Genomic DNA, 131,384 nt, shown 5'->3' on the forward strand with positions numbered 1-131,384 from the left:
AATTAAATCTAATTTTCAAAAATCAAAATTTTAAAGTTCAAAAGTACTATTTTCTAAACCATGGTTTAAAATACTTGAAAAGTTGAGTTTTCAAAGACTAAGTAACAAGGATAAAAAGTTTGTGATTTAAAATAAAGAATTTTCACAATTTTAAGCAAGTTGATATTGAAAATTGATTTTCAAAAGTAAGGAAAGTGATTTTGAGAAGCTTAGTTTGTAAACTTAAGTTTTGAAAAATCTAATTTCCACAATTTTCAAAACTAAGTTAAATCTAATTTTCAGAATCAATTTTCAATAAAAAGTAAAACCCAATTCTTAAAAACAACTTAGTTTTATAAGAGTTAGTTTTCAAAAGTAGGTTTAAGAAATTTTTGGGAGAACATTTTTCAAACAAGATTTAAAATATTTTATATAAAGGAAAAAATTTTTTAATTAATTCCTCCCCCTGAACCTGACATCACTTTAACCAGCTGTCTAACCAATTAGGTACTAACTAACTATCAGAAGATAGTAGCTTTCACTTGGTTAGTCAGATTAAGTTAATTACAACCAGTCAGTGTTTGACTTGACTGATGAACTTTAATCTGATTAATATCTGAATTGTATTTAACGTCCAGACTTATGTTGATGCACTGAAATTAGCATCTTAAGTCCGGACAGTTGGCCTATGCATCTCACCCCTTTCTATGTTTGTCAAACACAAGCAAGGTAACCCTAGGGTGTTGGTGAGATGCTCAAAAACTAGTCCTATGGGTACATGCTTTCTAAGGATGTAAACCTAGTCTAAGTCAAAAAACTGTTTTTGAAAGTCTAAAAATGGAAATTTTGAAAACAAACAAGTTTAGCCTATAAGTTGATAAAATTATTTTTGAATTTTTTTTGAAATTTCCTAGTCTATTGAGATAGAACATATTCAATGTAAGTTTGAAATGTCACTAGATAAATCCAAAATATTTTACAAATAGTGTAGCTACAGAAGTAGGTCATCACTAAAGCTACTGCGATGATGAAGGGGGTGGTCCAGATCCCAAGGATCGAAGAAGTGCCATCATCTCGGTGTGGCGGGTGTCCCCGGTGTGACTTTCCTTTTTTTTTTTTTTTTTTTTTTGGAGTTTGAAATAGGTTTAAGTTTTAAAAATTTTAAGTTAAAGTTTTTAAAATAATTTTTAAGTTTAAAATTGAAATTTTTAAAATTTTGCAAATAATTTAAAACAAATTTTTAAAAATAATTTTTAAGTTTAACACCAAATTTTTAAGAATAATTTTTAAGTTAAAATTTTGAAAGTAATTTTTAAGTTTAAAAGCAAATTTTTAAGTTAAAATTTTGAAAATAATTTTTAAGTTTAAAAAGAAATTTTGAAAATAATTTTTAAGTTTAAAAACAAATTTTTAAGTTAAAATTTTGAAAGTAATTTTTAAGTTTAAAAACAAATTTTTAAGTTAAAATTTTGAAAATAATTTTTAAGTTTAAAAACAAAATTTTTAAGTTAAAATTTTGAAAATAATTTTTAAGTTTAAAAAGTTAAAATTTTGAAAATAATTTTTAAGGAAAAAACAAATTTTTAAGTTAAAATTTTGAAAGTAATTTTAAGTTCAAAAGCAAATTTTTAAGTTAAAATTTTGAAAATAATTTTTAAGTTTAAAAACAAATTTTTAAGTGAAAATTTTGAAAATAATTTTTAAGTTTTATTCATCTCACCCGATTTATATTATCAATCAAGGAATCCTATGATTTTGTGAGATGAAATTAGTTAGATTACAGAGTTTTGTTTTAACTTGTGTTAGATTCAGACTTAGCTTTGGTTTCCACAAATAGGCATTCTTCGGATAAACTTCTAAGCTTGGTGAGTCACAAGGACATCATTAGAAGTAACCAACCTTTCGAGGTTTTCCGAATAGTCCTATCCACGAAACTTAGTACTAAATCTTGGTCTAACTGGTTAGGATTCGTTTAAGGGTAGCTTCGGTCAGTTCCACTTGGCCAAATGCACCAGATCGAAACCATATCTTTCTAGACATGCGATGCCCAAGCTTCCCTAACGTACTATCATCCAAAAACTTCACCAGTACCATGAGTCAAGTTAAACTTGGTCTCTCTTTAACCAATCCTAATTACCCTGCCGGGTTAGTTTGTTTTGGGTTACCCTGTCGGGTAGGTTAGTTTTGGAGGTGCCAGCTATTCTGGAGCCTCCCCCTGAATTATTGGCCATTAATTTAGATTTTGGGTTTGTGTCGATTCTTTTTATAGTTATAATCAACTTGGTGATAATCTAAATTTTGTTGAGTTTTGAATTTTGATTTTAATTTATATTTTAGTTTTTGATCTGATTTATTCAAGTTTATATAATGTATTTTATCTTTAGGTATATAGAATTGATTAAGTGCTACTTGTGTGGTTAAGCACGCTTTCGGGACCCAAGCTTGTTTGGTTGCTTTGTGTTGGGTTAATAATGATTTAAAGGTTTTGTTTGAGTTTGACTTATATCCAAGTCCGGTTTTATTATAGCATGCCTTTTGGTTATTTAGAATTAAATCTAAATTTTTAGATCTTGTTGTGAATTTTTCCAACAATTCTTTTAACTTATTAATTTCATTTTTTAATGATAAATTCTCCTCCTCAAGTGTTCGGTCTTGAGTTGGATTCGAATTTTTTAATTGTTCCTTGAGGTTTTGATTTTCCTCAAGAAGAGATTTACTTTCATTTTCCAATTTAACTAATTTTTTATTTAAACACGAGATAATTCTAAAGAATTTATGATTTAAGTTTAGGTATACCTCTTCGGAACCTTCGGAAACGAGTGCGGACTCGTGGCTCGATTCGGGTTCGGACCCGTCTTCCGATTCCTCTGATTCGTCTTCCGTTTCAGCTTCGCGAGCCATCAGCGCGAGGTGACTTTGGTGCTTTTCTCCTTCCGATTCGTCTGAGGAGGAATCGTCCCATGTTGCTTTGAGGGCTTTCTTCTTTGTTGACTTTGGTTTGTCAAGTTTCAATCTTGGGCATTCGTTCTTGTAGTGCCCCTTTTTGTTACATCCGAAACATGTGACATTTCTTGAGTCGGCTGGCGAACTGATCTTCTGAAGATCCTGTTTGCTGAAGCTTCTCTTTTTCCTGGTGAACATTTTCCTTACCAGGTTCACCAGGTGTTCTTCGTCTTCAGAGTCTTGATCGGAATCTTCTTCAGATTCGGGTTTGTTCTTCTTTTCTTTAGAGGAACCTGCAAATAAAGTTATACCTTTCTCGACCCCGGCGTTAGTTTGCTCATGAAGTTCTAATTCACAGAAGAGTTCATCCAATTTTAATTTAGATAAATTTTTTGAAATTTTGTAGGCATCTACAATTGATGCCCACAAATTATTTCGCGGAAAAGCATTTAACGCGTACCTTATTAAGTCTCGGTTCTCCATTTGGTGGCCTATCGCGTGGAGACCGTTGAGGATATCTTTGATCCTCGCGTGGAGCTGACTTGCCGTTTCTCCTTCCTGCATTTTTATATTAAAAATTTTATTTAACAACAAATCTTTTTGTTACCTTCGCGTCGCTTGTTCCTTCGTGCAGCTCGATCAGTTTATCCCAAAGCTCCTTAGCGTTTTGATGCGGTCCGACTCGGTTCAGTTCTTCTCGTGTTAGTCCGCAGTGTAGAGTATTGATGGCTTTGTTTTCAATTGATGCCTTTTTCTTTATATCATTTGTCCAGTCTTCAGGGTCTAGTATGTTCCCGGAGTTGTCTACTGGAATTTTGTAAATCCTTGTGACGCTCATCCATTGGTCGTAGTCTGTCTTCATGTAGACCTCCATTCTCCTCTTCCAGTACGAAAAATCATCCCCGTTGAATAGGGGAGGACGTACTGTGCTGAAGCCTTCTTGTTAGACATCTTATCCTGCACACACTAAATTAACTGGAAAAAAAAATCCCAAGACTTCGTCTTGGATTAGCAGTGCGGGAGAAATAGAAACTCTAAGTTGGTGTTGTACCAATTTAGATTTTAAATGCAACGAGAGAAAAAATCTTCCAAAAAGATAATAATATCAGTTTTGAATTGTAAAAAAAATGATTTCACCCCCTGTCTGATTGGTGGTTGCACCAAATCAGAGCGGTACCGGCTTTGATACCACTTGTAAGACCGTTAGATTCGATAGAGGGGGGGGGTGAATATCGATTCGAAAATCTCGAGTTAAGACGCAGCGGAAAAGTAAAGAAGTAAAGAGATGAACACTGTTGATTTTTACTTCGTTCGGAGCCTGTGACGACTCCTACTCGAAGGCCCGTACTCCTTGAGTACTTTCATTGGGCAATTCACTAGCAATTCGGATAATTACAATTTACGTACAAATATTGCTAATGAAAAGAAGGAAAACAAAGCTAACCGACAAACAATAAATTAAGAAGGAGAGCCGGAGTGAGTCGTCGGAGCTTTGTGAGCGTCGTTGGAGCGCAGAGCAGCAGAGTGATTGGATTCAGAGTTCTCAGAAGACTGATGTTTTGAAGCTCCTGCCTGGGGCTTCTTTTATATCTTTCGGGCGCCTGGAATGTGACGTAACACTCCCAACCAGCATTCTCCAAGTGTCAACGTCGTCCTGGGGATAAAACTTGCCTCCGGGCGCCCGGACCTCCGGGCGCCCGAATCCCCTCCGGGCGCCCGGACCCCTCTTCTCCAGAAAGTCCTTCTCCTGCAAGAAAAGGTTAGTCCGAGGCAAATGTACCCTGCAGCAAAGAATGTTAGCACAGTTTTATCGATAAGCAAAGTATGACTTAGATTCCGTCTTTCCGAGACCGGAATCTAGTCACGATCTCGACTTAGATATCCGAAATGGATCTAAGCCGGATCGACGCCTAATGTCCCCTTCCCGGGAACGCGTCCTCACAGTCACTCCCCTCCAGTGACTTACCTCACTTACCTGCCAGACGTCCGGTCAGCCCGTCGACCCGTCTGGACTTCTCGCCAAGCGTCCGGTCAGCCCGTCGACCCGCTTGGACTTCTCGCCAGCTATCCGGTCAGCCCGTCGACCTAGCTGGACTTTTCCTGCACACTTGATCAAAGTGTCAGACAACAACACAACTAACTTAACCTATTTGTCATTCATCAAAACCTGGGTTAGACCGTTAGTGCTACCCGCACCAACAGGAGCAGCCTCAAGCATCTGTAGCTGAGAGTTCACAGCCGCGAGATTCGAAGAAGGGAAAGGCCCTTGTTATACCTGAAGCATTCCCCGAGGATCCAGACGAGAAAGTACCTTTCTCAGCCATGATTCTAAATGAAAGACTGCCTAAGGGTTATAGAGCTCCATCGATCGAAGAATATGATGGGAGCAAGGATCCGGAAGATCATCTGTGAAAATTCAAAAACGCAACCCTGCTGCACCAATATAGCGATGCTGTTAAATGCAGAGCTTTCCTAAATACTTTATCTGGTTCATCCTTAAAATGGTTTGACGGGTTGCCTCAAGGGTCCATCACCTGTTTCCTGGACTTCAAAACGGCTTTTCTGCGCCGATTTGCCAGCAGTAAGAAATATCAAAAGACAGATCATTGTCTTTTCGCTCTAAAGCAGAGGCCGACTGAGCCCCTAAGAAGTTATATAAACCGCTTTAATCAAGTGACTCAAGATGTTCCCACTGCCACTTCGGAGATTCTGATGAGTGCCTTTTCCCATGGATTGGGAGAAGGTGAATTCTTCAGAGATCTCATTAAGAATCCTGCTCGGAATTTTGATGAGATGGTGGAAAAAGCTGCTTCTTACATCAAGGTAGAAGAAGCACAAGCAGCTCGCAGGAAGGCCGAAAAACCACTTCCTCCCACCAACAGGCAGGAAAGAAGAGCGCCTCAACCACCCCCTCAACCTCTGCCACGAGCCCGGGAGGTCCGACCTGCCTTTCATTCCGGACCCGAAATTCGACCTGCCCCTCGAGTGGCCGCTGTACATATCCCCCGACCTAGGCCAGGGAGTAATCGATATTGCACTTATCATAGATCCCATACACATGATACTAACCATTGCTTTCAGTTTGCTCGGGACTCTAAGCGAGTTGCTGAGATGGGTTTGCCCCCACCTGAGCTAGCTCCTCAGTTAATCAAGATGATGGAAGAACAAAGGGTGGCGGGACAAGCCGGGCCATCTCGCCCTGACCTCGCAGGCACTCATCAGCCTGGCCGAGGAAAAGAGCCAGAAGGATCACGAGAAGTTGAGAACAGAGGCAATGCGGCCGTCAGAGAGATAGGCATGATCTCAGGGGGGCCAACCGACGGGGACTCAGGGAGAGCACGAAAATCTCATGTTCGGCGATTGGAGGTTCATGCTGTTGGGTGCAGTCAGGATCAAGCTGCTGGCCCTGTTATTAGTTTTGGGCCAGCAGACCTGGAGGGCTTGGAGTTGCCTCATGACGACGCACTCATCATCAAAGCCATCATTGCCAACAACCGAGTGGCTCGGGTTTTTGTCGATACCGGGAGTTCAGTCGACATTCTATTCAGGACTGCATTTGAAGAAATGCAGATTGATGCTGCTGAGCTTCAACCAGTAGCCACCTCTTTATATGGATTCACGGGCAATGAAGTGAAGCATATGAGTCAGATTAAGCTGGCTATATCTCTGGGGACCGAGCCACTGGTGCGCACAAGGAGGAGCACGTTTATAGTGGTGGATTCCCCTTCTTCTTATAATGTTATCCTAGGGAGGCCCGCCCTGCATGAATTTAGGGCCGTTGTCTCCACCTTTCACCAAAAAATCAAGTTTCCTGTGGGCGAGTAGGCCGGGGAAGTTAGAGGGGAACAGAAGGTCTCTCGGCGATGTTATATCGATATGGTCCGAGTTGAGGCTCGGAAACATCAAAGGATGCAGGATGGAGGTGTTCATGTCGTTCAAGAGGAGCATCTTCCTATATCTGAGGAGCCTATCCCCTGGGAAGAAGTGCAACTACATGCTGAGCGACCTGAGAGTCTGACTAGGGTTGCGAGCGATCTGTCCTCTTCCCTCAAAGAAGAATTAATTCAGTGTTTAATCCGCAATAGGGATGTATTTGCCTGGTCTACGGAGGAACTTCCTGGGGTTAAGCCAGAGGTGGCTGAGCACAAGTTGCATTTGTTACCTGAGTCCCGGCCCGTGAAGCAAAAGAAAAGAAATTTCTCAGCTGACCAGAATAAAATAATAAGAACCGAGGTGGACCAGCTCAAGAAGGCCGAACATGTTCGAGAAGTGCAATTTCCCTCATGGCTTTCCAACGTGGCCTTGGTAAAGAAGCCTAACAACAAGTGGAGAGTATATATAGATTTCCGAGACCTTAACCGGGCCAGCCCCAAAGACTGTTATCCTCTGCCTCAGATTGATCAAATGATGGATTTCACAGCCGGATGCGAAAGAATATGTATGCTGGACGCTTACCAGGGGTATCATCAAATACCTCTAGCCCGGGAAGATCAAGAGAAGGTTAGTTTTATTACGGCTGACGGTACTTTCTATTATACTGTCATGCCCTTTGGCCTCAGGAACGCCGGAGCCACATACCAGCGAATGATGGATAAAATCTTCCGGGAGCAGATCGGGCGAAATGTGGAAGTTTACGTAGATGACATACTTATCAAGTTCCCGCTGGCTGAAAACTTGATCAAAGATGTGGAGGAAACGTGCAGAACTCTTCGACAGTATGGGTTGAAGCTCAATCCCTTGAAATGTCTATTCGGGGCTAAAGGAGGAAAATTCTTAGGTTATCTGGTGACCGAGCGAGGAATAGAGGCCAATCCTGAAAAAGTTCAGGTACTCAAGGATATGCAGCCGCCTCAGAATTTAAAGGAAACTCAGAAGCTGTTCGACAGAATAACAACCCTGTCAAGATTCATTTCCATATCTGCGGATCGGGCCGCCCCTTTTTTCAAGGTGTTAAGGAAAGCCTCCAAGTTCCAGTGGGATGAAGAATGCACTAAAGCTTTTGAAGAGTTGAAGAAGTATCTGGAGACCCTGCCTTCTCTTTTTAAGCCAATTATAGGGGAACCCTTATGGGTTTATTTGTCAGCCACCCCTGAGGCTGTAGGGGCAGTGCTCGTTAAAGAGCATGACAATGTATAACGACCAGTGTATTTCTTCAGCCATTTATTGAAGGGCGCCGAGTCCCGATATACGACACTCGAGAAGTTGGTTTACGGATTGGTTCTTATGGCTCAGCGGTTACGACCTTACTTTTTATCGCATCCAATCACAGTTTTAACCAATAGCACCATGGGAAGAGCACTGACTAATGTCGAAGTTGCGGGTCGGCTTATTAAATGGGCCACAGAGTTGGGAGAATACGACATACAATATCAGCCTCGCACCACTATTAAGGCACAAGCCCTAGCAGATTTCTTAATAGAGGTACATCAAGCCAGCCCTGAGGAAACGTGGAAGATTTATGTGGATGGGTCTGTTAATCATCAAGGGAGTGGAGTCAGTGTCTTAGTAATATCTCCTCAAGGAGATATACTGCAGGTGGCAGTGCGATTGAATTTCCGAGCCACTAATAATGAGGCAGAGTATGAAGTTTTGTTGGCTGGGTTGCAAGCAGCCCGACATGTTGGAGCAGCCCGGGTAATCATCTATTCAGATTCCCAGTTGGTGACTCAACAGGTTACTGGCAACTTTATTATAAATTGTGATAAATTGCAAATGTATCGGGAAGCCTATGAAAAGATGAAGGCAGAATTTACAGAGGTCACTATAACAAAGATACCCCGGTCAGAGAATGAGCGAGCAGACAAATTAGCAAAGATGGCCAGTTCCTTAACTACTTGGGTGCTGGATCGGTCAACGGCGCAAACCTTTATGATAGCCCAGATAGATTTGCAAAACAATGCAGGAGCAACTATTGATTGGCGGGCACCCGTGATTAGTTATCTCAGGCAAGGGATCTTACCTACAGATCCCGAGGAATCCCGATTAATAAGAAGGCAAGCCCATGCTTATGTCATGATTGGGGACCAGCTATACAAAAGATCCTTCTCTCGACCCTTGCTTAAATGTTTGAGTATAGAGGAAGCCGACCAGGCCTTGCGAGAAATACATTTAGGATGTTGTGGCAGTCATGTGGGAGGTCGGACGTTATCTCGCAAGGTACTCCTGGCCGAGTATTTCTGGCCTACTTTACAAAGGGACACTCAGAGATTGGTGAACACCTGCTTGTCCTGCTAGAAACATCAGAACTTGACACATCGACCTACAGCTTTGTTGAGAACGTCGATCGTGTCCTGTCCTTTTGATCAATGGGGCATGGATATCGTAGGACCATTTCCGATGGCACCCAGTCAAAGGCGTTTCTTATTGGTAGTCATGGATTATTTTTCCAAGTGGGTAGAAGCAGAAGCCTTGACCCGGATTACGGAGGATGCGGTTATTCAATTCTTGTGGAAGAGCATCCTTTGCTGATTTGGTATTCCTCATAAGCTGGTGTCTGACAATGGAAGGCAGTTTCAAGGACAAAGAATACAAGCCTGGTGTAAGGGATTTGATATAACGCAAGTTTTCACTTCAGTAGCTTATCCTCAAAGCAATGGTCAGACTGAAGTAATTAACAGAGAAATAGTCCGAGGTCTGAAGGTTAAGCTAGAGCATGTAGGAGGCAATTGGGTGGAAGAGCTACCAAGCATTCTATGGGCTTATCGTACAACATCTCGGGAAAGCACAGGTCTGACGTCATTTCACCTGGTTTATGGCAATGAGGCAGTGGTACCCATAGAGATTGGTGTACCGTCAGTTAGAAGGATACTCTATGATGAAGGAAATACGGAGCGACGGCTAGCTGAGCTGGATCTTATTAGCGAAACCCGAGATCGAACGATGGCTCGGCTAGAGGCTTATCGGCAAAGAATGAGACAAAATTACAACCGAAGAGTAGTTCCCCGATTCTTTGGGGAAGGAGATCTGGTCTGGAAGCAAATCAAGCCAATAGGAGATGTGACTAAGTTAGCACCGCAATGGGATGGACCTTATAAGGTCATTAAAAAGTTAGTTTCCGGAGCTTATTATTTGCAAGATGAACAAGGTAAGAGGCTGGATGGGCCCTGGAGCGCTAATTACCTACGACCTTATCGAGTTTGAAAAGACAGGCCGGGAAGTGCAGACCAAATGATGAGCCTAGCTGTGACTCATCTCATAGGTCGGGTTAGTATACCTGAAAAGGCGGATCGGGAAAAGCGGGAAATGTAAGAACAGATTGTATGAAAAACTTTATGACAAAGCTAAGCATCTTAAAGCAAGCATCAAAAAGTAAGCGAAGAAACAATAAAGTAGTTTACAAGCAATTTTCAGGTCATTGTATATCGAAAGGATCGAATATCTCGTTTGATATCTCTTTAAGGATTCGATCATGGTCCAGGAATTCAGGAGGGGAAATGGATTTTAAATAGTCTTGCTCGTGAAGTTGTCGTAATGCTCCGCCCGGCCAGTAAATAACAGACGTGGAAAAATGATGTCCCACTTGGGCGCAAAATTCTGGAGAACGCAGATACACAGCGCGGCTCTGTAAGCATCGATCGTTCTCCCCTTCTTTATAAATCGTTAAAGTCGTTGACATGCCCTCTGTTGTGGCTCTAGCCTGAGCTAGTTCATTTCTGGCAGTGGCCAAGTCTGTCGCTTGGGAACTCAGACGGGTCTCCTGAGATTGTAAAAGGGCCTCCTGTGATTTTAACTTTTGATCCTGATTCTGCACCAGAGTCTCGGCCGCACGCAGTTTTTGAACCAACTGGTCCATAGCTCTTTGCTGCTCTAGAGCCTGCTGATCCATATTCTGTTGGTGCACAGTATCGGCTTGACTTTGCTTTTTCTGGAGATCTTTAAGTTCGTGGTTGGATAGAGCTAGGGACACTTCTAGACTATTTTTCCTTCTGGCCAGCTCTTTTATTTCCGCTCGCAAAGCATGACTGGCTTGGGTAGGATTGTTTAGTTGTATTTCTAGTTCAGCAACGCGGTCTCGCAATATCTTATTCTGATGATGAGCAGCGTGGAGAGAATGATTCATTATCAGAGATTCTGCATAGGCCTGCGACACATAAGAAGTATCTGATAAGAGTGAGAAAAGCAACAGTTGGGGAATCTTTAAGGGGTACCTTGGTATATAACTCTGCAAATGGGTCCATCTGGGCCGGGGGGGGGGGAGGGGCAAGGAATCCATATGCCGCAGGCTTTCTTCCCATATAGTGGCCAGACGACCTTTCATTTTTAGGGAGCTGGTGGGAATATCCGTTCGAGGCCATAATTGTGCCTCAGAAGGAAGAGTGGTGCAATAATCCTGATAAATAAGCGGAGGAGGGCCTGAGGGACCCGCAGCGGAATTTGGAGGAGCTGAAGGCTCGTCGGTTGCATCGAAAGGAGCTGAAAAAGGTCCTTGAGGAGGTACTGCAGGTGGGATAATAAAGGGGCGCTCCGAGGGGCCGGCTTCATCTTCTTGAGCATGTGGCGAGGGGGCAGAGGGAGCAGATGGGGGCTCGGCCCGATTATTAGATGGAGGAGGATCAGCTGCCTGACTCGGGGATGAAGGGGGAGTCACCTGAGGGTGTGTAGGAAAAGCAGCTGCATTTGGAGGAGAAGGGATAGATGATGGGCCAGAGTCAAATATTGGGCAAGGAGCTCGGTGCCGACGTCTCTGAGACAGCGGCTGATCGTCAGAGTCAGAGTCGACGGAAGACGATCGAGCCGTGCGTCTAGAAGGAATAGAGACATTTTGACTCAGGCGTACATTTGTGGCACGAGCCCGACAAGCCGCATGAGAGGCCTCTCTGAAAGCAGGATCAGCAAAGGGGACGTTGCTCGTTCTTCCGCCAAGGCCCATAAGCCTTGCACTAAGACCCAGACCAGGGATGTAAGAGGCCCGGGGAGCACTACAAGAAAAAAGCCAACGGTTTTTCACCGTTGTCGTAGCCCTTTTCGGACTGTTGTTAAAGGCTGTGTTGTTAAAGGGGGTACTCAAAGACAACAGTTTTTAACCGTTGTCTTTGAAGGCAAAGACAACAGTTTTACAACAGTGAAAAACCGTTGTCTTTTCATTCAAAGACAACAGTTTTTCACCGTTGTCTTTGAGCGTCTACCTTTAATAACAGGGTCTTCAACAACAGTTTTAAACTATCTACGACAACGGTGAAAAACCGTTGTCTTTTTTAGATAAAAAATAAAAAAAATTAATGCACAATTTTCCAATATTATAAATCATTCAAAATACTAAATTTCAAAATAAAATTTAATATACAATTTTCTAACATTCAAAAATAATATCTATAACATTCTGAAGAAATTTCATAAGCAACCAACAAAATTTCATAAGCAACCAACAAAATACAACAAAGCTATGACCAAGTGCTTTTGAAGCAAATTCTCCCCTAGGAAGGCTATCACATTGTTTGCTCACTTCAGCTAAAATTGCATCAACATTGACACCATCTCCAGCAATGACAAGAACTACCTGACTGTCAGGACCATGTTCTGCCTGTAAAATTAGCGATTTTATAAAAGAAGAGCACCAAACCCATGGAACAACTATCCTTATAGCAATTTGAAAGGTTTCATTGTGGATTTTTATCAAGTCTTCAGGTAATAAATTCCAGCTACTGAAAATTACAACAAAAAACATTAATAACACAGGCACAATAGAACAAAAGACTCTGCACCTGAGAGAGTAGATCTGCAGCTATGTGAACTGGATTGGCATGTCTATCGGCGATGACCAGCACCTCTAAAGGGCCAGCAGGCATATCAATGGAAACCATGGCTTCACTATTCTGCAAATCAGCCAAAGTATTCGCCAAGGATCATTCTCTTCGTGATCAACAAAATGAACAGCTATGAGGATTGAACAAAAATTTAACTATTGTAGAGACATATCTCTAATACAATATCTATGAGATATATCCATACCAATTGAACACATTACTGGGAATCAAAAATGAAGCCACGACACTGGCAAAGGTTATCGGAATTAGGGAGAAACAAATAAATAACACCCAAGTTGATAGGTCAAAGCAGATTTATCTTTTTAAGTGTCAGAAAATTGATTGTAGATGATTTGTGTATTACCTGGGCAATGATGTAGTTGTTTCCACTCCAATCCTGAGTCTAGTTTTAATCGCTCAAAAATGATATTTGCATTCACTATTTAGAGGCTATCAATGTCACAATTTTTTAAGCTAAGAACATAAACATTATTATAGTTCCCACTGGCTATGAAACTTTCTTGATAAAATTTGGTTCCTGTGTTTCTGTTAATCACTTTTCCAGGAAATAACAGTACCTGAGGTACAAGATTCAATTTTATTCTTAAGGCAGGGATTTAGCTGAATGATTGTTCCTAACAAATCTTATCTGACCTATAGCTCCAAGTTTCTGATTAACTACAAAGGGAAAAGAGCTAATAGTTTACAGAAGAGCCAACTGATCTGTCATTTCATTCCTGAAAGATCTAGAAAGGAATGGCCATATTATCTGTTACATTTTGATCTTCTTACTTAACATATTATCTTCTTCCAAAAATCACCACAAAACAAGATAATTAATACTACAGATTTGATTTGATTTGATCACTACATTTCCAGTACCTCATGACAAGGAAAAAGTCATTTGTGCATAGGACTAAAACAAGGTAAGTAGATGTAATCAAATGATAAGAGCAATATTCATAGAAATGTGAGGCTACAGAATTATTATCATACCTAGAGAATCATTTTTGCAGCAGTAACATATTGATTTCCTGGCCCAAAAAATTTTTCAACCTGAAAAAAGCAATTAAAACATAGACGTAAAAGTAAGTGCAATCAATATTACATAATGCTTAAACCAAATGAAGAGGAGTATCAATTAAAAGCTTGACAGAAAACAAAGATTGAGTTAGTAGGGAGATCCTGCACCACAAGAGAATCTCATATAGGTGTATATTTGTTCATGTATGATATGTAGGATTGACACAACAGCTATAGGAGGGGGTAGTGAATAGCTGATGTCTGAAATACACAAATCAAAATCTTGAGTGCAAAGCTTAATTAAATGTTCGTTACTCAATGAAATAAAATAAGCAACACTAACTCCGTTGGTTCAGAACGCCTACATTCCAAATGTTTTTGTACTAACTAAATGAGAGATTCAAATATAGAATGCAGCAGAGAAATTTGCATACAATGCTCAGGCAACAAAATCCACCGTAATATAGTATCATATTCATGAAACAAGGCTTAATATATGTATATATATAATTGAAGCATGAGAATAATAGTTTGTGGTCAAGATTGCAAAAATGATGATTTTGTATGCAAGACAGCTCTCCTGTAAAAAAGTTTGTAAAAGTAGAAGATGAGTTAGTGCTAGTGTTCCTAGTTCCTACTCTTTCTAGCCAAGATGCTCACCTATCACTATTAAGTTTCCCAAAATGATAAAGAGATATCACCTCAAAATCAAGCTACATATACAAAGCACAAAATTACAATCCAGATAAAGCAAAGACAGAAGAAACTTGAAAATACTGCCAAACAAGAGATGCAACTTTCAATGGTGAGGGTTTGCAATCAACGTATTAGATGTTTGTAAGGATTACCTTTGGGCAAGATGATGTTCCCCAAGCCATCGCTGAGATCGCCTAAGATAGAATGCATTGATACCATTGTGAGAAAAGACTTGTTGAAGAAAAAAAGAATGAAAAGGGTTAGAAATTGACGAACCTGAGCTCCCCCAGCTTTTAGAATGTGGGTGACGCTAGCTTTCTTTGCACAATATAACACTTCCTGTTGTCACATAATCATGTTAACCTATGTCTTAACATGGAAAACCAGTGTAGGGATAGTGATGATAGATTATTTTTTAAGGCTACCTTGCAAATACTGCCATCACGACTAGGCGGAGTTGCTAGAACAATGGTTTTGCACCCGACAATCTGTGTAGGCTGGTGCATACATAAATAAATTAAAAGTTAAACCAGATCCTTTTGCCTAAATGTGTCAAAATTCACTATGACTACAACATTGGATATTGTAAACAAGGATACTATACCACCGAGAGAATCAAAGCAGTTGAGGGTAAGACTGCAGTACCCCCTGGAACATAAAGGCCAACAGATGCAATGCACCGTGCTATTCTTTTGCACCTCACCCCCTTATGCATGTTCATTCTATGAATTCAGTCACAAGTACAAGGAAAATAAACAAGAAAAAGAAGGCTAGTGCCTTATTCTTACTTTCATATTCTCAATCTCCTTCTCAGGAATCCTTTGAGCAGCATGAAATGCATTAATATTGTCATAGGCCACATCAAACGCTTCTCTTACTATAGGATCAAGCTTAACAATGACAGAAAAATAAACCCACGGACAGCAGCTGGATCGAAAGAGAGGAGCTCGACGTCGGCAAGATCGGGAGAGGAACTCAGCGTTGGCTTGGAGAGGAATGCGGCGACACTGCCAGGCTGGGCTCTACACCGTGAACAGATGGCGATGCCCTAGCGCGAGGAGGCGGCGGTAGTCGAGTGGTGCCAGTGTGATCTGCGATGGCGGCTGCGTCAGAGCGACTGCAATAGGAAACTAGGGCACGGGAGAGGGGAAAGGGCGGCGGTGATTAGCAGTAACCGGCAGCACCCTCGACGGCTGGCGATGGCTGTGGCTTCGGGAATGTGAGGGTAGCGGCGGCTGCGTCTTTCGCGGAGAAGTCGCGAAGGAGGAGTCGGAGATAGGTTTTTGTTCGTTTGAAGAGTCATAGAGAAGTGAGTTTTAGGTTTTTTTTCATGAAGTTAAAAAAACTGTTGTGTTTTTAGGATTCAACAACATTCAATAGACAACAGTTTAATAAAACTGTTGTATATTATCACATAAGCAACACTAAAAGATAATAGTTTTTTAAAACCGTTGTCTTTGACACACATTAGACAACAGTGTTTTGAAAAACTGTTGTTATTTAAAAAACATTATGGTGAACAACAACAGTTTTCAATAAAACTGTTGTTAAATGGAAAAAAGACAACAATTTCTTAAAAAACTGTTGTCTATTAGGTGTGGTTAAATCCAAAAATTCTTGTAGTGAAGGGTTCTCCAATGGGGATGTTGCAGCAATAGGCTGAGCCGTACGTGGGGCTCGGGGGCTAGAGGGAGCTCGAGGGCGAGTGCGAGTAGCCGATCGAGGGACGCGAGCAGTCCGAGGGCGAGTGGGACGAGCCAAAAAAGAAGGTCGAACAGCAGGAGGTCTTCGGTGAACAGGTCTGGGCGGTGGATTAGCCGAGGAAGCCCCACCGATTGAGGTTGAAGATGAAAAGGGGAGGCTCTTCTTTCCAGGATAACTCGCCCTCGCCTCATTATCTCCATGTCACTCAGAGGAAGGGGATGAACCTCCGAGGCATGAGTTAGGACTTCCGCTGCACCAGGTAAAGTGTGAAGCAACTTGCCACCGAAGAAGAGTAAAGTACTCAAGAAATGAGGACAGAACACAAAGAAATACTTACCCAGTGAGCGAGGCGTCTCCTGGGTCAGATTGCTCAGGCGGAAGTAGGACAACATTTCCTCCGATAGTAGACGCACTAAGTTAATGCGCCAGCCTGCCAAGCGAGATGAGGCTTCCAAATAGGAAGTGTCGAGATGAAATTCGCCCAGTTCAGGAGAAGAGGGAAGTGATTGTTGCCATCGTAGAGGCCACTCTACGTCGCGAGGAAAGGCAATAAAGAAAAATTGGTTTCTCCAGCTATGGTCGGAAGGCGGTAAGGAGGAGAAAAAAATTAGTGCGAAGACGGGGCTGAAAGCGAAATACGCTTTCTTCTTGGTGCCGTAAAGTGAAGAAGCAATGAAATAAGTAGGCGGACCAGGATATTTCACACACTTCACACAAAATTACAAAGCTGCAGAGGAGCCTTATGGAATTGGGTGTCAGCTGCCCCAGAGGAATACGGAAATAGCGGCCGATATCGATAAAGAAGGGATGGATGGGAAGACGGAAACCAGCCACAAATTGTTCTTGGAAAAAGGTACTGGAGCTAATAGGGGGCTCAAAAAATCGATGTACTCCAGTTGGGATGATCACTTGCATGTCATCCTCGACCCCATAAGTGTAGCGTAAGTCATCTCGAACACATTCATCAAAAGAAGAAGAGCCAGGGTAAAAAATGACACCAAAGAAGAAAGGAAAGAAGAGGATGTCATGATAAGAGGCGAAAAAGGATCAAATAGAAAGGAGCGGAAGCGGGAAGGCCGCAAGTACAGGGTAGAAGCAAAGAAGGCCAAACGTTGCAAAGCGAAAGAAAGGAGAATATTTATAGGCGCCTGGCAAAGGGGTATTTTCGTCAGATTATCATCCGTAAGCGCAAAATAATTGGCGGGAACAACAAGAGCGGTAGGATCAGCTTTGGGAATAACGCCTAGGGGCATGCGGGGAAAAGTGTTGGCACGAAGTACGAAGAGGCGGACATTGGGAAAAGACATCTTGGTCTCAAAAAAGTAGTTGTGCTTTCCCGAGCTGGCTTATCTCCTAAATAATAACTGGCATATGAGCAGACCTGAAGAAAGAGTGGTTCAGATCTATAGTTGATTTCCTAGTCATCCTCAACACAGACCGGAACCCGGACGAATACTGGCCTGTAAATTTTTAAGGACTTGGACTTCAAACTTAGACCGACCTGTAAAGGAGAACGAGGAAAGATCGAAAAGTAAGAATAAGGCAAAATTAGTAGGAGAAGGTAAGGAAGCAGGTCAGGAAATTAGAGAGATCCCTGACCATGGGTAAGTGAGATCTAAAACAAAAGTCCAAAATATGAACAGGAGAAGGATCGAGTGTCAACAACAATAGATCAACACAATGTCAGCTGATTACTATGATAAACGTCAAAGGTCCACTACTAAGGCATATCAAAAGAAGCACAAGCATGTCAAAGAAAGACGTTGGAAGTAGAGGTTGTTCAAGTACAGTTTCACATCAAGGCATATAATACACAGTGCCTGTCTAGAGAGGGTTGTCTGCGGGAGTCGAGTTATCAACAACAGGGTCTGCGGGGGGTTCAGGCGAGTCTGGAGCAGGGGCAGCCGGAGGTTCAGGTAGAAGGAAGAAGTCGTCGTCATCCTTGAAGGAGGGGAAGGACCCATCAGGAATTTCATCCAAGATGCGGTCTACGTCTACAAAATCCTCCGAGGGGACAGATAAAATCATGTTCTGTTCCAGCATTTGACGAGCTCCTCCATCCACGCCGCAACATACCATGAAATGCATTGCATCACCTATTTTCTTTATGAAGAAGGGGGAGGTGACATATGCTCGTCTGTAGGCCCTCAGTCGACCCACTTCGCCTGCTTGATACTCGGCCAACTGTGTCTGGGCTTTCTCCGTGGCGCGCGAGCTTGAGTCAGGGCCTCTCGACTTTGGGTGACCTCCTCTTAAGCTTGCAGAAGGTTGGCTTGCACAGCCTTAAGAGTTGCTTGGCTGGCCTCCCATTGGGTTTGGAGAGTCTTCTCCCGGTCGGCGCTAGAAGCAAGCTGACTTTGGACTTCCGCCAGGGTCTTTTGAAGACTCTCTCTGGTTCCTTGTAAGCCGGCCAGTTGAGCATCCTTCTTTTCTAGCTCAGCCGCCAGCTCTTGGCGCTTTTCTACCTCGGAGGCCAAAGCCGACTTACTGGTCTGCACATCTGCTTCCAAGACCCTTATTTTGTCAAAAGCTGCATGGGAAATATCGCGGGCTGTGTTAGCAGATTCTCCAAGAAAGTGAAGATATTGTGCTAAATCTCCAGGAGTGGGGTTAAGTGGGTCGCGAGGAGTCAAGGGCAGCTCTACTTCCTCTAGTCGAGCTTTCAGCCTTTCATTTTCTCTGAGCAAGTCACAGGCGTACTTAACGATACTTAGATTGGCGGAGCAGGCCTGTGTTAGATATCAAAAGAAAAGTTATAAAAATTGACAGTCAAGGGACATAAAAGCAATAGGACTTACAGCAGCCATCAGACAAGTCGCTTGATCTAGCCCTCCCAGGGGAGTATTTTTACAAAACTTGTGACTTCCAGATCGCCAAGAGGCCGCTAGGTCTCCCTCCAATTCGATTGAAGCGGTAAGGGGAGGAGCCCCGTCAGTAGCTTTTACGGCTACTCCTGAGCCTGTGGGGGAAGGCACGCGCCAAAAATCAGTAAAGGAATATTTCTTGCGAGTCTTCCGGCGGGATTTAGAAGTAGAAGCCGGAACATCTAAGGGAAAGGAGGCAGATGGAATTGCGGAGCTCCCGGGCTGTTCCGCTGAGAATAAAGGTGGCTGACCGGGAGAAGAGACTGGTGCTGGAACAGGAGCTGGTTCGGGAATTATATCTCGATCAGGAGCCAAGGTCGGTATGTGAGGTGAGGCAACAAGAACTTCAAGCTCCACAGTACTAGCGCGGGCAGGAGGGGTAGCTGAAATTTCCAAGGGGCGACGAACGGCGGAAGAGCGACGGCTAGACCGGATAGGTGGAGGTGACGATTGAATAGCTAGAGTCACCCTCTTCCTCTTGCGCTGAAGTTTTAGGCGCTCAGCCGGTCGGGGGAATGCCACTTGCTTGTCCTCAGTCTGCTCTACAGTGGTCTCCTCGACCTGCTCTATAGTAGCTTCCCCGGCCTGCTCTACAGTAGCCTCCCCGGCCTGCTCTATAGAGGCCTCCTCAACCTGCTATGTTATGGAGGGATCAGCCTGTTCTACAGTGACCTGGCCTTCAGTTGGAGCAGCATCCACAGGAGGAAAGGAGGAAGTTCCTTCCTAGGCCGCCGCAGGTATGATAGTAGAGGGAGCCGAATGAGGGAATTGCGAAGCAGAGGGACCAGACCGGGAAGGAGCCGCTACTCCCCTCCTAAGTTCTTCATCTAGATTTTTCAAATAAGCGGCAGATCGGCGCTTAGCATCAGAGGTGTGGGCTCAGTACATGGCAGCCTCTCTGATAAGAAAGAAAGATACCTCAATTAGCGAATAGGAGAGGAAAGGAAAACGGGGTCTTACCAAACGGAGCCCCGAGGTCCTGCTGAACAGGGCTAAGCCCGAATAAACATAGAAAGCCTTCCAGTAACAACACAGAAAGGTTAACAAGTACTCCTTGAAGTGCTTCGGAAGCGGGGGCACAAGAGGGCTGGTGATGATGTACAGGGAGGTCAGTCAGAAGGTCAGGTCGCCATTGTGTAGGCCTGACCAGTGGCTCGAGAAGTCTGATAAAGAAAAAACGGGATTTCCACCCCTTGTTTGAAGAAGGCAGATCTGAGAAAAACTTGTAGCCAGGCCTAGCCTGTACCATAAACACTCTGGGCTCTGACCGTTTGAAGGAATAAAAGTGGTGAAAAAGGTGAACAGTCAAGGGAAGCTCATACATACGACAGAGAATAAGGGTGTCACAGACTGCCCGAAAGAAGTTAGGAGCAAACTGAGAGATACAAACGCCAAAATATTCGCTCAAAGAAGAGATGAATGGATGGATGGGAAAACGAAGACCTCCTAAAATCTAGTCTTTAAAAATGGTCACAAAGCCTTCCGGAGGGTTAGCTGGGTGCTCTTGCGGTGTGGGAACTCGGAGTTCATAGGCATCACTTAGGTTCAGGTCCGAGCAAATCACGGAAAGGTCGTGGTCGTCTATATCCGAAATGAAGCAGGAATACCAAAGAGTGGTCTTACCATCAGCCATTATCAGGATCAAAGGGGTTGAGGATGAGATTAGTCGAAGAAGAGAAGAACGCTAAATGGAGGAGCTTAAAAGAGGAAGAGTGCGGACGTCGGAGAAGTCGGAGCAACATGAAGCAAGCAGGCAATGCGCGCAAGGCAATAGCTGCGGACGGCCTTTAGGGTTTATAAAGGGAGTTCCCCTAGGGAATATCGAATGAGTATCTTTTTGGGGAAAGCGCTTAAGGCCGTCTGATTGTCAAAGAACATACCCGCATCGGGAAGTGTGTACAAAAAGGAGTGGCGTGTGAGGCGTCATTTTGCATAAGCAATAAAGGCAGAGGACAGGTGTCAACCTCCTAGGAGCCGTATTAATGATGGACGTGATATGGAAATCATGATATGCAGCAAGCGTACGGAAACGCTTACCACACATTTTTTGGGGAACCGAGGGAGAAAATTAGCGGGAAATAAATTCAAATACAGCGGGGCCAAGGCTAAGTAATGTATTACTATGCCTATCTCCACAGCACCACTAACATTATTTCTTGATGACAGATGAAGGCGAAGCCCTGTGAACGATTCGGGATCGAGAGTTCGACCCCGGGTCGACAACCTATGTACGGATCGGAAGCCGGGCTGCTCGGTCGGCTATTCCAGACTCTTGCCTCAGTGCAAGTTATAAGTGAGCTCTGCTCTCACGCCCAATGACCGAGCTGCTCGGTCGGCTGTTCCAGACTCTTGCCTCAGTGCAAGTTATAAGTGAGCTCTGCTCTCACGCCCAACGACCGAGCTGTTCTGTCGGCTGTTCCAGATTCTTGCCTCAGTGCAAGTTATAAGTGAGCTTTGCTCTCACGCCCAACGACCGAGCTGCTCGGTCGGCTGTCCCAGACTCTTGCCTCAGTGCAAGTTATAAGTGAGCTCTGCTCTCACGCCAAACGACCGAGCTGCTCGGTCGGCTGTTCCAGACTCTTGTCTCAGTGCAAGTTATAAGTGAGTTCTGCTCACGCCCAACCACCGAGCCTCTGGGTCATTGTTCGAACTCTTGCCTCGGTGCAAGTTATAAGTGAGCTCGCTCTCACGCCCAATGACCGAGCTGCTCGGTCGACTCTTGCCTCACTGCCAGTTATAAGTGAGCTCGCTCTCACGCCCAACGACCGAGCCGGCTGTCCCAGAACTCTTGCCTCGGTGCAAGTTATAAGTGAGCTTTGCTCTCAACGACCGAGCTGCTCGGTCGGCTGTTCCAGACTCTTGCCTCAGTGCAAGTTATAAGTGAGCTCTGCTCTCACGCTCAACGACCGAGCTGCTCGGTCGGCTGTTCCAGACTCTTACATCAGTGCAATTTATAAGTGAGCTCTGCTCTCACGCCCAACGACTGAGTCTGAGTTATAAGTGAGCTCTGCTCTCACGCCCAACGACCGGGCTGCTCGGTCGGTTATTCCAGACTCTTGTCTCAGTGCAAGTTATAAGTGAGCTATGTTCTCACGCCCAACGACCGAGCTGCTCGGTCGGCTGTTCCAGACTCTTGCCTCAGTGCAAGTTATAAGTGAGCTCTGCTCTCACGCCCAACGACCGAGCTGCTCGGTCGGCTGCCCCAGACTCTTCGACCGAGCTGCTCGGTCGGCTGTTCCGGACTCTTGCCTCAGTGCAAGTTATAAGTGAGCTCTGCTCTCACGCCCAACGACAGAGCTGCTCGGTCGGCTGTTCCAGATTCTTGCCTCAGTGCAAGTTATAAGTGAGCTCTGCTCTCACACCCAACGACCGAGCTGCTCGGTCGGCTGTTCCAGACTCTTGACTCAATGCAAGTTATAAGTGAGCTCTGCTCTCATGCCCAACGACCGAGCTGCACGGTTGGCTATTCCAGATTCTTGCCTCAGTGCAAGTTATAAGTGAGCTCTGCTCTCACGCCCAACGACCGAGCTGCTCGGTCGGCTGTCCCAGACTCTTGCCTCAGTGCAAGTTATAAGTGAGCTATGCTCTCACGCCCAACGACCGAGCTGCTCGGTCGGCTGGCCCAGACTCTGGCCTCAGGGCAAGTTATAAGTGAGCTCTGCTCTGACGCCCAATAATCATCCCGGTTGGTACGAGCGCTTTTTCTGTCAACATCCTCGGTTGGAAATGCAACACGGTTTACCTATATGGCTGCTTATTACTATGATGGTAAGGGGTAAGAAGAGAGCAAGGTACGCAAAGTGCTTTCGTTATGTTTTCTAGAAATGTTAAAAGAATGCAGGTGTTCCACAGCAATACAGACATAGACACTAGAAAGATGGATACAGATATAGCGCAGAAAACAAGTTTTATTTTATAAAGAGTGATTCATAACCTAAAAGGGAACATTCAATCGCGTTCTTAATTGCTGTCAGATTGGGACCCTTCAGGTCTTTCCTCTAAGCGAGTCTTCGCTTGAGCCAACTCCATCTGGACACGATCAAGGGTGGCCTGTAGTTAGTCAATGGTGGCGTTTTGTAGTCGATTTTCCTCTTTCAAAGAGGTCACCTCGTCCTCATGCTTCAGCTTCAGATAGAGAATATGATGGAGTTGAGCGTGAAAGTCTGCTTACGCTTTCATCTTCAGGGTCGTTTCTGCCCTGGTCCTGCATTTGGCGGCTCGCCATAGTTCTTCTAACTCCCTACAAAGAGAGGTCTGTAGATCTCGGCTCAAGGTCATATCATGTAAAGCTTTCTCAGTACAAGCTAGTCGGCGACGCAAAGCAGATAGCTCAGGGGATTCCATGAACAAGATTGAAAGGCAAGTATAGAGAGAAAAGACGGATAAGGAAGGTGAGGTGCTTCCAATCTTTTATACCGAAGAAGAAGATGAAAAGACTCTCTCGAAACCGGAAAAGATGTTTGGGAACCAGTGTAGCAAGTGTAGCAGTAAAGAGAGGCTAGGCTCAGAAGTCGAAAAGTCAGGTTGCCGCACAGGTCCGGTGAGCGCCAAACAGATGTTAGGGGAAATGGGCTGCCCAGGGGGATGAGCCTCTCTCTCTAACCAGTACGTAAGGGCCACGGGCAAGTATAGCAACATAGCTCAGGGAGTGCATAAAACATTCATTGCAAAGACAACACCCATTATACGAGCTCAGTAACTGAATCACTGTTTATAAACTACATAAGACAAGTAAAGGGTACAGGTGCTGCTACAAGAAGGAACGTCCTACAGGACAGGAGCCACTGAGACAACTAAAGCTCGGCCAAGAGCCACTGAGACAACTAAAGCTCGGACAGGAGCCACTGAGACAACTAAAACTCGGACAAGAGCCACTGAGACAACTAAAGTCCGGAAAGGAGTCACTAAGACAACTAAAGCTAGGGCAGGAGTCACTGAGATAATCAAAGCCCAGACAAGGGCCACAAGAGTTAGTTAAGGTCTGTGGACACTGCCCTGGGAAGGAACATCCTGAGGGTCAAGAGCCGCTGGGATGTTGTAAGCTCGGGCTAACTCTGCTTGAAGGGATCCAATGACGGTTTGTTGTCTAGCGATGGTATCTTGTTTATCATCAAGGCATGCACGTAGGAGGGATAGCTCAGCCTCATACTCTCGCTGCAGACGCTCCTGGAGGCTAAGCTGACGTTGTAGGTCAGACTGGTATTTTTCTTTCATCGCCTTTTCAGCGTGAACACGAGATTTAGCAAGGCGATACAAAACGCCTGTGTCATGCCAGATAGCAAGTTGACGGTCTCGCTCCGCGGTCATGTTTTTCAACTCGCACTCCTTCTCTGCAAGCTGTTGGATGAGTTGATGTATCCGCATTTGGGGGGTTGGTTGATCAACTTCATCAGAAGAGGGCGAATGCATTGTGCCTAGGGAAAGCCGGGAGAAGGCAGAATAACAAAAAGCAAGGGAAAAGAAGGATAAGCAGGATACGAGAAGCGATCATCTTGAGGTCTGTTTAAAGAGGGGATGGAGTACTCAAGACAAAACAATTACTCAGGCACGGTACTCTAAGCAACCACTAAAGTAATTGCACAGACGCCGTACCACAGGCAACCACTGGAGCAATTACTCAGGCACGATACTCCAAGCAACCACTAAAGCAATTGCACAGACGTCGTACCACAGGCAACCACTGGAGCAATTACTCAGGCACGGTACTCCAAGCAACCACTAAAGCAATTGCACAGACGCCGTACCACAGACGACCACTGGAGCAATTACTCAGGCACAGTATCCCAAGCAACCACTAAAGCAATTGAGCAGACACCGTACTACAGGCGACCACCAAAGCAATTACTCAGGCACTGTATCCCAGGCAACCACTACCGCTAGTAACCACTAAAGCAATTATGCATACAGAATACCCCAGGTGGTAAGACCTAAAAGTTGGCACGGTAAGTAGGGCAGGAGGTAGAGAGCACCGAGATGTGCATGGGTCTAGTCAGTCAGACTTGGGTCTTCCTTCGACTAGACTTAAGGGGGAGGCTTGTGATACGGTGCATATTTTGTGGGGTCGATAAGATGATATGGCTCGAAGTCAAGCCAACGTGGCTGGTCAATAGTCCAGCTGACAAGGAAGTCAAGAAGGTCAGAAGTCAAGCCAACGTGGCTGGTCAATAGTCCAGCTGACAAGGAAGTCAAGAAGGTCAGAAGTCAAGCCAACATAGCGGGTCACCAGTCCAGCTGACGTGGAGGTCAAAAGAATCAGAAGGGGCTTAGCCCTGCATAGAAAAGGGGGTTCCGAGGCCACATACAGCAAATCGATGCGGGTCGGGAATCAAACCCAACGTGCAGGTCGGGACGTTCATGCCTTGGATGAAAGCAAATAGATGCGGGTCGGGAATCAGGCCCAGCGTGCAGGTCAAGATGTTCATGCCTTGGATAAAAGCGAATAAATGTGGGTCAGGAATCAGACCCAGCGTGCAGGTCGGAACGTTCATGCCTTGGATGAAAGCAAATAGATGCGGGTCAGGAATCAGGCCCAGCGTGCAGGTCGGGACGTTCATGCCTTGGATGAAAGCAAATAGAAGCGGGTCAGGAATCAGACCCAGCGTGCAGGTCGGAACATTCATGCCTTGGATGAAAGCAAATAGATGCGGGTCGGGAATCAGACCCAGCGTGCAGGTCGGGACGTTCATACCGTAGATAACAGCCAATAGATGTGGGTCGGGAAGCAGACCCAGCGTGCAGGTCGGGACGTTCATGCCTTGGATAACAGCCAGTAGATGTAGGTCGGGACGTTCATACCATGGATAACAGCCAGCAGATGCGGGTCAGGAATCAGGCCCAGCGTGCAGGTCGGGATGTTCATGCCTTGGATAAAAGCGAATAAATGTGGGTCAGGAATTAGACCCAGCGTGCAGGTCGGAACGTTCATGCCTTGGATGAAAGCAAATAGATGCGGGTCGGGAATCAGGCCCAGCGTGCAGGTCGGGATGTTCATGCCTTGGATAAAAGTGAATAAATGTGGGTCAGGAATCAGACCCAGCGTGCAGGTCGGAACGTTCATTCCTTGGATGAAAGCAAATAGATGCGGGTCGGGAATCAGACCCAGCGTGCAGGTCGGTACGGTCATACCATGGATAACAGCCAGCATATGCAGGTCAGGAATCAGGCCCAGCATGCAGGTCGGGACGTTCATGCCTTGGATGAAAGCAAATAGAAGCGGGTCGGGAATTAGACCCAACGTGCAGGCTTTGAGTAACACAAACAAAGGTGGGTCAGAGGGCCAGACACTATATGACAAATAGACCTACAAGGAATCGTAACCACTTGTCAGAGAAGAATAATCACATGCCAGGGAATATTCTAACAGGGGGAAGCTCATACTCTTCTTGGTTCCTCCGCCAGCCTATAAGAGAAAGACACGTGTCGATCACTGCCAGACAAAGCCTGTCATCCGACATTCCCTGACATTCACCAGGTTCCAGAAGCCTCGATTGCAGTATAAAAAGGGAAGCTTTGTCCCTTACGCAGGGACGCTCACTCGTCATTTTCTTACCAGTCTTTTACTTTTCTTTCCGTCCTTTCTCTGTGATTTTTTTGGGGAAAAGTACATGACTTGAGCGTCAGAGGGCCTGACCCGGGGACTTTTTCCCTGGTTTTTGGGTCTCTAACGACTGGTGGACTTGTCGGATGTGTGCAGAGTCATATCGTCATCATCCTGATCATTTCTCTTCGTGGAAATGCCCGTGCGAATCGTTCCAGGGGGTACCTCGCTGACTCAGCATCTCGACGACTCTCCGTCAACTTTTAGTATAACAAGATCCGCCTTCATCCGACTCAGCTTCCGGACGGGATCACCATAAAATGTCTCCTTTATGTACTAGTCATTATTCCAAAGGCTAGTAGTCATCCGTGATTTACTTTCTTTGGCCCTAGAATAAATTGACAGGGGTACTGGAGTAAGTATTCGTCTTTTTACCATCATCGACTTCTTTTTTGCCATACATTTTTTTTTATCCAAGCACCCAATGTCTGCGTTTTTATAGGTCTTTGATATAATTAATAATTAGCATTATTTACATGGCTCATTCTTTATTATTTTTTTTTTTTTTGTCTCTGGTATCGCATGCAATTTACAAGGTTAACTTATGAAGGCAAGGCGGTAAAGTACTATGGACCGTTCAATTAATTATCACGAGGATCTGGTTCCTCAAGGACAGACTATGCATAAGACGAGCAGTAAAAGTATCTGTTGGAGTTTGTTGATATTCTAGTGATATGTTCTTATGACGATATATGGCCTCTTTAGAATCAATCATCTACTATATACGAGAATAAGAATTTGCTTATTGTGTCATTGGTGTGGATTTCTGTGTGAACTTGCTAAATAAGTATTACGGTATATTAATTTGCCGTTTTGACATTTGAACATTCTGTAACTATTATTATCGTATGTGGCTTTTAGATTTGAATTTGGAACTTATTTAATAATCATGTTGAACTTTCTGCTTGCTCTTAATTAATTCTCAACAGTTTGTTTGATAGCTATTCACTTACCATGTAGCATTGTTGAGTATAATAGCTTCGTTGTGATATTCATCGTTTCAATATATTGATTGTTTTTCACTAAGAAAATTTAATCTCTACCAGATTTTTTTTTTTTTTATGTGTATAAGATAACTATTTTTTTTCTTTTATCAGTGCAAGTTAGTTTGGAATTCAATTTTCGTTGTATTTTAACTTTATCTAACACTTATATATATATAATCTATTGACCCCTAATATTGGTGATAAAAATATATAATTATTATTATATTCTTTCATCAACACTTCAGGGGATTCTAGAATTTTATTAATAAAGAGATTATTTTTTTCTATATATATATATATATATGAGTAGCTATGCCATGTATTTTATTTTTTAAAAAATATATATATAATTTTAATATCAAAATCTTAATTAATTTTGTATTTTTAAAGTTAATTACGTTTCATAATTTTATTTTGGTGATGCAACTACCTCACTGGAGAATATATTTCGTCAAAGGCAGTGTTTTTTTTTACAACGTAAGATTTATTTGAATTCTTTATTAAATCTAATTGAGTGACACTTTTGATCTTTAGCAACAAAATGGTACTAGTTGACAAAAACGACATGATAATTTATAGTTCAACTCTTAAACACTATTTCGCTTGCACAATCTTGAATTAACTATTTTATGTTTTTTCCCTACATATTGGCTAAATTTTTTATTTTTCCTCCACATATATTCTTATAGTGGTGAATTTATTATCTCATTGAATACAAACAACCGCGGGATCTTTGTTGTCAGTCTCTAAACTCGTAAATTTTTAATGAAAAGTGCACCATTAATAAAATCCTCTGATTGAGAAATATACATACAAAGTTCATATTATAAAATTAACTAAGTCCCCTTAGGGCAGTGCGATGATTAAAACATGGAGTGTTGTCATATGAGATTTTGAGGTCGAAACTCGGCGTGACCGAGCATGACCTCCCCCATGTGACCATGTCTTGGCCATTTGCACTACTAGTGATCCTGTCCGAAAGCTGAATCAACGGACGATGGGCACGTGACGCTCTCCAAGCGGCTGGCGTAGATCTCCTGACTGTCCGCACGGGCCTCCGGCGAACCTGCACAGAAGTCGGGCCGGGAAGAGGTTCCCGGCGACGACCCTCCGACGCTCAAGTCAGGTAAGTGGACAAGAAAGTGGCGTCGAATATATGAGATCGTGTACCTCTGGTGAAGTGCAAAGCTCCTTATATAGAGCTGGGAAGGAGCTCAGGCACACATACCTAGGCAAACACGTGTCCTCAGCCCATACCCCAGTAAGGGCCTGTCAAAAAGCTTACCTGACACCATACTGTTACAGTCCAAGCACGTCCTCGATGGGACAACGGAACCCCTTGTCGTAAGATTTGGAGTATGGCCTAGTTATAAAGCATGCCCGCTGTCAGAAGATGTTCCTTGTCCTTTTCTCCTTACTCCCTGCCGGGAGTCCGGCCGGCCAGCATTCGCCTTATGTCCGGCCGGTCATATATAGTGGTCTACTTGGGAGATTCTCGGTAATGTGCTCTGTGGAGACTGTTCGCAATATGCTACCTTATGTCTTCGGCTGAGCGTGCCATCCGCTCGGCCCTACGATCCTGTTCAACGAGCGTCGGAACCCTGACTTCCGCCGGGGTGCCTTTTGCCATTAGTTAGACCCCGGTCGGCCGGCGAGGTGGTCGGCCCACCCTTCTCCGGTCGGCCTATCGATCCAACTTTTTCTCGGGCGTCCGGTCTGTCCATCCTTCTCCGATCGACCACCTGGCCCTTTGACTTCCACGTGGCGTTGACCCCCCAGAACGGGGGTCCCCTGTTCTTACCACCGGATCAACTAGCTAGTAGACACCTATGATTTACCTCCCCCGTGTTGGCCTAGGGATGAGTTGACAGGGACGCTAGGGGCGAACGAATCGTCTTATTATAAAATTAACTAAATTTTTAATGAATCCTCAATCTTTCCTTTTAGTTTATGTATACTTTAAGTAGGGACTAATTTGTAGTGGAAGAAAATACAAAATACATTTTTTCCCTTGTTTTCCCATTTTTAAATATTAATTTATATTGAAAAATATCTAGGAAATTAATATCGAGTGCCTACTATTTATTTAGAAAACTAATATTAAGATTAGTTCATTGAAATACGGACTGAATTGAAATAAAAAATATGAAGGTTCTTTATGCAAATTTGCCTACTGAGTTAGGCTTTCTAGTTTGTCTCCGGTCGGAAGTCGAACCGTTGATCATTTTCTACTCCTGTACTCCATATCGCTCGCTACGGAGGCAGCGGCGAACAAAACGAGCCGAATCCGAGAAAGCAAGAAAGATTGATAGAGATTTCAGGGTGGGAATAGATGCGTGAAGGAAGATGATCCACAAGGTGTGGTGTGAGGAGATCTAGGGTTGCTTGGCAAGAGGGGGCAGCAGTAGCGGCGGTGATGAAGGTGGTGGTGGGAAGCCCTGGAACATGGAGTGGACTGCTACTGTGGACCGGACAGTGCGTCTTTGCAGGGGCCTCCATTGGGGTTGTGGTATCTGCATTGGAGTTCTCCAACTACACCGCTTTCTGGTACGGACTCGATTTCTTCGCTTCCTTTTCCAGATCTGTTGTTATTGCATAATTGCTGAACTCCATTTTTACTGCATTGTGTATTATGCTTGACCTTGAGAAAATGGCTAGTTTTGTTTGAAGATTATATTCTCATATGGTTGTAGGTTTGAAATTTGTCTACCATACATTTGGTGTCATCATTGATTGATTTGCTCATAGATGCTCCATTTTATGTTTTTTTTTTGAAAAACTTGTTAAATATTTTAAGAAAGCTGGACAAATGTGACGGCTATAGGCGGAAGGATGTGAGTATTAGTCTCCGTCCTAGGAGTTTTGAATGCTTTAACCACTTATGCACTCAAAGAACCCATGTTCCTTCCCTCTTGTCTTAACATTCTGAAGAATATCTGAGAGAAAATCAAGTCTCTTTTATGGTCATAAAGCAATCAGCCTTTAATGAGCACTGTGACCTCTGTTAATTGCTAAGGCGCATGCTCTGTGACCTCTGTTAATGTACCTCGGCAATAGCTTCGTGCTCTGCCGAGCAACCTTATGAAGGATCACCGATCGATATTCTTGTATTGGCCAGGTGGAAGAGCCCTCAGGGCAATAACACAGTGGTCCACGGAGCAGTATGGTTAGGCAAGTACCTCATCATTAGGCATTCAACTCTTAACACATGGCGATAATTGAAGAGAGGAATGTTAGAGACGGTTTCCTCAATTCCTTCTTCAGGCAAGTGCTAGTGGGGGATGAGCATTGGTTGTCAGAGTTGATTTCCTCAAAATCCCTTTTGTCTTATGTGTTAGTCACAGCTTGGGCGCATGATAACTAACCATCGGAATTGCATCTCCACTAACTTAGGTGGGAAGAAGCGAGAGGGCACAAGGAGTAGTGATGTGGAGATTCCTTTTCTAATGACTATATAAACATCCTGGACGGTATTTTCAAGGTACGATAGTCTTTTTCTTCTAATTAGCGGAGGCAACTCCTTCCTAAAGTCCTTCTCTGATTGTCCTTTTCTTACTCTCCTAACCAACTAACAGACTTGAGCGTCGGAGGGGCCACGCCGAAGGAGCCGGCCCAACGCTAACCCATGTTACCATCTCAAATCCCGTCGCCGCACGGTTGGGGAAAGCTTGCGGAGAAGGAGGAGCCCGAGCAGGAAGAAAAAGGAGCCATCAATAAGGTTTAAGTGAAAAGACACGACCCATATCTTTTCACCTTTTCAGTTTTTGGAAGGAACTTTTTACCTCTTGGGAATAACCCTTCATCCCTATAAAAGAAACCTCTTTCCTTCCATACAAAACACTAAATTCTCAAGTTGTGAATTTTGCTCTTGAGTTCTCTTCTGTCTCTCTTCTCTTTTAAGAGTTTCAAGGCTTCGAAAGTTCGATATGGCTGGAAATTTGGAGTGCTTCTATTTTGAGACACAAGTCATGTCTTGGGAGACGATTGTCAATAAAATGTAAGCACCTGGGCGGGGCAATATCATCTTAAGCAAAGAAGGTCTAGCCTTCACCTCGACCTTAATATTCTTATCTATAGGGATAAGCTTGCTCGAAAGGGGTATGTCGATATCCAAAGGGATAACTCGACGACGACGACTGAATGAGATTAAGTCGATAACGATGATATCAAGAAGGGTACGTTTATTACCTGAAAGGGTGTTTCAATAACTGAAAGTGTGTGTCAAGAGTATAAATGAGACAAAGTCCAACTCTACTGGTTTGAATCATCGATTCATTGTCGAGATGACTAACCGGGCCTAACTGTTGGATCAACACCAAGCAGATCCATCAATCCACATATAAAATTTCCAACACTTAAGTTATATAATTTTCCAGCATTGAGGGAGTGAATCAACCAATGTGTTGCCAATTGAATCTTATTTTTGCTACTTGCTCAAGAGGGTAATGGAAGAATCCGTAACTGCTCGGGTGTTACAGTCGACTATTGATGGCCGGCGACAGCGTTTTGATCCAGGCATTAAAGGCAATAAATGACCTTTATTTAGTCATTTAACGCAACCAATGGGGATGCACTCCTATATAAGAAGGCTAAATCTCGAGAGGAAAAAGAAGCGAAAGCTATAGTAAAACTCCATCCACTTGTGTTCCCTTCTCTCTCATCCACTCTGTCGTGCATTTCTTGCTACATCGTGATACCATTCGAGTACCTCTCAGTTCGTTGCGACCACATGGGGATTTGTGGTTTGTCGTTGTATCCAGAAACAAATGACTCACGATAACCTCAAAGCACCGCTGGAAGTGGGGTGAATTAGTTTTACGGAATATGTGCTGAACTCAGACCTTTGCTTCTTAGTTTTCGAGCACGGAAACCCACTTAGGAGTATTTTCCCGAGCACTTGAACTCAACGCCTGAGCACTTGACACTTAAGCAATATTGGGCAGTCGGGCGACTTCTCTCCCGACATGGCTCTCAGATGAAGCAACCACTTGACCTTCTCCCAAGCACCTGGACTTTGACCCGAGCACTTGGCACTCTGGCGATAGTCAGGAGTCAGGAATGCAACTTTCCCGATTCAGTAACGCTCTCCATTCAACAGGAGCACTCGGGCATCTCGACGCCTCAAGAAACTTCCTAAGTACTCAACGTTTAGAGATCAACTCAGGAGTTGGTGGACTCTCTTGACTCGAACTCGACATGTAGTGTCTGAAACTACTTAATTAATTTATGAGATTTATTGGGTTAAATTATAATTTAATTAGAATTTAAATTTATTTAATTAAGGAGATTTATTGGATTAATTGTAATTTAATTAGATTTTGAAGTTATTTAATTAAGGATATTTATTTGAGTAATTGAAATTTAATTAGAATTCATATTTTATTAAGAATTATAAATTTAAATAGATGAGTTAGTTAGGATTAAACTTTAATTATGGAATTTGGATTAATCAAATCAAGAAAATAATAGGATATATTAAATATAATATAGAATATATAATTAAACAAGAATTAAAAAAAAAAAGAAATACAAGACTAAAATTTTATGTAGTGTGTATTGTATATAGAAAGAGAGTATAAATAATATATATAATATAAACCCTATAATTTAAACAAGAATATATATATATATAAGATTATATAAGATTAATATATTATGTTGGTAATGTGTAACAAATATAGTGTAAATAATGATTAAGAAATTTTAATCATATAATATATGAATTATATATCTATATTATATATATATATGGATATTCATATAAAATTATATTAAATTGACGACTTAATTTTTATATAAAAATCTATATAACCATGGATATATATAGGAAATATAAAGTATATAGTATAAATAATGGAAATAGGGAAATTATAAGATATATATAGGAGATTTTAATTGAAGATACGGATATATCTTCAATGTGAAATTATATATATATAATATAAATTTATTGAAATATGTATATTTAGAAAACTATAATATTTAATTATTATGTATACATTATATATGTGGAAATATATAATTTGATTCAATATCAAATTGATGATTATTAAGAAACTATATATGAATTAAATATATTACCATGTATATGTGATATATACATGGACATTTATATATATGAAATTAGTATATGGAAATATATAATTTGATTAAAAATCAAATTAATGACTTAGTATTAAGAAACTATAATATGATATATATATATATATATATATATATATGTAAATATGAAATTATTATATGGATATAAATATGTATAAAATTAATGCAATTAATGACTAAGCATATATGAAGGAAGACAACGTCCTAAGCTTTCACTTCTATTTAAACCTTACCCTCAAAAGCCTCACCTAGGATGTTGCCACTGGCCCTAAGAAGGTTTCCTACCCCCTTTTTATTTCTCCACCGGTGCTAGAGCTTCAACGGAAGACAAGGATTTAGGAGCTAAATACTTAAGGCATGTTCTCTAACTTGTAATGCTTTAGTTAGTTTCTATGGTTGGTGAACTTCGGGTACCATAGGTTGAGGTATGATGCGTTAGTTTAAGTTCTCTTCTTAAGTTTTAAAGATTTGCGTACATGAAGTATTTCAGATCTCTTGAGGAGGGTAGTTCCTTCACTAAGTTGTAATGGTTGCCTATCATACTCTCGCTTTAGGAAGGTTGTGCATGTTCCTAACTTTGTTAATGCTCTAGTTAGTTCTATAACTTGTCGAATTCAAATCCTATGGCTTCTAAGGTTCTTTACTGTATTTAGGAAAAACAACCCCATGGTTTTGGTTTTTTCTCTTGTGCTCCAAATTGTTTCCGTTGATGTGGATTTTGGATTTAGTTCCGGTGGTAATTATGTCTGCAATCATCTTAGTTTCGATCATGTCTCTAGAATGCGCTTGTTGTAGTTTTGTCCGGTTTTAGAGGTTACTAGATTAGGACAATTCATGGCTTGATACGTATTTCTCCCTAAGCTGTATGTGTTTCTCCCTTCTAAAGTTAAGAGAATTTTATTGGTCAAAATTATTTATGCAAGGGATGTCATGATATTTGCTATTAATTGATTTTATGTTCATGCAAAGGAGCAATGCAGTAAATTATCTTTTGATTTCAAAGAAGTAATATTGTTGCATGCCTAAGGTGACCATTGAATATGTTATTGTTAAATTAATTGATTTCATGTTCATGCAAAAGAGTAGTGCAGTAAATTACCTTTTTATTTTCAAGTAGCAATATTGTTGCACGCCTAAGGTGACCCTTTATATAATTGTTGAATTAATTGATTCCATGTTCATGGAAAGGAGCAATGCTGCAAATTACTTTTGATTTCCATGAGGTAATATTGTTGCATGATAAGTGACACTTGTATGTATAATTGTTGAACCTTATCTCCATGTCTTTTGTGTTTTGTGACATATACGAATTGTATGACTAGAGAGGATCCACAAACCGTATCTCAATTTAATTTAATTAAAGCAATTAAAAATCAGAGTGTAACTGGGTAGACTTACCTTTAATTGAACGAATCCACTAGGTTTTTAGGAGATCTCATACATAAGATAATGCTTCTACACATGTTGCTAGGTAGAAGTAGTCCTTGATGCTCTAGTTGATTGCCATATTTAAGTTGCTATATATGCCCATGCTATGCTGATACACAAGTCAATTTTTAAGCTTATGTTATAAATTTGCATGCTTATGTTAAGATTTACGATCATACTCATGTTTAAGTAGTGATCAAGTTTATGTTAATTGCATGATTAAGCTTATGTCGATGTTTATATAATTATGCGGTAGAGTGTGACCGGTGTCCTTAGCCCGGGAGCTCGCCAATCTTATGTGGTAGAGTGTGACCGGTGTCCCTAGCCCGGGAGCTCGCCAATCTTATGTGGTAGAGTGTGACCGGTGTCCTTAGCCCGGGAGCTCGCCAATCTTATGTGGTAGAGTGTGACCGGTGTCCCTAGCCCGGGAGCTCGCCAAACTTATGTGGTAGAGTGTGACCGGTGTCCTTAGCCCGGGAGCTCGCCAAACTTATGTGGTTGAGTGTGACCGGTGCCCTTAGCCCAGGAGCTCACTAACTCTATGTGATTATGATCTTTTTCATACTTAGCTTATTTACATGTTTATGCTTCTGTTCATCTTTAGTATATACGTTTATGCCAGCCAGCATGCTTATGTCTATGTTTATATACATGCTCATGATTATATCTATTTCATGCTTAGTTTAATTACATGCTTATGCTTATGCTTCTGTTCATCTTTAGTATGTACGTTTGTGCCAGCCAGTATGCTTATGTCTATGTTTATATACATGTTCATAATTATACCTATTTCATGCTTAGTTTAATTACATGCTTATGCTTATGCTTTTGTTCATCCATAGTATGTACATTTATGCTAGCTAGTATGCTTAAGCCTATGTTTATATACATGCTCCTAGTTGTGTCTATTGTATACTTAGCTTATGTACATGCTTAGGTTTATGTTTATGCTTGTATGTCTAAGTAGACGTCTACGCTCATGTCCATGATGTGCTAGTAAGTAAGACCTAAGTTACCTTTGATGTGGTTTCCCTTGGTACATTAGATTATAGACGCTAACTAATGCATAACATTGTTTTAAACATGCTGAGTCTCTCGACTCACACTTTATATCTTTTTTTTTTTCAGACAGTGAGATGAATGGGATAGGAGGCATTGACTAGTGAGCCAGCTCAGAACAAGGGCAGTACAACCCGAAGGCCTTCTAAATTAATTCCGCATATAGTTATGTTTTCTTTCGAATCGTCTATGTAATTTTATTTGAAGTAAGGAACCATTATGGAAGTGTGAGTAAGTGACGTCCGCAGATTATGTATTATATATGTGAAAAAAAAAACTAGGGTCGTTACACGACAACTCTCTAACTCAGCAATATTCTCGGTCATCCAGCCTCGACAATCGAGGGAAATCCCGACTTGGACTCGGCATCCCACTCAACACTCGGGGAGCTTCGGGGTCGCAAAATCTTAGCACTCAAGAGAACTCGGTTGTGACCAGAGAACTTATACTCGCACAACCCAGTAGCTAAGCCTAACCTTTAAGGCCGATAGTTTGAGATTATCAACTCAGGCCACTCTGATTTGATTTGTAATTTCAATTTGGACTATATTCCTCTCTATCTTCGGCAACAAGATTGTATAACAATCTTAAAGCAGATTCAATTCTATTGAGGTGACCACGGGAAAATGTTGAGGTGCAACAGACTCATCACATGAAGGCCTTTGCCCTAATTAGAAATAATCATGGGTAAAAGCCAGAGAAATTCAGTAGGTTGAACTTCAAGCGGTGGCAGCATAAGATGTTCTTCTACTTGACCATTCTGAACCTAACTCAATTCTTGACTGAGGAACCTCCCAAGCCAGATCAGGATGCAACTGATGTCCAGACCATCAACGCAGTGGAGCCATGAACTCATTCCAAGTTATTATGTCAAAATTACATCCTCAACTTTCTTGCCGATTTGTTGTACGCTGTGTATAACACGAAGAGACTGGTAAAGGAGTTGTAGAAGTCCGTGGACAAGAAGTACAAGATGGAGGATGTGGGGCCAAGAAGTTCGTCGTGGGCCAATTCTTGAAATACAAGATGGTTGACTCCGAGACAATTATCAACCAAGTCCAGGAGCTTCAAGTGATCCTACACGAGATTCACTCAAAAGGTATGGTTATGAGTGAAACATTCTAGGTGACTGTTATCATTGAGAAGCCGTCTCCCGGCTCGAAGGACTTCAAGCACTACCTGAAAAATAAACAAAAGAAGATGCACGTCGAGGAACTCATTGTTAGACTTTAAATTGTGAAAGACGACAAGAGTTCAGAGATAAAGATGTTTTCTCAAGCTATTGTGAAAGCCAACATGGTGGAGCACGGTTAAAGCTTGAAATGAAAAAATCTCAAATCTTTTAAGATGGAACTTAAAGGAGGCATAAGCAAGAAGAAATTCTCTGGGAAGTGCTTCAACTGTGACTGAGGCGGTCATAATTCTTCAGAGTGCAGAAAGTCGAAAAAGAAAAATAGGAGGCCAACCTAAACAAGGGATCAGACATGGGCAACCTCTACGCCGTGGTCTTTGAACTGAACTTGGTGGGTTCAAACCCATGGTAATGGTGGATTAATACCGATGCCACCGGATATGTGTTCTGCAACAAGGAGCTGTTCCACAATTTCGAAGAGACAAGCTATTCATGGAGAACTCAGCAACCTTAGATATCATAAGCCAAGGAAAAGTCGTGCTGAAGATGATACTCGAGCAAGGATCTTACTCTGAACAATGCATTGTATATTTCAGAGGTTCGGAAGAATCTAGTATCCGGATCACCGTTAAGCAAGCATGACCTCTACATTGTTGTTGATTCGGACAAGGTTATATTGTCCAAGAATGAGATGTTTGTAGGAAAGAGCTATGTTAACTGATAGGTTATTTAAGCTCAGTGTAATGACCATTAGCCCACAATTAATAAGAATTAAAATTCTTCCACTTATATGCTTGAGTCTTCTTGTTTGCGACATGGTAGACTAAGATATGTTAATTACAATGTGTTGCGTACATTAATTAACATGCAAAGCATACCTACTTTCCATTTGATCTGAAACACAAGTGTGAAACTTGTGTTAAAGGGAAAATGACAAGGTCATCCCGCCAACACATTGAAAGAAGCAATGAGTCACTCGGCCTAATCCACACTAACGTATGCGACCTAAAGGGTACACCGATACGTGGTGGAAATAAGTACTTCATCATTTTTGCTGATGATAACATATCTTCTCTAAAGTAAGATTTGTTCTCTATGAGAATGAGGTTGAAAACTAACCTAATAGAAAGATTAAAGTGGTTCGAAGCGACTGAGACGATGAATATGTATCACTATTCGCTAAATTATGTGTTGAACATGAGATCAGACACGAAACATAAACTAGTGAAACAATCGTACTCTGAAAGAGATGATAATTGCTCTTCTATTAAGCTATGGACTACTAGAGCACATGTGGGAGGAAGCTGTGTTGAAAGAGGATTATATTTTGAATAAGATGTTTCGAAAGAAAATAAATAAGAGCCCTTATGAGTTGTGGAAAGGAAGACAACCATTCTACAAATATTTATGAGTGTGGGGGCATCTGACCAAAATTTTGGTGCCTGATCTGAAATGATCAAGATAAGATCAAAAATTATTGATTGCATATCTTATTGGATATGCACATAATAGCAATGCCTATAAGTTCCTTGTGTATAAATCTCAAATATCAGAGATACGTGAGAACTTGATTATTGAATCGAGAAATATCTTATTCTTTGAACGTGTTTTTATCTAAGATCTGAGAGGATGCTAACTCCTTAAAACAAGCATATAAAACACAAGAAAAAGAAAATGAACCAATTGAGGTTAAGCTTAGAAGAAGTAAAAGAGCTCGGATGGAAAAATCTTTCGAGATGAATTTTATCACTTTCATGATCCCTAAAGTCTGTTGGAAGGAGTAAGATCTTCTAAGGTACCTCAATGGAATGAGACAATTGCATCTGAGAATAACTCTATCTTGCAAAACCACACTTGGGAATTTGTGGATCTTCCTTAGGGAAGTAGACCACTAGGGTGCAAGTGGATTTTCAAGAAAAAAATGAAATCAGATGATACAATTGATAAATATAAGACAAGATTGATAATTAAATGTTACCGACAACGAGAATACCATGATTACTTTGATACATATTCTCCGGTATTCAAAATAATTTCCATTAGAGTGTTGTTGACGATTGCAAAAAGCAGGGTAAGGCTGCGTACAATGGATCCTTCCTCGGGACCCCGCATAGCGGGAGCTTCGTGCACCGGGCTGCCCTTAGAGTGTTGTTGGCAATTGTTGCTCTATAGAATATGGAAATATATTAAATGGATGTAAAGACAGTATTTCTAAATGGAGATTTAGAAGAGGAAATCTACATGAATCAATTTGAAGGATTTTCTATGCTAGGATAGAAAAACAAGGTTCATAGATTGGTGAAGTCATTATACGGCTTGAAACAAGCACTAAAGCAATAACATAAGAAATTTGATAATGTCCTTAAGGAAAGTGGATTTAAGATCAATGAATGTGATAAATGTGTCTATATAAAAGCCACATAAAATGACTACGTCATCTTGTGTCTATATGTAGATGACATATTTATCATTGGGAGTAATAATAAGATAATCTAATCCACTAAAGAGATGTTAAACTCAAGATTTGACATAAACATATTAGTTTAGCTAATGTGATTCTAGGAATTAAGATTCTTAGAATATCAGAAAGACTTGCTCTAAGTCAGTCCCATTATGTGAACAAGATTCTTGAGAGATTCACCAAGGGTGATACTGCGTTGGCACGAAAGTCAGTTTCATTATGTGGATAAGATCCACTAAGGGTGATACTTCATTAGCACGGATGCCAATAGATACAAGTCAATATCTATTGAAAAATCGAGAAAAGGGTATCTCACAGATAGAGTACTCAATGATGATTAGAAGTTTGATGTATCTAATGAATTGTACACGACTAGACTTATCCTACGCAGTGAGTAAACTAAGCAGATACACGAGTAATCCCTGTATTGAGCACCGAAAAGGGATAATAAGAGTACTGAGCTATTTAAGATATACTCGTGTATATAGATTACACTATACGGGATAGCTATGATCGAAGGATACAACTATGCAAGTTAGATATTTGACATGAAAAACTCTTAAGTCTACGAGTGAATATGCATTTACTTTGGGAGGTGCAGTCATTTTATGAAAATCTTGTAAGCAAACCGTAATAACCAGATCCACGATGGAATCCGAGTTTGTAGCTCTTAACAAATATGGTGAAGAGGCTGGATGACTCTGACAATTCTTAGAAGATATTCTAGATAGCTGAAACATGTACTAACAATTTGCAGTGATAATCAATTGGCAATTGAACGTGCACGAAGGCATTTATATAATGGTAAGTTTAGATATATACGTCGTAGACATAATACCATTAGACAACTACTCTCAATGGAAGTTATTAGACTATGTGAAGTTAAAGGATAACCTAATAAATTTGCTAACCAAAGGAAGCAGAAAGTTAGTTGCAAGTTCATCGTGAGGGATGAGCTTGATACCGATGGAAAATATTAGTGCAAAGGAAATCCAACCTATGTAGATTGGAGATCCCAAGAATTAGGTTCAATAGGAAAACTAGTTTAACCGATTAAGTGGGGGAATTGCCCAGTGAAAGGATGGAGGCTAAGCGCACGATTTTTAATGATCTATTAGAGTAATGTGGAATACTCTTGAGAGATCATCTATGTGAGAAAGAAGTAGGGCCGCTTTGAAGAGAATTGAAGGCACGATTCTTAAAACTTCTCATGGAACATACGTGTCTATGGCCAAGAACGAATACACCCATGAGAACTGAGTTGTATGTCAATGTTTACACATACGACAAAACAATTTAAGGACATTGTGTCTACTGATAAACAAACATATCTGGAAGATTCAAAGGGTAAACCTACCTATCTTATATTTGACTCAACTGTTAAATGCTATCACATACCATGTTTCTAGAAGATTGTTAAAAATGTGAATGGAAAGGTGGATGGAAGAGACTCTATGACATTTTAGTCCCATAGTGGGAGTTTTATGGCTAGATAGCTAATTTATATTATTGCATAAGCATTTGTCATGAACAAATGTATAGGGAGAGACTCTCTCTTATGCATGGATATGCGGGGGTGCAAATCCAAAGTCCGGATTATACTGAATCAAGTTGACTCGTGTGTGAATACAACTTGCACGCGTTGCATGTTGGATCGGCAGGGCAAAATTTGTCCAAGTGAATCAACCCATATTTTATCAATTGAATCTTATTTTTTCTACTTAAGAGGGTAACGGAAGAATTAATCAGATGATTAATCATAAATCTACAACCGCTCAGGTGTAACAACCAACTATTGATGGTCGGCAGCAGCATTTTGACCCGAGCATTAAAGGCAATAAATGACCTTTACTTAGCCGTTTAACGTAGGGCTGGAATTTTTTACAAAATTCCCGACCCTTCCCGACTCCCAACTCGTTCCCGTCCCGAATTTTTCCCGACCCGAATCTTTCCCGACACGACCAAAATCGGGAAAAGGATCGGGTACACAAGTTCTACCCGACGGGCTTCCCGACCCGACCCGAATATATTAATAATAATTTTTAATTCGAGTTTTTTTAAAAAATAATATAGAAAATTATGTTTAAAAATGTAAAAATCTAGAAACTGAAGTACGATTTTAAAAAACACAAAAAGAAAAATAGAAAAATAAGTAAGCAGTAAACTTGGGTTGTTACTTGTTATGCATCTCAAATTCTCTCGTTCACTTCACGCCACACGCCGTTTGCCGTTCGCCCTTCGCCGTTCTCCTTTCGCCGTTCGACCTCGCCCTCGCGGTCTCACCCTCGCCCTTCGCCCTTCGGCCTTCGCCGTTCGCCGATTTATTCCACTGGAACCCTAGCCCATGCCCACACCGCCACTGGAACCCTAGCCCATGTTGCTTTGCTGTTCGCCGACTTATTCTTGTTAACCTTTCTTCCTTTAAAATGAATCCAAGCCCATGCCCACACCGCCAATGGTGAATGCAAGCCGAGGACCAGTTATCGACGAAGCTGCTTTGGTTGAACATCCGAAGTCAAATCCTATGTTCCGTGTCGGTCTCGATGTTTTTGAGGTAATTATGCGAGGATCAGTTCAGCACTTATGATTGGCGACATTGTCGAGTAAATTGAAAATCTGTTTTTGCTCTTCTGCACAGGATGAGCCAAAGATGAAACCTGGTCTTGCTGAACAAAAAAATGCAGTTGTTGTGACACATATTGCCTCTGCATCCAAGGTGACAGACAACACACAGATTGAAGCTTAATTCGGCCAACTTTGAGCAACTTAACTTATTTTGTTTCCTTAAAATTCTTGGTATAGTGGACGCATGAAGGAATGACCACCCTTGCTGCCTTGAATGTTCTTGTAAGTCCACTATGTCACTTGCTTGTTTATTTATGACAAGGAAATTAGAAATTATATATAATCCTTATTAGAGACTCCTCTAGGAAAATTCTCCTTGATCCTGCTATATTATATTTATTGCATGCAGGGAAAGATTAAAGGGCATCCAGTTTGGGGGGATCCAAATCGTGTTGATAAATTCTTGGATGAGAAATCTCTAGTTCCTGCAGCATGTCCAAGCATTGTTAATGCCAAACATCGTGGTATTATTCCGACTTTTATCTTAATTAATTTATTTTCTACTCTATTCTTGTGGAACACTTTCATTAATTTGGCAATTAATTTGTTTTGCAGGCCTGCCAGTTTCAAAACTGTGATGCGATACAAGATAAACACCACAGATGAAAGGCTTTTTTATTATTTAGACACAAAGGGATAAATATCTAGGCACGATGTATATGATTGTCACACGGTTCTTATTATTTCCCACAGAGAGAAGGTAAAGAAGGGAAGCTGAATGGTCAATGGTGTATCGCTACGCATTCTCCACAATCACTGTTCGATATCTGAAGATGTTTATTTCTGGTAGATTTACAGTATTTCTAGTAGTTTGATAATATCTCAATACTAATATAGACTCAAAATGTTGCTGTATAATGAAAATATTTAAATATTCGGGATATCATCTCCCTACCCGACGGGATCCCGAACAGCATTCGGGATCCCGAACAGCATTCGGGATCCCGAACAGCATTCGGGATCCCGAGCATTCGGGTCCCGACACTTGTCGGGTACGGGATCGGGAGAAAAATTGATTCCCAATTTTTATCGGGACGGGATTTGGGTAAGATGGTTACGGGACGGGTCCCTACCCGATTCCACCCCTAGTTTAACGCAACCAATGGAGAGGCGCTCCAATATAAGGAGACTAAATCTTGAGCGGAAAGAGTAGCGAAAGCTATAGAAAAACTCTATCCACCTGCGTTCCTCTCACTCTCATCCACTTTGTCGTGCATTTCTTGCTTGGCAAAACATCGTGATATCATTCGGGTATCTCTTAGTTCGTCGTGACCATCAGTTCTTAGTGGGGATTCGCAATATGTCATTGTATTATGGAAACAAACGACTCACGACAACCTCGAATCACTGTTGGAGGTTGGGCGAATCTGTTTCAAGTAATATGCATTGAATGCAGACCTCGACTTCTCAGTTTCCGAGCACTTGGAAACCCACTTGGAGTACTTTCATGAGCACCTGAACTCAACACCCAAGCACTTGGCACTCGGGCAATATTTGGTAGTCGGGCAACTTCTCTCCCGACTCGGCACTTGAGCGAAGCAACCACTTGACATCTCCTCTAAGCACCTGGACTTCGACCCGAGCAATTGGCCCTCGGGCAACAGTCAGGAGTCAGGCATGTGGCTTCCCCGATTTAGTAACGCTTTCCATTCGGCGGGAGCACTTGGGCATCTTGACCGCCTTAGGAAACTTTCTGAGTACTTGGCGTTTGGCGATCCACTCAAGAGTAAGTGGATTCTCTCGACTCAAACTTGGCAGCACTCTAATTCAGCAATCTGCTCGGTCACTCGACCTCGACAATTGGGTGAAATCCCAACTCCGACTCGGCATCCCACTCGTTACTCAGGAAGCTTCGGAGTTGCAGACTCTTAGCACTTAGGAGAACTCGATTGCAACCAGAGAACTTCTACTCGCGCAAACCAGCAACTCAATCTAACCTTCAAGGCCAACAACTTGAGATTATCAGCTTAGGCCGCTCTTTTGATTTGATTTGATTTGTAATTTCAATTCGGACTATATTCCCTTTATCTTCGGCAACAAGATTGTATAACACGTGCTATGTTTATCTATGTGAAGTTTGATTTTTCTTAGTTGTTTATGGTTAAAGCCTTTGAAATTGATTTAAGTCTGACCAATGGTTCATGTATATGTTATACATTGCATATGTTATACTGCAAAAGGAAATGTGTGTATTTAATGGAACATAATACATTTTTCTTGGCTCATTTTAAAATGTGGTATGACTGGTTACACCTTATATTCAGCTTGTTTGTCAGTTAGGGCATACTAAGTATTAAAATATAAGAAGTTGTTTGGAAATACTTCTCATTTCTTTATATGGTTATTGAATATGTTAGTTATCCTTCCACATTTATATGTTTGACGGTTGGAGATTATAAGTTTCATTTTCGAACAACATTAAAAGTCTGTCATATGTAACATCATAATTTCTTTATGAGGCCCTTGATAACATTGTCAAAATATTTTAAAGGCACTAAAAGTAATTAGAACTGATTTAAGAGACCAAAGAAAATTCTAGGAAAAATAGTTGACACTTGAAAATAGCCTGCTGTTAAGATAACTTTATATAAGTGGAATGAATAGATAAGATCTGTATGAGGGAGCCTAAATAGTTGGGACTACTAATATGACTCGAAGATGATATTCATCAACCCATGGAAACTTTCACCATTGGTCTTTCATGATCTTCTCTTATTGTTGATCAGTTTATTTAGATGGCATCCTTAATCGTCAATGTAAATCTTCAAGGCTCCACATGCATATTTAGTTTTAATAGACAAAATTCATTGAAGCTTCAAATCCTGTCTTTTTCAGGTAACAGCTACTTTATCACTTGCAGCTGCTTGTTCCTCAGCTGGTGTCGTAGTCTTATTCCCTAGAGATGTGCATTTCTGCAGAATAATTCCTCACTTTTCATGTGGCAGGTTTGAGATTTCCATTGTATTTGCATTTGTTACATGGCTGTTGATTTCCATGTCTTCAGTTGTGATGTTTTGGATCCTGGCATCAATATAATTGTCCTTGTCCGCTTTTTCTTTACTTAAAAACAAGAAGCCAAAATGATATGCAGTCATTGAGTCTCTAATTTGAGTACTGTCACAATGTACGAGTGCCTGAAAGTTCATATGGATATCGAAAATCAAAACTCTGTTTGATGTTGCATGGCATCTCTTTTTAACGAATGAATAGGGACTAGAAACAGCAGGAGTCTTAGAACATAAGTGAAACAGGGACAAATGAATTAAATCTCTACCTGGTCCTTATATTTAGCACAGCACTTCATGCCTGCAGCAATGTCTGCTTCCTTTTGTAATTGTTGTTGTTGTAGATCAAAATATGTTAATCAAAATGAAGAGGAGTTTTTGGACACTTCTGTGATCATTTTATTCCCCTTAGGTTGAAAGAAAAAATTTATAAGACTTGTGTTAGCAGGAACCAACAAAAAAAAAATTAAGATAGATGAGAATGTTAAGCTAACAAAAAGAATAAACATAAAAAAAATATTTATATCCTAAAGCAATTAAGTGGAGTTCCAACACGCAATAAAATGACAAAGATGATGTAAATAACTTGAAAGACAACTAATAGAATTTCCATTTGATTGAGTTAAATCTATTAAGTAGCTAGATGTAAAAGAGTACGAGACCAAAAAATAATAATAATAATAATTAATTTAAATATAGAAAGTTGGCTTTCTTTTGTAGAAACTGCACGAGACAGTGAACCTTGGTTTAGCACGGACAAAGTATTTAAATTGGTACCCAAAATTGGTGGGATGAAATTGATACCAATTATTAATATTTAGATCTCGTTAGATACTAGTTGCTAAGAATGTGATATCTTTTGTCATCACTGCTCATTTAGTACACGGTAATCATCTATACATTGTAGATAAAATCTGAGATCGAGAAGTCCAAGTCATAGACATTCAGTCGAGAGTCACCTTGTCAAGTTGGAAGTTACCTATTTGATCAGGTCGATAGGCATGCCTAGAGCCATCGACCTGTTTCAAGATTTCAATGATTGCCTTAATTGGGTCTACTGATCAGGCAAACTGCCTTGGAGATTTATTGCCTTCCTACTTACTCGAGGGTTGAATAAACTTATCGATTTGGATATAAATTATGGTGATATACATTGCCTGTATATTACTTGCAGCTATTTAGTTCCTTCTATTTTATACAAATGATATCTTTAGATAATTAAAAGTTGTGATCAGCCTCATCCAAATTGATATAATAATTAAAAGTTCAAATAATTGTGGCCAGGCCTGGCAGTTTCAGATGGTTTAGAGTAATCACATATTTAATATTAATAATAATGCTAATATAGTGATCCTAATTAAGATTTGGAGTAAGTTTCATGGCATTTGTCTTGTCTTCATATGTTTGGAAGTTGGAATAGACCTGTAGTTTACTTGCACTGGAAATTTGCCATAAGAAGTTTAATGGCGACAATGCTACTGTTCCAAAAACAAGCCAAGATGAGCCAATTAAGATAAAGTTTGATGTCCGAGTTAGAGTTCTAAAATAATAGCATATAAAAAAAGAGTAACAATTAGTATTTGTAACTAGTTTCTCTTCCCAAACCAAGTGTATAAGATTTGACTTAGTTCTTCTCTGAAGTAACCATTCAACACTTCTAATTGAATATATTTGAAAAGATATGATAAAAATCTAACCAAACAAAGAAATTAAACAATTAACAACGCATGCATGCACAGCAGATTGTACCCAATTTCATCATTTATTATTCCAACTTGATGATAAGAAAATGTGATAGCTCTAACTACTACTGATTATAATATCATTTGTGTTTGGATTAATTAATACCTCTCAATCTGTCTTTGTTGCACCGCTGTATGTGTCTCATTCCCTTTGATTATCAAGTATGGGACCATGTCAATTTTACCAACTAGTGGATAAATAACTAATTCATGCTTACTTTGACACTAAATTATATGTATCAACATTGAGAAAATGTTTATTTCAAGCATGCTTTTGAAATATTGCTGATCTTGAGATCAGGAAGAATCTCGACCAACTTGAAGCATAGAATTAAGAAAGAATTTATTAGAATGAGTATAAAATCTTTTAGCTGCACATCTCTAAAATATACTAAAGTATCGAAAAATTGACTACCTAAGTATTGACATTTAAGTCAAATTGGGTAAATTAAGTAGTGATATATATATATATATAGTACTGTAAATTCCTATTTGAAAGTTGTGAAGTAGAAGTTAATGGCATGAATATAAATCTATGATCATATTTGAATAGTGTGAATGATTGATGTTAACGTATATTGGTAAATGTTTTAAGTATAATTATTTAATAGAGTGGCATGCGAGTATGGGACAAATGGGTAGGACACTTGAAAAAGAGTGTCCTTAATTAATGTTTCTGCAGTTTCATCATCCGCAAGTTAGTCTTTATCTCTTTATTTCCTTGGCTGGCTGCTTGTTCTTTTGCTGCTCTTTCCTGGTCTTTATCCCTGATTCTTGGGTGTAAGTGAATGGAAAGGGACTCAAACAAGCCATTTGCTTGCTTATGCTGTGCATGCTGAATATATAGTTCGTTTCTTTCTTACTTGAATTTATTAGTTGTTCCCAGGCAGAAAATGCTTAAATGTACCTCAAGCTCTCTGGACTAGTGTAATATAATAGCGAGAGGGATGAAGGCAATAACAAAAATGAGGTTGAGGGCTCGACTAAAAGAAGAGGAACAAAGATTCCTTGTTCTCAAAGGATGCTTCTACTGTTCATGGGAAACCAGAATTTCTCACTTTCCTGACCCTTAAGAAGGTACTGATTGAGGTAAACTTAGAGAAGAAAGATTTGGAAAATTCTGTGTTTAGGCAAAGATCCCTGGAAGGGAGATAAATTGGTTTTATTCAGGAACAGCAGCACATAAAAAGAGGAGTTGAGATAAGACATTTCATATTTGCTCGGAATCGACCTCTTGAGAGGTCACGATTGAACAGATATAGTGTAGTTGTTTGTTAAAATTCCTCTGGGAGATCAAAAGAAAGTAATATGTTTCTTATTTTGTAGCAAATATGATCAAAACCCCAATAACTATGCGCTAACTGTTAAGACAGGACAAATGAAGGAATTGTGTTGAGAACTTTAACATGAATAAAGAAATGTCATTTATCTCATTGGAAAAATGTAATTAAGGGGAACTTTTATATTTCAAAATGTATTTTCTATTTCATAATCAAATTAATGTTGACATAAAGAAAAAAAAAAGTTAGTGATCTTTTGATTTAGTCAAGATGTTCATTGAAACATTTTGATGGATTATAATTTCTTAAAATAATTTTAAAAAAAAATAAAAAATGCAAATATTGTTAATATCAGAATACTTATTTATTTGTTTCGTTTCACCAAATTAATAATTTGATTGATTAAAATTAATTAATTAATTTTATATTTTAAAATTTAAAATAAATTTATTTTAAAAATTGAATAAAACTTTTCCGCTTAATGTTATTTTATTTTTCAGTAGTTTTAATTAAATAGTTTGATTCAAGGACATTAAATTGTCAATTGTTTTGACAATGTAGAATATTTTGGTGGAGAGAGTAAAATTGGCATGACTGAGGCATTCTAAAACACTACAAATTCGATTTTAGGAACCCTTGCTTTTTGAACGATTTATGTAATTAAATTAGATTTGATTATGCAATAGTCATCCAAGGTGGGAATACTTATAAACCCTTGAGCATGGAAAACAGAGGCCTCCACGTTGCCTATGGAAAGAAAAATAAAAGTGTATAATAATTGATACATATGTAGTGATAAGTAATACTTGAGAATAACATTGATACATCAAAAATTACTAAAAGAATTTATATGATCATTAGGGCATTCATAATCCACTTCCATTATAACATCATCATCTCATTAAAAAATATAGGGTTCATTGTCATATACTCATTATAACAATACATCTCTTTCACCCACATTCCTTTTAATATTAACACTCATTATTTAATTATGAATCCCACAGACCACTTAATCATCTTAAAATTATACTATATTAAATAAATATAATTAAATATATTTTAAAATATTAAAATTATTATTATTATTATTTTAATAATAATCTTACTTTAAAAAAATAATTTTACCTTTTAAAAAAATAAATATTATTATTATTAAAAATATATATTCATGTTTTATTATTTACCCATTTTATTCAATTTTAAATTTTAAATTTTATAATTTCTTTTAAATAATTAAAATTAAAAAATAATAATAATATACACATGGGCGCGTTCAACATTTTGAACACATTCAAGGTGAAGGGGTGTTATAACATCCCTTTACAATGATATTAATATCAAAGGGGTGTTATAACACCCTATTAATTAATAGTAGCTTTGTGGATGCCCTTAAAACTTTAATATTTTATCATTAAAATTTGAATTTAAAGTTCTAATGATGATAATTTTATTAGATAGTTAAAGCTACTAATAATGATATTAATTAATCTATTAATAAATGTGTAGTGGAAACTATTACAAATATAGTATTAGCGGGTCAATAAATATGATATTAGTGATATTTTTTATTGTTGATTAATAATTTATTTTATAATACCATCAAATATTTTTATTGATTTGTATATAAGTGTATACCGCATATATGCACCACAGAGGAAATATTTACATTCTAATGCTGAACATAAGCTGTAAGCCAAAAAATACCCAAATTTTATTTTATTTCCTCCAATAAAAATGAAATAATATTTAGGTTTTAATTTGAGCCTGTAGTTTTTCAAATTCATTGATCAACACAAAGCTCTCCCATGTCTCATAATCAATGCAAACAAGCTTAATAATTAATCAGTTAACTATATAGCTTAATTAGGTATCTTCACCGGTTTAAAAGCTATGCAGTATTAAACTAACTTTTAAATTAAGTTTTCAAGTAGCATTAGCAAGATAAAGCTGCTTAATTAGTTTGTGAATACTTTTTAGCCATCAAACAAAAGTTTAATAAAATCTAAATATTCTCAACAAGTAATTGAGCCTGTAAGTACTTGCACTAAACTAATTATACTCTTCCCAATCCAAGTTCGTTCACGGGTCATTTATACATTTTTTTGTTTATATTTTAAAATTTTGAAAGACAAATGATTTAAAATCTTCACATTCTGATAAGATTCTCATTCCCTCTGCAAAACCAGCTCTATATCTACCTGTCTCCGTCTTTAGCAAGCATACTGTCAACCCTAACTATGGATAAAGCCAAATACTTGATGATAGCGAGGAGACGACCTAGCGGTGAGATGCCAATATTTCCCAATCCTAATTCTCGACATGATCTTCTTATGATCCCTTCTTTCTCCTTTGTTGAGTCGTCATGGGAGGAGGAAGCTTTTGCGCGAGACTCCGCCCATTTGGACGGGTGCATATGGCCTCCTCGGTTCTACTCTTGCTCCTTTTGCGGCCGAGATTTCCGGTCGGCGCAGGCCCTCGGCGGCCACATGAATGTCCACCGCAAGGACCGGGCCATGCTCAAGCAGTACAACTCCAGCTCAAGCCCCACCGGATCAGAAACCCTAGAGACTAGCAGTGCTACTGATCAGCCGTTCACCACTGTCAATCATGTTAACCCTAACCCTAACCCTAATTCCAATGTTAGGGTCTGTGCACCAGTTGTCTTTAATGGCTACCAAAAGGAGACTCTTTTCTTCAAGGAAAGACCCACTTTGCAGCTGTTTGCTGAGCCGGAGTCGAACCTGAATGGAATTGATTCTCGTAAGCAAGTAATCCGAAGGCGACGAAGCGAGAAAGAAGAGGAGGAAGGGGATGGATACAACATAGGCGTCAAGAAGAGAAGGACGACCGATTCGTTGCCGCCTTTCTTGATCAAGAAAATCGGAGTCAATCTTGATGTGGAGGAGCTGGATCTTGAGCTGAGGCTTGGAACTGTCTCTCAGGTGAAGTAGTAGCTAGTAGAGCGTGGTCATAATTAAATTAATGATGATCATATTTTCAAAAATTCAAACCTTTTTGTGCTTGGATATTATTGTATACTTAAATTCTTTTTCCTTCCCTTCTCTTATTGTTTTTTGATCTCGCAAAAAGCTTGTTTTAATTCTCTTTTGCTTAATTTATTCTTCTCTGAACGTTTCCCAAATTGTCTGTGGAGTTATAGATATGGCGGATTTAAGGATAATTCCATGTTAATTTCATCTGATATATAGTTCTTCAAATATCTAAATTTCTTTATGATTCCGTGCTCTATATAGGCCTTAATTATGTAAATAAACATACTTATAGTTACTTGATTTTGTATCTTCTCACGTTTTCTATTGGATCTGCTGCAAAATTATCTTTAGTATTATAATTCTTGTCTAATTAATTTGTTCTTTAATTTGTATAATTCGCATCTCATGCTTTCGTTCATGCCAGATTGTGATCTGAACTTTAATAGCTTTTATCAAATTGGTTACCGATCCACACAGTACATGTGAAATTTTGAACACAACTGATATATTGAATTAACCTAGCTAAATAACAGAAAATTGCGTAAAATATTATTCTTTGTAAGTGTATTGATTCCCTTTTGTAAACTAAATTACGTATTAAGCTAGTCATTGAAATTAAAATCATCAAATCACCAGCTTGGCTTTGTCTTCTTCTTTTTTTACTCCTTTTCCAAAGTTTGTGTACATATGCATGGCATGCCTCGAACCAAGGCCAGAAATCAGATCACGTCATGCATGAACAAAATTAAGGGAATAAAATCTCCCGCTTTTTACGCTGCCTTTTGTAATTTTGTTCCTTCTCTTGCATGCATATGTTCATGTACTGATAACTTTTGTTGAGGAACAGAATATTTTAAAATTAATACATAACTATTTTCCAGAAATTGTTATAGTATTTGCATGGGGCAAAGTTGAAAAAGGAATTAATAAGATGGCGTTTATTAAGCAGAATGCAGTGTTTTAATATTGCTGTCAAGAGAGAATATGGAATCAAATGTGTCTCTTAATATTCTTTATGTTTTGCAGTGCTGCAGCAAGAGACAAAATACTCGATGAAGTACCTGTTGATGATCATGTGTTAGATTCCGACTCCTCTCTATTTTCGAGAACAAAATGTGGCAATCATACTGTGATTATTAATTAATTAGCTAATTAATCTCACGCAGAAGAAAATAAACATGAACATATATATATATATAGTTTCAGTAAAAACTGAAACAAACATATATGTTCGGCAATCCCAGCTAGGGAAATTAGCCATTATTTGATTTACAAAAGGTATTCGAAGAAAGGACGATACGTGCAACGATTAATCTGTTTGCTTATTTTTCATAAAAACAAAAATAATAAAATTTTGAAAGGTTTATCTGTTCGTTCTAAGAATTAGTGGGCTTCTTATTAATGAACTCAGTAGGCCCAATTAATAATTTAATTTGTTGGGCTTGTCGTCATGCAACTCAAAGCCCATTTAGGTTCGCCTTCTGAACAACACTATATATAAAAAAAAATGCTCCATAAAAATTTTCTATCGGCCATCAGGATAAATTAAGAAACTCTCATGACAGATGATCCAGAAGCTCAATATCCCTTGGTTACATGTCTCATTTAAAAAAAAAAATCTACAAATGCACTATTGGACCACCCGTTTGTACTATCACACTAGGGGAGAATTTTCTGAACCACCTTATGCGACACTTAATTGATGATTTTTAATTAATAAAGTGATTGATATCGATAATTTTATTCTTCCATGATGAAACATGTTAAGTTCCCACTAGATATTCAGTTAATTAGTAGATGCCAGAATTTATTATAATAGGATAAAAATCAATTTCTTGTGAGTATATATTTTTAGAAAAAAAAATTTCCCATCCCCTAATCACGGTTAACCCCCGAGCCTGGGATGTTGAAACATCTTTCCATATTAATATTATTTGATTAAAATTTCTTTAAAATGCAATGTAATATATAAAATTGATACATAACATTTTTTTTAACAATTTAAATAAAATTATAATATAAGTTAAAATTTAAAAAAGTTATTAATTCTGTCCGAGAGTCGATGAATATTGGGACATGGTGCTCCTATTGACCGTTGATGGACTCCTGGTTGATGAGATCTGCAATCACAAAATGTCAATGTCAGGCCAGGGAGGGGGTTCCTCGGTGATGACCCTCCGACGTTCAAGTTAAACACTGACGATGTAGAAGAAAACAAAGAAGCAAAATGACAGAGTAATTGTAGCTACAGTAGAGTTTATGCATATCTCCGTCGAAGCTTGGGGGTCCTTATATAGGACTTCCTGGGAGCGCGTGCATACTTCCCGATACGTGCACGCTCCTCAAAACATACCTTGAAGAGACGTGTCAGAAAAGTATCTCTGACACCATACCTTAACGATCCGAGTATATCTCTGACAAGACAGCGGAAGCTTCCATCATACAATCTTCTGTCTGACCCTGCCGCCAAACATGCCGTCTGTCGGCGGCACAGGTTCCTAGAAGGATATCCTCTGATCCTCCTTTTGTCTGTTACAGGCCGAGCGGAAGAGCCGCTCAGTCATCTATCGGTCGTCCGGGAGATCTTGTCCTCGGGCTGAGCGGAATGGTTGCTCGACCAGCATCCACTGTCCAGGCTTCGTTGCCGTGTAGAACGAAGCTGTGTCTGAATGTAGTATGCTCGGTCGTCACTATTTCACCGGTGTGAGTCTGAGCGGGCTTGTCGCTGGATACATACCTTGTCCGTCTGAGCGCTAGAAGCTCGGTACCTGGCCGAGCTGTGCTAATGTATGTTTCATATAGGCTCGGCGGTTCTTCCCCCCGGTCGAAAAAGGAGGTTGCCCGATTGGATGCTAATATCGGAATGTTGACCAGTTTGACTTTGACACCCACTTTATCATTGACCACACTGCTGACCGAGAGCCCTCCCTATCACCGGATCAATTATATATACATGAATTTTAGCATAAAAAATAAAAAACTATATAACTTTTAAAGTTAGAATATATATATATATCTATAATTTTAAATATAAAAATTAATATTTTCCTAAGCAAACAACTCAAAAATGGTGATTAATTAAGAATTTCATATTTTAGATTTACTTTTTCTTTTGTTATTTTTAAAAAATATATATATAGTAATTTTATAGAACTATCTGTTTTTTGCTATTTTATACACTAAAATTTGATTTCCAAATTAATTTGAAACTTATCTAGGTTCTTTTTTTTTTCTTTTTTGTGAAAATTAAATTTTATACTTCCTGTGTTATTAATTGTACAAATAAAATTTAACTCAAATTTTTAGTTACTTTTGGTCAAGATCCTCAGATCTGATGTCGTCGTGGACCTTTCTTACTTACCAGCTAATAGAGGCCTGACACGTAAGCTCCGTTCCAATACCGTCGCCTCGTCAATAACCTTTCCTAATCCCTTCTCCTCTCGCCTCCGCCATAACGTAGCCAACGCCGTCGGCGAATCGATGGCGCTCTTATCCCCCACCCGGTTCCTGCAAATCCACACCTCCGCCGTCCCCCGCCGCCGCAAACCCTCTCCCTCCGTCGCCTGCTCAGCCGAGAACCCCGACCTCGATCTCTCCCCCGCCAGATCTTCCATCCCTTCCCTCCCCGCCGCCCCCTCCGACCGAAAGAGTAACCTAGCCGTCTTCGCCTCCGCCACCGCAGGCGTATGCGCCGCTTCCGGAGGTGGATTCCTATTCCATTTCTCTTCCCCTCCTCCTCCATCTGGCGGCGGTATCGGAGGAGGCGGCGGAGGTTGGGGCTGGGGCAGCGACGGGGGTGGCTTCTGGAACAATGTCTTTTCCCCTTTACCGGCTTCCGCCAGCGAGGATGATCAGGTCAGTGGCGTGGAGTGGGACTCCCATGGACTGCCGGCCAACATCATCGTGCAGCTCTCCAAGCTCAGCGGGCTCAAGCGCTACAAGATCTCGGAGATCCTCTTCTTTGATCGTCGTCGGTCCTCCACCGTAGTGGGAACCGAGGATTCCTTCTTCGAGATGGTGTCCCTCCGCCCTGGCGGCGTCTACACCAAGGTCCAGCTCCAGAAGGAGCTCGAGAGCCTGGCTACCTGCGGCATGTTCGAGCGGGTTGACCTCGATTGCAAGACCAAAGCCGATGGTACCCTAGCGCTCACGGTTTCCTTTGTTGAGAGCACCTGGCAGGGCGCCGAAAGCTTCCAGTGCATCAACGTGGGCCTGATGCAGCAATCGAAGCAGGTCGAGATGGATCTCGACATGACGGATAAGGAGAAGCTGGAGTACATTCGGATGCAGGAGAGGGACTATAGGAGGAGGATCGAACGGTCAAGGTCATGCTTGCTGCCCGAGCCGGTGCAGAATGAGGTGGTTTCCATGCTTCGCGATCAAGGGAAAGTGACTGCCAGGTTGCTGCAGCGGATTCGGGATCGCGTTCAGAGGTGGTACCACGACGAGGGTTATGCGTGCGCTCAAGTCGTCAATTTTGGAAATCTGAACACCAGACAGGTGGTTTGCGAGGTCGTTGAGGGGGACATTACACAGCTTTCAGTCCAGTTCCTTGATAAGCTCGGAAATGTGTGTGAAGGGAATACACAGCTTGCTGTGATTCACAGAGAGCTTCCGAATCAGGTATATGCAAAATATAAAGTTTTGGCTGAAAGAAACTAGTATTTGTCTTGAAACTTGTTTTAGTAGGGTCGACGCTGAACTTGTGAATTCTAGTAACTAGTAAATTGGTCTATTGAAGCTAGGATGCACAACACCCATTGTTCTCATACGGATATGTGTGGTGGGCAATTATATAATTTGTTCTCTTTCCTAATATTTCAAACTTTTAGGATAAATGGTTAGACAATCAATCTTAACATGACATTAGAGCAGGAGAGGAGAGTTCAAATCCAACTTTTGTTAATACTAATTGGCCCGCCTGATAGTTCTGCATTGACAAGTGCGATGATCCATTGGATAAATTGGTCTTTTGCCTAACAACAAGCTTTTGGATAAGTATAGTGCATAGCAGGAGCTCTTGGGTTTGAATACTACCTATTTCAAATAAAAAATGGTTATAAAGAAACATGTTGAAGCTAGTAAGCTCCATGCTATTAATCTCATGTGGACAAGTGTGGTTGTCCAATATATAAATATAAAATTGGTACTTTTTCTAACATCTAAAGCTTACGAAATGAGTAGTTAGCCAATGAACTTTAACACTAGGAAAAGTTTTTTATTTTATTGTTGCTATATGTTTGATTATCCAGTATATGGAGAAAAGCGCATGATTCTGGTGCAAGTGGACTCTGGAAATTGATTAAACTGTATGGGGGGAGCCTCACCAATGAGTGATTCCTGCTTAACATTTATGACTAGGATGGACTATTGTAAGATCATAATACTCCAATTATAATGTTTTAATGAAATACTTGGAAAAGTTCAATCTCACTTCTTAATCAGTATCAACGACCAAGCTACATCATAGTAAACGTTTTCATTTTTTTTTATCATTACATTATTATTATCTTGAACAATTTGTATTTGGAAAGTGGATGTTTTTTCATAGTCTACTGGGTAGACTGTAGCCAGCAAATAACAAGATCTCTTAACCCCCTTGTATGTTCAACTGTTGTGCAGCTTAGACCAGGACATGTTTTTAACATTGAAGCAGGCAAGCAGGCTTTGAGAAATATCAATTCACTCTCTCTGTTTTCTAACATAGAAGTGAACCCTCGTCCCGATGAAAAGAGTGAAGGAGGAATCATAGTTGAAATCAAGCTCAAAGAACTGGAACAAAAATCGGCTGAAGTAAGCACAGAATGGAGTATAGCACCTGGAAATTTCGGGCGGCCAACACTGGTAATTATAGCTGTCAACATTTTATGTGATTGGGTGAATCACACATTCTCCCCAATGTTTCATGCTTTTCCCTAATACTCAGATAAATTACTGAATGTTTTGCTTAATGTTCTAACAAGTGCATATTCTTATGATGAATTGTTGTTCAATTTCAGACATCCATTCAACCTGGTGGAACTGTTTCATTTGAACATAGGAACATCAACGGGTTGAACAGATCTATAGTTGGTTCTGTGACCTCTAGCAACCTTATAAATCCTCAGGTGAATGGTACATTGTCCTTATAGATCATTGTTTTATTTTGATAATGACTTGAGATTTATCTACTGAATTTCATTCTATGCTGAAAATAGCTAGTGCATATTTATATTTTATCCTACTCTTTTTTGTGGATGCATTTGCTGGTTCCATATGTATATGGAAATTACATTACGTTGCTTTATGCACTTCTCATTTATCATCATGTATGTTTGATTCCCTGGTTGTAAAAATAGGTTCGAGTAAAGAGAACTTTGTTCATTTGTTTTTTTCATGAATATAGGATTGCCACTGTCAAATGTTGTAAAAGAGTTAAAACTTTATGATGAAGCTACAAATCTTCTCACCTCTTTAATTTTTATTCCATAGCTAATGCAGATATTTATTTAGCATTATTTGCAGGTTTCTTATTGTGTTATTTGTTGTATTTAGGATGATTTGTCTTTTAAGATTGATTATGTGCATCCATATGTGGATGGTGTCACCAATCCTCGAAATCGTACATTCCGAGCTAGCTGTTTCAACAGCCGAAAGTTAAGTCCTGTTTTCACTGGTGGACCAGGCGCTGATGAAGTTCCACCTGTATGGATCGACAGAGCGGGAATAAAAGCAAATATAACAGAGGTAGAAATTGAGTTGAAACAATTATTGATCCTCCTTTCTCTAGCGAATTTTCATTAACTTTCTTAACTACATTTCTTCTTGTCATACCAGAACTTCACCAGACAAAGCAAGTTTACCTATGGACTTGTGATGGAGGAGATTTCAACACGTGACGAAACTAGTAGCGTTTGTACCCATGGTGTTCGAGCATTACCAAGTGGTGGTTTGAGCATGGATGGACCTCCAACAACTCTCAGTGGTACTGGCACTGACCGCATGGTATTTGCACAAGCAAATATCACTAGGGATAACACAAGATTCATAAATGGTGCAGTTGTTGGTCAGCGAGATGTCTTTCAGGTACCTTTTGTCTCTTTTTTTATTTGATCACTCAATACAACAGCTTTCAGCATTTGTGCTTGTAGACAAATGTTGGTTGCAGTGGTCCAGTTAGCTGTAAACGAATTGATTTTTTAAGAAATTTTCACTGGAAGCTGCATTGATACCTCATATTCATACATCTACTTCTCAGGTCGAGCAGTAAGTTCATTTAGAAAATAATAAAAACCACTGCATGACTAGCTATCTTAATGCTAAATATAGTTAGCAGTATCAAATCATAACTGATATCATATATTAAGTGTTCTGGTTTATCGTTTATATATTGCTATTTTATTCTATCTCTAATATACTAAATATAGTTAACAGTATCAAATAATAATTGAGTTCTTGAGTATATACTATAGATTCAAAACTGAGTCATCTTATCATTCTCTAGAAACTTGCCAAATTATTTATTTTAAACACGATTTTTGTGCATCTGGAGTTGCATGACTAAAACATCTCGCTTTGCATATGTGAGTTCTTTGATGATGGACCACAGTCTTAGAAATTAATGAATCTGTTCCTATATCAATGGTTTTCCTGTGTTTGTACTTCCATTGCAGTTAGATCAAGGCCTTGGAATTGGGAGCAATTATCCTTTCTTCAACCGCCATCAACTCTCATCAACCCGCTTCATCCAGTTGAGGTCAGTCGAGGAAGGTGCCGGTAAACTGCCACCACCTATTTTGGTCATGCACGGACATTACGGTGGTTGCGTCGGAGACCTTCCAAGTTATGATGCTTTCACTCTTGGAGGGCCTTACTCTGTTAGGGGCTACAACATGGGCGAGTTGGGTGCTTGCAGGAACATCCTTGAGGTAGATTATCAACCAACTTCTACTTAAACATTTCATTTCTGCACTTGACGAATTCTGTCGTTCACCATAATCTAATCACACATTATTTCTATGTTTAGCTCGCTGCAGAATTGCGTGTCCCCATAAGAAACACTTACATATATTCCTTCATCGAGCATGGAACTGATCTCGGTAGTTCTAAGGATGTGAAAGGAAACCCAACTGAATTCTTCCGCCGAGTGGGGCATGGCTCATCGTATGGTGCTGGCGTAAAGCTTGGGATGGTGAGAGCAGAGTATGCAGTCGATAACAACTCAGGGACGGGTGCAATATTTTTCAGGTTCGGTGAGAGGTTCTAGAAAAATAAAATCATGAACAATAACAAACTCCAGCATTTAGATGATGGATAGAGGCAGGAGAGATTAACAGGCTTTTTTTTTCAGCATATTTAAGTTGTTAATAAGTTTCATTTTTATCGACATGGAACGCAAGAGTAGTAGGGCTTATAGCTTGGAGTTTGATGATATTTTGCAGGATAATGAGAAGCAAGTTGCGTTTTTTTTTCTTCAAATTTTAATTCAAATTTATATATCATATAATATGATTATGTAAAGAATTTAATTAATTTTAAATTTCAAAAAAATATTTTACGTTTTATATCATCGCATTTAATTTTTTGTATTTACTTATAATCAATTGGGTTGCTTGTTCTATCTAACGTTCATTACCAAAAAGAAAAGAAAACAAAATTGTTTTCACTCAGAAATATGGAACTTATTACGAGAATTCTCCCTTGTTTGTTGCGGCTGTGATAGTTTATCGTGCATGGCAGCTTCTGTCTGCCACTCCAAATCCATCTGATGGAGAGACATCAGGGACAACAAGATCGACATAGCATCTGCAAGCAAATTAAGTTCAAAAATATGCTACAATGGATGTTTTGCTCCACGTAGGAGAGACATCACGGACTACAAATTCCTGTTAACAAAGGCAACTGAAAAGAGGTCATAACTCGAGCTTATTTAATTCCCTCCACAGCTCATGTTTTGCTCCACATTGCATCTGCAAGCAACATAATCAAATATGCAATAAGCTCATAATCAACAAGATAGCAAGCACACAAAGCGCAACTCGAGTGCCAAGTAGCAACTATTGGAAGCAATCATAAGACAAGGATAGTAAAAGATTGAGGCTCTTTAATGTGAAATCAAGCCAACAATAGAAGGCAAAACATATTGAAACATGTTCTCAAATACAATTAATCACTAAATGGCATGCATTACGAAGAGTCTATGTTGATGAACACGGCAGCAAAATGAAGATAAGCGCTGTGAAATAGTTACTTCAGCTCTACTACCAACAAAACAAACCAACCCCTGATAAATCTGTACTGTGATTGCTAGTTACCATATGATGGAAGATTTGGTGTTAAGCTACTATCTAATTATCTAGGAATTCATTTCTGAAAACCAGAACTACTTGAATAAACTACCAACACTAAGAAGCAAGATTGAAGAAAGAGCATAACTCTCAAAAAGGAAACCTTTATTAAATCTGCTTGGGATTGCTAGTTACTAATTAACAAACATAGCAACGTTTTTGGAAGGACTTGTCATAAATAACGATAGTATTATCCAAAGGAGTATTTGGTCATTGAAACAAAAGTACTCGAATGAATTACAAACAGTAAGAAACAGGAGTAAAGAAATAAGATGGCTGCATAAATCAATTCACAAGGCATAATTTCAATGTCACCTTCATCATTTCCAAGTTTTTTCACAGCCAAAGGACAAGTTTGTTTTCCATGTTTGTCTTCTCTCAGATTAAGAATCATGCTCATCATTTTAAATAATATGTAACTCATCAATTTCAACTTCAATTCCAGTTCAAGTATCACAGTACTGCCTGAAATCTGAAGCAAAGAATTCCATCTGAAATTAATTTTTATGACTAAAACTGGAAAAGCACTTTCTATTTCTACCCCAATTGTGGAACTTGGCATAATGTTTGGGCAAAGGATTTAAGTACTGTATATTTAATGTGTCTTAAGTTGTACAGAAACTTGGCATGATGCAAATGGAGCTTGTGACTCAACAAGGTCGATTGCAATCATTCTAGCATTCACTTAAGCTTCCTTGTTGTATTAATAGCCAATTTAATTGTTGTCTTACTTGTCTTCATTTCTTGTTCTAATCTTCTTATAGTCTTGTAAGAGGTTTCTCCACCTCCATAAGGTATCCGAGAAAAAGATAGCTTATTAGAGATTCAAGAGTGACTCAACGAAGAGTCATAAGTCGTGGAGTATGAATGAGGTTCCAAACTAGGTTATATGCTACAGTTAGTATTGTCTTACATATGCAAATATGAAATTTTGAGAAAAGGAAATTTTTTAACATGGTAACTTAATCTAGACGCCTAAATTAGAGCAACTTTGAAACAATTAAGTTCAAATGGTTGACCTTCCAAAAACAACAATAATTGGAGATAAAAAAAAAAGGCACCATGAAGCAAAGTTTCTACGAATGAGTAAAATCAATTTTGTGACTAAAGCTGGAAAAGCCCATGCTATTTCTCATACCATAAACCAGATTTGTCAACTAATCCTAACCTCAATATGAAATTTTTAAAAAGGATTTTCTTTTCAACAAAATGACTTAATCTAAGCACCTAAACCTAAGCTACTACCAAACAATCAAAATTCAAATGGTTGATCTGCAACGAAATTCCAAAACAATGAAGTAAAGTAACAATGAATGGAAACAAAAAAAATTAATCTTGCATTACCAATCTTTCATCCGTTCGCCCAAAGCTCCATTATAGTGTTGCTCAAACGCATATCTTCCATCTCCTTGATGCTCCATGGTCGGTACCATTCCAATCCGAACGCCGTGCCCATGAGGAGGAGCCATCCCAAACGTCGGCACGGGAATCATTGCCGGCATAGGATATTGCAAGGGCGTATAAGGAACATGCTGCTCGTGAAGACTCTTTTTCGCCGGCTGCATAGCGGTAAGCAGGTGGTCAGGCAGCGAAGGTGAATCATCTTGAATTCCATTCATTCTTCTGAGATAAAGCCTGTATTTTTGGAGGTGGCTCGCGACGTTCTCTCTAGTGAGTCCGTCCACGTTCATAAGCTGCATGATGGTCTTCGGCACGGCGTTCTTGATCCCCAGATGCGCCACGACATCGATGAACCTCTTGTGGAGCTGCGGCGTCCAGACTAGGCGCGCCCGCTTGGGGTTCCGCGAAGACGAGGGCTCGTCGCCGGAGTCCTCGGCCACGGGCGCAGATGATTCCGCCTCCTCCAAGGCGGCAGAAGGAGAAATCTGTCCCGATCGAGAGATATGCCCACAAGAATCCCCATTCTCCACCAGATCATTCGCTTCGAATCCCAAGGATTCGTCAGGCGAAAAGGGGGAGAAGTTTCGGAGGGCAGCAGTGGAAGCTGGCGACGGCGCGGTGCGGCGGAGGTTGGAGATCGTGTACTGGGAGGCACGCTGCACATCCATATCTGTGCGCGGTGGCTCCGGCTTGACGCTGAAGGCCGAGGCGAGGTGCGGCGGCACCAACATCTGGGAGAGGGGGGTCAGATCGTCGCCGCTAGGGAGACCGACCTCCCAGTACATAACCCTCCCGTGATCTTCCACGATTTCTCTTCCATCTGAGGCGGATAGGCGATCGAATTCGTCGTCGCCGGCGGCCTCCTCACCCATCAGTCTTGATCGATTCCGACGGAGAATACAAAAATCAGGGCCACCGATTCTACGAGACGTGGAAAGGTAAAAATTCACGGAGACGAAAACGGATTCTTGCGAGGGAACCGGCGGTAACGGAGGAGGCGGCGGCCGCAGCGGTGCGGGTGGCGACGACGACGATAGATATTTTCAGTGGAGGAAATATTCAATATATTTAACTTTTATTTTTTCCCCAAAAAGCGCAGAGTCCGTGGTCTCCTACCAGCCACGTTGTGGGTAAACGGCATCCACCGTCCATGAACACTCAAGTCAATTGTCTTCGTTGGATGAGTAAATATTTTGGATGGAAGGAGATCGGACGGCTTAGATGGTTCACCCTCACCCAGAAGACAAGTTGCCTAGTCCACTTTAATGACCCCACATGTCGGGCCCTTTGGTATCTACCAATCGCAAATAGGGTACATTCAGACGGGACAACACAAGTAATATAAGTTATTGCAAAAAGAGAAACGTGGACCAGTTAGTGCTGTATTTTAGATTCTTAGATTCTTTAATCTGAGCAACGGATTTGTTGGAAGCGTATCATTGGCTGTCGCCGATATAAAAAAAAATCCAAGGATAATGTTTTTTTAATAAATATAAAATAAAATTCAAAAATCTCAAACTTGAACTGCACAGACCTGGTCAAACTCAGTGAGATGGTTTCTGCAACTCTCGTCCCCTTCCCTCCTCCTCCCCTTCCTCATCTCTTCAGAGAGGAAAGGTGAAGCTCATCAAATAGTCTGTCCTAATTGTAAGAGACTGTGAGAGAGCGAATCACAAATTGTATCTGAATTGCCGCGAACATCAGGAAATAGATGGCCCTAGATCTGATTGCTGCTATTGAGACGCTTCAAAACTGTTCTGTCGATTGATCTGTCAAGTTGTATAGAACCTTATACTCAAATTAAGAGGAACCCGTTTCCATTTAGATCAAGAATGCTACTATAGTATCTATGTGTCAGCACATAGTAGCATCTGTTCAGGAAACTGAAGAATAAGATCAGCACAGTTCTAGCCATTTTCAGTATTGCTTCAATAGTGATTCTGTTTGTCTTTACAGATGAATCTACTTGAACAGGAACAGAGTGGAGAAATCACAATCGATGCCCAATTTTTTTTTATCCTAAACTCATCTCTCACAGTGTGCTTTTGTTTTAAAGACGATAGATTGAATAATGTATTTGAATGCTGGAATCTTCCAGTGTATATGCTGCTGATAACAAGGTTGGAGCTCAATAATTATTGTAATGTTTCCTAAGTTGGAGGTTTTGAATCTAATGCTCGAATCCAATTCATTTTTTATCATCCGAGTTTGTTGATTCTTGATTAATTAAGTTTGATAATTTAACTGCTACTGTGTTGCTTACAAGTCTTGATCTTGCTGAGCTGAACTCTAAATTGTCTTGATCGTTCAAGAAATCTTAGATCATGTCGACACTAATTAAAAATCCTTTGCATGAAGTAATGATAGAGCTTAAAAATATATAAAAAAAGTGGAGTTTCGATGACCAATTTGTCAAAATAGAAGGGGTCTTTTTCTACTATTTTAAGATCAAATTATCATCTCAAAACACTCTAATTATTGAGAAATTGCGTACAGAGGGATCAAATCTAACACAATTATTAGAAGAGGTCCTTGTCGCAGATGACGACGAAGATTATATAAATATTTAAGAATCTACATCACTAGTATTAATTTGTGATTATTTATGTCCTACAATAATAGAATGGGAAAGTTCCAATTTTCTCCTTACAAATTGGTCATTAACCTTTTTTTTAAAAAAAAAAAAAGATGTCGCTGTTTAAATCTTTCAAGCTAATTCGAAAATTATTTTAGTTTTTTATAATAAGTCAATATATTAAAATTTTTTAAGTGTTAAAAAAATATATTTTAATTAATATCTATTTTTTGTTGTTGTAAATTAATTCGCAATCAGGTTATAGTACCTTTTTAGTGGGAGGAATAGGAAATAAACATATTTAAGGTACTATTTGATTAAAAAAATAATATCCTTTGTATGTGTCGCCTAGTTATTGGTCCAGCGGATAATTTAAACACTGATGATCAAATGAATCCTAACAACCATTTGCAAAATTTAACGAGAGAAGTGAAGGGAGAATTGTCTTGTGTTTTATTTCTATCAAATACTTTAAATAGAGTAATGTAGAAATAGAAGAATACAATAATTCATCAATTAATAATTAAATTAAATTAAATTAAATTATCTATTATAACACTCACAAAAAAATGATAGATCAAAAATCTAACGCGTCATTAAAACCTTCCTAATAAAATCCAATGGAAACAAACTTTAACTAATGGAAAAAAGAACATTAGTAGATACTTCTCTTGGTTTCAATCACTAAAGATTTTTTAATTGATGCATTTATATCTTGTGCATCAATTTCTTGAATATCAACATCGGTAATATTTTTGTGAATAAATCAACTACATTATCACTAGAACGAATTTGCTGGACATCAATATCACCTTTCTTCTAAAGTTCATCTGTGTAGAAGAATTTTGGTAAAATATGTTTTGTTTTATCCCCTTTAATATAACCTCCATTTAGTTGTGCAATACAAACAACATTATCTTCAAATATAGTCATCGGGTTATCTTTAGTTTTTGTTAGTTCATATGATTCTTGAATATGCTGGTGGTACGGGAAGCATCTGACGATTGAACCTGTGTTTTGATTATGTCAAAACGTCCAAAGTTAAGTTATCATGTTACCTAACAAGATTTATTGAACTTGCAGGAAAGTCCTAAATTGTCTTAGGCAAAAGTCCTAGTGGATTCTAGGCAGGTGAAAACTCTTAGGGGGTGGTAACCCTAAGTCCTAGGGGGCGGTAACCCTAAATGGTGGAAATTTCTAGCTGGGATTAAGCAAGTGGAAAACCATAGGGGGTGGTAACCCTAAGTCCTACGGGATGGTAACCCTAGATCGTAGGGGGTGGTAACCCTAGATTGTGAAAAATCCTAGGGGATGGTAACCCTAGGTCTTAGGGAGTGATAACCCTAGACAAAAAGTCCAATCGGTCTGGAGGACCGATCTGGCAACAGGTAAACTCTTCTGAGAGGAGTAGGAGAGAACGTGTTCCCCGACAAGAGAACAGTAAGCGTCGGTTCAACTTAGGATTTTCGAGAAATCCAAAGTCAGAATCGAACAGTCCGATGACTGTCGAGTATTTATATTTATCTCATTTTATTGTGCTAAATTTGTTTTGCAGGGTATACTTTGTTTGTGGACTAATATGTCTTGCATGAAGAGAGTTGCACAAGATAAGTCTCGGATGAACAGTATCCGAGGTGATCTCCATGGAGCTTGGAGGCGCCTTGGGTGTGTTAGTCGAAGTCACACGCAGCAAGGTGCGAAGGCGCCTTCCAAGGAGATGGAAGGCGCCTTGGACGTTAAATGGAAGGTGCCTTCCAGGGAGCTTGAAGGCATCTTTGGGCGGATAAGCAATGAAGACCCAGGAGCTTATCGACATTGCGAATTCGGCGGGCTGGAGGCGCCTTCTATGGAGGCTGAAGGCACCTTCCACGGGTTATTTAAGCCCGATTTGAGCAGCAGGTAAAGGACAACAATAACTTGCAATCCTTCTTCCGTGTGCTGCTAACAAATCGATCGGATGAAGCTCTAACTCTACTCCGACAACTAGAAGTTTTCCATTTCAGATTTCCTTGCTGCCAGTATAATAGTAGTGCTTTAATTATTGTATTCTTTTGTAATATTTTCGAAGTTATAGTGATTGTCAATCGAAAGTACTCTTTCGTGCGGACCTTGGAGTAGGAGTCACCACAGGCTCCACACCAAGTAAAATTCTTGGTGTTTGCATTGTTGATTTTTCCGCTGCGTGTTCTACTCGAAACGAATGAATTAGCCATGAGCGCTATCCCCCCCCCCCCCTTAGCGCTTTTCAATCCTACATATAAAATGTCATGGATCTCAACCATATACATTCTCGACTTGTTTCATGCATTATAATAATTTCAAATTGATTTAATGATGTTGTTGTTAAAGTTGGTTTTGTTGACTTCCATGATATAGTGGTGTCTCTTCTTGTAAACACATAACCTATTTGAGATCTAACTTTGTATAGATTTGAAAGGTAATCTGCATCTACATATCCTACTAAACACAAATTTATTCTATCGAATAAAATAACCCATGTTTGTTGTACCATAAAGGTAACGAAATATATGCTTTATGTATGATCGGTGTGCATTGATAGATGGGGAGTGAATATCGACAATCTTTCTTTTCAATTTCTTCATTCATTCGTCTTTCTATCAAAGCTAGTATGCAGTGGAATAATAATAAACAAAACAGAAAGAAAGACTCATACTTGGTTCCCAACCCCCCATGGTCAGTATGTCCAAAACCTAATCATGGGGCATGCCCGTCCACTAGTGGTCTCCTTTACAAAAGTTTTCCGTAAAGAAACACGTCTTACAGTTTAAGCACAAGCACAAAATATATGAAACAAAGTACATCTTGTAATGAAAAATATAAACAAAATGTTGTCGATCGTTCCAAAAGTCGTGAATACCTCGCACTCTTCCTAGCACTTCCCTGGTCGCACGAGCAAAGTCTTGTCATCTTTTGAGTGTAAAGTCGAAGACCGTAGAGTAGAGAATTGATATTCATGAATATAAAGCCTTTGTTTTCTTTTATAGAGTTGGATCATATATTTATCTTGATCAACTCTTATCTGGATGAAGTCATATCTAGATTGAGTCTTATCTTTATCCACATCATCTAACTTATCCTTATCCTCATCTAAATCATTAAGTTAAACATGATCTTTGTAGGATCGAAAAGAATTTAGATATCTCCACAATGACATGATATTGTCCACTTTAGGCCTAAGCCCTCATGGTTTTTGCTCTTGGGCTCTACCCAAAAGGCCTCATGCCAATGGAGATATCTTTCTCTTATAAACCCATGATCTTTTCCATGTGTTTTCAATATGGGACTATGTTTGCAACCTTGCAACCCCAACAATCCCCCCCTCAAACAAAGGACCATGGGCTTCCCACGTCCGATCCTTGACCCACCAGGTCTTCCTGCCCCTCGGTCTACCCGACCTACTAGGACTTCCTGCCCCTCGGTCTACCCGACCTACTAGGACTTTCTTGCCTAGCCGCAACTAGGACTTCCTGCCCCTCGGTCCACCCGACCTACTAGGACTTCCTGCCCGGTGTCTGGTCCTCTTGATCCGAACATAGGAGCCCCCACTTTCTTTGTTCGAGGTCAATATTGTACTCACATGGTTCAATCAAACCATAGCTCTTATGCACAGTCGGCGGTTAAACCTTCTGGCTGTCCGGGCTCTGATACCAATTGTAGGATCGAAAAGAATTTAGATATCTCCACAATGACATGATATTGTCCACTTTGGGCCTAAGCCCTCATGGTTTTTGCTCTTGGGCTCTACCCAAAAGGTCTCATGCCAATGGAGATATCTTTCTCTTATAAACACATGATCTTTTCCATGTGTTTTCAATATGGGACTATGTTTGCAACCTTGCAACCCCAACAATCTTTTCCCACATCAACTCATTTCTGATAACTCAACAATCTAGAATCAAACTCAGTCAGTCTACCAAACCACTGGTTTGGTTTACTGAACTAGTTTAGGTCTGGTTTGATTCGAATCAAGTCTGGTTCACCCATTTGCATTTGTCAATTCTCTGTTTTGCTTCCAGCTCTAAGTTCCTATAAAACAACCATACAAAACACAAACAAGCAACCTAGCATGTATATGTAAGTCTGTCTGACCTACTAGGCTTACGCTTTGTTTAGAGGTTCCTCCTCCAAGTCTACCACCTAAGAGTCAATCCATTAGGATTAAGTCGCACTCCTATAAGTCTACCTGGCCTACTAGACTTACCTTTTACTTGAAGGTCCCTCCTCCAAGTCTACCAACTAAGGGTCAATCCTTTAGGATCAAGTTGCACTCCTGTAAGTCTATTCGGCCTACTAGGTTTCATGCTTGGACTGTATCCAAGATTTTACCACTTAAGGCTTACTCCTTGGGATTTCACCACATAGGATTCACTCTCCCAGGATTTTCCTTTGCCAAGTATATGATCACCTTTGACCTACTTGGACTTACCCTTGCCAGACATCTAGTCCTACAAATATGTATGGACTTTGCTTTACCTGGCCTCTAGTTAGGACTTGTCCTTGCTGTGCATACATTCATACAAACCTACCTGGACTTTATCTTGTCTAAACTCCAATTAGGATTTTCCCTTGCCATACATCCATTTCACAATTTAAGCACAAACACAAAAAAAAATATATAAAACAAAGTACATCTTGTAATGAAAAATACAAACAAAGTATTATTGATCGCTCTGAAAGTCCTGAGTGGCTCGTACTCTTCCTATCCCTTCCCTAGTTGCACGAGCAGAGGCTTGTTGTCTTTTGAGTGAATAGTCAAAGACTGTAGAGTATAGAATTGATGTTCATGAACATAAAGCCTTTGTCTCCTTTTATAGAGTTAGATCAAATTCTTATCTGGATCAACTCTTATTTGGATGAAGTCATATTTGGATCAACCCTTATCTTTATCCATATCATCTAACTTATCCTTATCCTCATCTAAATTATCAAGTTGAACCTGATCTTTTTCTACATCAGCTTCTATGTTAACATTTTTGACAACTCAGTTAATCTACTGAACTAGTTTATGTTTAGTTAGATCCGAGCCAAGTTTGGTTCATCCATTTGAGTTTGTCAGTTCTTTGTTTTGCTTCTAGCTCCAAGTTTCTACAAAACAACCATACAAAATACAAACAAGTAACCTAGCATATATTTGTAAGTCTATCTTACCTACTAGGCTTACGTTTTACTTGGAGGTCCCTCATCCAAGTTTACCACCTAAGGGTCAATCCTTTAGGATCAAATTGCACTCTTGTAAATATATCTGACCTACTAGGCTTATCTTTTATTTGAAGGTCTCTCCTCCAAGTCTACCACCTAAGGGTCAATCTCTTAGAATCAAGTTTCACTCCTATAAGTCTACTTGACCAATTATGCTTCATGCTTGGATTACATCTAAGACTTTACCACCTAAGACTTACTTCTTAGGATCTCACCGCCTAAGGTTCACTTCCCCAGGATTTTCCTTTACCAAGCATCTGGTCATCTTTGATCTGCTTAGACTTACCTTTGACAGACATCCGGTCCTACAAACGCGCTTGGACTTTGTTTGACCTAACACCTGGTTAGGACTTGTCTTTGCTAGACATCCAGTCATACAAATCTACCTAGACTTTATCTTGCCTAACCTCCAGTTAGGATTTGTTCTTGCCGAACATCTGGTCCTACAAACCTACTTGGACTTTACTTTTCCTAACCTCCAGTTAGAGTTTGTCCATCTTGTTAGAGTGTATACTAAAAGCCTAGCTTTTGGTATAAACATTTATCTAGAAATAAGAATCGCATTGGTCAAATGTCTACATTTATGATAAATGTAGTTGCTCAATTAATTTATATTGTAGATAACATGGTGTGTGGTGTCACATACAGAAGATCATGTTATCAGTTCCTTATAAATTATAAACAGTAGCTCACGACCAAGATGGAAAGGAGCAAACCATTGGAAGGTCGTAGTGTAATTAGGTATTAAGTTTATCTTAACTATATAATTACACTAGTACACTTAGAGTGTATTGAGTAGGATCATTTGAGGTCGTTCCTTTTATACTGACTTTATAAAGAAACAAAGACCTCGGTTATTATGAAAGTGTGTGCTCTTAATCCTGATATAATAACAAGCACATATATTTGATATTTATTTCTTTAATTTATCAATGGGTGAGATTTAGTTCGATGAATCAATAAGCCCTATAAGTTGGGAAATGGTATCACTTATAGTGTGTGTTGTTGATTATAGAAGGAAACTGTGTCCTAGAGATACTAGGTTGATAATGTCCCCAAGAGGAGCTCATAAGGATTGTCATGTTAAACCCTGCAGGTGGACTTAGTCCGACATGACGATAAGGTTGAGTGGTACTACTCTTGGACTAAGATATTAATTAAATGAGTTGTCAGTAACTCACTTAATTAGTGGACATTCGATATCTTAAACACAGGGAGACTAACACACTCATAATAAGAAGGAGCAATGTAATTTGGGATTGGTGCGGTAGTTCAATAATAGTTCTCTAGTGGAATGAATTATTATTGATGAAATTAAGTTGTGTGTTCGGGGCAAACACGGGATGCTTAATTTTATCGGGAGACCAAAATCAATTCCTCCTCTCGGTCCCTATCGTAGCCTCTTAATTATAGAGTACTATACCCACCTATACCCACCTTCTTACCCATCCTATAGGGGCCGGCCAAGCTAGCTTGGAGACCAAGCTAGGGCCAGGGTATGTTCATGGGTGAATTCATGTGGCCGTCCCTATTAAAATAAAAAGGAATTTTAATTTTAAAATTTTTCTTATGTGGATAATATAATTTAAAAGAGAGTTTAAAAATTTAAATCCTTCCTTTTATAAGATTCTACAAAAGATTAAGAGAAGAGTTAAAATCTCTTTCCTTATTTGTAGAATAAAAGGTTGATTTTAATTTTGGTAAAAACTTTCCTTTTAATTATATTCATGATTTAAAAGAAAGTTTAAAAATTAAAAATTCTCTTTTATTAGTTTCTACAAAAGATTAAGAAAAGATTTAATATCTTTCCTTATTTGTAGATTGAAAGGAGATTTTAATTTTTAGAGATAACTTTCCTTTTTGGAAATTATCCACATGTTTAAAAGAAAGATTTTAATTTATAAAATTTCTTTTTATTAACCAATCATGAAGGGATTAAAATTATTGGAGAAATTTTTATAAATTTCTAGAAACAAATTAGGAAGTTTTAATTTTTTTTTAATTAAAACTCTCCTTGTTTTGGGGAGAAGAGTGGCCGGCCATTATAATTTGAAAAGAGAAAACTATTTTAATTAAATAAATTTTCCTTTTCAATGGCAAAATAATTAAGGAAGTTTTTATTAAATTTTCCTTATTTGCCAAGACCAAGGATTATAAAAGAGGGGGTAGAGGAGGCTTCAAGGCTAACGACTCTATTCTATTTTTCTCCCTCTTTTCCTTGGTGGTGTGGCCGGCCCTATTTCTCTCCTCTCCTCTTGTTGGCCGAAACTTATCTCTTGGTGGAGCTTTTGTTAGTGGCCGGATCAAGGAAGGAGAAGAAGGAGAGAAAGCAAGCCTCGTTTCTAACATCCCTTGGAGCATGGTGGTGGTAGCCAAACCTCTTTATCCTAGAAGATGTTTTGATGGCCGAAACTTGCAAGGAAGAAGAAGGTGATTGGTGGTTTCTCATCTCGGAAGAACGTTGCCTACACAACGTTCGAGGTTAGAAGAGGAATACGGTAGAAGATCAAGAGGTCTTTCTAGAAGGTATAACTAGTAATTTTTCCTTTCCACATCATGCTAGTTATTTATGGAAATAATACCAAATACAAGAGGCTTACGATTCTAGTATTTTGAATATGTTTTTCGATGATGTGTTCTTTTGTTTTATTTTTCCTTGTGATTTGATTGTTCTTTTCGGTTAACCTAAAGTTATTTTAGGAAATTAAATATTAGCTTTCCATAAAAGGTTTTGTCTAGTCGGTGGTGGTTGCTCCCATATCCAAGAAGGTCATGTGCCTCACCACGTCAGTACTGGGAACCAATTATGGAAATTAATATTTAATGGAATTAATAACTTAAGGTGATTTGGGTCGAACGTGTTAAGTTCCGCAGGAGATCCAAGTCAAAACCTAAAAGAACAAATAGATTAAGTTTTGGATCAAACGTATTAAGTTCCGCAGGCGATCCAAAATTTAATTTAAAAGAACACATGGTAGCTAGGAAAAGGTTCAGACCTTTGTACAAAAATTTTATACAGTGGAACCTCTAGGTTTTCCGAGTAGCAACCAACACATCTAGTCATCCTAATTGGACTTCTCTCTTCCAAACATCAAGTTCTGTTTGGATCAATGTTTGACCAAACTGATTAGATTTAGGTATATTGTCAAATATCAAAATCCTAGAAATTGATTGCACCAATATTTTATACTATTCCAATGTATTTGGGTTGGAGAAGAGCTATATCTTGCTAGATGTTAACATAAAATGCAATATTTAGACGAGTGCAATTGGCGAGGTATGATAATGCTTCAATTGCACTAAGATATGGTACTTCTTGATCAAGGATGTTTTCTCCATCTTCGAGTGGATGAAAAAGATTTTTCTTAGTATGAAGTAATCAAACAACTGTTGGTGAAGGCAATAGATGTGCTTTATCTATATAGAAGTGTTTTAGTAACCTTTTGTGTATGAGGATTGATGAACAAATATTCCTTCTGGTAAATATTCAATTTACAATCCTAGATAAAATTTTATCTTTCCTAAGTCTTTCATCTCAAATTCACTTTTTAAATAATTTGTAGTCTTGTTTAGTTTTTTGGTAGTCCCTATAAGATTTAAATTATCGACATATACTGCCACAATTGCAAAACTTTCTTCCATCTTTTTTATAAAAATATACAGACAAATAGTATTATTTGTATAACCTTTTTGTAATAAGTATTCACTTAGACAATTGTACCACATGCGTCTTGATTACTTTAATCCATATAATAATTTTTGCAACTTTATTGAGAACATAGTTTTGGGGGTTACATCATTTTCTTCTAGTGGTTTGAATCCTTCAGGAATTTTCATGTATATATCACTATCGAGTGAACCATATAGATATGAGTGACCACATCCATAAGTCGCATGTCCATTTTTTCTGATACAATTATACTAATCAAAAATCAAAAAGTAGTGACATTCATCACAAGTAAATATATTTCCTTATAATCGATTTCAGGTCTCTGTGAGAAACCTTGAACTACAAGTCTGGCTTTTATCTCATAATTTTACCATTTTCATTCTTTTTTTATACAAACACTCATTTATATCCTGTTGAGATTACATCTTTAGATGCTCGAACTACAGACCCAAAGACTTTACGTTTCTCTAGATATTTTTGTTCAGTCTGTATAGCCACTTTTCATTTTGGATAGTCATTTCTTTCTTTACAATCTTTGACAGATTATGGTTCGGGATCTTCATCACCTTACACGATATTCACATTGAGAACGAAAATATCATCAATGATTGTATTGTTTCGATCCCATATTTTATGAGACATCAAATAATTTATTGAAATCTCAATATTTTCATGTAACTGTAATTCTTTAGGAACAACATTATCCACATGTGGTTCAATTGATTCCTCTTATTGTATCATCTAAAATTGCTTCTTTTGGAGCTTTTGATTCTTCCTTTTCTTGTACTTTTCTTTTCGGAAGTACAGTGTCTTTTGATCCAATTGATAAATCATGCTTTTAGCGTATTTTAAATACATATGTAGGTAGAGTAATTGATGGTCTTATAGGGACATCAATTTTTACTGGAGTATTCTCTACTTGTATGTATGACTTTGTCACATTTTTTGTATTAACAAAAGCATCAGACAATTGATTTATAATTCTTTACAAGTGAACGATTCTTTCCACTTCTTGCTCACATTGATTATTGTGGGGATCAAAATGAGATAATGTCTTTGTTGGTGCAATATCCCTCAGGTCAAGGTTGACCTGGGTAACCAAGCTGAGTCTTGGTTTGGGTTTAGATGTTTGACAATAAGATATTGATTGAAGAAGAGTCAAGTAGGTCAAGGTTGACTGGATACTTGACTGGGAAGTCCTAACTGGGATGTTAGGCAAAATGGAAAACCCTAGTGAGTGAAGCTAGGTGAAAGTCCTAGTGAGTGAAGCTAGGCAGATGGAAATCCTGGTGAGTGAAGCCAGGTGAAAGTCCTAGTGAGTGAAGCTAGGCAGATGGAAATCCTGGTGAGTGAAGTCAGGTGAAAATCCTGGTGAGTGAAGCCAGGTGAAAGTCCTAGTGAGTGAAGCTAGGCAGATGGAAAACCCTAGTGAGTGAAGCTAGGTGAAAGCCCTGGTGAGTGAAGCCAGGCAAGGGAAAATCCAGATGGATCAAGGATGATCGGACATCTGGTGCTGAGAAGTCCAAGTAGGTCAAAGGATTGACTGGATACTTGGCATGAAAGAAAAGTCCAAGTAGGTCAAAGGGATTGACCGGATACTTGGCACAGAGAAAAGTCCAAGTGGGTCAAAGGGATTGACCGGACACTTGGTAAGGGAGTCCTAGCAGGTCAAAGGAGTGACTAGATGCTAGGCATGACATACCAACAGGTCAAGGTTGACCGGATGTTGGTTTGGGAGGTTTGGGACTTGGTTTTGGACAAAAATCAAGTGCTGGATCGATCAGTGGATCGATCCAGACCTGTCCCAGCGAACAGAGAGCCTCTGGATCGATCCGTGGATCGATCCAGAGGTCCCAATCGATCAGTGGATCGATTGGGACGCGGCTGCTTCGCGCGATAAGCGCTGGATCGATCCAGCGAGCACAGAGGCGCTCTGGATCGATCCGTGGATCGATCCAAAGCCTCCCCGATCGATTGGGAACATTCGAATCGATCGGGATCCGACCGTTGGCGTCGTTTATAGCTGCAGGCGTGTGATGGCTGCGACATCGCTTCTCCAATTCACTCCAGATTACTCGCCAGCTCCTCCACAGCGCTCTCAAAGATCAGATCGCCAGTTCTTGAAGGATCTTGGAAGCTTTCCAAGTCAAGAGGCGGATCAAAGGCAAGAAGAGAAGTTAGGGTTAGGGTTTATACTCATTGTAAGCTTGTAAGCTTGTATTTCTTGTATCCTTTCCCTCTCTTCTTGTATTGAGTCTTGTAGGGCTTCTCCGCCCTTGGTAGTTACCATAAAGGAGAGTTTTATTTAGTGGAGGGTGTGTGTGTTGGTGTGGATCCTTGGATTAGTCACCTCTTGTGAGGTGGATACCAAGTAAAACCAACCGTGTTAGCGTTGTGTGTTTGTTTCTGTATTTTCCGCTGCACATATTTGAAGGAACAAGCAACGCCGAGCACCGAGCAAACGCGACGAGCTATTCACCCCCCCCCCCCTCTAGCTACTTTTGGTCCTATCAGTCTTTTCATTCCAATAAATTGTTTATTGTTCTTCAAGATACAACTTTAATTTCCTCCCACCAGTGTTAGAAATTTTATTTCATCAAAGTGGCAATTTACAAATCTTGCAGTAAACAAGTCAACTCCTAATATCTAATAATGGATGGTGAATCATATCCCACGTAAATCCAAAATCTACGTTGTGGATCTATTTTGATTCTTTGTGTAGGTGGAATAGGGAGTTGTACTGTACAACCAAATACTCGAAGGAGAGAAACATCAGGTTCTCAACCATAGACAAGTTGTAATGGTGGATAATTAGTTGGTCTTACACGAATCAATGATGCATTGTGTTATGACATGACCCCAAATAGAAGATAAAAGTTTTATTTTCATGAATAGTAGTCTAGCAATTAATTACAAGCATTTAATAAATGATTTTGCTAATCCATTTTATATATGAACATGGGCAACTGAATACTCAATTGAAATTCCGATTAACATATAATAGTCATCAAATGCTTATGATTTAAATTCAGCAACATTATTAAGATGAATTGCCTTAATTGAGTAATCTGGGAATTGAGCTCGTAGTTTAATAATTTGCTCAAGTAGTTTAGTGAAGACTATATTTCTAGATGAAAGCAAACTAACATGTAACCATCTAGTTGAAGCATCAACCGATACTATGAAATATCGAAATAGTCCACATGGTGGGTGTATAGTAGGTCCACAAATATCCCCACGAATCCTCTCTAAGAATGTCGGAGTTTTAACATTGACTTTTGTGAGAGAATGTCTTATAATTAGTTTATCTTATGAATAAGACATACATGAAAAATTATTATATAAAAAAAATCTTCTGGTTTTTAAAGGATGTTCACATGAATTAAGTATTATTCTTTGTATTATTGTTGCCCCAAGATAACCTAGTCGGTTACTCCATCATATGAAATTGTGCTTGTCAACAAACTTCTGGTTTGTTATTATATTTGTCTCAACTGCTTTCATCGTTGTACAAAATATTCCAAAAGGGAGTGCACGCAATCTTTCTTTTATTTGCTTTTGGCCAAATATAATAGATATAATGCAAAAGTATTCAATATTATTTTCATTTAATGTTTCAATATAATACCCATTTTAGCGGATGTCTTTAAAACTAAGTAAATTTCTACTAGATTTGCTAGCATAGAGCACATTTTTAATATATAGGATTGTATCATTTTGTAAAATAATATTAACTTTTCCATAACCTTCAATAATTTTTTTATGCATCCGATATTATTATAACATTATTTTCAGCTAATGTTAACTCAAAAAAAATACCTTTTGCTTTGAAAGATGATGTGAGTTGTACCACTATCTACTAGACATTTATCTTGATATTCCATCATTAATCTTTAAAAAAATGTATAAGTAAAGAGTTATAATTCCAATATATTCCAATATGATTTCTTGCAAGATTTATAAATAAAACACATTATTAAATAAAGATCCAAATTAGTAACTCTCATTGATAATTTAAAAAAAAGAAAATTTTAAAAAAGAAAATACATTGTAACTCGACTGAAAAATAATTATTCCATACTTTCTAGAGACTTCACTTACAACTTAAATCAAAAGTAAACTTAGAAAGGAAAAAAACACTGAAATAGAAATACAACTATTCCATATTATTTAGCACACCACCACCAATAAAATGGTCAATATTATCATCTGGCTAGGCTAAGAAATTAGAGACATCCAAATAAGTTATGTCAACTAAATCATAATCATTAACAAAATTTGTCTCTATTTTCCTTGTTCTTTGATTGAATTTTAGTATAGATCCACAAAATATCTTGTTGTATGATAGGTATGAGAACAATGTCCCTTCATCCCACATTTAAAACACTTATCTTCATATTATTTTGAGTTTTTCCCTTTAACTTCTTCATTGTTAGACTTCCTGGTTGCTTGTTTTAAGTTTTTTACCATTTTGTTGCCAATAATTTTTCCTTTGGCCACACCTATGACTTATCCCAATTTTATGATTTTGAGATGAGTTAGCATTCACTTCATGGAATGATATTCCATTTTTTTTCTAATAAATCTTGATCAGTAATTTTCTCTCCACAAAATGTAAATTTGGAGCTAATCTTGAATAGCGATGAGTTATAATCGCTTATAAATTTAAAATCTTGGAAGCAGAGATGCATCCATTCATAATGAGCTCTTAGGAGAGCTATAGTTCTCTAATGGTCAAATCTTTCTTTCAAATTCTTCCAAAGTTCTTGTGGTTCTTTTATAGTAAGATACTCAACTTTCAATCCATCATCAAGCTTGATGATGTGATGAAGGAAAATAAGTACTTTTGCATGATCATGTAGGGATTACATCTTATATTTTATCTCCTAAGCTCTTAGCAACAAGGTGAATCTTGACATCTAAAATCCATAACAAATAATTTTTTTCCAATTAGGTCAAGTGCTTCAAATTTAAGAGGGGTGTATTCAATCAAGAGATTGAATGACTTTCATTGACTTTTTTTAATGATAGATTTTTGTGGAGTTGATAGATTTGTATTGACTTTTATATAATCTTATATAGTTATGAAAAGAATTTCATAGAGTTCTATAGACTTTTTTGCAAGCTTTTTACATACATTTATAAATTTTATGGAAACTTGTAGATTTAAGGGAGTATATTCAATCTTGGAAAAGCGTAGGTGGTCATGGTTTCACACGATATTTACTTTCGAATAAAACCTAAAATAGCTAATTAAATTTATTTTTTAATAAAATAATAATAGCATATTTGTTCATAATTTTTTTTTCAACTTTTTATACTTGTATCTTATTTTGGCTAAAAACAAACAGAGGATAATGTTTCAATTTATATTTTTTTAAAAAAAATTAATAATATAATTTTAAATCCAATAATATTATAATAATTTTAAATATTTTTATTTACAAATTTAATCCAAATTATGAAATGTTGGTCAACCCTTCAATTTGGTCAAATTTTTAATAAAGTATTGAATTAATAAATTTGATTAGTAATAAAATTAATAATAATATTATTACTTTAATTAGTAATAATATTATTAAAATAAATAAATATATAAAATTTATTTAGAAATTTTAATATTTAAATAAATTTTATAAAATATTTTTAGGGTCTAGTTTCATTAGACTTTATTAAATTATCTATTAATTAAGTTGAGAATTAATTTGATTTATTAATATGTATTTTATATGAAAACCTAATTTCTCAAGTTTCTCTCCCCTTACACAGCGCCACCGTCCAAATTGACTTCGACTTTGACCTGCTCGCAAGTAGCCGACGGAAGCATCACCGACTGCCTCAAACAAATTTTTTGTTTATTTTCTTCCTTTTCGACACACCGCAAGCTCCACTTGATGACACTCCTCATTGTTTCCCATCACGAGCAACTAGAGAAAATTCTCTGCCTGTAACCTGCCGCCGTGAGAAAATTTTGCTATTATAAAGTCAAAAAACAGTGTTTCAGAGGACTCTCATCTTCGCATGAAATGCATGCTGAGAGGTTGATGCAGGCCACCGAGAGGTTGAACATGGACAAGATCTTTTAGATCAAAGAGATAATCAAAATCAAGGAGTGGGAAGATAAAGGACTTATTCGTAAAAAATTAAGGCTATTTGAAGTCGATAAAAATCCAAGTGTGAGGAGAAGACTTTTTATTTTATTTTTAAAGTTGTACCAAGTGTTTTGGAGAGCTCTTATTAGTTAAAATTTATCCAAGAAATTATAAAAGAATCCATAAAAATCTATTGAAATTTTGGATACCAAAAAATTTTCATAGAATTAAAAAAAGTCAATATAAGTTCATGTTATGCTATTCCAATAGCATTTACATAGAATTAAAAGTTATGCTTATGCAGAAGTATCAATATATAATTAAAAATTATGTTTCTTTAGAGCATAAATATAAATTTAGAATTTATACAACTTCAAAAATATCAATATTAAATCTAAATATTGTGTTATTTTAGGAGCATTAATATAAAATTAAAGACTTAAATATAAAACTAAAAATTTATGTTATTTTGAGCCAAGAATAAGAATATTTATGAGTTCATATTTTAAAAGAGCATCACGTGTTATACTTTAATAAGTAGAAGAAGAGAGAATTGTAGAAAAAAAATATCTTGTATTTTATTTTTATCAAACGTACTCTCCTATTTATAAGATAAATGAAGTAGCATAAAAAATTAAAAAAAAAATACAATAATTAATCAATCAATGTGCTCTGTCGTGATTTGACATGCCGTGATTGATATATACAATTTGGAACATATAATTACATTGTTACGTACATTTTTGTTTTACAACATATCAATTATGTGCAATAGAGACCATTGGTCACATGTTTTGTGAAGACATTTTGGTCATCATCAAATTATTAGCAAGTGACAAAATGCATGAGTAGTTTATTGGAATCAAAGTGTGTATTTGTCAAAATAATACCGAGTCATCGTGTAGTTTTTTAAAGCCACGTGATGCTTAATTAAATAATTGTATGCACTATACTATTTCCAATAATGTTGGTTCTATTTAAGTGTCCACATCAATGATAGACACTAAAATATTTTTTATTTTTTATTTTTTATTTTTTATTTTTTATAGTAAGTAACATCATTATGTAATAATGATTTTTTACTTAGCATTAAATTAGTCATCTAAATTACTTTTGTGAAAAATACAAGAAGGAAAAAAGAATGTATAACTAATTAAGTATCGACTTCAAATTCTTGTTTGTGAAGAATATGTTAATTGCATGAAATTTTTAGTCATTTGAGAAAAATTAAAATTTTGTAAAAATTAGATGTTTGAATTTTTTTATCAAAAATTAAAATACTCAAACTTGTTGTGTGTTCATTTAATAATTCTGTGTTTCCTTTTATCTTGATAGACGTGGTACAATGAATCCATAAATAAAAAAAATGACTTTATTAATTTTCCTCATATTTTATAAAAATTAGAATGAGCAGTTGGAATGGAATTATTTAATTTAAACTAAAAGTTGTTTTTTGAAAAAAAAATTATGCAAAAACAAAAACATAAACAGCAAGGGTGGTGATTATTGTCGAAAGTTGACGCTTCACCAATCACCACTCGACATCTGTCACCGCGGTCGCCGCCCGTTCTCCAATATCCTTTTTAATTAGCGACGCCGATTAAGAATGTGATTAAGTAATGCTTAGTCCTAAGCGTACTGCTTAAGCTGCAATTAAAGAAGGGACTCGTCGCCTATATAATGCCCTCGGCTCTCGACCTTCTTCCTCCCCATTCGCCTCTGTTTTTCATTGCTCTGTTCCGTAGAACCAGAACAGAGATCTAAAATTCCCTTTTTTCTGCTACCTTTTCATTTCTCTTCCTTCTCGTTCTTCTTCTGATCTCGCAGTGAATTCCACTGCATTGTTCTTCTTCTTGTTCTCGAATCTGGTAAGCTCCCGTTCCTGCTTTCTCTTGAGAAAGAAAAAACAAACAGAGGACTCTGTTTCGGAAGGGAAATGAAGAACAAAGAACTCAGATTACTTCTATTCTAGAAAAAAAAAATTATAAAAACCTGATTTTTATGAAATTGTAACACTTCCCTTTTGATTCTTGAAACTAGTAATCGATCGAGATGGAATACGAGGCTCGGTATCGTCAGGTCCAGAAACCCAAATACGATTGCCTTCTCTTCGGTAAGAATTACTTGCTTTAAACTTTCATTCTCTTTCTCAACCTTTTTCTTTGGGTCATATTTATTTTCCATTTACTTCTTGTTTACAGATCTCGATGACACTCTATACCCACTCAGCTCTGGTTTAGCGGCTTCCTGCTGCAAGAACATTGGAGGTATGATTTGATGTCCGTTGACGTTTACTCTTCTGCAACCCCTTTTTCTTTTGATGAGAGAATTATTTATTACTTCCCACCGATTTATAGATTATTTAGTGGAGGAATTGGGGATCGAGGAGAGCAAGATGCCAGAATTAGGCAACCTTCTGTACAGGAATTATGGCACAACAATGGCTGGCTTAAGGGTATTTCAAATCATTTGATGATGTTATATTTATTTACAGTCAATTGTTTGAGCAATTAACTCGAGTATTCTGTTCTTGAATCCACCAGGCTATTGGCTACAACTTTGACTATGATCATTACCACAGGTGTGACTCAAATTTCTTTTTTCCAGGAAAAAAAATTTGTTTTCCTTGAAGCAAAAGATTGAGTAGTTCTTTCGTCTCTGTTTTTTTTGTAGCTTCGTTCATGGAAGACTGCCTTATGAGAACCTGAAGCCTGATCCTGTTCTGAGACAACTCTTGCTCAGCCTCCCAATTCGCAAACTCGTAAGATTCAACATTTTTCTGGGTCAAATTATGTTTTTTTAACTTATTTTCATTCTGATTTTTTTGTTTCCTCTGCGAACTTTAGGTTTTCACAAACGCTGATAAAGCTCACGCACTGAAAGGGCTGAAGAAATTGGGACTCGAAGACTGCTTCGAGGGAATAATCTGCTTCGAGACGCTAAATCCGCCGACGCCGTCTTGCTCGATCCAAAAGTCAACCGAAATTTTCGACATCGTCGGGCACTTCTCCCGGGCGGACGTTGCCGCCGGAGACGCGCTGCCGCCCACGCCGGTGCTCTGCAAGCCGTCGCCGGAAGCCATGGCGCAGGCTTTGCGGATCGCCGACATCGATCCTCAAAGAACAGTAAGCAAAATTCAATTTTGATTCGTTTTCGTCCACCGCAAACATAAAATCATCAGAATTGTCAATTCAAAATTTGATTTTTTTTTTTGCAGGTGTTCTTCGATGACAGCGTACGCAACATCCAAGCCGGGAAGCGCGTGGGGCTGCACACCGTCCTGGTAAATTAAGCTTAAATATTGGATTAAATTTGGTAGTTAAAATCGGATTATGTATTATTAATTAGCCGATCGCTAATTCAGGTTGGTACTCGACACCGTGTGAAAGGGGCAGACAACGCCCTGGAAAGCATCCACAACATGAAGGAGGCGTTGCCGGAGCTGTGGGAGGAGGCGGAGGCCACCGCCGGTGGCGTCCTGTACCCCGCCGCCGGCAATGTGGCCATGGAGACACCTGTGACCGCTTAATTAAAAATTAGTTCCATGGAGCCGATCGAAACAAGAGAGAGAGAGACAGAGAGCGAGCAAAGTATAATTGTGGACATTGTACATTTGATTTATCTATTAGATATAAGGATGAGAATGAATCCTTCCTCCTTTATCGTCTACCTACAATATTTGTGTGTCTCTCTTATTTACTAAAGAATGTACTTAACTTTATGAGAAGGCGGATGATTATCTGAAATGCCCCTCCATTATTCTCCACTGGATTAATATAGGACAAAAATTAAAAGGGGTGCACCACGTGCCACTTACACGTGTAGCACCTACTTTGTGTTGTCCTTACTCGAATGATAATTAAGGCAGCAGCTATGGCTAATTACTATCGCCCATGATAAATTATGATGATCGAGTTTTTACGGGAGGGATTTTATATTTTAAAGAATTATATGCATAGATTAGATTCTTAGATTCATATGATAATAACTCGGCCACCGTGGGACTACGGCCCTCGCACTCACGCTATACGATGAGTTGGATTCCGTGCTGTGTGGTTGCCACCACCCGAATTATTGTTACTTGCCAATCATTTTAGCTGCCGTGCTGTCACATCTGAAGATTTAATTATTGGCCTTTTTTTATTTTATGTCTCCAATGAAAAAACTGATGGATATAAGCAACAACGTAGCTGATCTTATCTCCAAACAAATTTATAATTAATCACAAAATTCAGGATTAATCCCCAGATTAATGGACTCTTCTGTTAGACGATGAGCATCGAAAAATAATTAATATATATTAATTTTATCAACTTTCTCAGTTATTATTATTATTATCGTTTTTTCAAAAAAAAAAAATCGAAGCATAATATGTTAATGGTTGACCCTGGAACAGCATGTATGAGAAAGGCACCTGCCGAGTGCGATGCCAGATCAGCACCGCGTTCACATCCACATACTCGCAATTAATGACAGGTCAGTGTTGCTATGTATGACACGCATTGCGTCCACGTCATAGCTATGTTGAATGGTTGAAAGTAGCAGAACTTATGGAGGAATAATATAATTTATAATTATTTGATGGAATGATGATTCCATAATGATGATAATAATTAATATATCGATTTTTTTTTTAATCCGCAGAATTCCATGCATTCATTTGAACTTGCAATTCAGAACGAAGATGAGATCGAGTAGGAGGAGGAAGCTTCTCGCCATGGCAATAAGTACCTGAAGTCAGCTCTGTGTGGCTGTATCTGCACCAACTTTGGCAGGGGAATCCTTGGGTCTCTGCTCAGGCACTCCTTGAGGACTCTCTTCAGCGATCCGGACACGGGCAGTTGGCTGTAGATCCACTCAAGCAGCGACTCCAAATCGTCGGCGAAATCCTTCATGTGCCAGTGCAGAAGCTTGGGCAGGATGATCTTCTTCTTGCTGGTGATGCGCACTGAAGCTTCCAAGTAGTCTGTTTTGGCTGTCTCCAGTTCATTCACCACATCCTCTGCCGTGTACACTCTCAGCTGCCAACAAGAAGGTGGTTACGTTGGATTTGTGTTCATGGTTAGAATTTCTAAATATAAAACAGAGACATCTATTTATACCGCAGGAGAAGACCAACTTCCTCTACAAAGAGCAAATCTCACGTTAGGCTCAGGGTACCCCAGTCCATATGCATGTATCAGAAGTCCCTCTTTTTCATTAAACACTTCCTTTTTGCAACAACAGAAAACACAATTTGTTAAAAGAAATGAAAAGAAAACAAAATGAACGTTGAAATAGATATTGCTATTCTCATTTCTCACTCACATGGTCAGTGTCAAGAGAATGCCTCAGCAAGAAATGTTCGATAGCCAGAGCATTAAGAATGACACCACCAACATTTATCGCGGCCTAAATCACATTCAAATATAACTTTTTTTCTTAAAATATAAAGGAATCTGTACGTGAAAAGCTAAGCAAAATATAGACAGACCTTATTTAGCAGTGCAAGAAGCTTATCTGGTGAGGGAGGAAAACCATGTTGTAGAAATGCCTGAAATCAACCACCAATTATCGTATGTCACATATTTTGTGGTTTTCTAATTCCTTTAGTAGTTCAACTAAGAGCAGTTAATGTACATGCATGATGCAAGCGTTGTAGATGTTGATCCAGAATGCAAGCTTTTGCTTGTAACTGAGAAAGCTTGGATTAATAGCAGAGAGCTTGTGCGTCAATGCCCTGAAAGACATGGATATGAAGTGGGTGTGATTAAGCTGCTGCGCATTCCATTGTTGGCAGGAGATTTTTATTTGAGTTGCTGAATTCAATTACTTTGAAGTTTACCTCAGTTTTCCAAATGCCGGAACGCATAATTCAATGCGAGTCAAGTCCAGGGAAGCCTTCGTGCAACTGACAAACTTGTGTTTGAGTCCCATCTTTCCTTCCCCTTCATTTTCAGGCACCAGAACGCCACACGACTCCCCTCTCTGCATTGAGTCCTTTGAGGAGGTTGTAATTGAAGTCTTTCTGTAGCTGTGGAAGTTGTTTGAACTCACGCATGAGTTAGGAAGCTTGTGTGATTCATGATTGAGTTGATTTGTACTCTGGCTCAGCTTCTGGAAGATAGCGATCAGGGTCTTGAGCAGCTCCTCGGAGAGCCTGTTTGGTGTTTCAGGCATAATGGATTCTTCGTCTCTGCTATTGCATTGAGGACTTGAAGCGTGGCAGAGATCAAGGTTTGTTTCATGGTTGCTCGCCAATTTCTCGGACTCATCACCTGTTCACGTGAAAGAATTATCACATAAAACTATGTCTTCTTTGTTCTTCACCCCAATTTCCTCCTTCAACTAACCTGGCATTTGTTCATGGGTCAGTCCTGGTAGTGGTTGGAGCTTGTGGAGCTCTCTCCGGCCTCCCAAACCGCAAAGGAAGTGCCTCTGCTGCCACCGAAACGAGCTCCTCTCCTGGTTTCTCTCCCGATAGATGCGCATCTTCAAGTCCTCAATCTTTCTCTCGAGCATCATGATCTCTTCCTCCACCATTGTCAACTCTGCCAGAAGCACCCGCGCCTGCAAAAGTCATCCGCGGCAACATTGGATTGATGCATTCGTAACTCGAGTTTGAGTATCAAGACTACCTGAAGAGGAGCTAATGAAGAGACGCACGAATGGCAAACGAATGCGCCATGGAGTGCGCATTGTAGGATCTGATTCAGCTTCTGTTCCTTATCAAGTGCATCTTGCAGCACGGAGACCTGAATGCATGCTATTGATCAACACTAACATATATCCGTATCCAATTGAGATATCAATTGATACTCACCTCTTCCTCCAAGCTAAGTCTCTTCTGGTGCTTGCTTTTCTCTTCCATCCTAAAAATTCACGTCATCTTAGGCTGAATCAGCCAGCTTAAATTGGGAGACTCAGCGCAGTAATGGCGAGAGGTGACACAGAGAAAAGTCAGAGGCGAGTGAGTTCATATAAAAGGTATTAATAAAAGCTTCGGTGCAAAAATAAGGGCAAGATCGTAGAGCAACTCCTGTATGTGGATAAAGGGAAAAGGAGGATAAAAATAGAGAACAAATTGAATGAAGAAAAGTTGTGCAATGGATATGTTCCATGTTCTTCCCATGAACACCTCTGTGTCTTTACAGCAGGCATGACTGTATTTAAAGCTGAAGCGGTTGGAATTGGAGGTGAAGAATAGAGGAGGCATTTATTAAGGAAAGTGGCGGAGTCATTTGCTACTAGAAATCCGAATCTACGTAGAGAATTGTTTTTTTTTTTTTTTATGTATATGGATACCATCTCATTATATTTTTCTTAGTATATCATTTGCTAACTGCATCTAATTAATTTCGAATATTAGTATTTTAAAAATATATTATTTTTAATAAAACCACATATTTATTAAATGGTGCATAAATAAATCTCCCTTGCGTTTAGAATGCAGTCTGTCCTATCAGTATTGCCAATGTCTGAAATTGTAGAATTTAATAGTGCACAATCGGCAGATGCTAAGCATATTTAACTAGTTGCAACTCGGCCATTATTTATTCATAAGCATGGCATAGCAAATAAATAGTCTTTCAAACATGAACTTGAAAATTGCTAGTTTATTTCGGTTACAGGCAACAGACAGGGACTTCGATTGAGGAAGAGTTTCCCAATACAAAAATCAAAGGTCATAGGCCTTCAACTCAAAAAAAGAGACTTCTCAAGCAGAGGCCTTGACAGTGGCAGCATTGATGATGTCCACGAATTCCGGCTGGAAAACAAAGGAAAAAGGGATGAGATTGAAGTAATACAGAAGCAGCAAGAAATGATTTAGTTCTAGTTTCGACGGCCAACATCAGCTGTGGAGGTTTCAATGTTAATCAACCAAATCAGCAAAATCACCCTATAAATTTGTCTAACTTGTGATGATGTTGTTTACTTTTTTAAGTTAAAAAATTTAATGCAAGTCGAAAAGAAAATCAGGAAGAACACAGAAATCTTATGATTCTTGCAGTTCCACAAAATGACAAGGATTATGGACATAATCAACAGTTCAAAGACGAACATAGAAGTTTACCTACTGCAAACAATAAATGATTATGTATTTTCAGATAATTAAAATGGAAAACCTAGGTGGACGTTAAGAAGAAATCAAAAAAGAAACAAACCTTCAATGAAGCACCTCCAACGAGAAATCCATCAACATCCGGCTGTGCTGCAAGTTCTTTGCAGTTAGAACCAGTTACAGAACCTGAAGAATTTCATGTGTTAGGGGATCTAAGACACTAGATACAAACAACAATTGAATGGCAATTCAAACAATTTTGAAACAAAAAGGTAGGCACAAGAATGTATGAGATTACTTAAAGATTCGATGATGGTTATGCAACTTTAAGTAAGAAAACACAGCAGAAGAATTTAAAGATGGAAAAAGGGACACAAATAATCAAGTTAACATTGAATGATTACCTCCGTATATGATCCTGGTTGATTCTGCAACTTCAACACTTACATTTATCTGAAGCCATTTTCGTAATTCAGAGTGAACCTGAGAATCAATGCAACTAATTATAGCAATGGTATATTTTAGAAGTTATTTCAAATAAAAAATTGTCCATTGATAAAAACAATCGATAACAAAGTCACGTATTCAGAATGATGCAAGCCTGCATGTAGATAATAACATAGCTAGTGTGGGAAATATTATGTGTATCAATGGCCATTTTGGAGTCCAAGATATACAAATTGTTAGGACCAAAAGTAGCTAGAGGGGGGTGAATAGCTCGTCGCGTTCGCTCGGTGCTTGGCGTTGCTCGGCGTTGCTTGGCGTTGCTTGTTTCTTCAAGAATATGCAGCGGAAAATACAGAAACAAATACAACCACGCTAACACTAGGATTTTACTTGGTATCCACCTCCAAAGGAGGTGACTAATCCAAGGATCCACACCACGCACGCACCCTCCACTATGAAACACTCCTTTTCGGTAACTACCGAGGGCGGAGAAGCCCTACAAGACTCTCGGTACAAGAAGAAGGAAAGGGAAACAAAATACAAGCATAAAGCTTACAATGAATGCAGAAAACCCTAACCCTAGCTTCTCTTCTTGCCTTTGATCCGCCTCTTGACTCGGAGAGCTTCCAAGAACCTTCAAGAACTGGCGATCACGAGCTTTGAGAGTGCTGTGGAGGAGCTGGCGAAGATCTGAGATGAAACGGTGAAGTTCTACCGAAGGAATCACACGCCAACAGCTATAAACGACGCCAACGGTCGAATCCCAATCGATTGGATTGCTCCCAATCGATCGGGGAGGCTTTGGATCGATCCACGGATCGATCCAGAGCGCCTCTGTGCTCTGGAAACATGCCTGGATCGATCCACGGATCGATCCAGCGCTTATCGCGCGAAGCAGCAGCGTCCCAATCGATCCACTGATCGATTGGGACCTCTGGATCGATCCACGGATCGATCCAGAGGGGTTCTGTTCGCGGGGACTCACCGGATCGATCGGCGGATCGATCCAAATCTTCTGGATCGATCCACTGATCGATCCAGATCTGCTGGATCGATCCACGGATCGATCCAAACCTGCTGGATCAATCCACGGATCAATCCAAACCTGCTGGATCAATCCACGGATCAATCCAAACCTTGGTTTTTGCCCAAAACCAAGTCCAAAGCCCCTAAACCAACATCTAGTCAACCATGACTTGTTGGTACATAAGACCTAGCATCCGGTCACCCTTGACCGGCTAGGACTCTCTCACCAAGTGTCTGGTCAATCCCTTTGACCCACTTGGACTTTTCTCTTCTTGCCAAGTATCCGGTCAGTCCCTCTGACCTACTTGGACTTTTCTTTCTCGTGCCAAGTATCCGGTCAATCCCTTTGACCTACTTGGACTCTCACCAGATGTCTGGTCAACCTTGACCCTTCTGGATTTCTCTTGCCTAGCTTCACTCACCAGGACTTTCCCAATTGCCTAGCTTCACTCACTAGGTCTTTCACCTGGCTTCACTCACCAGGATTTTTCTCCTGCCTAGCTTCACTCACTAAGACTTCCCAATTGCCTAGCTTCACTCACTAGGTCTTTCACCTGGCTTCACTCACCAGGATTTTCCTCATGCCTAACATCCCAGTTAGGACTTCCCAGTCAAGTATCCGGTCATCCTTGACCTACTTGACTCTTCTTCAATCAACCTTGCATTGTCAAACATCGAAACCCAAACCAAGACTCAAGCTTGGTCAACTAGGTCAACCTTGACCTGAGGGATGTTGCACCAACAATCTCCCCCTTTTTGATGTTTGACAATACCAACACTATCACTTACAATACCACATGTAAGTTAGGCTAATCCCATAGCCTAAACCTTCTTCATGCCACTAGGTAATGAATACATAAGTTAAGCCCTTCATTCTCCCCCTAAGAGGGCAAACTCCCTCTAGGTAATGAAAGCCTAACTTACTCCCTTTCATTCTCCCCCTATTGGCACACATCAAACCATCTTTGAGCACACATCAACCCGTGCCTCAATTTTAGGCACTCTTCAACAAATGCCCCATTGTTGAAAACTCTCCCCCTGAAGAGTTGCTCATCGTTGTTCACAACTTCACTCGTTGTGACCAACACGATAATGAAGGTCCCATACCCTTCATTAACCTTAACCCTACATTCTCCCCCAATGTAGGCAAATGCCCATCCTTGAGCATTATCCACTTGAAGCCACTTGAACAATGAGGATATCCACTCCCCATTAAAGTTCAAACGCTCAACCTTGAGCATGTTCTTAACGGAAGGTTGACCACCTTCCAAGGTTCATGAAAAATAATTTTCATGTCTTTAAAGAGTCCCTCCCCCTAAAGACATGGTGGTAACTTCTGTCATTGCACCAACAATGACTTGGAATCCCCAAAACTTTAGGAAACCCAAATTTAGAAGTTTTGAGGTTCAAATATTCAAAATTTGAAACAAACCTCAACCTAAACTTCAACTTAGCCTTCCTTAACCAATCCATCCTTGTTTTCCACACGAAAACACCCTTTTTATGTATACAAATGTATTTTCAGGGGTTTGGAATGGTTACCTAGACTAAAATAGGTTCAAAATGCTGAAAATAAGCTTTCCCAGCCAAAATCAGCATCTTCGATCGATTGGAGTTGGGTTCCAATCGATTGAACCCTGCTGAATCGATCCACCGATCGATTCAGTCTTCTTGGATCGATCGGCTGATCGATCCAGCGAGCTTCTGCTTGCTAGAATTGCCTTCTGAATCGATCCACTGATCGATTCAGACACTCCAATCGATCCATGGATCGATCGGAGCTCTGATAGTTGCTGAATTTCAAATTCAGCCAACTTCAGAAACCCCTAGAAAATTCTACAAAAATCCAAAAATCATGAAATTTCGTGTAGACATTATTTAGGGCATACTTTATCATAGAAAAATAGTTTTCTATGAAAATATATCATATCTTCAAAGATTGACACAAGCTTGAAAACTTGCTAAAACTATAGTGTTTTCTTCATGTCTGTGTCTAACTATTCAATGGTGATTACTATCAAAAGATAGCCTTCACCAAGGTTTTCCAAAAGTCTTTGAAAACAATTTTCAAAACCAATATCCCATCACATTCCTTGGGCTTAATGCACATGACTTGTACATTAACTTTCCCAATGATGGGAATACACATAACTATGTGTTTTGATGAACCTAAAACTCAAAAGAATGCACTAAATCAACATGTTGAGTTTTGTTCATCATCCTAACATCTCACTTGTATCTATTGTGGACAAAACACATACAAGTCATCTTATAGGTCTTTGTGAGATGTAAAATTTGGTTTTGCCCTATTCTAGGGATCATGCATATCTATCTAGGCATTTTAGAGATATTAGACATCCACCCAGGATGTCACTTGTTAATAAGTGTTGTTAAATGCCATTTGTCCTTAATTACAAGGAATTAAACTTAATGCATGATTATGCTATGGCATACATCAAAATGAAATAACTTTCAAAAGAAAGATTCCTATAATTACATGATGTATGTATGACATGACATGGTATTTTTGTATTTTCATAATAAGTCATGAATGCACAAATAAACTTGATGTCATGGCATATGATGGACAAACAATCATGGCAAGATTTAGGATGTGCTTGGTTGGAGGGAATGGAAATGAGGAATGGGAAAGGGATTGAAAGTTAGTGTTTGGAATGTTAATATTTGGAATGGGAATGGTGGGGCCCACGGATTCAAACCCCCAAATATGGGGTTTGGCCATTACCAAGTAAAATGGGGGGAATGGGAATGGTGGGGTCCACGGATTCAAAACTCCTCATTCCCATTCTTACTTCAATGAATCCCATTCCTAATCCCATTCCCTTCCACAAACCAAGCACCCCCTTAGCATTAATAAAATATACCTAGATTAACTATCTAAGTATCCTTAAAAACTTAGCTAAACTTACAACTTAAACCTAGATTGCCCTAAAGTGCTTCAAGAAAATGCCAAAGCCTAAGTTTGCATTTCTAATTCCCTTGATTAATTTATGCCAATTAAAATTAAGCATATTCCTCAAATGTTGGCATATTCCATTTTTCCACAAGAGTAGCACTTTTAAATTAAGGCTCGGATTGCCTTAAATTGCCTAAGAACATACCAAAATCCCAACTTGATAGTTCTTATGAATTTCCCAATATGTGCCATTTAAGATTAAAATCAATTCTTCCACCATTAGGCACATTTTACTCTTTCAAGGAGTAAATAATAATTCCATTTCATTTTCAAAGGTTAACACAACCTTGAAAATGCTCCTTGAGTGTCAATTTCCTCAAAGTTGGGTTAACTACCCTTCTAATCGGAGTTGACACTCTCTAACCCATCTATGGGGTAGAGAAGATGCTCCTAGGAACCCAAAACCTATTGGTGCTCCTTGGATGCTCTAGGTATTCACTAGGGATAACCTCCCTAGATACCTTCCTAGTGACCTTGTTTTGCTTCTTAGAAGCCTTGGTCACTTTTTCTAGGTCAACTCTAGGGATTTCTTCCCTTGTGACCTTCTTTGTGACCTTCTTTGACTTCTTAGAAGTCTTAGTCACATTTGTTGCAAAAATACTCTTAGGGATGACTTCTCTAGTATTTTTGACTTGACCACGAGACCTAGGGTTTGTTCCATAACTATATGGAACCCTATGGTAAGAGGGCACATCCTTCTTAGCCTTGGGTTTGTATCCCAAACCTCTATGGCCATTAGATGACCTATGTGCTCCCAGACCTAGGCTATGCTCATTTTGCCCTTTTAGGATATTTTCCATACTTTTTAGGGTCTTTTCCATTTTATCAAGTCTTGACCTCAAGACTTGATTTTCTCTCACTAAGTCCTTAGTATTTGACCCATGAGCATTTTTGTTTCTAGGCTTGTATCTAAAATCCTTAGAGTTTTTGCCTAGATTTTTACCTACAATCCTAGCCTTAGGTGTAGTAGTTTTAGCATGAAAAGCTATATGTTTTTCTTTAACGCTATCATGCTTTCTATTTTCATGGTAAATAGCATTAAAATGATATAAATTTGAACTATCATGCTTTTTACCATAATGTAAAGGAGTAGGCTCAATAAATGTTACCTTTTTCTTTACCTTAGAGGCTCTCCCTTGACTAGAGCTTCCTCCATGAGCCTTGACCACCTTCTTCCTCTTAGGGCATTGACTTCGGTAATGCCCCTTTTGATTGCAAGAGAAGCACACGATGTGCTCCTTGCTCTTCTTTGTTCCGGGGATGGTCTCCTTGGGCTTCTCCTTGCCCTTTTGTGCCACTTGGCCCTTCTTCTTGGCCAATTTAGGGCATTTGCTCTTGTAGTGCCCACTTTCCCTACACTCAAAACATATTATATGATTTTTATTTTTAATTGAAACATTTATACCTTCTTGTATAGGGATGGCACTTGCTCTTCCATTTGATATTTCTTGCATTTCGGAGGTGGCACCATCTTCTTCTTCTTCACTTGACCCGGATGTAGAAGCTTCTCCTTTTTCTTGATCCGGAGTCACCAAGAATTGCTCCCCCTCAATCCTAGAGGTGGAGGCTTCATCATCTTGAACATGAAACAAGGAGTATGCTCCCTCCTTGTTCCCTTCGGTGCATTCCCTTGAGGATGAAGCTTCTTGGATTTCCTCTTCTTCGGAGGTTGAGCATCTCTCAACCTCGGAGTCCTCCTCTTGGTCTTGCTCCAAAGAGTCACCCTCTCTGGATTCTTCATGATCTTGTACAGTGGAGGGGATCTCTTCATGAAGCTTAGCCAATTTGCTCCAAAGTTCCTTTGCATCTTCAAATTCTCCAATTTTGCAAAGAATGGTGCTTGGCAATAAATTGACCAAAAGCTTGGTCACTTTGTCATTTGCCTCGCACCTTTGGACTTGCTCCGGGCTCCATTTGTTTTTCTTTAGAACTTTGCCCTTTGAATTTCTTGGAGCCTTGAAGCCTTCCATTAGAGCAAACCATTGCTCTATCTCCATCATAAGAAAATTTTCGATTCTTGATTTCCAAGAATCGAAACTCGTAGAAGTGTATGGTGGAGCCACCCTTGTGTCAAATCCAAGCCCATCTTGGAATTGCATCTTGAAGTTGAGCTTGATAAAGTCTTGAACTTGAAGAAATTGCTCCAACTTCTTCACCCTCTAGCTTTTCTTGATATGTTTGCCCCTTCCGGCGGTGATTCCGGTGAAGAGCAACCTCGCTCTGATACCACTTGTTAGGACCAAAAGTAGCTAGAGGGGGGGTGAATAGCTCGTCGCGTTCGCTCGGTGCTTGGCGTTGCTCGGCGTTGCTCGGCGTTGCTTGTTTCTTCAAGAATATGCAGCGGAAAATACAGAAACAAATACAACCACGCTAACACTAGGATTTTACTTGGTATCCACCTCCAAAGGAGGTGACTAATCCAAGGATCCACACCACGCACGCACCCTCCACTATGAAACACTCCTTTTCGGTAACTACCGAGGGCGGAGAAGCCCTACAAGACTCTCGGTACAAGAAGAAGGAAAGGGAAACAAAATACAAGCACAAAGCTTACAATGAATGCAGAAAACCCTAACCCTAGCTTCTCTTCTTGCCTTTGATCCGCCTCTTGACTCGGAGAGCTTCCAAGAACCTTCAAGAACTGGCGATCACGAGCTTTGAGAGTGCTGTGGAGGAGCTGGCGAAGATCTGAGATGAAACGGTGAAGTTCTACCGAAGGAATCGCACGCCAACAGCTATAAACGACGCCAACGGTCGAATCCCAATCGATTGGATTGCTCCCAATCGATCGGGGAGGCTTTGGATCGATCCACGGATCGATCCGAGTTTCTGATGTGGATTGATCCACGGATCGATCCAGCGCTTATCGCGAGCAACGGCGTCCCAATCGATCCAGCGATCGATTGGGACCTCTGGATCGATCCACGGATCGATCCAGAGGGGTTCTGTTCGCGGGGACTCACCGGATCGATCGGCGGATCGATCCAATCTCGGATCGATCCACCGATCGATCCAGATCTGTTGATCGATCCACGGATCGATCCAACTCTTGGATCAATCCACGGATCAATCCAAACTTGATCGATCCACGGATCGATCCAAACCTTGGTTTTGCCCAAAACCAAGTCCAAAGCCCTAAACCAACATCTAGTCAACCATGACTTGTTGGGACTTTGTCATGCCTATCATCTGGTCAACCTTGATATGCTGGGACTTCATCACCAAGTGTCGGTCAACCCTTTGATCCACTTGGACTTTTCTTCTCATGCTAAGTATCCAGTCAACCTTGATCCACTTGGACTTATTGTCTTATGCCAAGTGTCCGGTCATCCTTGACCTACTTTGACTTCTACTCACCAGATGTCCGGTCAACCTTGACCCACCTAGATTTCTATTGCTTGGCTTCACTCACTAGGACTTCCTCACTGCTTAGTTTCACTCACTAGGACTTTCCCACCTGACTTCACTCATCAGGATTTTCATCTTCCTAGCTTCATTCACTAAGACTTCCCAACTGCCTGGCTTCACTCATAGGTCTTTCACGGCTTCACTCACCAGGATTTTCCTCCTGCCTAACATCCCAGTTAGGACTTCCCAGTCAAGTATCCGGTCATCCTTGACCTACTTGACTCTTCTTCAATCAACCTTGCATTGTCAAACATCGAAACCCAAACCAAGACTCAAGCTTGGTCAACTAGGTCAACCTTGACCTGAGGGATGTTGCACCAACACAAACAAGATACGCTATTTTTCATTATCTAGGGAACTTAACAAGGGACGAAGTAACATAGCCACAGAAATTACCTCTTGGGCCTGAGCTGGAGTAGCAACCTTTCCTGTTCCAATTGCCCAAACTGGCTCATAGGCTAGGACTACATTGGTCCAGTCAGAAATTCGTTCTGTAATAAAACAAGTCATTCAGGAATGATAAAAATAGAACTACATTTGATGAGTTCATGCAACCGACTGCAGAAGTAGTTGAAGCTACCAAACTAAAGGATTCTTTTTTTTTCTGGATTCTGAGGAGAGTAATTTGTTTAACACTTGAGAATAGAATTTTAAGAGTTTTCCTAGGAATATGCTAAGTTCAAGGTCAGGTACCATGCTTAGTTCAATTCCTTTACTAACTTGGGAATGGAAGTGATGCTATATAAGCACGTAGCCTATAAAAAACAGTACATAACTTACTGCAGAATTTAGATTTATTAAGTTGTTACATTGACTTCCCTCTTTAGTGTAATCAACCAAATGGTGGATGAGGCTCATGCAACAGAAGTGAACGTATTGCTAATCAGTGAGACTTATGTCATGCTATTATCATTCAAATTAACCAAGACCTAACATAAAAACAGTTTCCAAGAAGCTTAGCTGCTGCTCATTTTGTTGCTAGCATCAGGCATGGGCTCTGAACTGATTGTGTTGCCAAGAAAACGTGTGCAAAACGTGTAAAGAACTCAGAAACCTAGGTCTGGCTAGTCATTTATCAAACAGTATCAGATAACTGATCCAGTGGACCATGCAACAAACATGCAAACCTATTCTAGGATTGCTGAAGGGTAAAGCAGCTGCACCACTCAAGTGAGAACAGCTAATTCAAAACATATGGAAATTATCTTAGCTTGAGCATGCGGTCAAAACGAATTGTGAAGGTAAAATAACACCGTTTATAAAATGTGTAGGATACCTGCAATAGCTTTTGTTTGTGCAGCAACAACTTCGAAGGTGGATCCTGATTCACGTTGCTCAAGTGTCTCACCAACACAAGCAATGACCTTTAAACCTTTAGAGAGTGCATATGCAACCTTGTCCCCGACAAACTGAGCCGGAAAACCAAATATAATTAAGAAGCTATACATTAGAACAAAACTATTATGCACACTTCAAAGATTTTAGTATCAAGCATCTTAGGTAATGAGAAGATAGTTATAAGAAACATAAGTCCAGAAATTCTAGAAAAGAAACAGTTTCAAATCTGGCATTGCAAGAAAATTCAACCAAATAACAAGTAAATCAAAATAAATTAACACTTAACAGGTCTTAGTTTAAATTTCTTATAAAGTTTTAATCAGAACTTAATGGATTTGATCCCTCAATTAGCAAATTTTTTGAAAAAAAAAATCTATATATGAGCAACGAAATCAAGAAAATCACCTCATTTGATTCACTTAACAAAAGTCTCCTTTCCGAGTGTCCAAGGATAACCCAAGGAATGCCAAGGTTTACAAGCATCTCAGCACTGCACAGAGAAGTTTAATCAAATTAGATATACAACTCTGAAGAGACTCACAAAAAGAGAACCTTAGGTGCACAAACCCTTATTGTTTTTTTTTTTTCTTTTCCAAAAGGAAGCAAACTAATATCAATTTTTTCCCAATAATAAATCATAAATTTCTTTAAACAGCTATTATACAAAATAATACTCGGCCAAGATAAACTCATACCTGACCTCACCAGTGAAAGCACCCCCTTTCTTCACCCAACAATTTTGTGCTGCAACATGGAAATCTGGGCGCAACAGACTTTTCACAAGAGGAAGAAATACAAATGGTGGGCTAACCACAACCTCTGCAGAGATGATAAATACAAGGATTCATATACCATAATATTGACCATAAAAAAAACTAAGTGATGACAGAGAGGAAAACTCATGTTTTGTATATTATTCACTTGATGCTCATCATGATAAGTTAAAAAAATTCAAGTAAGAATATAGATATTTCAATTCCATAATATACTCAGCTGAAAACGAATTTTGAATCGTGTTAATTTAGAGGAACTATGACAAATTCATAATACATTCCTCCATCCAGAACACACAAACCAGCGTTCATAGCAACCCAGCTAATTTCATTGGCATGAAAGAACAATACAGACAACGTTAGGTTGATATTCCCATCATTTTCAATCTGTAGTTCTGGCAGCAAGACTCAAATATTCATTATCATCATACAAAAGTTGCAAGCACCCAGATAGTCGGCTAACATGCTATAATTTCCAAACAATTTCAAAATATACAATTGAGACGAGAATCACGATCATACCAACAGCTTCAGGCGATTCAATTTTTCCATCATTCAAAGTACCGACAATTTTCTTGACCTCCTCGCTCGTCCCATTCTGCAGACACAAGGACGATACAACATTTAATTTTACTCATTACCCATCAAAAAAAGTGATCTGCTGGAATCTAAAATCGAAGTAGAGAGCAAAAGGGGGAAGAACGAAAGATTCGCATGGAAGGCCCATAGTTCCTCCAAATCGATAGTTCAAGCTAGCTAAAATCGTCAGAAACAATTAAAATTGAGATGGATCCAAACAAAATCAACCAAATCAACTACAACTAGCTTCAAGATGAGGGATCCATAATAACCTGAACAATCACTACACACTTGAGATTCTGACCGGCCAAAATCATAAGATCTAAGTTCCGTAAAGAACCGGCGCCGATCTAAACAAAATTGAAAAACAATTAAGTAAAAAATTGTGGAGTATTACGCATTTCCAGTTGCCACCGACGAAAAACTTCCGGGCCATTATCCGCACACAAACAGAAGCAACGACGATGATACCTAAACCAGGTCCTTCGAGAACAGAACCCAGTCACACACATATATAGGAAATCAGAACATCAAGGTCTTCTCCTTGGTGGAATTCAACGTCCAAGATCAATCGCAAGGGTTTCAAGATCTAGGATCTGCACGAATCACAAATTCCGGTGCGATTCTCGGGTGAGATTATTTGCGGTACACGGTGTCGATGAGCAAAAACAGGTGTCGATCGTAAAAGTGGGGCCCATTGGATGAGATAAAGAAAACCGGAGCGCCGGCGAGGACGGAGGCGTCGCTTTCCGATACCTTATCACGAGACACCCGTTTCTTTACACGCCCTCCACCACCGTCTCAGTTCTCCTTTTACTTTTCTTGTCGTGGTCCCCACCCATAAATGGCCTGGTGGGGAGAGTGCTTTCATTTCGGCCCGGCCCATTTTGATCTGGCCCATTTATATCAATCTGCTTGCACGTGATGAGTCGTTGATGAGTAGCTGTTATATATAATATCAACTAAAATTATCATAACGGCATAAATAAAAACAGGAAAGTGTGCGTCATTTCTACCGAATTTAAGGCTGCGTTTAGTTAAGTAATGTAATCAAAACTCATAATATAATAAAATTTATAATATAATTAATATTATATTACTATGTTTGGTAAAAATAAGTTTATATATATATATATATAAAAGGTAATGTAATCCAAATTATAAAAGATAATATAATTTTGATTATATTATTATATTACGAGTACCTCTTACCAAATGTAGCCTAAATAATTTATACAACATTTTCTTTCCAAAACAAAACAACCGTTGTATGAGTATTTGTATGAACATTGTTGGAGTATGAACTATGTTAACGATAGATCTACAAATAAGAGACCAAATTGGTTGACAAGTTCATATATCAATAAGCTCGAGCAGCAGTTCATCTAGCAAATCACCCAGTACAAGGCACTCCAACTCCATTCCTGCAGCCTCAGCTTCCCACTGTGAGTTCAACCACCTGTTGTCGTTCGCAGAATCTTGTGCCATGGCATTTTGTAGCGTGTGATTTGACTGCCTTTGCAAATTAAGAAGTTTGCTAATCTTCATCCAGACTTCCTTGAGAAGATGACGGCCCAAAGGAATTGTCCTTGGGCTAGGATGTATGAGCAAGAACCAATTCTGAAGGAAACACTTTTCATAGGTCTCAAGTAGCACCTCGTTTATCAGATCAGTTAGAAGCAGATGATCAAGGGATGCAGTTTCAGATTCATCAAATGTGTCGACCACTTTCCCGAAAAGAAAAGGGTCATGTGGCTGGTACTGAGGATACCATTCTTCAATAAACTCGGAACTATTTATATTGGACTTCATCAAGGTATCCCTAACGTATTTGAACTCAGCTTCGTCTTCTTGATCCAATTGAATGTAAAAAGAATCAGAAGTAGATAATCCATCTGGCGCTTCACAATTGGAACTGGATGCAGTAACATCCAAAGAGTTCACCAGTTCTGGCAATGCCGTGAGGTCCTTCAAATGGAGGCTCTTAAGTATAGAATCTGTTTTAAGTGAAACGTATAAGGTAGTTAACCGTTGCAAAAAAGGAAGTCTCTCAACCATTTGTGTTATCTCAATGCTTACTAGCAGACAAGAGCAAAACAAGGAGCAAAAAATGAATTTATTGTAAATTTGAAATTCGGAAATGCCAATTATATGATTAGCACCTTGGCTGTGCATTTTTTTTTTTTGCAAAAGAAATTTAACAGAATGCATTTTGGATAAGGAAGAACTTTCTATTCCAAATATTTTTTGATGTGTAAATAACTTACCTTCTGAAATTATATATTTTGATGACTTCGCAATTCCTTCTTCAAAACATGGGTCAAGATTAGAAATTTGGCTCTGTTTTGTTGGTTCGGCACTTGGATCTGTTTCAGGTACCCTTGGCAGCTTGTCCATGGAAGCAATGCTTTTTCCTTTTTCATTTGATTCAGGTTGTTCAATCTGGTAAGACTCACTATCCAAGAATGAATTATTAGGAAACTGAAAATGGATACCATGCTCATCTGATGTCTCTGTGATTTCAAACATTTCAAGATCCTCAGGTACACTAATGTTTAACAAAGGTTGTTCATCAGCTGTCTCACAAAAATTCACTTTAGCAATTTGATCTGCAGATTTAGTAGTTTCCATTTTAACTTCCACACGAAGAGGGGGCTCGACTAACTTTGACTCAGAAAAACCACATGTATCAATGAAACCATCAACATCCAGTTGACTGACTGCTGTTTCATTTAATGATAGAGATGCCCGGAAAAGTCCCTTCTGAATTTTCTTATCCGAATGGTAAGATCCATATTCAGGATTCGAAAGAAGCCTTTTATAATTTTTCACTTCATCCTTGTCCTGCAAGCTGCTGTATTTGTTAATCGAGTTTAAGGACTCAGATGTCATTTTGCTTTCTCTAACTGAACAGGAATTTAGCAAACTAGAATACTGATCCAATGATTCAGTAAGAGAACGAGATCTATGAATGGTTTTATGGTGCACTTTCTCCCCATCTGATTTGGCCGAGGCAGATCGAAACAGGTTTCTCTTTAATGCTTCCCTAGATACCTTCTCTCCATAGGGGATTTTATGGAGCAACCCATCCATCGAAATCCGAGGATTCTCCTTGGATGCAATTTGATTACTCTTACCACGTTTTCTTCCTTCTGTACCTAACAAATGAGTTGGAAATGAATCAGAATTGTTAAAACTTTTAACTGAACTGGATGTCTGACCATCCGTTGAATAACTCTCTAGAACAGAATTTGGATCTTCCTCAATTTTCAAATGCAACTCTTTATGTGCTTCACGTGCTGCATGCAGTTTTTCCTTATGCATAGCCTGTTCTTCAGTCTCAACTAGATCGTCATGGCCAACATGTTTTACGACATTAGCTGATCCACAAATTTTGGAGTTGATTTCGTTTTCAAAAAGTTGATCTTGCTGAATAGGTTGAGAGTCAGACGTCTGCAGTTCGACTGTTGTTTCATTCCTAATAGTCATTTCCTCTGGAAGAATGTAGTCATCACACTCCAAGTGATGAATGGAAAATGTGCGCAGCAGATGTGGGGTTACCGGAAGCATTTTCTGTTTAGGCTGTAACTTCCCAAACAACTTTTTCAATATCGAATCTCTAAGGGCTTTTCCTGAATTTCTTTTACTTACCTGGCATCATTAAAAGCTAAAACATGAAAGAGTCCATGGACAGAAAGGAATAAAAAGGCATCCATCAACCAGACTACTAAAGACCAAGTTTACTAGACAAGAAAGACAAGCAACAAATATGGTACACTTACTCAAATATATGCTAAGAAGAAACTGTGAACAAGTTCATTTGTGAAGCAGAAACATAAATAAGTGAGCAAAGATAAAATCTTGTTTTCTCTCTCTCTATTGTTGGCACATGAAAGTCAAGAAACTATTGAAATTATCTAATGCACATGTCTACAATCCCCAAAACTATTGATATTTGTGTGGTCATAGAAATAAGTAAATCTGACAACAATACTTGCCAACAAATTTCTTGATAGCCATATGATAGCAAGTTGAGAACATGAACTGAACAATAAACAATGCTATTTGAAGCCATCTAGTTTAACAGTCATCAATCCTTGCATTGTGATATGGAAGAAATCCTGAAAACATATTCACCTTTTTTAGATGAGAAAAAAGAATATCCTTCTGCAATAAAAAACACAGTATAAAAGTACAAACATTGTTTCAAGAGCAAGAAAGTAACATCACTTAAAGAATGAAGTTGAGAATTAAAAAGACAGCTGCCTTGTCTGCACGTGCCTACTTCATCTATTCTAGTAAAGCCATCACAAAAGCCGCTTTAGAGACATGTTGACGATCAGCCATACTAACATTTACCATTGTTGAAGTGAAAATAAAATTTCACCATACATCTCCTTGTTTTTCTATCTGGTAGCATGTTTTTATTCCTCACCTCTTGTTCAGGTCTTACTTCTGCCACGCGGCCCAACGCCCCAGTTAATTATCATATACATCTCTGAATATGTCATCACTAGCAATTTCCTAATTATGAATATTGATTAGGTTATGTTTAAAATTTAAATCATTTTAGGTACACTCTACTCCAATTAAGTTTTACCACAGCAATTAGTTTACAAATACAATGTGAAGCTGACTGGCACAACTGAAACTGGTTTGCAAATTTCCATGGTTGGCAATCTTACGTGGAGCAAGTCACAATTAAGAAAACCAATAAAAATTATGAGGTGAATTGGAACTTCCATAAATCTAGGTAAAATATCAAAATTATAGTGCTAGTTTTAGCTGTATCAAAGCAAGCCCCTTGCTCTAACTAGAGTTTGATGATCCTCTCTTTTCCAGGTGACCAAGAAATGGTTAGTTGTCCTTTATGTATAATTCCTGTTGATGTAATTATAGTGTAGGAACAGAAGATTAAGTATCAAAATGTTCAGTAGTTTGGCACTAGGAAATTATGATGCTTGGATTCTTTGTATGCCATAGTATGTCATATTAGATGCTTAGATTGACACTCATGTCGGTTATTATCGGTAATCGAGTCCAAGTAACATAGCTAGAAAATTAGTCGCATGAGAAAATTTGAGCACAAGCAAAGTGTTGACGACCTATCTATTTCATTCTCTTTAATCACTTTTATAGTGAAGATAGCTATTTTCTTTTACATATGCTATTTGAAAATTTGATGTAGACCACATATCTCTGTTTGCACAAGCACAACTGCATAAAGCTGGCAAATTCCATCCAGAAATGCAGTGAGATCGAAATATTATATTGCTTAGGATGCAGATACTGTTTCAAACACTTGCTCTACCAAGATAATGCAAAAGAGTTTTGGGAGGTTGAATTTATATAAAATAGTAGGATACATGATATGGAAACAAGAAATTGACTCACATCAAATGGACCGCTAAAGGACAAATAAGAGCTAGAAATAACATAGTTAGTAGATATTATACAGCGCCAGATAAACTAAGACATTTTACCAAAAATTTTACAGTATTTCTTTCATAAATTACCATCAAGTTAGCTGCTCCAGATGACTCATCATTTTGATGGTTAGTTAATGGGATATAGAATCTTGCACCTTTCTTGCCTGCATTAAGAAGTAATATTAATCAAACACAACATGAGATTTGTGGCAGTAATCTGTGAAAAGATATTTACAAAATATAAGAACATAGAGAAAGTAACATTAATGGGTTTGCACTTAATGACATATTGGCATGTGGATAAGAGATGCCAAATTAAGCATTTACAGTGTCAAATAAAGGCATTATGAAATTTACAAATATGAAGTAAAGCAGACATGTAATAACACAGTAGTTTCTTTACTTAGACTTATACCATTACACATGACACGATTTATCATTTTGGATAGTAATGTGACTAAAAAATGCATGTGTACATCAATGAATGATAAAAAAAACTTTTTTCCATACCATGAACACAAGGGTTTGTTGCTCTAGTCATAGAACTCAGCACTCCAATCTGCTTTACAAAATTCACATGTAAACTGAATTTGTTTTCTCAAGCACTGATATTGGTGTTCATTTTTTGTCCAAAGCTACACTAAGGAAAAACATATATGAAGGTTATTTTTCTACACTTTTATTGTAATATTATTGTTCATAATTCCAACACTTTCAATTCCTCATAAAATAATAATTTTACAGTTAATAGTATCTTTTTATAATTATGACATGTAAATCTATAAACTAGCAACTGTAAAATCTGAAGTTAATGAATGGAATAACTTTTCCTAGATAATGGAATTGATAAAAAAAAATGAATGGGAATACCTATTCCTTAATTTGGTTCGTGCAATGGAATAGATACTTCATTTGAATTACTACGTTTGGTTTATATGAATGCTATAAGTATTTGACAAGGAATAGCTTTCACAACCACAATATACTGCTACATGAAATATTTTGTCCAACTCATTGAGCTAACCCGTCACTGTCCAGCCAGACTGGCCCTTCCAGATTGCTCAGTGTTCAGCTCGACCATCCAATACAATAATGAATAGCCAAAAGGATGATTAGATAATCATAATTGGATGGGAATTGGTATTATAAGTTTATTTTTTAACCAAATATAGGAGTACCTAGTTCATGAGAATTCAAAGGGAATAGAGCAACTAGTCCAATGAACCAAATGCACCATAATAGTCAACTCCTCTCATTGATAGTAAAAGAGTATTATCTAGGGGCTATAGATGATTATGGTGCTTATTGAACCTTCCTTACCATCTCAGACAAGATGAAAGAAACAAAAATGTTATAAAATAAGTAACACCAAGAAGAGTGAGACCTTATAAAATCAGTAACACCCAGAGAGACCTTGTAACTGCTAGATTCCTAAATTATTTTTTTTACAAGAAGCTTGACCAACAAGAAGTCCAACTAATCAAATTTGCCTTAGGATCCAAAAAAAATCCACAACAAATCATGTCTGCTGCTGAGGGCCTATATAAATTTAAGACAACTTAGAATTTCACAAATATTTATGGCATAAAGGATCATACTGATGGATTTTATTTTTCCCCTGAAGGCTTGCTCTTGCTGGCTGGCACAATTTAGCATTTAAAGGTACAGGGATTTCCATACATTGGCATGGAAGATTACCATCTTGTTGTCGAAGGCTCTAATGCCTAACTTGTGACAGTTCAATTTGCTTGGAATTCATTCCTCTGTAAGGCTAGGATGATACCTCTACGAACCAAATTGTTTGATCTGTTCGTCCATGAAAAACTTGGAACCTCTAGCTCTGCTGTAGCAGGGAAAACATAGATGATAATCTTCAAATTTCTTATATTCAGTTGTTTGGTTCTTGTACAAAGTTTAAAAAAAAAAAAAAAACCCTCTTGTATACAACTTTATCTATTCTTTATCCCTGCTCTGCTATAGAAGCACCTAATTCATTTAGAAGGGCCTATAGTCTATACTGAACCAGAAAAGTATCAATAGTACTTAAAAATGAACGGAGTGCAAGGTCTAAGTCTCGTACCCCATAGTTGTTTGGCATCGCCAGATTCACTGTGCTTGAGTGACTTCTTTGCATAAAGATGGGAGTGATCAAGATATGGGAGTAAGCCTGACATGCACCCAAAGTGATTTTTATTGCATAATAAATTCGAATCTTGATGCTGCAACAATTGAGCCATGTCCCAGCGTCAGCTGAACAACTGTAAGAACCTTAGCAGTCAGGAACAATATCGTCAGGCTGGAACAATTGAATCACACATTATTAGCTCCCTAGAAAGTAGATTAAAAATCAAATCATTAAAAAGTGCGAACTGTCTTGGAGACTTCTAATATGCTCCCGATGAAAAATACCAATCCGTTAATTCCAAAACCTAAACGACAAAAAGATGTGTTTTTTCCTCATAGAAGTAAACAAAGAACACATTTTTAGCAACGAGAGTCATAAAAAACAAACAAACTTTAAATCATGAGAAAAGAAAGAGATGAAGAAACGTGCGTTCACCCCAAATATCATCTCTTTTCACGATCAAATATTTTTCAGTGATTTCATCCACAAAACGAAACAATAGAGAGAGCGTACCGCGATGCCCTGATCGTCGCGGAGGCGGAGGAAGAAGAAGGCGACCGATGAGGACTGAGGGAAGTGCGGTGGAGATTACTGCCGCTGCAGCGAGCGAAGTTGAATCTTCAACGTGGCATTGGGAGAAAAGGAGGAAACAAGGAGGAGTTGCCTTCGCTGTCGTTTCCTTTACGCTTCCAAAATTGAGCCATCTCATTCGAACAAGGAATTTTCTTACTTTTATTTTTTTATATATATACTAATTTTATTTCTCATTTTGGTATGTAAATAAGAAAAAAAAATCAAGGTTGCTTACAAAAATGGTAATACTAATAATAATAAAAGGAACTTAACTTATTAATGCTTCAGTCTAAATAATAATAATCTAGCTAGTTTTTCAATTTACCCCTCTAAATTTGAGACGGAAAACGAAAGGTTCTAATTTTAATTTCTTAATTTACTTTCTTCCAATAATATGGGACGAGGGCTGCTAAATTAATTGATTTTACCTTTCATAAAATTCACACGTTAAAAACTCCAATTAAGCAGGGTTTTTACTTTTTTTTCTCTTAAACATTATTTTTAGGGTGGATTAAGTTTAAAAGGTCAATTAAAGTAAAGATTAGACTCTTTTATGATGAACACTCTTTTATTCATAATATCATGGTAAATGATAAGTGATTAGATTAAGCATAATTAGTTCATCCGGGAAGACCTTGTTGCTCAATTGCTCTCTACTAACTAATCAAGCTATTTGGTTAGTCAAGATTGTTGCATTTCGAGTTAATTTTTTGTGAAATAGTCTTATACTTATTTTTTTCATCAAAAAGATTATGGGGAGATACAATATTTCTTTTTCAAACAAAAAATATTATTTTATCTTAACTTTTTAGCTTTATGTATAATTTATTCTTCCTTTAAAAGAATACCTTTTTTATTCCAATTGATAATGTTACAGAAGTCAAATCAGAATTGAGCTGAACTATTAATTCAATAAAAAAAAAGTTGTGAATGATGAATCGATGATTTCGATTGGGTTAATCTTTAATTGATGTAAATGAATAATTTTTATCCAACCAAAATAGAGATTTCCCACGGGTCATTCTGTTCGAACCGTTTGAATTGGAAACGGTCCGCTTCGGCCGGCACCTCGACCGATTTTTTTTTTTTTCCGTTTCAATCCAAATTCGTAAACGAATAAATAGCGAAGCAAAGGTTGAAAAGTGACCTAAACAGATAAGTAGGCGGTATTTAGAAATCCCAACCGAGCCGAATTCTTCTCTGTCCTGTGCTTGCCCACCACCTCCTTCTTCTTCGGGTAAGATCTCAACAGCCACTTCTCTATCTACTGCGAGCTTCCTCGATTTTGACTCATTTGATCTATCAGTTGTTTTCGTCGCTTATCGTTTGTTATCGATCGTATCTTTATGCGTAGATGTTTCACGGTTTCGAAAAGGGAAATGATCCGGGAGATTTGTGGTTTTTCAGTGTTTTAATCGCGTCGGCGATATTTGATAGCTCATGAGAAGATCGGGAGATAGTGGACTGAATTGAATGCTTGTTTTGAAAATTTTACTCTGGCAAATGAATCGACTACGTTCGCTCTCGCTCTCTTTCAAGCTGAAAATGTTTATTTTAGGGCAATGAGTTAAATTGTTAACTTGTAAGTTAAAAATAGTAGTCTCTTGGATTCATTATGTTTACTCATCATTTCTTTGTATCTGGAAATCGCCATCATAGGGCACTGAACTGCGTTGAATATATGGTCTCATATCTTAAAATAAAGATTGAGCTTTTACTTTCTGATAAAAACGTAATCAAAGAGGACAGATGATAACCTGATCAGGGATGATGATATACAATTTGCCTGTTTTATTTATTGGAAAATTAATGTTGTCTAAAGACTTAGCTTAGAATATTGTTTGATAGTATTTTGTTGCATGCAAATCTTGATATCTTGACTTGGCTTTAGAGCTCTTTTCTCAAAGATACCACAGTAGAAAATGGGAAGCTTAAAGGAGGGGAAGTTCAGGTTTTGCATTGACAGAGGAGGAACATTTACTGATATCTATGCTGAAGTCCCTGGACAATCAGAAGGGTGTGTTATGAAACTCTTATCAGTGGATCCTCTGAACTATGATGATGCTCCTATTGAAGGAATACGGAGAATCCTGGAAGAGTTCACTGGCCAAAAGATTCCCAGATCCTCCAAGATCCCTACTGAGAAGATTGAGTGGATCCGGATGGGCACTACTGTTGCAACAAATGCTCTCCTAGAAAGGAAAGGGGAGCGTATTGCTCTTTGTGTGACTCGTGGATTCAGAGATTTGCTCCAGATTGGTAACCAAGCACGGCCGAAGATCTTTGACCTTACAGTTTCAAAACCATCAAATCTCTATGAGGAAGTTGTGGAGGTTGATGAGAGGATTGAACTTGTCATCGACGAGAAGAATGTGACTTCTTCAATTGAAGGCATATCTGGGGAGCTTGTCAAGGTGACAAGGCCCATCGACATAGATGGGCTGCGCTATTCTCTGAAACATCTGCTTGACAAAGGAATATACTGTTTGGCTGTGGTCTTAATGCATTCCTACACCTACCCTCAGCACGAAATTTTGGTCGAGAAGTTAGCACTGAGTATGGGTTTCAGGCATGTATCTTTATCTTCAGCTTTGACTCCCATGGTCCGAGCTGTGCCTCGAGGTCTAACAGCTACTGTGGATGCCTATCTGACACCTGTTATTAAAGAATACCTCACTGGATTTATGTCTAGGTTTGAAGATGGTGCCGATAAGGTAAATGTCTTGTTTATGCAATCAGATGGTGGTCTTGCACCAGAACAAAGGTTCTCTGGGCATAAAGCTGTCCTGTCGGGTCCTGCAGGTGGTGTTGTTGGTTACTCTCAAACCCTCTTTGAACTTGAAACATCTAAACCTCTCATTGGATTTGATATGGGTGGCACGTCTACTGATGTTAGTCGCTATGATGGAAGCTATGAGCAAGTACTTGAGACCCAAATTGCCGGGGCAATAATTCAAGCACCACAGCTTGCCATAAACACTGTGGCTGCCGGTGGTGGCTCCAAGCTTAAGTTTCAATTTGGTTCTTTCCATGTAGGTCCTGAGTCAGTTGGTGCACACCCTGGCCCAGTATGTTACAGAAAAGGTGGGGAATTAGCAGTCACAGATGCTAATTTAATATTGGGAACTGTTATTCCTGACTTTTTCCCTTCCATCTTTGGACCAAATGAGGATCAGCCTTTGGACGTGGAAGCCACCAGAAAAGAATTCACCAAGTTAGCACTTGAGATAAATTCTTACAGAAAGAGCCAAGATTCTTCAGTAAAGAATATGACAATTGAAGAAATTGCTCTTGGATTTGTGAATGTCGCAAACGAAACAATGTGTAGGCCTATTCGTCAGCTAACAGAAATGAAAGGCCATGAGACAAAAAATCATGCACTTGCTTGCTTTGGGGGTGCAGGTCCACAGCATGCCTGTGCTATAGCCAGGTCACTGGGTATGTCTGAAGTCCTTATTCACCGATTTTGTGGAATATTGAGTGCTTATGGAATGGGCTTGGCTGATGTTGTTGAGGAGGTACAGAAACCATATTCTGCAGTTTATAGCACTGATAGTGTTCTAGAGGCATCTCGAAGGGAGTCTGTCCTGTTAACTCAAGTTAGAGGAAAGCTCAGGGATCAAGGTTTTGGGGAAGAAAGCATCAAGACAGAAACATATTTGAACCTGAGATATGAGGGTACAGATACAGCCATCATGGTAAAAAAACCAACAGGTGTGGATGATTATGCAGTTGAATTTGAAAGGATCTTCCAGAAAGAGTATGGATTCAAGCTGCAGAATAGGAAAATTCTGATTTGTGATGTAAGGGTTCGTGGTGTAGGTGTCACAAACATCATGAAGCCTAGGGAGTTGGAAACATCTCGTACCACTCCTCAACCAGAAGGATCATACAAGATTTTCTTTGGCAAAGAGTGGTATCAGACCCCATTATTCAAGCTAGAGAAGTTAGGATACGGTCATGTGCTGGCTGGTCCTGCAATCATTATGAACGGTAATAGTACAGTAATTGTGGAACCTAATTGTGTAGCAAGCATTACTAGGTATGGTAATATAAGAATTGAGATCCACTCTGCCTCGGCCACTGTTGATATCACAGAAAAGGTCGCTGATGTTGTGCAACTTTCTATATTCAACCATCGGTTTATGGGGATTGCTGAGCAGATGGGTCGGACTCTCCAGAGAACTTCGATTTCTACAAATATAAAGGAGAGGCTGGATTTTTCTTGTGCCCTTTTTGGCCCGGACGGAGGGCTTGTTGCTAACGCTCCTCATGTCCCAGTTCATCTGGGAGCCATGTCAAGCACAGTATGTTGGCAATTAGAATATTGGGACGACGATCTTCGTGAAGGGGATGTTCTTGTTACTAATCATCCTTCGGCAGGAGGAAGCCATCTTCCTGACATAACCGTCATAACTCCTGTTTTTGACAATGACAAATTGGTTTTCTTTGTGGCCAGCAGAGGACACCATGCAGAAATTGGTGGGATAACTCCAGGAAGCATGCCACCATTCTCAAAATCTTTATGGGAGGAGGGTGCTACGATTAAAGCATTCAAACTTGTTAAAGGGGGTATCTTCCAAGAAGAGGGAATAATTAACCTGCTTATAAATCCATGTTCCGATGAAAAGTCGAGCAACAAAATCCCAGGAACTCGCAGGATTCAAGACAATCTTTCTGATCTCCGTGCTCAAGTAGCTGCAAACCAGAGAGGCATTACACTAATCAAAGAACTCATCGATCAGTATGGCTTAACAACTGTTCAATCATACATGAACTATGTTCAGAAAAATGCTGAAGAAGCTGTAAGAGAGATGCTTAAAGCAGTTGCAGCAAAATTGGAACGAGAAACGGGATCCACTGTAGTCGAGGAAGAAGACTACATGGATGATGGTTCTATTATCCACTTGAAGCTCAGTATTGACGCAAAAAATGGCGAAGCTACTTTCGACTTTGAAGGGACTAGCTCAGAAGTTTATGGCAATTGGAATGCCCCTCAAGCAGTAACGGCAGCAGCAGTTATATACTGCCTTCGCTGCTTGGTGGATGTGGACATACCACTAAATCAAGGTTGCCTGGCGCCTGTAACAATTCACATTCCGGACGGTTCTTTTCTTTCACCGAGTGACAAGGCAGCGGTTGTCGGTGGCAATGTGCTCACGTCTCAGAGGGTTACGGATGTTATTCTGACTTCATTCCAAGCGTGTGCCTGTTCTCAGGGTTGCATGAATAATCTAACGTTCGGGGATGACACCTTTGGTTACTATGAGACCATTGGAGGCGGAAGCGGTGCAGGGCCAACTTGGGATGGAACTAGTGGAGTCCAGTGCCACATGACCAACACTAGGATGACAGATCCGGAAATATTTGAGCAGCGATATCCTGTTCTTCTTCACAAGTTTGGACTACGAGAAAACAGTGGCGGTGCTGGGTATCACAGAGGCGGAGATGGACTGGTTCGGGAAATAGAGTTCAGGAAACAGATTGTGGTCAGCATCCTTTCTGAGAGGCGAGTACATGCACCGAGGGGCCTAAAAGGTGGAAAAGATGGCGCACGCGGTACGAACTATCTGATCAAGAGAGACAAGCGAAGGGTGTATCTAGGTGGGAAAAACACTGTGAAGGTGGATGCTGGAGAGATTCTCCAGATATGTACTCCTGGCGGTGGTGGTTTTGGCTCTCCCCTCTGATGTCTGTTATTTTGACTCTGATTCCATGATTTTGCATTCGCTCCATTGCTAGAACAGCTCGATACTGTCTTTCATCAATAAATGGAATTAAAAGTTGGCTCAGTTACTTAATGATTACAATAAAAGTGTTGTATTATCATTGGGCTTTTGTTTGAGTGTTTTTCACTGACGCGAGCAGTTCATTCATATTTGTTGGCTTTCCTAGTCTCATTCACAATCCTGCATGATTGAGAGTAGCAAAAATTTGCATACTTAGCCTCTAATATACATACAAAAATCCTGCAAAATTATCAGTTACACTTTGTGCGCGATAAAGTTAATTCATTTGTAGCCACAAAGGTTTGTTAAACACTTGGAAATTTATAGTTCAAGGTTTCCGCTGTCTGAGACGATGGCTAAAACCTATACAGCTCAAGGGAGGGACAAGCAACAAAATGGATGCAGAACTGAATTTCAACGAGCTTTCCCTCCTTTACCTTGACGGCAAATCTACGAAGATGAATCCCAATTGCCCATAAAAACACTGAGCAAACAATAGACATGATGAGAGAACATCAGAGTACGAGTTTCAGCAAATCAGGAGAATTATGAGGAAGAGAGAAACACATAGCAATTGAGAAAACGCAATATAATAAACCTATTATATAATAAATGGTCGAAAGAAAGTAAGTATGCCATTGCAATGCATCAAGAATGAGATCAAATAGAGCAGGAATACTAATCTACAGGATACAACAAAAACAAACCACGATGATCAAGAACACATTTCTGAAATCCTAATAGAAGCATTTAATACAGAAAACAACTCCCTCCCGCACAACCCTACATCATATGTCAACATATTAACCTTCGAACACTGCTAATTGAAAGACCCATCATCCATAGTTTCTCGTGTCAGAGTTACTATATTACATGAGCATTCATCTACCATCGAGAACCAAAAAAACAAAAAAAGGCAAAGCACGAGTAGAAAATCAGGAGGGAAAAAACCCTAGAGACTCAGATCTTCCAAAGATCCAACGGAGACCCAACCAAAATACAATGGATTTAAGAGCTGGTAAACTTGGTCACGGCCTTGGTGCCCTCGGAGACCGCATGCTTGGCGAGCTCACCGGGGAGGACGAGACGGACGGAGGTCTGGATCTCACGGGACGTGATGGTGGGCTTCTTGTTGTAGCGGGCAAGGCGCGAGGCCTCCTGCGCGAGCTTCTCGAAGATATCGTTGATGAACGAGTTCATAATCGACATGGCTTTGCTGGAGATGCCAATATCTGGGTGCACCTGCTTGAGCACCTTGAATATGTAAATCTTGTAGGTCTCAGTGCCCTTCTTGGCCTTCTTCTTTTTCTTGTCGCCTGCAGCAGCGGCACCGTCCTTGGAAGGGAGACGCTTTCCGGCCTTGGGCTTCTTCTCCGCCGGGGCCTTCTCGGCCGCGGTCTTCTTCTCCTTTTCCTCCGCCGGCTTGTCGGAGGAAGCGGGCTTCTTCTCCGCGGGCTTCTTCTCGGCCTTGGGCGCCATGGGAGATCGCGATCGAGGGTAAGAGCTACAAGAACCGGAAACGCGGGGAGGAGATTGAGATTGAGATTGGTAAACCCGCGATGGGTGGAGTATATAAAGAGGAAGGAGGACGTCGGTGATTGGCCAACATGAGTCGGTTGCGGATCTATGACGTGCGCTCTTCCGTAAGCGTTGGATCGAACTATGGAGTAAACAATATCAACGGCTGATAATTGTTGAATTTGCATTTGCCGAATAGGTCTCCGGACCTGAAACGCAAATCCAATCTCACTAATTCAAACCTTCCAGCCATAGTTCTTTTTTAAATAATTATTCATAAAAAAAACCATAATTAATACAGGAATTTCATAACTACAGCAGTTCAAGATATCTTAAGTAGGAATTCCTAATTGCTTGCGTCATTCCTAAACATTAAGTTACACGTTAAGTCATTCGTACAATCACAATTCATTAACCCTAAGAATCTTCATCTTGATTTGAATCTCAAATGTGAAAGTCCTTGGTCCACTATCACTATTGTTCATGTCAGAATTATCTACACGCCTAACTCTACCTTTATTTAAGTCATGTTAGTCAATTTAGTTGATGAGTCACATAGGTGCTCCACGAATGCTAACTTTTTGATCTATCACATAGAAGTCTTTATGGATTTAAATATTTGGGGTACAAAATTAAAAGAACTCTTAAATTTTACAAATGTCTTTTTTTTTAAATTAAAAATAAAATTAAAAATCAACGTGCTCCTTTTAGAGATTATTCTTTTTTTTTCCTTGTTATTGTAGCTGCCATGAGCACAATTTATAAGATCGTGATTCAATGTAAATAAATTTTTTCGGAGCGGTATAATAGTTAAGATATTGGATATTGTTATATGATATCTTAGAGTCGATATTTGATTTATCCGAGTATACCTCCTCTCATATCTTGTTATATGTACTAATGATTAATAGTCATCTATGATTTTCTTTCTTTATGTTGACCTAGAGGTGCTTTCCTACTCATATACTTAAATGAGAGAAAATACCCAAATTTTATAATATTTAATTGATTATAATTCTATATATTCCATTTACTATAAAAGTTTCCAAGGAATCCATTATCAAAATGTTTCCAATAAAAATAGTTCCTTTTGCCAATTCGGTATTGAATCGTACAATCATAAGATACTATTAAAAATTCTTAAATTTTAATTTAATATTGGATAGAATGATTAAAATTTAAGAATGAAGATTAAATCAATAATTTAATATTTGATTAAAATTCCTTCTAAATAGATTAAATATAATTAATAATATTAATTATAATTATAGATTGAAACTATATATAATAAATAAATATTATTTATTTATAATTTTAATATATATATATATATATTGAGAAAGTATATTTAAATTATTTTATTTAACTTAAGAGTTGATTAATTAATTAAATATTGTTCCAATTAAAACACTAAAGTTCTATTTCACTCTCACTATACTACCCCTCACCTGCATGTCACGCCTCCCCTTTGCAAGCCACGTTAAATCTAAATTTTTCCGACTGCCATGAGAAACTTTGTGTGTCCACCTTTGCAAGCCATCGGCGCACCTTCGCTATCATTGCCTACCGATAAGGACCCCCTCTACTTTTGTTATCCGTTGACAAGGATAGCTAAAGTTCTCCAACCATCTCTGTAATGAGAAACTTCATACATCCCCCCTCGGTAAGCCATTGGTGCCCTCTATTGTTGTTTCCCACTGACGAGGACCCCCTCCACTAGTACTACCCATCAACGAGGGTGTTATTGTTGAATACGTGTGAATGGAGAAGAGGTGGAAGAGGATAGAAGTTTCATTGTGAATGAGACTTTATTCCTACATTGAGAGTTTCATGGCATGTTGGGTGGTTTATATTGATTCACATGCATTGAGGATGTGAACAGATGCATGGGAAGAGGCTCACTCTCACGCATGGGTGCACAGAGGGGGTGCAAATCCAGGGCTCGGATTACACTGAACCATGTTGACTCGTATATGCGGGCATGAGCTGCGTGCGTCGAATGTCAGACTGATCGAGGCAAAATTTGAAGGTGGGTGTTTCACTGTTCGGGCAAGTAATGGTCATTAATCAACCATTAACACTATCGTTGATTTGAGCTCCTATATAAGGAGGCTGTCGGAGGTGAGCAAATTTGTTTCAAGAAAATTACGTTAACCGCAGGCCTCGGTTTGCCCGCCCGGTCGGTCTTGCTACCCGTCCGACCGCATTGCTTGGTCGGTCTCTCTTATCCGACGACTATTTTGCCCGATCTACCTCTTTCTACCTCTCGATCGTGCTGCTTCGTCGGCCTTTCTGATATGTTGTACTCGCTCGTGCTATTCGGCCGATCAACCTGCTCTATCAACATTGTGCAGACTACCTTCATCACCTGACAGAAATCAACCCCTACTAGCAGCCTGAGATTATCCGCTCAGGTCATCTCTATTGTAAGTTGAATTTAAATTCTGTGTAATTTTAAATTCAGCTCAGTCCCCAAAATCTCCGGTAACAGATTGTTGATCCAACAATCATGAAACATGCTCGATTCTGTTGAGATGATCACAGAACGGAATGTTGAGCTGCAACAGACTCAACACGTGTAGACCCCCTCCGCCCCGATTAGAACTATGACAATCAACCACAGAGAAAAGTTAGAGAAGTTCAGTGAACTGAGCTTCAAGAGGTGCCAACAAAAGATGTTCTTCTACCTGACCACGCTCAACCTGACTCGGTTCTTGACCGAGGACCCTCCTAAGCTTGCTGAGGATGTTGATGCGCAAACCATCAGTGCAGTGGAGACATGGACTCATTCTGAGTTCCTTTGTCGAAACTGCACCCTCAACTGCCTTGCCGACTCGCTGTACGTTGTGTATAGCATGAAAAGAATGACTAAGGAGATGTGGGAGTCCCTGGACAAGAAGTATAAGACGGAGGATGCAAGGGTCAAGAAGTCCATCGTGGGTAGATTCTTGGACTACAAGATAGTTGACTCCAAGACGGTAATCAGCCAAGTCCAGGAGCTTTAGATGATCTTGCATGAGATTCACTCAGAAGGGATGGTTCTGAGTGAAACCTTCCAGGTGGCTGCTATCATTGAGAAATTGTCTCCCGACTGGAATGACTTCAAGAACTACCTGAAGCACAAACGAAAGAATATAAATGTGGAGAACTCATTGTTCGACTTCGTATCGAATAAGACAACAAGAGTTCAGAGAGAAAACTGTTCTCTCAAGCTACTGTGAAAGCTAACGTGGTTGAGCATGATCAAAGCTCAAAATGGAAGAACCCTAAGTCTTCCAAGATGGGACCCAGAGAAGACATCAACAAAAAGAAATTCTCTGGGAAGTGTTTCAATTATGACCGAGTGGGTCACAAATCTTCGAAGCGCAGGAAGTCGAAAAAGAAGCAGGAGGCCAACCTGAGCGAGGGACCAGAAATGGACGACCTCTACGTTGTGGTCTCTGAGTTGAACCTGATCGGTTCAAACCCGCGGCAATGGTGGATCGATATTGGAGCCACCAAACATGTCTGCTGCAATAAGGAGCTGTTCCACAACTTTGAAGAAGCCACTGGAGACAAGTTGTTCATGGGAAACTCAATAACCTCGGACATCATGGGCCAAGGAAAGGTGGTGCTGAAGATGACCTCGGGCAAGGACCTTACTCTGAACAATGTGATGTATGTTCTAGAGATTTGGAAGAATCTAGTATCCAGATCACTGTTAAGCAAGCATGACTTTCGTATTATTTTTGAGTCGGACAGAATTGTATTATCTAAGAATGAAATGTTTGTAAGAAGGGTCTATGTATCTGATGGGTTGTTCAAGCTCAATCTAATGGCCATTAGGCCCAAGATAAATAAAAATAAAGGTCTTCCACTTATATGCTTGAGGCTTTATGTTTGTGGCATGGTATGTTGGACCCCGTGGTAGTTTTGATGTGATCAACTAAGTTGGTTAGGTCCTGCTGTATTTGATCCATGTGTATGAGTGTGTAGGAGCTTAGGAACACAGGAAGTCGAGCGGAAGACGCAGTTAGCGAGAAGGACGGCACGGGAAGGGAGCCGACGGGCTCGGTGCATCCGAAGGACGAGAGAGCTGCGGAAGAGTACTCCGGTGGGTGTGAAGAGCGTGCACGGTGTTCGAGGGACGTGAAGCGGGGACGGAAGGCTGCTCGAGGAAAAGGCCGGGAATTGGGTTCGGGTGAGCCCTATTTCGGTTGGCCGCAATCACCCAAAAGAACGGAGCGTCGGAAGCTGGAAAAACCAAGCTGGAAAATGTGCTGCCAGCTTGGAGGCGCCTCCAGCAGGCTTGGAGGCGCCTCCATCATGAAGGTGCCTTCAACTCTGTTGAAGGCGCCTTCAACTCTGTTGAAGGCGCCTTCAACAGGTCAGATTTGACTGTTTGCGTTGCGGATAAAGTTTTATCCGCTGACAGAGCTGAAGGCGCCTTGAACCTTGTTGGAGGTGCCTTGGACCCTCGGGATAGACTTTCCAGGAGCTATATAAAGTCCCCTAAAGCTAGGAATTCAACAACAACTCAAGCAATCAATCTGTAAGCAATTCCTAAGTAACTAGTGAGCTTCAAAAGTGTAAAAGGCTTCTCCGCCTTCAGAGAAGGAGATTTTTCTTACTGCGCTTTTTTCTACTGTCCTGGATTAACAACCTCCTTGGTTGTAACCAGGTTAAATCCTTGAGTCTTTTCTGTTCCTATTTCCTTTTCTGTTTCATTAATTTAGTTGCTGTTATTTTATTGTTGATTTAAATTCTGAGTTGAAATCCGAGGAGGGTATAGTTTGTTTTTATTTTCAGCAATTCACCCCCCTCTTGCCGGTCTCCGCTGCACTAACATGGTAGACTAGGACATGTTAACTACGATATGTTGCATAGATTAATAAACATGCAAAGCATACCTGTATTCCACCTTGACCCAAAACACAAGTGTGAGATTTGTGTTGAAGCGAAAATGACAAGGTCATCCTTTCAACATATTGAAAGAAGTAACGAACCACTTGACTTAATTCACACTGATGTGTGACCTAAAAGGTACGACAACACGTGGTGATAATAAATACTTCATCACTTTTGTAGATGACAACACAAAATATTGTTATGTGTATCTTCTCAAAAGTAAGGATGAAGGTATAGAGAAATTTGCTCTCTATAAGACTGAGATTGAAAACCAACTTACTAGAAAGATTATGGTGGTTCGAAGTGACCGAGGCGGTGAATATACATCATTGTTTGTTGAGTTGTGTGCTGAACATGGGATCATACACGAAACAACAGCTCCTTATACTCCTTAGCAAAATGGAGTTGTTGAGCGAAAGAATAAAACTGTAAAAGAGATGATGAATGCTCTTCTATTGAGCTCTAAATTGCCAGAGTCCATGTGGGGGAAGCTATGTTAATAGCTAATTACCTTTTAAATGAGGTGTCATGGAAGAAAATAGATAAGAGCCTTTATGAGTTGTGGAATGAAAAATAACCATCTTACAAATATTTACGAATGTGGGGGTGTCTTGCCAAAGTGTTGGTGGTTGATCCGAAAAGGATTAAGATATGACCAAAGACTGTTGATTGCATATTTATTAAATATGCACAGAACATCAGTGCATATCGATTTTATGTGTATAAGTCACACATACTGGAGATACACATGAACTCGATAATCGAATCGAGAAATGCATCTTTCTTCGAACATGTGTTTCCTTATAAGACCCGTGAGGATACTAGCTCCTCAAAACGGGCATATGAAACACAAGATGAAGATGATGATGAGGAACCTGTGGAGGTTGAGCCTAAACGGAGCAAAAGAGTTCGAGTAGAAAAATCCTATGGATCAGATTTTATCACTTTCATGTTGGAGAGTGAATCCCGAAGTTACTCAGAAGTTGTAGGCTCTTCTAATGAACCTTATTGGAGAGAGGCAATTACATCTGAGATAAAGTCTATCTTGCAAAATCACACTTGGAAACTTATGGATCTTCCTCCGGAAAGTAAACCACTAGGTTGCAAGTGGATTTTCAAGAAGAAAAAATGAAGTCAGATGAAACGATTGATAAATATAAGGTCAGATTGGTAATCAAAAGATACTGACAATAAGAAGGCCTTGATTACTTTGATGCATATTCTCCAGTATCAAGAATAACTTCCATTAAAGTATTTTTGGCTATTGTCGCTCTATGGAATATCGAAATACATCAAATGGATGTAAAGACTGTCTTTTTAAACAGAGATTTAGAAGAGAAAATCTACATGGAGCAACCTGAGAGGTTTTTTGTGCCAGGACAGAAAAATAAGGTATGTAAGTTGGTGAAGTCATTATATATGGCTTGAAACAAACACCAAAGTAGTGACATGAAAATTTTGATAATGTCATGAAGAAATGTGGATTCAAGATCAATAAATGTGTCTACATGGAAGTCACAGAGAGTGACTATATGATCTTGTGCCTCTATGTAAACGACATACTTATCATTGGAAATAATGATAAGATAATCAAATCCACTAAAGATATGTTAAACTCAAGATTTGACATGAAAGACATGGGACTAGCAGATGTGATTCTAGTAATCAAAATTCTTAGAATGACAGGAATACTTGTTCTTAGTCAGTCTCATTACGTGGACAAGATTCTTGAGAAATTCACCAAGGGTGATACTACGTTGGCACGAACACCGATAGATACGAGTCAACATCTATTAAAAAATTGAGGTAAAAGTATCTCTCAGATAGAGTACTCTCGAATGATTGAAAGTCTGATATACTTGATAAGTTGTATACAACCAGACTTAACCTACGCAGTAAGTAAACTGAGTAGATACACGAGTAATCCCGGTATTGAGCACCGAAAAAGGATAACAAAAGTACTGAGATATTTGAAGTATACTCGTGAATATAAACTGCACTATACGAGATATCCTGCTGTGATTAAAGGATACAACGATGCGAGTTGGATATTTGACATAAGAGACTCCAAGTCTACGAGTGGATATGTATTCACTTTAGGAGGTGCAGCCATTTCCTGAAAATATTCTAAGCAAATCATAATAACCAAATCCACGATAGAATCTGAGTTTGTGGCTCTTGACAAATGTGGTAAAGATACTGAATGACTATAATAATTCTTAGAAGATATTTCTAGATGGCCGAAACTTGTGCCGACAATTTACAGATATTGCGATAGTCAATCAGCAATTGATTGGACACAGAGCCATCTGTATAATGGTAAGTCTAGACATATATATCGTAGACATAATACCATTAGACAACTACTTTCAACAGAAGTTATCACTATTGACTATGTGAAGTCAAATGATAACGTAGCGTATCTGCTAACCAAAGGGTTAAATCAAGAGTTAGTTGCAAACTCATCACAAGGAATGAGCTTGATGTCGTTGTCAGCGATCAGTGTAGAGGACACCCAACCTATGCAGATTGGAGATCCCAAGAATTATGTTCAAAGGGACAACTAATCTGCATTGACTAGACATACTGGGGGATAGCCCAATGAAACAGTGACTAGACCATGGTAAGCCGATGGACTTTTAATGATCAAGAAGAATAGATGACAATTCTTGAGGGATTACCTATGTGAGAAAGAAGTGGAGCCGCTTCGAAAAGAATTGGAGACATAATTCTTAGAGCTTATCACAGAACCAGGCGTATTCATGGCCAAGAACGAATACACTCATGAGAATTGAGTTGTATTAGGGAGAGTCTTGGGTGAGATTTGTCACTGCTTACATAGATGACAGTATAGTTCAAGTACATCGTGTCTACTATCAGATAGTAAGCAATCAGAACTTCACAAGGGAAAGTTCCAAGGGTCAAACCTACCTATCATATACTTGACTCAACTACTGAATGCTATCACATATCCTATCTCTATTCATGTGGGGATTACTGAATAGGTGTGAATAGAGAAGAGGTGGAAGAGGATAGAAGTTCTATTGTGAATGAGACTTTAGTCCCACATTAGGAGTTTCATGGTATGTTGGTTAGTTTATATTGATTCACATGCATTGAGGATGTGAACAAATGCATGGGGAGAGACTCTCTCTCACGCGTGAATGCGCAGGGGGTGCAAATCTAGGGCCTGGATTGCACTGAACCATGTTGACTCGTGTGCGGGCACGACTTGCGCGCACCGAATGTCGGACCGATCGGGGCAAAATTTGTCCAAATGGAACAACCAACATTTTACCACATAAACTATTGTTGATCTGAGCTCCTATATAAGGAGGCTGCGATCACAGGCAGAAGACACATAGCAACACAAGCAGAAGCTCTCCACCTTCATTCCCTCGTCCTCTGTTGTGCAACTCTTGCTCGCCAGAGTGCCCATGATAGCATTCGGGTGTCACTCAGTTCGCCGTGACCACTAGTGTTTGGTAGAAGCATAGTCAACCGTTGTATTTTAGGAAACAAACGACCAGAGTAAACCTTGAAGCACTGCCTGAGGTGAGGCGAATCTGTTTCAAGGAAACTGCGTCAATCCACTACTAGAAAACTAGGCTTTTGAGACAAAAATTTTAAGACAATGACAAATTTCATCTCAAATACTAAGTAATTAAGACAGTAATAATAGATGTTTCAAACTTTTACATGGAGACATTAAATTTAAGACAGTATTTAAGATTTTATCTCAAATTCAACTAAATAAGACACCTAATAAAGACGGTTAAAAATATAATTATATAAGACATTCGAATAAGACGGTAAAAAAGTATTTGTCTTAAATCATCTTGAATATGGTTCGTCGGAACGGTCACGATAATCGTTACAAACTCTACCGTTCAAGTTCCAATATCTTTTCACGGAACGGTCACGACACAGATCGAATATATATATATATATATATATAGAAAAATGCATGTACAAATTTATCTTAATAAATTTTTTAAATTTATAATTTGTGTTTAGATTATTGATAACTTAAAAATTATGAAAAAATATATTAAATATTTAATAATATACTATCTTTCAATAGGCCTAGGATATATACTTATATACTGAAATAAATAATAAGTTTATTATATATCTACGTTAATATAATTAAAGGTTTTAAGTTTTTTATTTTAACATTAAATTTACATTTGTTATTATCTTTAAAGGGGTTATGTTTCTTTTGTTTCTTTCGTGAACAAAAGAGAACACGGCGACAACGAAGAGGGCGACGGAGGCAACGACGATCTCCACGACAAATCTCATGTACTTCTTCTCTTATCTCCGTCCAACCTATTGAGATTGCCTCTCTTACTGCATCCGCCGGCGTCGAACCTGACCTGGATTTTATTTTAGAGAAGATGGAAATCCCCTAACCTGAATTTTTTAGATCAGGTTATATAAAAGCCAAAAGCTTAATCCCAGGCGCTTGTTCTGCAATATTCGAAACCCAATTGAGTTTTTTTTTCTAAATTTGTGTTTGTTAATTTTCTTGGGTGAGACATGTTTAGGTTCTACCCACCACTAGTTTTGAATATAATCTACTTTATCGGTTGCTCTAGTCTAGATATCATTTTTCTTATGGGTAAAAGGAGTTGCATTATATCTGCCATGGGCATGTTTAGTAATTGCTATTAATGGGTATATGGCTAAATCAATAAATCAGAATTATCTTTATTTATTTTTTGGTATAAGATCATGTGCTTGTTCAAGTATTACAACAACAACTTGCTGCCGCTCGCGCGACCAACTCGCACCCCTGCTCCTGCCCTGCCGCACATTGCTTTGGCCATGGCTCCTGTTGTGCACATGGCCATGGGAGACTCCTACTTTTCCAAGATCACAGCGTGACCATTGTCGCGGTCAAAGCATCGCACGACAGGAGTTGGCAGTAGTGACTCCTATTCAGCTTCCTGCTTCTAGTAGCTTGAATAATTTTCTTATGTTTGATTTTTTAAAATACATTGATGTCATTTCTATTAATTTCCTTTGATTTTTCCATTCTCAAAATTTGCATTTGCATTTTCTTCATATTTTGTTGTTCTTAAATTTTGATTTCATTAATCTTTTTGATTTAATTTTGGTAACCACCGAAAAAAAATACCCTAAATCTAATTTAATCTAGGAATATATAGATAAGGCTTCAATTAGATGGGTTAGGGATATCAAGATATGACTTCAATTGGATGTGCATTTCATCTCACCAAAGTGGTAGGACTACCACAGTCAGATCTTAGTGTTGGTGCGGGTAGCACTAACGGTCTAACCCAGGTTTTGATGAATGACAAATAGGTTAAGTTAGTTTTGTTGTTGTCTGACACCTTGATCAAGTGTGCAGGAAAAGTCCAGACAGGTCGACGGGCTGACCGGATGTCTGACACGAAGTCCAGCTAGGTCGACGGGCTGACTGGATAGCTGGCGAGAAGTCCAAGCTAGGTCGACGGGCTGACCGGATAGCTGGCGAGAAGTCCAAGCGGGTCGACGGGCTGACCGGACGCTTGGCGAGAAGTCCAAGCGGGTCGACGGGCTGACCGGATGCTTGGCGAGAAGTCCAGACGGGTCGACGGGCTGACCGAACGTCTGGCAGGTGAGTAAGGTAAGTCACTGGAGGGGAGTGACTGTGAGGACGCGTTCCCGGGAAGGGGACATTAGGCGTCGATCCGACTTAGATCCATTTCGGATGTCTAAGTCGAGATCGTGACTAGATTCCGGTCTCGGAAAGACGGAATCTAATTCATACTCTTTTTAATTATGTGTTGAACTTTAACTGTGCTGACAATCTGTTTTACAGGATATACATTTGCCTCTGACTAACTTTGTTTTGCAGGAAAAGGGAGTTTTCTGGAACAAGGTGGTCCGGGCGCCCGGAGGGGATCCGGGCGCCCGGAGGTCCAGGCGCCCGGAAGGCGAATTCTATCCAGCCGAGTCATCGCCACGTGGAGCATCATGGTTTGTGCAGCTACGTCACATTCCAGGCGCCCGGAAGGAATCCATGCGCCCGGAACAGCATATAAAAGAAGCCCCAGGCAGGAGCTTCAGAAAATCAATTAAGCTGAGAACTCTTCTACTGCTGGTCTTGCTGCTCGACGTTCAGTTCGACGCCAACAAAGCTCCGACACTACGCTCCGTTCTTTTCCCTTTTTGTCGGTATTTATTGTCAGTTTTCATTAGCATTCTCTGTACGGTTCTTTTGTAATCATCATTTCGAATTGCTAGTGATTGCCCAACGAAAGTGGTCAAGGACCACGGGCCTTCGAGTAGGAGTCGTCACAGGCTCCGAACGAAGTAAAACCATTGTGTCTATTTTACTTTTCCGCTGCGTTTATACTCAATATTTTCGAATCGATATTCACCCCCCCCCCCTCTATCGAATCTAACGGTCCTACAAGTGGTATCAGAGCAGGTACCGCTCTGATTTGGTGCAACCACCAATCAGACTGGGGTGATTTTTTTTTGTTTTCAGTTTTACACTCAAAACTTGTTTATCATTTTTTTTGCAACATCAATCTAGATTTTTCTACTATTTTTCTCTTCCCGCACTACTAATCCAAGACCAAGTCTTGGGATATTTTTTTTTCCAGTTATTTACTTGTGCACAGAATGTCTCAACAAGAAGGATTTAGCACAGTGCGACCTCCACTCTTCAACGGGGACGACTTCCCGTACTGGAAGAAGCGCATGGAGGTCTACCTCAAAACAGACTTCGACCAGTGGATGAGCATTACGAAACCCTACAAAATTCCAGTGGACAACGCCGGGAATCTAGTGGATCCTGAAGACTGGACAGCAGATCTGAAGAAAAAAGCATCAACAGAAAATAAAGCGATCAACACTCTGCAGTGCGGATTGACAAGAGAAGAACTGAACAGAGTCGGTCCACACAAAAACGCTAAAGAGCTATGGGACAAGTTGATCGAACTGCACGAGGGAACGAGCGACGCTAAGGTAACAAAACGAGACCTGCTTTTAAATAAAATTTTTAATATAAAAATGCAGGAAGGAGAAACAGCGAATCAACTACACGCGAGGATCAAGGACATCCTCAACGGGCTTCATGCAATAGGCCACCAGATGGAGAACAGAGACTTAATAAGGTACGCATTAAACGCCTTTCCACGTAATAGTTTGTGGGCATCAATAGTGGATGCCTACAAAATTTCTAAGAATCTTTCTAACTTAAAATTAGATGAGTTTTTCTGTGAATTAGAATTACACGAACAAACTAATGCTGGAGCCGAGAAAGGTATAGCTCTATTTGCAGGTTCCTCCAAAGAAAAGAAAAGCAAGCCTGAAGTTGAAGAAGAATCTGGCCAAGACTCAGAAGACGAAGAACACCTGGTGAACTTGGTAAGAAAAATGTTCACCAGGAGAAAGAGGAGCTTCAGCAAAAAGGACCTTCAAAAGATCAGCTCTCCCTCAGAACAAAAGAACGTGACTTGCTACGGCTGCAATAAAAAGGGACACTACAAGAACGAATGCCCAAAACTGAAGTTCGATAAACCAAAGCCAACCAAAAAGAAAGCACTGAAAGCAACATGGGACGACTCCTCGGACGAATCAGAAGAAGAAGAACAGAAACATCAGAGCCACCTCGCACTGATGGCCCGCGAAGCCGAAACAGAAGACGAGTCGGAAGATGAAGACGGGTCTGAACTCGAAATAAGCCACGAGTCCGTACTCGTTTCCGAAGGCTCGAATGAGGTATATTTTAATTTAAACAAAAATTTTTTTAGAATCATCTCCTGTTTAAATAGTAAATTAACTAAAGTAGAAAATGAAAACAAATCACTTCTTGAGGAAAATCAAAACCTCAAGGAACAATTAAAAAATTCGAATCCAACTCAAGATCTAACACTTGAGGAGGAAAATCTATCATTAAAAAATGATGTTAAAAATTTAAAAGAAATGTTAGAAAAATTTACAACAAGATTAAAAAATTTAGATTTAATCCTAAATAATCAAAAAGCATGTTATAATAAAACCGGACTAGGATATAAGTCGAATTTAAATAAAACCTTCAAATCATTAATAACCCAATACAAATCAACCAATCTAGCCTGGGTTCCGAAAGCGTGTCTGACCACGCAAGTAGGACTTAATCAATATTATATACCTAAAGAAAAAATACATTATATAAAATCGAATAAACCAAACCAAAATCCAAAATACAAACCTAAATTAAATTCAAAATCTAAACAGTTTCAAAACCAACAAAATTATCACCAAGTTAACCATAACTATAAAAAGAATCGACACAAACCTAAAACCAAAATGTAAATAATTCAGGGGGAGGCTCTAGAATAGCTGGCACCTCCAAAACTAACTTACCCGACAGGGTAACCCAAAACTAACTAACCCGGCAGGGTAATTAGAATTTGAGGCCAAGTTTAACTTAAATCACGGTACTGGAGAAGTTTTTGGATGATAGTACGTTAGGGAAACTTGGGCATCGCATGTCTAGAAAGATATGGCTTCGATCTGGTGCATTTGGCCAAGTGGAACTGACCGAAGCTACCCTTAAGCGAAGCCTAACCAGTTAGACCAAGATTTAGTACTAAGTTTCGTGGATAGGACTATTCGGAAAACCTCGAAAGGTTGGTTACTTCTAATGATGTCCTTGTGACTCACCAAGCTTAGAAGTTTATTCGAAGAATGCCTATTTGTGGAAACCAAAGCTAAGTCTGAATCTAACACAAGTTAAACCAAAACTCTGTAATCAAACCAATTTCATCTCACAAAATCATAGGGTTCCCTGATTGATAATATAGATCGGATGAGATGAATAAGGCTTAAATTTTAAAGTCAAAATTTTTAATTTTAAACTTAAAAATTAATTTCAAATTTTTTTTAAACTTAAAAATTAATTTCAAAATTTTTAATTTTAAACTTAAAAATTAATTTCAAAATTTTTAATTTTAACTTAAAAATTATTTTCAAAACTTTAATTTTAAACTTAACTTCAAAATTTTTAATTTTAACTTAAAAATTAATTTCAAAATTTTAATTTTAAGCTTAAAAATTTAATTTCAAAATTTTAAACTTAATTTCAAATTTTTTAATTTTAACTTTTAAATTAATTCAAAATTTTAATTTTAAAACTTAACTCCAAAACCTAAAACTCACCAAAATATATATATATATATATATATATATATATATATATATATATATATATATATATATATTACAGTAAAAAACCAGGGGCGGGCGCCCCTGGTATTCCCCTTCGGGGCGCCCGGAAGGGGATTCGGGCGCCCCGCCCTAAATCAACCCCGGGCGCCCGGAAGGGATCCGGGCGCCCGGAGTCCCCTATAAATAAGGGGCAGCAGGCGCCCCCAATCCTTGCACTACTAATTCTCACTTTTGCCAAGGTTCACTCCGAACCTCAGTGCGAAAGTACTCTAAATCAAAATTTTCTTGCGGTGAAGACGCTGTTGCGATTCAACCGAGGTCGTCAGATCTTTATTTGTCGATGGCTCCTCGGTAAAAAATTCTTCCCCTCCCTAAAAATTTTTTTTATTAGAATTTGGTCTCTTATTTTGTTTCTTAGAATGTTTTATTATATATATACAGTAGGAAACGAACAAATACTGGTGATGGACCCTCCAATGCTAGCACAGACCCTAGGTTCCCCACAGATGAACTTAGGATTAAGTTTGAGTCAACTATCTATAAGGCCATTAGGACTGCCTGCATAGATAGATCTTTCTTTCTAGTGTCATGTCCCTCCGTTTTAGAGGTTATAGACCACTATAACTTAAAGAACCTTGTCGAATGTACCAGTCCAATAAACATAAGTCTGTGTGCCGAATTTTGCAATAACCTAGTGAAAGTAGACGATCTCACCTATACCACTAGGGCAGCAGGCACTGATATCATATTTTCCCCTACTACTATCCGAGAGTTCTTAGAGTTACGTCCATCTACTTGTTCATTTTTGTGCTATCCTCCCAGGGATCTACCATTCGGAGATCCCTACTCACATATTACTCTCGATACGATTTATTCGTATTTTTTTGGAGGAGAGCGAGATCCCACTGTGACACAGTTTAGGTCGGTAGAACTTCGAGTACAGGACTACACTCTTTATAGGGTGTTAGTCCTTTGCATTTTACCACTGACCACTCGGGACATCGCTGTGATGCGCCCATTTCATTCGTTCTTACTCTATGCCCTGAGTCATAGGTTAGATATTGACATCAGCCTACATATCTTCTCCACCATTATTTACTCGGCTGGATTCGTCACTGATAGACGAGTCCACATGCCATTTTGTCACATTCTGACAGCCTATATGTCCTCATTGCACATTGATGTCACTAGAGGAGACATTGCCCATATGACCGAGTTCGATGTTATAGCGGCTCGGAACTTCTCCCTAGCCGGTGTCCAGATAGATAGGGATGACGGGACTATGTTTTGGCGGAGGGGGGCACAACACCAGCCAGATCCAGACGCACAAGTGGACGAGTTCATGCTCACACTATATCCAGAGGAAGCCGCACCGGCTCCACCACCGCCCCCAGCTCGAGCACCACGACACGCTCCCCGCACTCTAGCCGACCGTATGACCGGACTAGAGAGAGCTATGGCGAGTCTCCAGCAGGAGAACTCTGATTTTCATCGGGACATACGACGAGAGGTTGCCGAGTTACGAGCTGCCGGGGACACACGACACACTGAGCTGATGGCACTTCTTCGATCCTTGGGATCTGGACCACCCCCCTCATCATCTCAGTAGCTTTAGTTATGACCTACTTCTGTAGTTACACTACTTGTAAAATATTTTGGATTTATCTAGTATATTTCAGACCTACATTGATTATGTTCTATCTCGGTCGCCTAGGAATTTAAAAATTTCAAAATTGTTTTCAAAAATCACTCTTTCAACTTATAAGTCAAATTTGTCTGTTTTCAAAACCTTCCATTTTTAGACTTTCAAAAACAATTTTGGCCTTAGACTAGTTTTGAATCCTTAGAAAGCATGTACCCATAGATCTAGTTTTTGAGCATCTCACCAACACCTTAGGTTTACCTTGCTTGTGTTTGACAAACATAGAAAGGGGTGAGATGCATAGGCCAACTGTCTGGACTTAAGATGCTTATTTCAGTGCATCAGCATAAGTCTGGACGTTAAATACAAATCAGACAGTAATCAGATTAAGATCATCAGTCAAGTCATACACTGACTGTTTACAATCACCTTAAACTGACTAACCAAGTGAAAGCTACTATCTTCTGATAGTTGGTTAGTACCTAATTGGTTAGACAGCTGGTTAAAGTTAAGTATCAAGTTCAGGGGGAGAATTAACTCAAATTTTGTGTGTTTGAAAAATGCCTTTTAAAACCTAACCTATGTTTGAACATTGATTTACAAAAGTTAAATTTAGCTAAGTATTTGAAAAATGTGAAAGTTTAATCGCACCCAATTTTCAAACCTGATCTGAAAAGTCAACTATTTCCAAATTTAACCTTTATCAAATTAGCCTTAAAAATTTATTTTGGCAAAAATTTTACTTCTTGAAAAATTATTCTTACTTGTTTAATTTTTGCTTTGTTTTGAAAAATCGAAGTTTACCTTTTTGAAAAGTAAATACTACTTAAACATAAAAAGTAAATTTGAAAAACCTGTTTTGAAATTTTCTACACGCTTGAAAAGTTAAACTTGATTAACTTTAAATTTATACTTTTTAAAATTCAACTTGTCTCCCCCGAGTCAACTTGACTATTTTTTAACTTGGTGTTAAAAATTGTACTCTTATCTTTTGAACCAAACTTAGATATGTTTCAAAATTTGATTACCTTTTACAGTAACTCTTCACTATGATTGTTTACCCTTGCTTATTTTTTATGAATGCCAAAGGGGGAGGGTTAGGTGGTTAAGTTAGCTAAATCAAATTAAAAAATACAAACTAACTTTAAAACCACATAAATGCATGTTGTTTCTTGCATATGTTTTTCACTAACTTAACCAGGTTGTCATTCCATCAAAAAGGGGGAGATTGTTGGTGCGGGTAGCACTAACGGTCTAACCCAGGTTTTGATGAATGACAAATAGGTTAAGTTAGTTTTGTTGTTGTCTGACACCTTGATCAAGTGTGCAGGAAAAGTCCAGACAGGTCGACGGGCTGACCGGATGTCTGGCACGAAGTCCAGCTAGGTCGACGGGTTGACCGGATAGCTGGCGAGAAGTCCAAGCTAGGTCGACGGGCTAACCGGATAGCTGGCGAGAAGTCCAAGCGGGTCGACGGGCTGACCGGACGCTTGGCGAGAAGTCCAAGCGGGTCGACGGGCTGACTGGATGCTTGGCGAGAAGTCCAGACGGGTCGACGGGCTGACCGGACGTCTGGCAGGTGAGTAAGGTAAGTCACTGGAGGGGAGTGACTGTGAGGACGCGTTCCTGGGAAGGGGACATTAGGCGTCGATCCGGCTTAGATCAATTTCGGATGTCTAAGTCGAGATCGTGACTAGATTCCGGTCTCGGAAAGACGGAATCTAAGTCATACTCTTTTTAATTATGTGTTGAACTTTAACTGTGCTGACAATCTGTTTTACAGGATATACATTTGCCTCGGACTAACTTTGTTTTGCAGGAAAAGGGAGTTTTCTGGAACAAGGTGGTCCGGGCGCCCGGAGGTCCAGGCGCCCGGAAGGGATCCGGACGCCCGGAAGGCGAATTCTATCCAGCCGAGTCGTCGCCACGTGGAGCATCATGGTTTGTGCAGCTACGTCACATTCCAGGTGCCCGGAAGGAATCCAGGCGCCCGGAACAGCATATAAAAGAAGCCCCAGGCAGGAGCTTCAGAAAATCAATTAAGCTGAGAACTCTTCTACTGCTGGTCTTGC

At 39.3% G+C, this 131,384-nt stretch overlaps 10 protein-coding genes across 10 annotated transcripts in view; 5 read left to right on the forward strand and 5 right to left on the reverse strand.

The window, feature by feature from the left end:
* LOC122039077 overlaps positions 1-6,940 on the forward strand; it is a 14,458-nt gene extending 7,518 nt beyond the window's left edge. The window contains exons 2-4 of the mRNA XM_042599089.1: positions 5,107-5,330; positions 5,388-6,606; positions 6,671-6,940. Coding sequence (XP_042455023.1) covers positions 5,107-5,330; positions 5,388-6,606; positions 6,671-6,940 — 1,713 coding nt within the window. The remainder of the gene's footprint in view (positions 1-5,106; positions 5,331-5,387; positions 6,607-6,670) is intronic.
* Positions 6,941-50,660: 43,720 nt separating this feature from the next.
* Positions 50,661-51,323, forward strand: LOC122039078 (probable transcriptional regulator RABBIT EARS). Its single transcript, XM_042599090.1, has one exon. It carries the CDS (start codon positions 50,661-50,663, stop codon positions 51,321-51,323), a length of 663 nt encoding a protein of 220 aa, XP_042455024.1.
* Positions 51,324-54,797: 3,474 nt separating this feature from the next.
* Positions 54,798-59,822, forward strand: LOC122015717 (protein TOC75-3, chloroplastic-like). Its single transcript, XM_042572741.1, has 7 exons — positions 54,798-55,988; positions 56,988-57,209; positions 57,365-57,472; positions 57,900-58,091; positions 58,182-58,430; positions 59,018-59,272; positions 59,371-59,822. The coding sequence occupies exons 1-7, from the start codon at positions 54,846-54,848 to the stop codon at positions 59,608-59,610; spliced, it is 2,409 nt and encodes an 802-aa protein (XP_042428675.1). The 5' UTR covers positions 54,798-54,845; the 3' UTR covers positions 59,611-59,822.
* Positions 59,823-60,143: 321 nt separating this feature from the next.
* Positions 60,144-63,161, reverse strand: LOC122015727 (transcription factor PCL1-like). The gene is made up of 2 exons (XM_042572749.1): positions 62,036-63,161; positions 60,144-60,313 (listed from the first exon to the last, which is right to left on the reverse strand). Coding segments are annotated over exons 1-2 (930 nt in total). The 5' UTR covers positions 62,965-63,161; the 3' UTR covers positions 60,144-60,312.
* Positions 63,162-81,342: 18,181 nt separating this feature from the next.
* LOC122015738 (uncharacterized protein C24B11.05-like) lies at positions 81,343-83,318 on the forward strand. The gene is made up of 9 exons (XM_042572758.1): positions 81,343-81,517; positions 81,690-81,762; positions 81,851-81,916; positions 82,007-82,104; positions 82,193-82,230; positions 82,323-82,410; positions 82,496-82,774; positions 82,867-82,932; positions 83,014-83,318. The coding sequence occupies exons 2-9, from the start codon at positions 81,702-81,704 to the stop codon at positions 83,176-83,178; spliced, it is 861 nt and encodes a 286-aa protein (XP_042428692.1). The 5' UTR covers positions 81,343-81,517; positions 81,690-81,701; the 3' UTR covers positions 83,179-83,318.
* A 925-nt stretch (positions 83,319-84,243) lies between these two features.
* Positions 84,244-87,066, reverse strand: LOC122015746. The gene is made up of 9 exons (XM_042572769.1): positions 86,452-87,066; positions 86,267-86,383; positions 85,982-86,198; positions 85,474-85,906; positions 85,269-85,368; positions 85,123-85,182; positions 84,957-85,040; positions 84,752-84,859; positions 84,244-84,670 (listed from the first exon to the last, which is right to left on the reverse strand). The coding sequence occupies exons 1-9, from the start codon at positions 86,497-86,499 to the stop codon at positions 84,323-84,325; spliced, it is 1,515 nt and encodes a 504-aa protein (XP_042428703.1). The 5' UTR covers positions 86,500-87,066; the 3' UTR covers positions 84,244-84,322.
* Positions 87,067-87,154: 88 nt separating this feature from the next.
* LOC122015755 (triosephosphate isomerase, cytosolic) lies at positions 87,155-98,792 on the reverse strand. The gene is made up of 9 exons (XM_042572780.1): positions 98,636-98,792; positions 98,182-98,257; positions 97,582-97,705; positions 97,292-97,376; positions 96,825-96,957; positions 95,945-96,039; positions 88,095-88,173; positions 87,794-87,876; positions 87,155-87,396 (listed from the first exon to the last, which is right to left on the reverse strand). Exons 1-9 carry the CDS (start codon positions 98,672-98,674, stop codon positions 87,346-87,348), a joined length of 765 nt encoding a protein of 254 aa, XP_042428714.1. The 5' UTR covers positions 98,675-98,792; the 3' UTR covers positions 87,155-87,345.
* Positions 98,793-99,441: 649 nt separating this feature from the next.
* On the reverse strand, positions 99,442-106,501 carry LOC122015762. Its single transcript, XM_042572792.1, has 6 exons — positions 106,306-106,501; positions 105,748-105,935; positions 104,178-104,226; positions 103,755-103,831; positions 100,506-101,889; positions 99,442-100,235 (listed from the first exon to the last, which is right to left on the reverse strand). Exons 1-6 carry the CDS (start codon positions 106,499-106,501, stop codon positions 99,592-99,594), a joined length of 2,538 nt encoding a protein of 845 aa, XP_042428726.1. The 3' UTR covers positions 99,442-99,591.
* Positions 106,502-107,509: 1,008 nt separating this feature from the next.
* Positions 107,510-112,194, forward strand: LOC122015773 (5-oxoprolinase-like). Its single transcript, XM_042572803.1, has 2 exons — positions 107,510-107,602; positions 108,257-112,194. The coding sequence occupies exon 2, from the start codon at positions 108,288-108,290 to the stop codon at positions 112,053-112,055; it is 3,768 nt and encodes a 1,255-aa protein (XP_042428737.1). The 5' UTR covers positions 107,510-107,602; positions 108,257-108,287; the 3' UTR covers positions 112,056-112,194.
* Positions 112,195-112,806: 612 nt separating this feature from the next.
* Positions 112,807-113,635, reverse strand: LOC122015780 (histone H2B-like). Its single transcript, XM_042572812.1, has one exon. It carries the CDS (start codon positions 113,571-113,573, stop codon positions 113,103-113,105), a length of 471 nt encoding a protein of 156 aa, XP_042428746.1. The 5' UTR covers positions 113,574-113,635; the 3' UTR covers positions 112,807-113,102.
* Between the last annotated feature and the right edge of the window lie 17,749 nt (positions 113,636-131,384).

Source organism: Zingiber officinale, chromosome 1A (genome assembly GCF_018446385.1).
Source record: "Zingiber officinale cultivar Zhangliang chromosome 1A, Zo_v1.1, whole genome shotgun sequence".
Lineage (NCBI taxonomy): Eukaryota > Viridiplantae > Streptophyta > Magnoliopsida > Zingiberales > Zingiberaceae > Zingiber > Zingiber officinale.

Coding starts and splice junctions, on each gene's coding strand:
- LOC122039078 (XM_042599090.1), top strand. CDS start 50,661: ATGCCAATATTTCCCAATCCTAATTCTCGACATGATCTTCTTATGATC.
- LOC122015717 (XM_042572741.1), top strand. CDS start 54,846: ATGGCGCTCTTATCCCCCACCCGGTTCCTGCAAATCCACACCTCCGCC. Junction 58,092..58,181: donor TAAAAGCAAATATAACAGAG/GTAGAAATTGAG, acceptor TTGTCATACCAG/AACTTCACCAGACAAAGCAA. Junction 58,431..59,017: donor GTCAGCGAGATGTCTTTCAG/GTACCTTTTGTC, acceptor CTTCCATTGCAG/TTAGATCAAGGCCTTGGAAT.
- LOC122015727 (XM_042572749.1), bottom strand. CDS start 62,964: ATGGGTGAGGAGGCCGCCGGCGACGACGAATTCGATCGCCTATCCGCC.
- LOC122015738 (XM_042572758.1), top strand. CDS start 81,702: ATGGAATACGAGGCTCGGTATCGTCAGGTCCAGAAACCCAAATACGAT. Junction 82,105..82,192: donor CAACAATGGCTGGCTTAAGG/GTATTTCAAATC, acceptor TGAATCCACCAG/GCTATTGGCTACAACTTTGA. Junction 82,775..82,866: donor ACATCGATCCTCAAAGAACA/GTAAGCAAAATT, acceptor TTTTTTTTGCAG/GTGTTCTTCGATGACAGCGT.
- LOC122015746 (XM_042572769.1), bottom strand. CDS start 86,499: ATGGAAGAGAAAAGCAAGCACCAGAAGAGACTTAGCTTGGAGGAAGAG. Junction 86,199..86,266: donor CTTCATTAGCTCCTCTTCAG/GTAGTCTTGATA, acceptor TGACTTTTGCAG/GCGCGGGTGCTTCTGGCAGA. Junction 85,907..85,981: donor GACCCATGAACAAATGCCAG/GTTAGTTGAAGG, acceptor TCACGTGAACAG/GTGATGAGTCCGAGAAATTG.
- LOC122015755 (XM_042572780.1), bottom strand. CDS start 98,674: ATGGCCCGGAAGTTTTTCGTCGGTGGCAACTGGAAATGC. Junction 96,958..97,291: donor TGTTAAGTGAATCAAATGAG/GTGATTTTCTTG, acceptor TTTCCGGCTCAG/TTTGTCGGGGACAAGGTTGC. Junction 88,174..95,944: donor CTCCAGCTCAGGCCCAAGAG/GTAATTTCTGTG, acceptor ATTGATTCTCAG/GTTCACTCTGAATTACGAAA.
- LOC122015762 (XM_042572792.1), bottom strand. CDS start 106,501: ATGAGATGGCTCAATTTTGGAAGCGTAAAGGAAACGACAGCGAAGGCA. Junction 103,832..104,177: donor AACAAACCCTTGTGTTCATG/GTATGGAAAAAA, acceptor TTCTTAATGCAG/GCAAGAAAGGTGCAAGATTC. Junction 101,890..103,754: donor CTGGAGCAGCTAACTTGATG/GTAATTTATGAA, acceptor TAATGATGCCAG/GTAAGTAAAAGAAATTCAGG.
- LOC122015773 (XM_042572803.1), top strand. CDS start 108,288: ATGGGAAGCTTAAAGGAGGGGAAGTTCAGGTTTTGCATTGACAGAGGA.
- LOC122015780 (XM_042572812.1), bottom strand. CDS start 113,573: ATGGCGCCCAAGGCCGAGAAGAAGCCCGCGGAGAAGAAGCCCGCTTCC.